This window comes from Pan paniscus, chromosome 17, assembly GCF_029289425.2.
Source record: "Pan paniscus chromosome 17, NHGRI_mPanPan1-v2.0_pri, whole genome shotgun sequence".
Lineage (NCBI taxonomy): Eukaryota > Metazoa > Chordata > Mammalia > Primates > Hominidae > Pan > Pan paniscus.
In genome coordinates, this window is record NC_073266.2 from 90,039,115 (window position 1) to 90,183,293 (window position 144,179).

Below are 144,179 nucleotides of genomic sequence, written 5' to 3' on the forward strand. Positions count from 1 at the left end.
ATATACAGATAAATTGCTATTACTTAATGAAATAAAATACATAAAATATCAAAGTAACTCAACCATTAAAATTTATTTACTCTGGGGTTATGAAACATCAAAAAGAGACAAGGTAGTAAACTATACACAATTTCAGTAAAATTTGGCACTCACATATATGACTGTGCTACATTAACTATGGTTGTTCTTATCCCATCTTGGTGAATATGACCACTGTCTCTCTGTGACTGTATAGCCAGTTATGCGAACCCTCTGTAATGCTCCTCTCTCCTCCATTCCCATCTACAAGCAGTGAACACATAATGTCAAGATTGCCCCCTTTGCATCTCCCTAACCCATTCATCCACATCGTTAAACTAATACTATCTGAGCTTGAATTCTCATTGTTTCTTACTGGTCTACTGAAATATGCTCTCAGTTTTCTGTGATAGTTGATAGTTTGATAGTTTTCCGTTTTAAGGAAGATCGTTTCACTTTTTTTTTTTTTTTTTTAAACAGAGTGTCGCTCTGTCACCCAGGCTGGAGTGCAGTGGCGCAATCTCAGCTCACTGAAACCTCCGCCTCCCGGGTTCACGCCATTCTCCTGCCTCAGCCTCCCGAGTAGCTGGGACTACAGGAGCCTGCCACCACGTCTGGCTAATTTTTTTGAATTTTTAGTAGAGATGGGGTTTCACTGAATTAGCCAGGATGGTCTCGATCTCCTGACCTCGTGATCCACCGCCTCGGCCTCCCAAAGTGCTGGGATTACAGGTGTGAGTCACCGCGCCCAGCCCACTCTTTCTTAAAAATGGAAGAGCTTCCAAAAGAGAGCTTAGTAAAACAGTGGCAATTATGACGATTTAAGAAAAAAGGTACTGAGGGATAAGATGTCCAGGAACAAGAGATATTTGGAAATCTGAGGAGCAAGCAGGCAGATAAACTGGGTGACCAGCACTCTTTCACGATTGGAGAGGTCTGTAAATACACAGCAGGAGCCCAGGACCTCAGGAGAATGACATTTTTCTCAGGAAAAGCAACTGGCAGGAAGAAAATTGGGGGTACCTAGACATAACGAAATTCGAATAAAAACAAATACTAATAATAAGGCACACACATAAGCAAAAGGTCAAGGATGGAGTTATTAAAATTAGGTGGATGTTGGAAACCAGGTCTTAAGAACACTTTATTCCTGGCTGATACAGAAGCACAAGCCAGACCAGAAATAATCAGGATTCAAGGCTCAAATTTAGGCTTCCGTGCTACGGCGACTGCACGGTATAGCTGGTAGGAATTTAGCAGATAGCGTAATGACTTCTGCTTTGGAAACGTTAGGAGTGCATGTCTGGGAAATGAGTGGAACTTGGTAGCTCAGTTGGGCTGTTCTTGGGAAGGACTAAAATAGCTTGCTGGAACCCTCTATGACTCAGGTGTTCACTGAAAGATTCATCATCCCGATTGTGGCATTGATTTATTTTTGCTAATCACTAAAGTTGATTCAGCCATCACAGTGGCACAGTCTGCTTGCCACATCATTGGAGTTTATGTCACACTCATCCAGAGGGATAGTATAACATAGTTAGAAGCAGAGACTGGGATCAGACTGGCTAGGTTTGAAGCAGAGCCCCTCTACTTACTATCTGTTTGACCTTGGGAAAGATAGTTAAATTATTAGTGTTTGTGACCTTAAATTGTTAACATTCAAGCTGAAGATACAAATAATACCTACGTTACAGGGTTAATATGACTAAATATACTTTAACCACTCCGAACACTGGCTGGTACACAGTAAGTGCTGCATAATTGTTACACTCACCTGATAAGCTGTGTGACTTACCCGAGTTTACATCATGTATAGCAGGTTCTCATGCAGAAGATTAACTTAAGTATTCTGAGAAGATGAATATGTTTCATAAGTATTTTTGAAAAGATGCATTTCTTCTTTGAATGGTAGTTTTCCTCATTACTCTTTTTATCCCTATGGTTTTATATCTGTGTGATGGTATGCTATATATATTTATATACACACAGTTAAAATGTATATAAATTATATTTATATATTTATCTAAATATAAATTATATTTATGCATACATTTGTCAAATAACATATTATTCTGACAATAGTTAAAATGGTAAGGGAGATTTTATTTAGGGCTATCATATTAGGCGTCAAGACCATCACACAATGGTGAGACTCCAAATACAACAAGGACAGCTGGAGATGTGAAGCCTTACAGCAGAGTTAGTGGACAGAAAATTACTAAGAGAAGACTTCAAGTGCAGGGAATCTTGCTAAACTGATTTAAACTGATTCTTTTTCCTAAACTTTAATTTCAGGTTTAAGGGTGCATGTGCAGGATTGTTATATAGGCAAACGGTGTCACGGGGGTTTGGTGTACAGATTATTTAGTAAAAAAGGTGTCATAGGCATAGTACTCAATAAGTATTTTTTCTTTCAGATCCTCTCCTTCCCCTCAACCCTCCACCCTGTTGTTCTCCTCTTTGTGTTCATGTGTTCTCATTGTTAAATGGACTCGTGATAAGACAAGTCAAGTGATCAGGTATCAAGGGAAGGGAGCTTCTCCTTAAGCCAATTCAGCAGGATTCTTGATACAACCAGCTAGGCAGTACTGAGAACAAAGCCCAAAGACCAGGCCTCATCAAAAAGAGGGTTCAGTAGAGTCTGTCTGAAGTTTGGTCAAGAGAGAGTCTTTGTAAGTCTCTCTTCTTATTCAAAGAAGAGGCATTCTCTTTTCCTCTGAACAATATAAGTCCATGTCCTGTTTGATCACCTTTGTTCATTAAAAACAAGCCCTTCGCAGTGGCTGCCAGGCACAGTGGCTCACACCTGTAATCCCAGCACCTTGGGAGGCCGAGGTAGGTGGATCACTTGAGATCAGGAGTTTGAGACCAGCCTGGCCAACATGGTGAAACTCTGTCTCTACTAAAAATACAAAAATTAGCCAGGCGTGGTGGCAGGTACCTGTAATCCCAGTTACTTGGGAGGCCGAGACACAAGATTCACTTGAACTCAGGGGGCGGAGGTTGTAGTGAGCAGAGATCATGCCATTGCACTCCAGCCTGGGCAACAGAGAGAAACTCTGTCTCAAAAACAAACAAACAAACAACAAACCAGTGAACCATTTGTCCAGGCTTAGTGGTAGATCAGTCAGCAGAGAATATTTGTAGATGTTGGACTGGAAGCTTCCTGATTGGCAATTACCACACGACAGCGTCTCCACACACAAAGATCTTCCAGTGGCAGCTGGGACGGCTGCTTTATATCCTGGGGTTGGGTGGGGGAGGGTCGGGGAGAGGGAAAGTGAGCTATCAGATAACCTAACCTTCCAATAAGGTTGTGGAAAGTCAGGTTTTAGTTATTAGGGACACCACGTTAGGAGAGTGGAATAAATATGGGAAAAATTAATTTGAACAATTGTAGCCAAATATTGAGGAAATGGGAGAACTGAGAATTTTGTAAGGACTGAAAAAATGTGCAAGACGTAGAATCCATTCTGATTTAGAGATGGGTAACAAAATCTCAAAGACAGTGAATGAGACCAGAACCCGATAACCCACATGATATGCGACAGTTTTCTACGGAAACAAAATCTCTCACTACAGTCACCATCATTTTTTGTCAAAGATAACCAAAGTTAGGTTATTCTTGTTTACAAAATAAGTGTGGTCTCATTACATTTGGCCAAATAATTTACACAAGTGCAACAAAAATGGTAACTGACCACGCTGGCCTTTTTAAGTTTCCCTTGCTAAAACTTTACATATGGAAATTTCAGATTTGACTTTCAGAAGCCTATTGAGCAAAGAAAAAAGCCAAGAACCTCCCAGCATGCTTCACCTACATTACCTATAGATGTGGGTGAATTCCTCTCTTCTCAAGGTTCCCAAAATTTCCTTTTTCCGGAATCTCCCGGAAAGTGATTTTCCTCACTCACCTCTAAAGCTGGAGACCCTGTGAGCCAGGGCCAGGCTTGTTTTTCCAAGGCAGCTTTGCAAGCATTGACTCCACAAAGTCAATCTTAGTTTCTTAAAACTGTCTGATCAGACCTTATTTTATGCAACATCATTCTCAAATATGACTTTCCAGTAAAAGCCTTTGTTATATAACCAATTTGTCCAATTATACCCTGCTATGAGGAAGACAGACTCCTATTGAAGTATATCAATATTTATATTGCCATGAAACAGAGAACACTCAATAAGACACACCAAATTTTTCCTTTGGGAAGGCAAAATGTTAATAATGTTAATATTTCTTGTTTCCTAGGGGGATTAGTGAGAAGAAAAGGATAAATGTTTTTCTTCTATTTATACTACATTTGTATGGGTTATAGATAGTTTAATACAGAAGGGAAAAGAGTTATCACATCCAGAAAATAGAACATTGAAGAACCAGCAACGTTCCAAACAAAAGCCATAAAAATTATAATCATTTTTTATCAGTTCATTCAGTCCCATGTAATTCATGATTATTCTACTTGATCTGGGGTTAGCAGTTTTACAAATCCATCAGCTTCTTCACTAGAGTTCTGAAAATCTTTATTCAGTCTAGTGGGATGGTCTTAAAATAATTTAAAGACTACCATCAACAGCCTGTACCCACAAGTACCTATTATAGCTTTCGAAGTTTCTTTCAGACCATCCCTTTTTGTTTAAGATAAGCCCTCTGGCATGTAGCTGACTGCGAATGCTTTTAGAGAATAATCAGATTAAAACAAAAACTAAAACAAAAACTATCTGTGAATTAAAAAAAAATGTAAATGGCCATGGTGAAAGATCTGATGAGAATTCATTTGACAAGGAAATGTGGTTATTTCTGTGACATGCAATATTTTAAAATATTATCTGGAATTATGACAATAACATTATAACCAGAAATAGCATGGACAATGAGGTTACTGAAAGATTTCTATGAACTTCATACAACTTTTGAAATTTTTATGGTAATAATATTTACAAATATAACATAGGAAAGATTAAGCATCTCTTCTTCGACAATCCTTTTCATGCAATTAAACATATCAAACAAACCTATTTTTTAAAGGATGTTAAAAAAGACAAATCTTTTGAGATTTTCTAGGCTGCTTCAGAGGAATCTCAAAGTCAGTTCAATATCAATAATATTTCATTTGGGATCTGATTTTGGGAAGGCAAAATTTTAATAATATTAAAACGTTGACACATTTGATTAAATGGGATCTTAGGTCACTGTGAAACAATATTAGCTACCTATTTAACCAAAATGTCCATTTAAAAATTCAAAACTAAACATAGGAGGAATATAATCATAATAAAATTTTAATTTTCATTCTTTTAACAAGTGAGAAGACTCAGTTCTCTTAAATAATCAAGAACATGATAAAGTCAATATAAAGCACAGGAAATTATTCTGATAAGAAACAGAATCTTTGTTGCTCAGGCAGATTGCTTTAAAAAAAAAGAAAAAATCTTTTAAAATCTCTTACTAAGAACAGACAAATAATCTGAGAAAACTTTGTTATTTTAACAAAGAAAACTAAATTCTAGTTTGTATTCATGTACTATTAATAGGAAAACTTAACAAAAGAAAGTAAACAAATCTTATAAATAAATTCATGCAGCCTTATCCATGAGGTAAGATTGCTTTTCCAAGATTCATTTTCTGTAACTTTATATATCCATTAAGTTTTTCCCCTATATTTTCTATTGCTTTTTACCTAGAACAAAATTATACACTATTTCCCTTAACAGAAATACACCTTACATTCTTGAATATGTTGCATATCATGTTGTTTCCCATCTCCATATTTTTACTAGTTTTGTTTTCATATCTTGATTAGCATGTTTACCATTTGTAGTTTTTTTCTTTTTCTCACAATGAAAATGAGGAAATAGACAATTGTGAATTGTCTTTTACATGTAAAATTCTGTAGCCTAAGAGTAAACTTTATGACTATACTATCTCATAATTTTTATAGGTGTATGCTTCTTCATAGTACAATTTTTCAATGCAGCATAAAGAACATGCTTATTTACAGACCCAAATATATTTAATCTCTCATTACCACATAAAAATAAGAGCTAAAATTATAAACACTTAAATGTAGGCTTAATAATGAATGCTTCAGGAATTTATCCTACTTATTAGTGAATATTCATTACTTAACTTTGCATAAATCTAAGGCTCAAAGTTAACAAAAAAGATTTTGGAAACTATTTTTTGGCAGACATATTATAACTTAAACTAAGCCAGCTATTATCTCAAGTTGTTTTCCTGTCAATTTCTTTAATAACACATGGATATTAGGCAAGTATCGGAAAAAAAAATCTAAAAAAGTTATGTATATAGGTTTTTTGTTTCACTGCTATGGTTGATATGAATGAAGTGATTCATTCTTACCACTTCTTTGTACATTTGTCCTCAGGTTGAATTCATAATTTTCATACTCTTAAACATGTCATAAATATTACCTCATTTGACAAGTAAATCAAAGCAGAATAGAAATATATGTTTATATTTTACTTAATTATTGATAATTCAGAAGACATACTAATTTTTATTAAACCAGTAATACCAAACAAAGTCTTATTTATCAAAGATTTACTCAAATCTTGTGAACTAGAAAAACATTTGGTTTAGTTACTATATTTCTGAGAGTTTCAGGATTTAATACATATGTGTGTGTGTTTATTTATCTCTAAACAAATTTAAATAGAGCTTCCTACAGGACTTAATGAATTTATTTGCTAATACTATCCACATGCAGAAAGATGTCACATATATGTATACATAATATATATATACACACACAAACATACAGACAGATGCATGTAGATACTCTGTGCCTTTCATTTTAAAATTCTAGCTAGGAGTCAGGTAAATATAATAATACAAAATTCACTAGCTGATATAAGTTAATTGGTTCTCTCTTTGCTTCACTTTGTATTTTTATCTAAATTGTGTTTCTGGTGGAAGAAACGTGTTAAGGTTACTTGTTAAATATGACAGCTTATGATTTTTTTATATTTTTTTATTTCAATAGCTTCATGGTGCAAGTGGTTTTTGGTTACATGGATGAACTGTACAGTGGTGAAGCCTGGGATTTTAGTGTACCCATTACCCCAATAGTGTACACTGTAACCAATGGGAAATTTTTCATCCTTCCCTTCCCTCCCACCCTCCCTGCATCTGAGTCTCCAATGTTCGTTATGCTACTCTCTATGCCTTTGTGCACCTGTGAGAGCTAATATTTTCACCAATATTTATGAAAAAAACTTGATATGGTTTGGCTGTGTCCCCACCCAAACCTCGAATTGTAGCTCCCATAAATCCCATGTGTCATGAGAGGGACCCAGCGGGAGGTAACTGAATCATGGGGGTGGGTCTTTCCCATGCTGTTCTCATGATAGTGAATAGGTCTCATAAGATCTGATGATTTTATAAAGGGGAGTTCCCCTGCATAAGCTCTCTTGCCAGTGGCCATGTAAGATGTGACTTTGCTCCTCCTTCACCTTCCACCTTGATAGTGAGACCTCTGCAGCCATGTGGAACTGTAAGTCCATTAAACCTCTTTCCTTTATAAATTACCCAGTCTCAGGTGTGTCCTTATTAGCAGTGTGAGAACGGACTAACACAACACTTTAAGATTGCCTTTTGCACTGGTATGTAGTGGCTTTGGTGGTCCATGAGATCCTTGAGGATCCTAAATGTGGAGCAGGGGCCTGAAGTTCAAGGGATAGTCAGGAGTTGAGGGGCTGGAATGGGGATGGAAAAGCCTCACAAGAGTGGGTGGAGGAATGGAGAAGGTAGGGGTTGGGATGGGGACAAATTAAAGGATTCAAAGTGACCTAAGCTGGTAAGAGGAGGGAGGAGCGTGGGCACTGGGAAGGGAGAGGTCTGAGAGGAGCCTGTTAGAGGGCATCTCAATTTTCCTGAAGAAGCCAGTGAAGTTCCAAAATAGCTAGTAAAGGCATGCCAATAAGAAAAGAATAGGACAGAGTTAGCATCTTAGTGTAGAGCATGTCAGTGGGGATTTGAGAAGGATGTTGGGGCAGGAATGGGGAGTGGAAGGGTGTAGTCCACTGAGAAGCTCCCATGTTCTTAACTAGTGGTGCCTTGCAAACAAAGAAGCCTAGGACTCTAACCCAGCCTTTATGTCTTATAAACAGAAAAACTTGAGACTCTCACCCAGCTTCTAAAAGAGTGGCATGTATTAGTCTATTTTTATACTGTTATGAAGAAATACCCAAGACTGAGTAATTTATAAAGAAAAAGAGTTTTAACGGACTCACAGTTCCACATGGTTGGGGAGACCTTGCAATCATAGTGGAAGGCAAATGAGGAGCAAAGGCACATCTTATATGGCAGCAGACAAGAAAGCATGTGCAGGGGAACTGCCCTTTATAAAACCATCAGATCCCTGGGACTTATTCACTATCATGAGAACAGTGACAGTGTTCTCACTATCATTTTTTTTTCTTCTCTTTTTCTTTTTTTTTTTGAGACAGAGTCCTCCTCTGTCACCCAGGCTGGAGTGCAATGGCACCATCTCAGCTCACTGCAACCTCCACCTCCCAGGTTGAAGCAATTCTCCTGCCTCAGCCTCCCACGTAGCTGGGATTACAGGGAAAGACCCATCCAATGATTCAATTACTTCCCACCAGGTCCCTCCCATTGCACGCTGGGATAATGGGAACTACAATTCAAGGTGAGATTTAGGTGGGGACACAGCCAAACCATATCACAGCCTCACAAAAGAGCCAGAAGTTTCCACCTCAAATGTCAAGTCCTTACTACCCTCCCCTGCCCCACCAAAAAAAAAAAAAAAGACAAGACAATTTCCATCCATGAAGATTTTTGCCCAGAGCCTGGAATTACAACTCATTCTTGAGAGTACATTCAGAATCTTAAAATCAAAATCCTTCTTACTGTGCTTCCATGGACTGTAATTTGGAGCACTGGATTGGATCAGGAATTGGACTCACCTCTCCTTAAATATTAAAGTGACTTAACAGGAGTTTTGCTACAACTGGGTTGGGCAGGCTCCAGGATAAGGCCAAAGGACAAGCCCTCATAAAAAGAGGGATCAGAGGAGCCTGCCTAACATTAGGTCAAGGACAGAGTCTTTGTCATGTTCAAGCTACCATATATTGAAAGTATCTGTCTAACTATCTATCTATCTGCCTTCCTATTCATGCGTACATTCATGTGCAAGTTAAAAAAAATGAGGACTTTTATTCTTTGTTTAAAAGATTAAGAAAATATGTATTAGATTAAAATGCTTGGTAATAAATTCAGAGTTAAAAATTTTAAATGTAATCAATTTCCCATCTCTAAGCTAATATGTGGGCTGAAAAAAACGTAATTAAAGGCAACAAAATATATACATATATATGTATATACACATATATATGTATATATATATATATTCTCGGCCATGCGTGGTGGCTCACACCTGTAATCCCAGCACTTTGGGAGGCCAAGGCAGGCAGATCATCTGAGGTTAGGAGTTCGAGATCAGCCTGGCCAACATGGCAAAAACCTGTCTACTAAAATACAGAACATTAGCTGGGCATGATGGCACACACCTGTAATCCCAGCTACTTGGGAGGCTGAGGCAGGAGAATTGCTTCAACCTGGGAGGTGGAGGTTGCAGTGAGCCGAGATGGTGCCATTGTACTCCAGCCTGGGTGACAGAGGAGGACTCTCTCTCAAAAAAAAAAAAAAAAAAAAAAAAAGAAAAAGAAAAAAAAAAGAAAAATATTCTCAAAAAAGCTTTTTTAGACATATTTTGTTTTGCCATTTACTACCTAAACTAAAAAATGTGTTTTCCTGTGGTATAAGAATGCAATAAAAGGATTTAATACAACTAAATGCTGCTAATCATCGTTAAAATCTATAATTACTTCGTGTAATTGGTTTTAATTTTGCTTGAATAAATAATTATGCTTTCAGGGAAAGGCATCTAATCTCTGAAGGAACATCCTGACTCCTGATTCTGAAAGATATTTCTCAAACCAGAGTTTAAGCTTAAAGTTTCAGGACCAGCTTTAAAACAGCAAATTGTTCAATTCAAGGATAGCTAATTTGCGTCTTGCACTTGATTTCTTAGGCTAAACTTCAGAATTCTAAACAGAGAGGGATCTCTGGCCTTTATAAAATACACATTACATGGAAAAATGAACTATTTGTGTTTATAGGTTCGAGTATTTTGAGTTTATCTTTGCAAAGAGTGCTGGCAACAGAAACAGAGGAAAAAATATTTCCATTATCATCTTCTGCATGGGGATGATGACTAAACATGAGAGCCCAAACTTTGGTGTTTCCAATGTAAGCAGTTTAGTAAATTTATATCAGCTGTTGCAAGACTTCTCTTATAATTACAATGGAACAGATTTTATGTGTGCAGCATGCAAATCTAAATTGTCCTTTTTAAACAATGTGTTATATTTAAATAACTGTGATAGAAACATTTATGAATAATGAGAATATATAGATTTCTGGACGAAACTGTTTTTTCACACTCTATCTTTTATACTGGACATGTAATATAATACATGTTCCAATAATATAATAGTTCAAAGAATATGTTCTGAAGTTAGAAAGTTCAGGATTTGAATCCTACCTTTGTAATTTATTTACTTTGAGACTTTGACCATATCATTTAATCTTTTTGAACATTATATTCATCATCTATAAAATGGTAACAGTATACCTTGTATGGTTGTCATAATGATTAAATGGAAAGATAATTGTTCAGCACTCAGTATCATGTCTAGCTATATTAAGTGCTCATTGTCAACATCAGTGGCAGCATCATTCTGCCAAAATGCTTCTTGCATCTGCAATTTTTTTTCTCATCAATATGAAGCAAGAATCTATTATACTTTGTACTATAACCTTCACATTATAGCTTCACTAATAGACCCTTGAAGTGGTATGCAGGAAGAAACTTGGAAGGCCTCTCAGCTCATCTTTTGCAGCATTCAATTGTGTTTGCATTTATGTTTCAAAGATATTTGAGATATGAACAATGAAACGAGGAGTAATTTCTTTACCTCAAAACATCAAGAAATATTTCTGAAGTTTTCAAATTATACAATTATGTCAATTTGCATTTAGCAAAAATAAAGCCACATTCTTGTCTTTCTATAACTTGATGTAAGGGAATTCCCGGAGGCCTCTCTCTGGAGCTTTTTTGCATACTAATGATGCAGTGGTTTAAATCACAGCACCAGCACCATCTATTGGGGAGTTTTTTTTTCCTGAAACAAATGTTTCTGCAATTTTGGAAAAAATTTAGGTTCATTTCAATTCTCCATTAAGATAAAAAGTATCAAAAAGTAATAGGCCTTAGGGGAGAATAAGTCTTCCCTAATTGTCACAGTCTGATGCATGCATGCCTTTTGCCTGCTAATGACTGGGGAGATGTGGCAATTTCCTTTAAAAATCCAGCCCCTTGTCATTCTTTTGTGCCAAGATAATTCAGATGCAATGGATGAAGACCAGATTAGGCCATGATCCACTGATCACAACTTTCCATTGGATTTATAGCACCAGATGGCCTAATTATTCTCAAAAGTTCTCAATCTCTGTCTGTCAGGGAGACCAGATGTAATTTCTACTTTCTGGTGAAATACACTCCTAAGATTGAACACAAGAAATAAAATGTGAAACATGGACCAAATACTTGAGATTAAAAGTTAGAAGTATGTAATGGGTAAAGGCCCTTGGGCCCATCATCTCCTCATCTGCCGAACGCAAGTTTCAGGAATGGTGCAGCTTCAGGGACATGAGAGGCATTTTCGTAGTGGGTACATTTTGACTGTAGGTATTTGTTTATATTCAAACACACACACGCACACTCACACGTGTGTGTCTGTCCCCAAGTGTCCGGACCCTAGGCTGCTATACTTAAATGCTGTATAAAACATACAGAATTCAAACTTTCTTCCGGTGCCATTTGGTCTCACATTTATCTTTTGTTTCTTCTTAAGTTATTCTTTATTCAGTAAGTTAATATCTTGCAAAAAAAGAAAAAAAAATCAATGTGTTAAAATGGTCCCCAGTTCAGTTCTGTTTAAGATAGCCTTCAAATCATGCCTTATTTGCATCTTGGTACATGATTGTCTTCTAAGGATTCGACTAATTCTAGCATGCCTTCTGTCTTTCGAAGTAATTCACTAGATAGAAGACAAGAAAAAATAATAAACTGCAAAAATGGCTACTATAGTTTACCCCTCATGTTTTAAAATGATGGGAATTCTCTGCGTCTTTCCCTGTCCACTTCAATTCTTCCAAGGTTTACAAGCCCTAGTTTGTGATTGGTTTGCTAGACCTGTGGCCATATTCAAAATGGGGGGCCCTTTCAGTCGGGATATCAACTGATGTTCAGTATTCAATGTCAACGTCAAAATAACATTCTCCTCCTCATATGTAAAAAAACGAAATTATATTATTCACTTCAGTAAATACGCATTTACATTTCCACCCCACCCACCCCAGCCCACCCCCTCACCATCAGTTTAGCTGAATATCCTCCAGGATTATTCTGAATGTTATTTTTTAAGGACTACAAGCTCTTTCTGCACATCGAGGGCATCTTCAATTTTCTGTCACCATCCTTAAGCACACTGTCTGTTCCTTAGGCTGCTATACATAAATGTTGTGAAATGAAAATAAAATATCTACACTCTGTTCCCAGAAGAATAGATCATTTTTATAAGTCCTATAACTGCTTCTTCCACTTAAGAGTTTACAATTTCAGAGCAAAAACTGTGCTATGACATCCTGACATGGTGCTTGGGAATTAGAAAAGAAGATAGTATCACATTTTCATGTCCTAAATTTGTTTTTCAGTGATAATCTCCTCTCTGAAAGAATTATAAAAGAAAATTAGCAATTTGAAGATAAATATTACATAGAATAATATACTTTTAAGGCTGGAGGGAATCTTTAAGATCCATGTAAAAATATTGCAAATGAGGGATTTTAGTAGTAAGAAAAATTTGCCAATTTTTACTCAATTAGTTTGGCTATTTTTATATATTCTTTTTCCTATGATAATATTGTCATTGTGTCAGTTCCACAATAATGCTGCACCCAGAATCACAAGAAATGTTTCTTTTTGGTATAAAGTGAAGAAAATGCCCCTGTATCCTAGAGGACTTTTGAAGACACAAGAGATTAATATAAGTATTTTTAAATGAATAAACTTAGATCAAACAGACTTCAGCAAAATATTCAGGAGTTTCACATTCCAGATTATTACCAATATTCTTCTCCAACTCAGTGTTTATTGCAACCTGATATGAATTCAAAAGAAGTCAGCATTCCTGAAGAAAGCGGGTGAACAGCAATAAAAGTTACATTCATTACTAGTCAGGTTGCAAGACTAGTAGTGGCTCATTAATTAGTAGCTTCCATTTTGCTAGGATAGCCTCAGTGCAAAGCAGCATTCTAACCCTGGGGAGTCCTGCTGTAGGCATTAAGAAAAGAGAATGAAGATTTCTTTTCCAAATTAAGTTGTCAAGGAGCTCATTTACACTACACAGTGAGCGTATGTGGGCGAGCTGATGAAGATGATGATTTATGATGCTATAGACATTTGAGTAATTCTGGTGATGGAAATCCGCAGCAAAACCCACTTAGGATGATAAAACAGAACTCCTATTATCTGTAGGAGGCAAAATCACGTGGCTTTTGCCCTTACAAATTTCAAGTTACCCCACTGGGTATGGGAATGCAAGGAAAGCTCATTTACTTATGATTCATGTTTTGGCATAATGCTATTATACAGACTTGCATACATGCCCATTTTTTAAAGTTTACATCTATTGGATCTTATAAAGGATTTTTAATATGATGTCTTCTTTTGGGGACTGGTGATTTGGGGACTAGATCTGTCCAATCACATCATGGATAGCTATGTAACAAAGCAGATGTTTAAAACATCTTCAAAAATTGTAGCCATCCATCTGCAAAGGCAGTAAACATGCCTTTTGGTGAGATCTCTCTGCAAAAATAAGTTTCAAAATGCGGGGCAAATACACAAACACATTTGACTAATAATTGTGGACAACCTCAGCTAACTTCTTCATAGTGTATCATAGGAAAAAAGATACAGAGCACAAAGAGCATAAAATGATAAAACCAAAGCAAAATTTGTATTTTAACATACTTCAGTATATTTGGTGTGCTTGCTCTTTAAATGTCAAGAGAAAATAATTTCAAGAGTCTCATGAGAATTAACAGGCTTTGATATTAAATTTAAAAATATGTTTGTAATATCCCATTTTAGTAGCAAAGTGCCAGCTTTAGAAATAGAATCCTAATGACAAATAAATCTCCATATAAGCAAGGCAAAAGGGCAAAACTCATTGTAGTTCTACAGTTAATCTTTCTACATTTTTACAAGAGTTTTTACACAGTACTCAATAAAGCCTTTAGAAGGATTCACTGTAAGCTACTTCTATGAGTTCCCCATCTTAAATATAATGTAAAAGAGCCTTTCATTCATGTGTATCTGTGTGTTAGGTTATTATATACTTCTTATGCTGTTGAAATATAAACAAACATTCACTACTTTATTCACACAAACATTATATCTCATTGCAACATTTTTCCTTATAAAAGATTGCAAAATTATGGTCCTACAAATTGACAGAACATTCTTTGCTCCTTTCGCGACATCTAAAGTATTCTGGAGCAACCAGCGCTTTTGTTTTGCTTGCATAAAATAATTTATCAAACTTTCCTCTCACATATTTCTAGATTCCAGGAGTATGTGGCCAACCCCTGTAGTTTATTTTGTATTTCTATGCCAAAAATTCAGAGGGGGAAGTTCATGTATTTACAAGCAAACAGTATTTATGTGATAGTTACTAAGTATGTGACCATTGTAATTTCTTGATGGTAAGAAAATACTACAAATAAAGTTAAAGATTCAACAAATATTTTTTGCTTTATATATATTTTCTAATTCTTCTGATGCTTAATATAATTAGATTTAGCTTTAAAATTTAAACAGGTAAATCTATGCATCTATGTAGTCTCTACAGGATTCTGTGAGTTTTTATACTAATATTCAATAAGTTTTTATCACTTTTACTCTGAGCAGCTATCATAAGCACACACTTTAAAACTGTAATTTCACATATACATGAACATATAAATCAAAATTATTAGGATGCAATGAAGGCTCAGAAATTACAGATAGTAAACATAGTTTCTCAGGACCTAGAGTTGACTCACCAAGGTTGCGATTTAAATTAGAATATATTTTAACTTAAAAAATTGTGTTTTATAAGCATTTACAATTTAGTAGGGCTAATATTTAATCAGCCAAGGCAATTTACTGTTATAATGCCATAACATTACTACCTCATTTTTTATTTGTGTTAAAAATGTTACAGTTGTATATTTTTATAAAATGTTGGCATTCCACACGGAAGCAGAGAGCTGAACTTGAACCACACAGGACAGCCAAAGAATATAATTGAGAATTGAGTTAATATTACAACATATAGATTTTGATATCATCACCCCTACAATCAAATGAGACAAAATTCTAACCCAGTGCTACAGTTTTAATAGTCTATTGAGAAGTATGGATATTTACTTTCAAAAAATTGTCCTTCTGTCAGTCATATTAAATTTTTTCATAAATTGCATGTTAAAAATATGCTTTTGCAGAAACACCCTCCCTGCCAAGAACACACCCCATGTTATCCTGGTGCCTTCCAGCTTTCAAAGAACTTCTGTGCGGTCCTCACAGCTGTCCTGTGAGGTGGGGGACCTTGCAGGGCTACTGCCCTCACCCAGATGAGAAAACCGAAGCTCAGAGATAGGGCTCAGATGGCCTTTCAGATGTTACAGAAGCCTCTCTTTTTTTTCCAATTAAAAAAATACATATTTTACATTTTGATCTGACCTATATATTTTTGTAGACAAAACACAGGAGCTTCAGATGCCTCATAGATCCTCAGCCAAATAGAACCTTGGCAGATGCTGCAGGGGATAAGAAACCACTTTAGAGACACTAGCAGCATGGCTCCTTCCTGAGGCAGGTTTTGGAATCCATCTCAAGAAAAAAAAAAAAAAAAAAAAGGAAGATGAATAACTAAAGTAGAATAATCAGGATATCATGTTTTTTTCTAACACAAAATAAACTCCTGAAATATACTCTTGTTTAAATTGGTCTACTTAATAGCTTATTAGACAGGATAGCCCAATAACAACCTATATGTAATAAAGGTGTAAATACAAACATACATATGTTATATATGATTAAGTGATGGAAGTAACAAGTACTCATATACGCTTCAATCTGTGGCATATTATATTGTCCTCTAACAAGGTTTCCTGTTTGTTTGAAATTGAAGATAAGTTTAAGGAAATGAGGGAAAAAGGACTAAAATAACCAAGAGCAATAAACCATATTCCAGCATTCTTCTTATTATCAGCCTTGATAAATAATCTTCTTATTTAGAAGTACGTCTCCTAATCCCAGAGCCAAGGTACCCCTAATGCTCTTTTATTGATGTTTTTCCCTCATAAAATGCACCAGCATTTTAATTCAAATAAAATTCTGCATCCCATTATGCTCTTCATCTGAGGACAGTAAAACTTAGACCCTTAGTCAAACTATACATTTTGTCATTTATATAATCCCCACTGAATTTCTTCTTCAAAAATGGAATCTAATTCCTCTCCATCCTCACACACACATTTTTGGAAACAACTTATGCGCTTAAAATGTTAGTTTCTTTTATATCAGTGTTCACTGATGAAAATACTGGATTGGAACTTGCACCACATCAAAGATGACATGTGATAAAAGCAGACTGCCTAGCCCTAAAACCTTCTTAAGCTGTCTTTCTCACATATCTCCCCCAAGATCTTCCTTTTCAAAAAATATATATGTATAAACTGAAATATATCTAAGTGTACAATATCCATCCATACCCACAGCCAGGTCTGCACATACCGGTGTGTGTGTGTTTGAGAGTACATTTTTTACAGAGGCACTGTATAGATTTATCTTCCCCAGGTCCTTGACAGTTGGCCTTTATATCCACACATTTTGGGAGTTGGGAGACAAAGTGGAGGATGACAGCAAGCCAGACATCAAACCCATTTATTCTGAATCTTAAATTATGACTTTTATCATCAATATTTTGGTTACATTGTTACACAAAGAACAAATTAACATCTGGTTTGAGGTCTCCTTTTTGATTGCTTTGGGATTAGTGACATTTCCTTGGCATATGAATTACACACCCATCAACTCTCAGCTGTGTCTTAATAATGTTGTACGAGATGCCAAAACAAGAAGGATTTGTAACAGTGCTCCTGGGGTACCTCCACCAATATCTTTAACCACAGTGACTTCCAGGTGGCTTCTCGCCAGGTGCATGCAGGAGAGTGTCAATGCATCCCTTTCCTGGGCAGATCAAAAGAGGATCCGGAGGAAGAGGAGCTTGTCTGTTGGCTTTGAAGCACCTGATCACTGTGCGCTCACTCAGAGGTGGATCCAAATAAATTAAATCACCCGCTGAGAAGTCACAGCACACGTGGCAAAGAAACAGTATGTTTAGGGGACTTGGTCATTACAGCCTCCATTCCCAACTTATATGATTCAGGACCACTCAGGAACACCAGGTTCTTAAAGGATTCTGAAGTATAAATTAAAAAAAATGCAGGTTGCTATTAATAGTTCTAAAGGTGCATCTTAGAATCTCTTTGAGAGAATAAGCAGAATTGTCCATTGTGTTACTTTTACTTTGATAAACAGATACTTTTTGTTTAGTTTGGTCTCGTCTAAAACAAAACATACAGGTATTTTAATGTTTTGTTTTGTTTGGTCTTATCCAGGAATTCTATATTTTCTCTCCCCAACCCCAGCAAGAAAAATAAAAGTGGGGTTGAGGAGGGAGAGCGGAGTGTGGAAAGAAAAGTAAAGCTTTTCAAGAAAAAACACAAACAATACAAAACAAAAATTGCAGTCCAATCGTGCAAAATTTGCTTCTCTGGATAAAGCACTTCTTGACAGGTTCACAATGTTCCCATCCCCCTCCCAAGTCCTCCCAGCCACATGGTGGGGGGAAGAATACAGAATGAAAGTGAAGCCATTCTTTTTCTTAAGGCTATACAGACACACACAGAACACATGTCAAGGACTGTCCAGCAGGTGGTTCTTTGCTGGGCTCCTGCTTCAAGCCCTGACTGCAACCTGCAGCCCATCCTGGAGTCAGGAGCTCTCCTTCCATTGGGACGACAATACAACATACAAACAAAAGAGGTCCATGGTCCCAACAATAAAATCCGATATTGACTTTACAATCACAGGTACAAATTGCTCAAATCGATAATTTCATTTCTCCTTAAGACCTTGTCATCTAAAACTAATTAGAGGCCAGGTTCCCGAGGAATTGTCAGTATTCCAAAAAACAAAAACAAAAGTACTGGAGGTTTCAAAGGAAATCATTCTTCTACTGCAACAGTCTGACGGAGGTTGGAAACAAGGTGCCCAATTCCAGCAAGTTCAGGGTGTTTTAAAGGGCGGAGTCCTGGGTCCAGTTTCCCATTCCCCCACCATCTAGGGGGCTCTGTGTTTATAGAGGAAACACCAAGAAGCCCGAGAATGTGGAGTATTTCCAGCCCCCCATGAGGTTGCCTCTCTCAAGTTTGAGATGCACTTTGTCTTCCCTTTCCATGAGCAGCAGCACGCCATTGCTAGCAGCTTCTCTGGTGACATCCTGGTCTCCTGCAAAGGCCGAGATCACTGGGTAGCCATTCTGCATTAAACTGACCTAAAATGCAGAGAGTAGAGCTCAGCAGACCATAAAGCACCCAACTCCCACACACTGTTCTCTCCTTTGCCAATATCCCCACTCCCACCCCCATCCTTCCCTTAGAGTACACATCAGGGGAGCCTGACAGTGAGCACTCCCAGCTAGTTCAGAGCCACATCACCCCCTGGACAGACCAGTACCCTGTTTCCCTCAGCCTCAGAGACCAGGTGAAGGGGCCTTTAGCAATGGGGAACTATTAACTCAAACCTGAAAGGATCCAGTTTCAAATCTACCCACCTGGATGGTTTGTCTGTTATACACTTTGACCACGTGGAAGCTGAAGCTATAAATCCCTTTTCTCGGTGCTACAAATATACTGGAAGCAAGATCAAAGTGGTTGCCAATATTTACTAATACCTGAAAAAGAAGAGGGAACACAGCACACAATAGCAAGCCCCTCCTCGGTGTATGTTTTCATCATCCTTGGATAACCAGCAACACTGCCTCCTTCATCAGCGGCTGGGAACACAAATTCAGCATCCTCAGCATTCTGGCTTTCCCAGGAAGGAGGCAGTGCTGAAGTTAAAAGATTCTATAGCAGGAAGTAATCTCAAAGGTATTTTAATAAATTGTAACTAATCAAGATTTCTAAAGCATATTTTAATTATGCATTCAAAAACTGGCTGTGAATTTTGTAAGTTGAGGGGCAGGGCAGAGAGAAAGGAATCGAAGATGGTAAGTTTGTTAAACAAATCCTAAATTGAGTCCAGGGAGGTCTGTGGGATTATGGGGGCATCAACATGATGCCTTGTTTGACCAAAAAACGAACAAACAAACAAACAAACAAACAAAAAAAGTTCCATTCTGAGTGGGTAGAGAAGCGGCTATGGGGCAAGAGGCCAATTAAAGGAGATCACTTCTGTAAGTTCAAGCTTGGGACCTAACTTCACGTGCTCCCAGAGACAATGGGCTCTGTGAGGTTTGGATCTCCAGTGTTTCTCAGTGCCTGGCACACTCTGGACGCACACAGTAGGTGGTCGATGATGGGTGGTGAATGAAAGACTTGTGTAGAAAAACATTTGCTACTCCTGTTTTTCCTTAATTTTCCCTGAGCAATGTGCTGCTCCCTTGCCTGAGCCATGGTGCCCTGTAAATGAGCTTGAATAAATAGAGAACCGGCAGCTTGGACATCCTTAGCTTAAGCTAATGGGAACTCTACAACATGCAAAACAATGACAAAATTAGCCACCTGGAATGAGCGCATGACCCTGCAGATGGCTTTCCTCAGATAAAAGGGCAGGGGTGAGTGTTTCATAAGCAGAATTTCAAGAGTGGCGGGACCCCCGTGATGACCCAGTTTCTTTCAGATGCTCAACACAGACTCTGGCCACTTTGTCTGGATGCTGTCTCCATCCTCCTCATCCATAAATGCACAACTGCTTTATAATAAGATGGCCTGCCTTTTAAAACAAACAGCCAACAACAACATCAAAATCCTGGGTTTAAGATTTTGTTACCTAATGGGAATACAAACTTCAACTGGAATACCTTTGCTGTTATTTCTTACACGCTCATTATAGATGAATAACATGCAATTCCCAGCGCAATGTGAAATGCTGCCAATGACGATCGCCGAAATGACTTGTGAAATATGCCTGTTTCAGCTTCTTCAACCCAGCTGTGAGCACCACTTCAGCTCCACTCAAGAGCAGGACTGAGACAGACACTCTGGGTTCCATTGTTAAGACAAGCACCTCGGGATGCCTATTCTCAGTCTCACAAGGCTATGCTCGCTGTCTTCCTTACAAAGCTTTTAGAAAAGAATAAAGCATTCTCCATTTAAGCCTCTGGAACTGCTTCTTCCTTTCACCTCAACTCCTTCACCTCAATTTTACATTCTGGAAACTGATAAATTCAGGTAGAATTTAGCCCTGCTGTAGATGAAAGAACACCCAACCAGACCCTGAAAAGCAGACCTCAGCTCCTCATTAACTGGGGAGCCAGAGAAAGATTGAACGCACCCTGCCATAGTTTGCTCATGTATAAAATTAGAATCCTGCTACTACTTATCCTGCCCTACATCACAGAGCTTTCTTGTTACACAAATGCAAAGGTGGATATAAAAATGCTATGAAAACTTTGCAAGACATTGGTAAGTGAATAATAATAATATAACAATAACTGCACGTAAAGGAAACCTTACTAATAGAGTATTAGTTCCCAAATGCCTATTCCATTGCTGTCTCATTTGGACATAATCACAATAAATAATTTTACATTTTGTAAATAAAAATGAATTAAAGAGACACATGCCTTCCCCTGCCAAGAAAAAAAAACCTCAAATACTTGACGCTTAACAGTAATTAAGAAAGAAATACGCTGACTTAGAGTCAAGAGTGTGTGTGTCTGTAGGTTTATGGTTATTAAGTTTAAGAGTTGCCTAACAGACCAAAGGAAAGTCAATTAAACACCTACAGTAAGCCCTGGTAGGTTGTCAGTGACTGCCAGGCGCCCCATTCTGTGGGAAACACTTTGGTAAAATGATTAGGTAATTAGCTAATTAGCTAAAGCTTGGAAACCTCTATAATGTTTTTTATTATTTTTCTGAAAAACAACAGAAACCAGGCGAGCAGGACACAAAAAGAAGGTCATAGCCTTTAACCCTGAGCATCAATAACCCGGAGAAGGGTTTAGAAAGGCCTGATCATATCTCTGAACCTTCTGCATTGAACCAAATGGCATAAGTTAAGTGGCTTAAGGTGACGTAGTCACTGCTCTTTTAAAAAATTTGTACCAACACACTGTTCATGTATACACTGTATATATTGCATTTGCTTATGGTATATATTTCATTTACTATATATTTTACTTACACAATCACAATATTTTGTTTTGTATTTATATATCCATCCCTGTTCTTCCTCACTTTTTTTTTTTTAAGATAAACATCCCTTCCCCAATCCATTCCTCAAAATAAGCAATAGGAATGTATTTTCCAAATGCTGTCAGAGACTTGGGAAGACTCCTTTCGTGAGCGTGGAGAGTTTTAAATGCACTCAATCCTTCAGGTGGCCACCTGGGTGACTGAAGACCATCAACCACACCGCCGTGAAAAGTAAAACGTGCAATGCTTCCTTTTGGGAAACATATTTCAAATCTTTAGGTTTACGGAACTCTTAGAAAGCTTAGACAGCCTTAAGGGACTCTCAGTCATCCAAGTGCCAAGTTAGCTGATCATTTAAAAGTTTTTAAAAAGCCAAAATGTGGAAAAGGGAAAGAGTAGGAGTGCGTTCTATGAAACGGGAGGAAAGAGAGTAGCAGGGCAGAGGGGGAGGACAGAGCCTGGGAACTCCACGTCCAAGAAGCCTGAACCCCAGCCCGCGCGCGCAGGTCCCCGCCCCTCTCCCCGGGCTGGGGGCGGGGTGGGCAGGCCGGCGGCTGACCTGGTCGAAATAGATGGTCATGGTGCGGTTGCTCATCTCGGACGGCTCGTGGTTGGTGCTCCGCGTGGCGGAGAAGGCCACCTTGGCGCTGCCGGAGCGCACGGAGATGCCTAGGGAGGAGGTGACGGCGCCGTCCGCCGACGGGCTGGAGTCGCACACCACCAGGCACTTGCCCTCCAGCACGATGGGCTCCGTGTCGTTCTGCGCCCGCACGGGGCAGCAGGCGGGCAGTAGCAGCAACAGCAGGGCCAGCGCCACCCCCAGGCAGGATCCGCAGCCGCCCGGCTCGCGCAGCGCCCCCCGGCGCCCGGGCATCATCAGCCGCAGCCCGAGTGGCCCCCGGCCGGGCGCCTGCATCGGGACTGGTGGGAGGCGGCGCGCGGGGGTGGAGGCCGGCGGGGGCGCGAGCGGCGCGGAAGGGCGCGAAGGAACGCGCGGAGCCCGCAGCAGCCTCCGCGGGCCTTCGTCCCCCGCTCTGACGTTCAAGGCCAGGGTCGTTCTCAGAAGAAAGGTGCCTGTGAACCTGTCAGGGCACAGAACCCAAAGCCTTACACCGGGAGGTGGAGCCACCGGGAAGAAGGGGGACTAGGAGCAGGTGCCTGCGGCTCGGGGGTTCTCCCCGAAGGCCACCCCCTTGGTCCCGCGCACAGCCAACCCGCTTTCCGATCTGGCACAACAGGTCCGGAGAAACGCCCGGGCGCAGCTGGCAGCGCATCCCTGAAGGCTCCCGAGCGGCGCGCGGGGCTGCGACGAGGGAGGGGGCCGCGCTTCTGCAGGTCCTCGTCGCTAAGACGGGCCCTGAGACCCTCAGAAGGCGTCACCGCCACCCCGCCCATTCACCAGCGCGGAGGGGGCTAAGACGCAGGCAAAGAAAAACCTACGAATGCTTGCCTTCTCGCCTTCATCTCACAGCATTTCCTTGGAGCAGCACCAAGGAACCCTTTTCCTTTCCCTTGTTTCCCTGCTATCCTCTATTTTTCAATCCTCGAGATGTTTTTAAAGTCCATTTAAGTCCCTTTGGTACAGATTTTATCTATTTTCCACCCACAGAACAAATCCCAGGAATCTCCTTGGGGCGAATAAGATTAATAGGGGGGAAATGACACCACACACACACACACACACACACACACACACACACACACACACACACACGGGCAGTAAAACCAAACACCCACTTCCTAGGTCCCTGCAGCCACTAGCGAGCCCCCTTGGTGAAACCCCTGGGATTCCTCTCTTAGGCGAAGGACCGATTCCAACGACGGAATCCCAGGCTTGGCTTATTCTCCAGCTCTGGTTTCCAGACCACGGGGATTCTCTCTTTCTCAGCGGGGCGGCAGCCCCTGCAGGTTTCTGCGAACTTACGCGCCCGTCTGCACTTTTGCCCGGTCCCCGCTCCTCCCAGGAAAGCAGACAGGCCATTTCAATACCAGCCCAGAGACTCGCAGAGAAGCCGCCCCCTCGCCGCCCACAGCCTCCCATTAACTCTTCCAATATTCTTTCTAAGAACAGAGAAGTTGGCTCTTGATAAATATCCGCTGTCCGCAGCCCCGATCCTACATGATTTCTCTTCTCTCTCGCCACCTCCCCCACCCCTCGATCTGGACCAGGGAGAGTCTTGGTTAAAATCCACGCAGAAGGCGCTTGCATGCAGAGGGGAGGGCAGGTCGGGGGTGGTTACCTGGAACATCCATGCTGGGCGAGCTCCGCTGTCCGCGAAGTTGCTCTGCTTAGAGAAAATGAGGCGAGTGGGAGCTGTCGGGAGGAGGACACGGAGCGCGACCCTGCTCCCAGCGCGTGGCCAATAACCGCGCCGCCCCGCCCTGCCGCTTTCCCGCGCCAGCCTGCGCCGCTTCAGGGGTGCACCACGCCCCGCGCGCCCGCTTAGGCGCCGCGCCCGGGACCGGGAACCCCGCGTCTCGCCCGGCTCAGCGCCCCGCGCTGTGCGCCCAGGTGCCTCCAACCCCTGGGCTTCGCGCCCGCACCGCTGCCTGGGGCCCCTCGAGCTCCCGCGCTCAGCGCGTCCGCAGCGCGGCTCCCTCGCGGCTCCCCTCGGCCCCGCAGCCCCGCCACTCTCCAGAGGGCATAGCCGAGCGCCGCCGCCTCCCTAGGACTCGGAACCTTCCCTGCTCCCAAGCCCGCCGCACCCTCCAACGCCCCGGTCCTGCTCACCCAAACGCCCAGAGCAAAATACTCCCAGACGTCTCCTTTGAAAATTAGGCACCCTTAAAAGCACCGGTCGCTTCTCTTCTTTTAGATTCTTTCTTTTCTTTCCCCAATTCCCTCCAAGTCTTAATATTGAATGGCGTGACCACTTTCATAATGACAGGAGCGAAAAAAACAATAAGTTAAAAAAAAAAAAGAAGAAGACTGGGGTGGCTGGGACGAAGAGAGGGAAAAAAAAAAAAAAAAAGCTTGAGAATTTGATGATTTAGGAGCTGTGGTTCCAGAGTCCCCAGTTGGGGAACTGTCCGGTTCCCGCAGGGCTAGAAGAGGGGCCTCCGGCCCGGGTCTGTGTGTCTGCTCCTCTGGACCTCGGACTGGTGGAGCGGCTGGCGCTTGCGCTTATTTATTAAATTGCGGTGTCCGCGCTCGCTCAAAGGACCCGGGGAGACGCGCTGGGTTTCCCAGCTGCGCCTGGAGCGCGGCTGAGGGCGCAAACACGGACGTGGGGCGCCACCTGCGGGTGCCCGGGCCTCCCTGCCGCAGGCTGCGGACCGGCGGACTCCGACAGAAGACGGGGGAGTCCCGGCCGCAAGGCTGAGGTTTGCTGATGGTCTTCTTTCACCCCAAAAGCAGCGCTGACCTCTGCAATAATAATAATATAATAATAATAATAATGATAGCAACCACAAGAAGAACAATAATGACCAGTATTCCCGGTATCCTTCAGTACTTTTACTCCTGGCAAAACCAAGCAGCACGCCGCCTGATTTTCCGGATCTTCACTGATCTAACAAACAACTCTGCCAAGATGATAAATGCTGCGGTGAGGTTATCATCGGTTATTATCGTCGGCACAACGTTTGCACAGACAACTGGGCCGTATAGTTTATGCCGGTCTAAAAAAAATCAATATTTAAATCTACACTCTATAGCCTGATTTTTTTTTAAAACATGGTTAAAAAAGACTTTGTCCTTTGACATGCATTATATGTCTTTTCTGATAGGCTAATAATAATAATAATAATAATAATAATAAAAAGTTAGCCAGTGCTGTTCATTAGAGCATCTGTATTTCTTATTCCTCCAGACTTCACACTGAACCCTCTTCCCTTTGAAGATTTCAGCAGTGTCTGATTCCACCTTAACAAACGGAGGTCTTTTCAGGTAGGGGGTTTTGAAGGCCTTATTTTCCCACAGGCCCTCTCACCGCTATTCTCCCCATTTAGAACAGAAGTGCCAAGGCATCATCTCTAAGCACTGGAGATGAAATTCACGATCAGTTCAACTGGAATGGATATGCAGAAAGTCATTGCACACTGCTGGGTGAGACAAAATATTTAGTATGGGTGTAAGGATGTGATTAAAAGTACCTCTGAGCCAAATGCTTCCTGGTTAACCTAGCATGCAAAATAGTAGAAAATATACAATACTTCCAAAATCTCTCATCCTCCTAAGCTATACTCACTGTAAAGTAAATGTCATACTTCAACACTTTTGTACCATGCTGGAGATAGGTACTGGCATTTGCCAGGATGCTTTTTCAAATCCACCACAGTTTGCCATGTTTTGTTACCATTTTTGTGAGTCTAACAGAGTGGAAATGCACTCTTACTTTCAAATAGTTATTTTATTCCACTATTTCATCCATTTGATAGTGTCTTAGTGTCAAAATAAGCCCCCATCCACCATTCCACCATAGAGAGAACTGATGTAAGTGTAAGCATAGATAGCAAAGAACACTAGATATTTGAAAGACATGTGAGACACAGACATAATTAGACCAATCTGGGGATGCTAATTTATAGCAATACCTCTCACACATCTATAAATCTTTAAATAGCAACTCTACTCAGCATCTTTCCTCAATACTGTAAGCATTCCTTTTGACTAATATAAATGCAAGCACACATGAACTATCATCATCAACATTGGGGGAAAAAAGAAAACCACTTACTATGTGGCAACGTAAATGTTTGAATTATATATATGTAGAGACACCTTTAATCTATGTGACTTATTGGACTAAGTTATTGAAAAAAGCTATAAGCATTCTTATATAATAAACAGGTTAGGTTTAATTTAGACTAGAGATTATTTTAGAAGAAACCATAAAAGATAGCAAATTGACAGAGAAGCAGATTATTTATTCATTGATTAATTAGTTGTTTCACATAAGAAGATATTCAAGTCGGCCGGGCGCGGTGGTCACGCCTGTAATCCCAGCACTTTGGGAGGCCGAGGCGGGCAGATCACGAGGTCAGGAGATCGAGACCATCCTGGCTAACACGGTGAAACCTTGTCTCTACTAAAAATACAAAAAATTAGCCGGGCGTGGTGGCGGGCGCCTGTAGTCCCAGCTACTCGGGAGGCTGAGGCAGGAGAATGGCGTGAACCCGGGAGGTGGAGCTTGCAGTGAGCCGAGATCGGGCCACTGCAGTCCGGCCTGGGTGACAGAGCTAGACGCTCTCTCAAAAAAAAAAAAAAAAAAAAAGATATTTAAGTCAAGCGTTGGAATTTTAGCTTGTAAATATGCTTAGAAATTTTTTAAGAAAATGTCTAAGATTTAAAAGCAAAAGTTTTTCTAGTTATCTCAGGGATTCCTTTTTCTCTCCCTTTTCCATGTTAATAATTGTTGCTATTACTACTAGAACATTAATAGTGGACATTCCCACAGACAATAACAATGACAGCCATTTATGGAACACCTGTGGTGTGTGAGATACTGCACCGTGTCTTTTGTCTGGGATATAACACGATTTAACACCCACAGCAACCCTGTGGTAAAGACAGGTTTTCACACAGAGCTGAAGAGGAACATATTCTAATATTAGGGAAAAATGTGGGAAGGGGAGACGCTGGGATAATTCAAGTACCCTTCCTCTCATTTTTTCTAAATATTTGTCTCTCATGGAACTTAAATTTGAGTTCTTTGGGTATAATCTATCTCTGAAATACATCTTCAGCATGCATTATAGATTTACTGTTGGATCCATCAATTCCACCACTGAGTATCTACTCAAAGGAAAAAAATCATCGTATGGAAAAGGATACCTACACTGCTAGGTTTACTGCAATACTATTCATAGTAGCAAAAATATGGAATAAATCTAAGTGTCCATTAACAGATGATTTGATAAAGAAAGTGTCACACACACACACACACACACAATTGGAATACTACTCAGCCATAAAAGGAATGAAAAGAATGAAATCACGTCTTTTGCAGCAACATAGATGGAACTGGAGGCCTTTGTCTTAAGCGAAATATCTCAGGAAGTCAAATACTGCATGTTTCCAGTTATAAGTGGGAGGTAAAAAATGTTCACACATGAACAAAGAGAGCAGAATAACAGATGTTAGAAGCTCAGAAGGGCAGGAGGGTAGAAGGATGTTTGAGGATAAGAAATCACTTAGTGGGTACAATGTACACTATTTGGGTACCCGTGTAAGAAAATGGCACATGTACCCCCTAAATCTATTTTTAAAATTAAAAATTTAAAAAATTCTATTATCCAGGAGGTAGTAGAAAATCAGTAATATGTAGCTAAAGCAATTTCTAATTTTTATTTATTTTTTTCTTTTAATGTAATTGTATAGCTTTAGTTTTAGAATGAGCTACAGGTATGATTTTAAGGTTTTTTATATTTGGATTATTTTGAGTAAACATAATATACATAAATAATATATTTTTATCTAGAAGGGAATTTCAGAAAAAAGAAAATGCATGATTTAAGGAAAAAACTTGTGCTTTTGTATCTGAAAAAATTTATATGAGGTGATATATCAATGTGTATTTCCCTCTCAAGTGTTCTCCCGTAGAAATAAAATATAAAGGTATGCTGTATTTTTGATCGTTTAGTAAAGTTTTAAGTCCAAGAGTTGGAAGCGAACTTTAAGCACATACATAACCATTCCAGCTTTCCAAAATATGTTTTCTTTTCAAATTGTCCTTTAACATCCGGCGATTGTTCTGCTCGCTCTTACCAGAAGACATACCTACATCCTCAAGAAGCAACAGATCATAGGGTACGATGAATTAAAGGAGTGAAAAGCTGAAGGTTTAGGAAAGAACCATCTGAGAGGCTCTGTTTTTGAAGAAGCTTAGAGATCTGAGTGTGGTATCGGTGTCTGGAGTTGTTGATCTGGAGGCAGCAGAGTTGAGAGGACTCCTTGTCACCATCTCCTCAGTGCGTGCCACTAAGCTGCCTTCCATTGCCTTAGGGATCTGCCATCAGAATGTATTCTGACTGTGCTGCAGCCACAAACCAGATTACAGATGTGACTGTTAATCCAGGTCAGAAGAAATGTAACTAAAATATTGCCTAGATCTAGATCTGAATAGGACCTTTTTATTGTTTCCAAAACTATTCGCTAGCACTAACTAGTTATTTTATACTTGATATTAATTCTTGATCTTGAGACTACTCTTTGAAAATAGAACATCCAAAGGGAATATTAAGGAAAGATTCATAGGACTATTTTGTTTTTAAACTGAGCTACTATAAGGCTAGTGTTTCATAGAGTTGCTCATTGCCCAAACTAAGAATACCTGCTTATCACTCAGGATCCATTCTTCTGATGTAATCCACTATAAAAGCCATTTTATACTGATCATAAGTTTTTAAGAGAAATATGGTTATCCCCTGCACAGAGATCAGAGTCCAGGACCAAATATATTTAAGAAATGATTATTGATCTGAAAATGAAGCCCATGCAGCCTGGTCATTTGAGCAAAGCCACAAGTCAGCAATGGCTGAATTTTATTTCTGACCTTGTGCACGCAGCATCTGTTTTCCATGGGCATCCTCTGCACACTCTGTCCTAGCTTCCTGCACCATAAATGCACCCAGGCTGCGAAGATATGTATTAACACCAGATTCACATACAATAAAAAGGTAGTGAAATTGAGGAAGGGGATCCAAACTGTAATGAGCACATGAATTATTGGGAAATCCTATTACAAATGCTGGGTGGAGCCTGAAATTTTACTTGTCTGCATTTCTGTCTTTCTTTCTTTCTTATTTATTTATTTATTTTTTATTTTTTTAATGGAGTCTTGCTCTGTCACCCAGACCGGAGGGCAATGACACAATCTCAGCTCACTGCAGCCTCTGCCTTCTGGATTCAACAGATTCTCCTGTCTCAGCCTTCCTAGTAGCTGGGATTACAGGTGTGCACCACCATGCTTGGCTAATTTTTGTATTTTTAGTAGGGACAGGGTTTCACCATGTTGGCCAGGCTGGTCTGGAGGTCCTGACCTCAAGTGATCTGCCCGCTTTGGCCTCTCAAAGTGCTGGGATTACAGGCGTGAGCCAACGTGGCCAGCAACATTTCTAACAAGCTTGCAGCTGATGCTGATGCTGCTGGTCTATAGGCCACACATTGAGTAGCAAAGATCTGTTTTTTTCTATTCTTGTGGGAATATTAATACCTGAAAAATATTCTGAAGGTTTACTGCAGACATAGGAGGAAAAGTGTGATTAAATATACGATGTTAAACTCACATCAGAAAATGGTCTAGTGATCATATAATAAACATGGAAGCCAGTATCCAACAGTATGATTATACAGCTGTTCTTTTTCATTAGCATCTGGTGTTTTGTGGCTACTTTCTCAAGTTGAATGTGCTATATTCTATACAATTATTCCAAAAAGAAAAGAAATCATGATTGTGTTAAAATGTTATGCTTTTTTTCACCTTTCTAAAACCCAATTTGGGCAAGACAAATGAAGCATTACTGAGAAAACAGGAGAAATGGCTTTCTAAAGGCATTTTTAATTGGCAGCTAGGGGATTTTATCATCCTGTATAAGATTATTCTATCAGGGGTTACTCTGTAATTGTCCTGGATGGAGTTTCAGTTCATCTGCACATTACTGGGGAAATGCTTACCTAGGGTTGCAGATTTTACGTGTTTTTCTGAAAAAAATGAAAACCCTCTGGCTCTTGGGTCAAAGGTATTGCGGTTCCTAACAGAAATAGCAGGGGAAATGGTGAGATTTATATTTGGATCTGCTAAAAACTGGTAGACGTAGAAAGCCTATACATATATACAAAAGCAAATGTTCTCCTGGTTGTAATATCAACATATGCTTCTTCTTTATATGAAACTTGGGCTTTTCTTACTCACTGCCAGAAATGTTAGGAAGTTAAAATTTGACTTTAAAATAAGCAACATGAGAAACAAAGTTCATCCCTTGGCATGTTTTCTGAATGCATGTTTGATAAGTCATGGAACTGCTATCTCATTGTAATCTATGAGAAAGTATATGGATTTCCCCTCAGGATCTCATCCTCTCCAATAAGCCTAAACATTTGTGAAATTTCTGATATATCTGAGGAATACATTACATTGCACCATCATTTCTCTTGAGCAAACTTGAACCATACAGGGAGGTAAGGAAAAACCTCAATGAATCAAAATGCAGGAAGGCTCAGAAACAGCTGATAGCAATCAGTGCTGATAAGTCAGAGGGTGGAGAGATAGCTCAGTTTAAGGGCTGGTACTATTGTACGGAGTTTATGGAGAAGATGGGCTACGGAGGCGGGGGAAAGAAAAGCACTTTCATTAGTGAAATGATATTCACACTAAATTTCCTAGACGTTGAAGCCTAAGCAACTAGAACTATTTTACCTACCTTTCAAAAATACTAAAATAAAAAGTTTGTATCATGGAAAATAACATAACACACATTGCCTTATTTGAAAGAGAAATTTTCTTTTTCTTTTTTTTTAATTTTGTAAATCCTCTATGTGCCTTTAGGGAGATTTCAGTGAATATTAAGTATTAAATTAAGTTTTGCTTTAATTCAAAATGTTATTTGAGATGTTCTGCACAGAATAGCTTTTAAATGATAGACTAATACTAACCTATTCCATGATTTATTTTTATGCATTAAATATTCCCCTAAAATGATATATGGCTATATTCTTAATAGGTACCTCATGTTGTTTGCAGCTCTGCTATGGTGCCTATATTGTGTCCTGTATGCCGATGGGTAATGCAGGGCACAATGTAAGAGTAACACATATACATGTCTTTCACACCCATAAACTGTAATTTCATTGCAAACAAGTACCGTGACATTTTGTTTTGCTGTTTTTCAACACATCTAGTATAGCATCTTTACTTTTTGAGAGTCCTCTATTTAAACATTGATAAATTGATTCTGATGCTTATTAAATAGAAATTTTAGGTGTTTCTACCATGTATCTTCATACTCACTTTCAGACATGTCTAACGGGTAAAATGTTTATATATATACACATCTATACATATATATGAAATGAAGAGAAAATTGTTTTTTAGTTACCCTACCAGATTGAAGATACCTTTATTTTATTGGTGTATGTTTTGGTTTATAGAGGTTTCCCATTCTCTAGACTGGTCTGGGAGATTCTGGGGTATAGCCAGAAGACTGGACACATTTTAATCTTGTGCTTCCTTTTGTTGTCTTTTATATTTCTGAGAGATCTAAATCTTGCTTGAAATAGAATTGACTAAAAAACGACAGAATTGGGTGGACTAAAAGTGTCACTAAGTCTTCAGAAACGGAAGATCTACCATCCTTGCGCTCCTTGAACACACCCCATCACTGAAGTCTATATGTCTGCATGGAGCTGGACTAATGTGTGGGTCTCTGTGTGTATACACAGGTGAGGGATCTGTTTCAGAGAAATAAGTCAAAAAGTACCCAGCATTAATACTGTAACCATGCTGAGATTATTCATATGCATACATTACATGAAATTATATGAGCACCATTATACGTATAAACACATATTTATCATTTAGGTTAATATTAATTAGCACGGCTTAATATTTCATTAAAGAAATAAATTGTCCTTACCTTCTTGACTCACCTTAGGGAATGTGAATGCTCATCTGAAGCTTTAAACTTAGAAGACCAACTTTTTCTTTTGTGATTTTGAGATTGTACAGTTGGGTTGACCTTTCATATCAAAAAGTTAACTACTGGTTGTTTCTTTGTGTATGTGATTGTGTTACCCAGTTCCTATGTTCTCTTAGCCTTTTCTTTCTCATTTATCTAACCTGTTTTGTCAGCGTTTTCTGAATTTCACTGTTTATTAAAATGTCCAACAGAGCAAGATACTTTTTTTTTTTTTTTTGAGACAGACTTTCGCTCTTTTTGCCCAGGCTGGTACGATCTCGGCTCACTGCAACCTCTGCCTCCTGGGTTCAAGCAATTCTACCTCAGCCTCCTGAGTAGCTGGGGTTACAGGCATGCACCACCAAGCCCAGCTAATTTTGCATCTTTTAGTAGAGACAGGGTTTAGTCATGTTGATCAGGCTGATCTCGAACTCCTGACCTCAGGTGATCCACCTGCCTTGACCTCCCAAAATGCCAGGATTACAGATATAAGCCACTGAGCCCGGCCAAAATACTTTTTTTTTTAATAGAAGAAATAGATTTAAATCAGCTTATCATACAAATATCTAATATTTATATTTTTTCAAAATACATAAAAATCAACAAACTCCTTCCTTAAACATGTCATTCAAAACAACCCTTTCTGTAATACAAAAGCTAACAATCTTGGTAACAGAAAAATAAAATGGAACTCACAAAACGTGAAGTGAAAGCCAGTGACATCCACGTTCTCCTTTTTCACAAAAGATGTTGAGATGCTCACTAAAATTATGAAAAAGAAGTACATCATTTCCAGGTACATAGCGAATTAATAATATAATTTTAAATAATATATTTCCTTTTAAATTACTGAAGAAAAAAGAAATAAAGAAGGCTAGCGATAGTGAGCTAAATCCCCATCTTTTAAGCAGAAAATAGACATTGAATAAAGTTGACATATTTGTAAGTAGGCATATAATCATTTGATTTTGACTTTGGGAAATAGTAGGAGAAAGGGAAACATTGCGAAAATTGTTTCAGAAGAGGTTACTAGTGGAATTAGGGAAGTGTTAGGCAAGTGATTGTTATTACTATTATTTAATCCTATGTGTCTCTGTATTTTTAAATTTTCCACCACATCGATGCCTTACTTTGGAAATGTTTTTCTAAATGACATAACGTTATTTTCTCATATATGTGCATATGTGAATTTTGTGCAAAATGCTGCTGAGAGGAAAACATTGGATTTTACAGAATGGATTCCACAGGAGCAGAAAAGGAGGACTCACAACAGGAGACCAGAGGGGAGAAACTGTCTCGGTGCTTGTCTCTCCCTGGGCTTCACTACTCTGATTTACGTGTTCACAAACAAAACACTGAGCTGGATCTCAGGGCTCAGCAACTCCAAAGAGGACTTTGGGAAATACAACAAGTGCACGTGTGGAGTGGGAATCTGCCCCGGTCCTTCAGGGGCTTTGTCCAACATGTCAATGAGGGAAGGAGCGATAAACTTCTTTTTGTGGGCATAAACGGAAAATAAGAAATATAGCTCAGGAAAAATAGTAAATATCCCAACAGACAAAGGTTACTACATAGACTAACAATTTGTGATAGATAGATAGATAGATAGATAGATAGATAGATAGATAGATAGACAGATAGATATGAAAACAGATTATACGTGTACATATATATTACAAATGTGTGCATATTTTTGGTTAGGTTACTCAACAAAACCTTACTTTAAATAAATAAGTAGAAAATATAATTTTAGTGATTGGAAAGCTCAGACAAATCCTTATGTTTAGATAATTTCAGCAAAGGAGCTAATTCATCATTTGGTTGATACACAATCTAACCATAGAAAATTTCCTAATCCTGGTCATAGAATGGGGGAAACCGTGGAGCAATGAAAAGAGGACAGGGTTAAAGGCCATAATTCATGCCTCGAAAGCTGAAAACATTATAGACTGACAAAAATCATCAGACTATTAACTCTGATTGATGTTATAAACTCTGATCAAAGATCTGAACTGGGAGAAATTCGAAACATTTGGCTAAAACGAGACTTGAAGACAACTGTCAGATTCGTTTTTCAGCTTATGCCTAGCCTTCATTGCCATGCCTGGGTGCAATCTGATTATATTACATGAAGTGCATATTTCCATAATGAAGAACTAGTGTAGCATCCTTTGGTTCTCAATCCTGCAGGGAAAGAATTAATAACGAATCACATAATCTCTTCTATAATTTATTTTTCATAATCCTTAGAGTGTAATATGATGAAGAATATTTAACGAATTAAAAATTATAAGATTATTCTTATTTGCTGTTTTCATTACCCTTTTTTTTTGTTTTGGTTTGACTCTGATTAAAGCAGTCAAATTGAAATGTGTTATAAAAGTTGTAATCTATTATGCCTGATTTACCTAGAGGATGTTTGCAAGAAAGTGATAAGAATAATTTTTAAGAGACAAATAAACATTTTCTTTAGCCAGCCTTTTAAATTTCTGCAAAACAAAAAAAGCATATGAAAAAGGGGTTTTTTGATGGTGATTTTTGAAGTTATTCTAACTAGAGAAATTGTTCCCTTTCCTTTCAAATTTCAAGTATTGGAATTAAGTTCTGGAGTTTAGAATTACTATTTTAAAATGGTATACATTATGTTAATTAGCCTAATGTAATCATTCCACAGTATATACATGTATCATAACACCATATTATATCCTATATTTGTCAATTAAACATCTTTAAAGTGGTTCATATTAAATAATTGTTCCCAATAACCTGAGTATATTAAGTGAGAAGATTGACATAAAAAAACTCAGCTTAAATAACACAAAGTAAAAAAAAATTGAATGCCTGCAAAGGAAAAAAAAACTAAAAACTCAGTGACAAAAAGTTACATACGATCTCTAAATACGCTTAGCCAAAATTTCAGGCAAAGTCCTCAATAAAAACGTTAAAGAAAAAAAATTGAAATGTGTAAAAGTTCATCTCTTACCATTGCAACCCCTATTCATTTCCCCCTTGCTGATATTGATTAAAAAGAAAAAAAATTAGTGGCCTGGTGCGGTGGCTTATGCCTGTAATCCCAACACTCTGGGAGGCCTAGATGGGCAGAACACTTGAGATCAGGAGTTCCAGACCAGCCTAGGCAACATGGTGAAAACCTGTCTCTATTAAAAATACAAAAATTAGCCGGCATGGTGGCACGTGCCTGTAATCCCAGCTACTTGGGAGGCTGAGGCAGGAGAATCACTTGAACCCAGGAGGTGGAGGTTGCAGTGAGCCGAGATCATGCCACTGCACTCCAGCCTGGGTGACAGAGCGAGATTCTGTCTTTAAAAAAAGAAAAGAAAAACACAGAGAGAGAGAGAGAGAGGGAAAAAAAAAGCACATAACTGAAGGCACAATGCCGTGTTTAAAATAGGGACCGGGCTTCACTCTAAAGGTGCCCTCGGCTGGAAAGCCTGCTGGTGGTCAGAGATCTCAGAGCGCACGCACCTATTTTCAATATGTGTTCAAAAGTCTGTCGTGGTTGCTAAGGTATTCAGTTTAAAGAAACTAGATAGTTTTTGAGGGGGAGGGAGAATTTCCTATTGATGAAAATGAAAGAAATTCACTGTGAATATGTGTTTGACTATGTGTGTGTGGGGGTGTGTGTGTGTGTCAGAGAAGCAGAAAAAGTATGAATATTAGGTTGAGTTGTTGCCATTGAAAGTAATGGCAAAACAGCAATTACTTTTGCACCAACCTAATACAATCTTAATTTATGAATTATAGAATTTTATATACAGTAATCTACTTTTTCCATTTAACTTATCATAAGCAGTTTTAAAATGTACTTTATGTTCAAATCTGAAATTAATCAGTAACAACTTGAAAATTCCTTCTCTCTACAGAAACTGGAACTTGAGCAAAATAATGTGACTCATTCATGACCTTGTAGCAAAGTGATAACCATGTTATCTAAAATTCAACGAACACCTACTATGAGCTCAGCACTTTAGATAAACATCTTACAGAGAAAGTCGGTAATTCTAGTCCCTGAACAAGTACCCTCTGAGCACAAGGTATTAGCACTGTGGGGCATCCTGTTGGTTATGTGGAGCAGGATGGCTTCAGGTGAGGCTTGAGGGAAGTGCTTCCTGTTTCTGTAGCTCTGGGCTGGTGACAAACCCCCCCCCTCAGTTGAGCCATTCTTCCTACCACACCCACTGGCAATGTTTGGGATGGCAGGTGCTCCATTAGCCTGGGTCCCAGGCTGAAGAGGTAGGGGATAGGACCCCTAATTACCTGTCCTGTGCATGTAGCATAAGGAAAAAACAAGTTGTTTTCATAATGAGTTGTTAAATTGCAGCACACCCCACTCCATGCTGACTGGAACACACACGTTACTTCACTTCCTCTTTTTAACCAGCTAATAAATGTGGAATTCTTTTACTAATTGTAATAATGCAGACACAAAAAAGAAAAAGAAAACACTTAGGGAGATAGGATAACTCTTCCAAATAAATAAATAAGAATGTCAGGTCTGCAATTCTAAACCTGGCATCAATATTATCCATTTTTTTATCTGTCTATCAGTGAATTTTCTGCCACATACGTGTGAAATTTCAGTTAGCAATAGCTGTTTACTATTATCTGAAAGAAAGAGCAGAAGGAAGGAAGGAAAAACACAGATAGAAAGAAAGAGAAAAGAAAAGAAAATTCCTCCTGCACGCTTAGAAGGCCTGTTGCCTGCATTTGGTGTGGTTGGAGGAAGAGGTGGTAATTGCTCAGCATAAAACAGTCCTTTCCTGTCTCTATTTCTGCTGCACAGCAGTAAACATGCAGGAGAGTTATGGAGCAATGAAAAGTCTTTGCTAGTGAGACTACTGGTTCTAAGACTCAAGGTAAATGAGGGTGTTTCTTTAGCTTATCTTGAAAAAAATAAGAAAAGTGGAAATTAAACCAACTTAGAGCAAATTACTGATAGGTAGATTCTCAGCGTATTATGATGCCCAGGAGTGGAAAGTAGAGAACCATAATGAAAGGCTTGAAACAAGAAGCAGGGGTCAGGAAAAAAAAACTCTTAAAACCAACAGAGTAATAGCTAAGGATCTGAGAAAAGAGAACCAAATTATATGCAGACATAGGCTTTTAAACCACCTCATAAAAACTGAAAATGTTTTCATCATTCTTACGCTGACATCTAAAGAGTAATTGAAGAAGAGAAATATATTATTTTCTATCTTCTATCATGTCAAGTGCTTTGAAATCTACTCAGTTTTTCTCCTACAATATCTCGAATGCAGTGCTTACCATTGTTTACCAATGTACCATGCAAACAAATAAAAATATGACAAATACAGTATATGCTATTTAATTTGCTTTAATTTGAATTTTAAATCTTTGATTTTCTCATAAAATGAACTCAAACTGAATGAAAATGATAAAGCAAAATAAGATGCATATGTACCACATTTTCTTTATCCAGTCTCTCATTGATGGGCATTTGAGTGGATTCCATGTCTTTGCTATCATGAACAGTGTGGCAATGAACATACATGTGCATGTATCTTTATAATATAATGATTTATATTCTTTGGCTATATGCCCAGTAATGGGATTGCTGAGTCAAATGGTATTTTTGTTCTAGATCTCTGAGGAATTGCCACACCATCTTCCACAATGGTTGAAGTAATTTTCATTCCTACCAACAATGTAAAAATGTTCCTATTTATCTGTAACCTTGCCAAATGTGGTACATATACACCACGGAATACTATGCAGCCATAAAACAGAATGAGATCACGTCCTTTGAAAGCACATGGGTGGAGCTAGAAACCATTATCCTCAGCAAACTAATGCAGGAACAGAAAACCAAACACCACATGTTCTCACTAGTAAGTGGGAACTGAAAAATGAGAACACATGGACACAGGGAGGGGGAAGAATACATACTACAGCCTTTTCAGGGGTGGGGTGCAGGGAGAGAGCATTAGGAAAAAATAGCTAATGCATGCTCGACTTAATAGTGAGGTGATGGGTTGATAGGTACAACAAGCCACCACGGCACATGTTTACCTACGTAACAAACCTGCACACCCTGCACACGTACCCTGGAACTTAAAATAAAAATATGTTTTTTAAAAAAGTAAGCACAAGAGTCCAAGCATAAGAAAAACAGGCAGGCTGGATGGGCTTTTCCAGCACAGAGTGCTGGCAGAAATGAATAGCTTTCATGAAATATGTCACGGAAGGTTTCCTAAAGGAGCAGAGTCATACAGAGGTGAACACCCAGGTCTTCCCTAATGAATGTAGGATGTAAACAACTTTTAGGATCCTCCTAGAGAGGATCTATGCTGACCATGTGACTTAGTGTGGCACCTTGGGCCGTGTGGCATCAGCTTGACTCTGGAGGGGCTAGAGACTAAGGTTAGGCACATGGGGGCTCAGTCATGTCTATGTGACCTGTACCCCATAACATCTCTGGACACTCTGGGTTTGGTGCTTGTCACTGATGGGGGTTACCCCATGGTGTTGTCACACATCGTAGCTAGGAGACATAATACTCTGGGCACCTGGAAGCTCCACACTGGGTCTGTCCTGCCCCTGTTTGATGCGCCTTTTCCCATTGCTGATCTTAACCTGTGTCCTTTCACTATGAGTCTAACAGGTTAGCTGAGCACTGCAAACCCTTCTAGTGGATCCTTGAACCTGAGGGTTATCTTGGAGATCTCAAAATGTGCAGTTGTTCTAAAGAAAGGGTGTGCAAAGCTTCTGTTCCTGTCTCTGGAAGTAATCCCATTACTTCACTCCCCATAAATTGTGACAATACTGCTTTTTGTAGGAGTAAGAAGGGAGAAGCACCTGTTTGAGGAAAGGGTCGACACAAAAATCACAGAACATTCCAGGACCAGAAATCACTTTGTAGGTAACTTTATAAGTATTTTCTATTGTATAAGCATATGAGGTTTTAAAATATCACTAGAGGCCAGGCACGGTGCCTCACTCCTGTAATCCCAGCACTTTGGAAGGATGATGCAGAAGATCACTTGAGCCCGGGAGTTCAAGACCAACCTGGCCAACATGGCAAAACCCTGTCTCTACTAAAAATACAAAACATTAGCCAAGCATGGTGGCACACATCTCTAATCCCAGCTACTCTGGAGTCAGGGGTGGGGAGAATCACCTGAGGCCAGGAAGTCAAGGCTGCAGTAAGCTGTGATAGTACCATTACACTCCAGCCTGGGCAATGGGAGTGAGACCCTGTCTCAATTAATAAATAAGGAAATATATTACTAGAAATAAAGGATATAAAGTACACCCTGAAGCAATGTGGCATCCCACAGCCCACCAGCACTCCCCAGGTCTGGCAAAGTCAAGCATCTTTGATGTGATTGTTCTGGGTCTCAGGCAGCAATGTACTTGATGTTTTGTGACCTGCAATACAATTAACCAATCAGCAGTGGGGCAGCCACTGACTTCCCTTCAGGATTTGCAAGTTCCCTTTTCAGAGGTGAAAAGAACAATTTCTCTGTAGCTGTGGAGTGCATGTGAAGTCAACATTTGATGAATTTGACTGAGAAGTATCGTGTTCCCTAACCTATTAGGGGCTTCAAGAAAGGCCTGTGCCAGGCTCAGAGCACACATCCAAGTCGCGCCATTTTGGATTTGACTCTGTTGGTGAGTTTATGGCTTGCTTTCATTTTCATAGAAAGGATAACTTATTATCAAATATTTATATTAAATAAAATATTGTATTGATAATCACAGCGGAGTATGAAATGAAATGCAATTAGATAAAACATCTTGATCAATATGGGGTTGATTGTGTATTTGAAAAGAGATTTGAAGAAAGAACTTTTCATTGCCAGCCGGTGGCCGGCATTTAAAATGAATTCACCGCTAACATATCCATTTGATTTTTTCGAGGATAAGGCAATGCTGAGTGACATGGACACAGATGACATTATTGTGTTTAGACTTCTAAAGGGCACTTCATATAGCATTGGAGATAAAAAGCCATTTTGAAATGCAGTCTCTTGGGGTTTCTGAAATCAAATGAAGCGCAATGAAAAGTAGCAAAGAAAGACACAGAGCACCTTGATTTTGTAGTCAGCTCCAAGGCAATCACCTCGGTGACACTTGTTAATTTTTTATATATCCATTGATCAAATATCTATTATTTTTATCCTTTCTTTCCATAGGAATAATAATATCAGCTCTCTTCTCATGAACCCAGGAAGGAGCTCATCAAACAGGGAACAGGCAGAGGAGTTTGTGTATTTCCTGAGCTCCCAATTTTTCACTGTTTGCGTGCTGCTCACTGACAGGCCTTAAGAAAGCCATTGTTCTTTGTAAGCACAGGGCTGTGTCTACACAGATCCAGCTGCTCCTGCCCCTTGTGGGTCTAAAGAGGGAGGGCGCAGGATGGCTGGGTTCCTTCTTGCACCCAGATGCAGGCCAGTCATGGACAGAGATCATCTGGGCACATAGGAAAATAATTCTTCTGTGTTTAATAAGGTGCATGAGCGATCACATGGCTTCAGGAAAAGGGGCAGGCTTCTGTATGCCTCTTAAGTGGAAAAGTGAACAGCTTTATCAGCCTACAATGGAGAATTTCCAAAGCCTTCAAAGCATGTTAAGACAACCTAGAGAATTATAGAAAAACATTTGAATCAACTTGCTTTTGGATCAATTTTTCCTTGGGACAGGGGTTTGCAAACTATGACCAATAGAACAAAGCCAGACTCATTCCCAAATTGCTCTCTGATTTCAATACAGCAGCAGAGTTGAGTGGCTGTGACAGAGACCGCATGGCCTGCAAAGCCTAAAATAGCTACTCTCTGGTCTTTTATAGAAAAAGTTTGCTGATCTCTATTCTATGATACATACATAGATTCCAAAGGCTTACATTGGTATGAATTTAAAAAATAAAAATAGGCCGGGTGCGGTGGCTCACGCCTGTAATCCCAGCACTTTGGGAGGCCGAGGCGGGCGGATCACAAGGTCAGGAGATCGAGACCATCCTGGCTAACATGATGAAACCCTGTCTCTACTAAAAAATACGAAAAATTAGCCGGGCGTGGTGGTGGGCGCCTGTAGTCCCAGCTACTTGGGAGGCTGAGGCAGGAGAATGGCGTGAACCCAAGAGGCAGAGATTGCAGTGAGCCAAGATCTCGCCACTGTACTCCAGCCTGGGTGACAGAGCGAGACTCCGTCTCAAAAAAAATAAATAAAGAAAAAGAAAAAGAAATCAAATGACTGTGAATAATGTTGTGATAGGTGTAAGTGGTACTTACATAAAACATATAGATAGCTGTGATATATATATATATATACATATATACACATACACACAAACACACACACATTAGCATTTATTTTCATTAAGTTAAAAAAACAGTAAACTTGAAATCACTCCCAGGAAGCCAAAATAAAAACAACAACCCCCCCCAAAAAAAAGATGCTTGACATTTATCTCCATAAAATTATAAAGAATATGAGAAGTTAATTTTCAAACCAGAAGAAAAGTAAAATACAATATTATATAAGAATACTCAATGCATGAAACAAAATGTTCTGATTACTTAAACCCTGTTAGTTTTAGGGCCTTACAGTAAACAGCATACATGACTTTAACACATCTTTATTTTATCCCCCTCTCTCTCTTTCCTCTCTCTCTTCCCTCTGTCCCCTCCAATTTAATATAGCATTCCTCCGAAGATTTGGCACAATTTCTCTCTCTAACAGGAACTTGAGATTTTAGATCTATTAACAGTGCATACATTATTTATTAACTTGCATCAGGAGTAATTTTGCAATTGGCAAGCTTCAGAAAGCAGCAGAAATTATCACACCACCACTATAGTGCGTATTACTTCTCAGCACTTTATGACAGATAAAACATTTAAAAGGCAGCCTTCTTTTCTGAGAGTTGGATATGGAAACTATAACGTATTGCTTATTTCATGCACAATTTTCCCTCTGTCCGTGCGGCAATAACATGTGCATTAGTATGAGGGCTTAAAATTACGTAAACATTAATCTCAGAGTGCTCTGGAGGCTCATGTGAATTATTATATGTCAGGGGTAAATAAAAGATATCTCAAGACACTAGGTGTGATTTTGTAAACTTTGGCAGGTGGTCTATGTGATAAGTCACCTTATCATTTAACAGAATCATTGCTAGGTTACACAATTCCCCTGTGATAATTGATTATAAACAGAACTAACTCACAGAACAGTACCTCCAAATTTATTGTTTTATGTGTCTGCTACTACCCTTTAGGGAGCAGTAAGCCATGCACACGTTTGGGACTTCATTTACAACAGATGACAGCTATTTGAAGCCAGCTATGTATCACATAAATTGAGTGTATATGTGTGATAGGTGAGGACTGATATGGGGTGTGAGGAGCATGAGTAGCAGTAGGGATGACAATGTAGGCCATACAGGGACAAAATTATAATTGAGAGATGGTGGAAAAGGGGATAAAATATATATCAAGCACAGGAATGAAATCATATAGGAAGAAAAGTAAAACATTTAGATAAAATGGAAAAGAGGATAAAGTATATCTCAAGCACAGCAATGAAATCATATAAGAAGAAAAATAAAACATTTGGTTTGGGAAGAATGTTTTCTCTCCTCCAGAGGTAAGATATGGTCCAAATGACCCATTTAGGTATGATTTCTCAGTATATCATTTATCATACTAAAGTGATAGGAACACATTTGACCTAATTTGACTGATGTGGTTAGACGAGTCTCCTTGACTAGCTTTGGTATAAAAATTGTGGAAGATTATTTTATCTCACTATTTTGTTTTACTTTTATTTTAAACCCGGATAACACAAATGCTGAATGCATATTTAGAGTCTTTGGAAACAGACAATAGTGGAAAATGAATCCTACTTTTAAGGAGGCAGTTTAAAATGTTAGTCTGCCAAGTATAATTTAGGTTTGATGTTATGTAAAAATGTCTTCATGATTCACGGGGTTTTTAGAAGTTGGTTACCTTAGTGATTTTATTTATCTCTCTGATACTGTCTGACAGTTGAAATGTGCTTGGATACACCTGCTGGCAGTTGCTAGTTTTAAACTACAGGAAATTGAAAGCAAGTTGCTTCTAGGATATTGAACCTAGAATTCCTTTTCCATTTTAGCGAGTGGTGCTCAAATAGTGGAAGTAATACCATTGTAAAACTTTGTCTTAATATTTAGAGAGGTCTCTCATTAAAATCAGCACATATAGATAGTTACATAGATTTAGATACAGACATAGACATACATACACGATGCTCTCTCACACAAAGACACACCTATAGAAAATAATGAGCATGTGCTATGAATCCAGAGATTAAATCACAATGGGGTAAAGCCAGATTTACATTATAAAAAGGGAAACCTAAAAGATGCAATAAACTCAGATTATGTTTTTACAATTAAATTAAAAAAAACTAAATGATCAAAGTTTTCTCAAAACAACCAATTTAATGAGTTATTAATATTTGCATTATTTATATAAGTTTTATTCATCTATAAGATGAGTGGAAATGGTTCTGAATGAAGACTTGTCAAAAATATAGCTTTATTTAAACTAGTCTGTGTCTAGGACATCAACAAGATAGCTGATTAGAGATGCCTAATTTCCCCCCACCCCATAACACAAGGACGAACAAATAAAATAAACGTCTTGACTTGAGTATCTGTATGAGAGCACTGGCGTACAGCAAGGAAGTGGTAAAGATTCAGGATGGCCACATAGAGAAAAGAAAAAAAGACTCTGCTCCTGCCACCTCATCTTCCCAGTCAAGATCAGCTTGGAAACAAGAGAGTTCCAAGTGCACCACCCACAATTCAATAGGCCATTCACATGCTCCATTTGTTGGTAAACCAACCAAGAGTAGCTGTGGCCATCTGGTGGGCTAGTTCATGTCCCCTCTGCACATGAACAAAGTCCAGCAATTCACTGAAAAGGGAGCAGTGTCCAAGCCAGTGGGCCAGCCTTGCACTCTCTCAACATCCATACAAACCCAGCAACTCACTCCCAATGGAGCTATGACTGAGCCAGCAGACCAGTCATACAAACTCCTACAGCCTAGGCTACTGAGGCACTCACAGGCATTTCTGACATTCTATGAAAGTCATTCTATGACATTCTAAAGAAATTGCATTGAAACCATGTCCACTCAAAACCAAAGCCAACACACGTTACCCAACTGACACCGTAAAACGTACCTGCAGGTGGAAGACTTGCATTATGAAATCCATCTTATAAAACTAGAAAAGGTGACTGTTTCACCAGATATGTGGAAATCAATGCCTGGACACACACACAAAATTAAAAACAAGGCAACATGATACCACAAAAGAAACACAATTCTCCAGTGACTGATTCCAAAGAAATGGAAATTTAGAAATCATCTGAAAAGAAATTCAGAATAATAATCTTAAGAAAACTCAGTGAGATGCAAGAGAATGCACATAGACAGTTCAATGAAATCAGGAAAATAACTTATTATTTCAATGAAAAATCCAACAAAGGAATATCATAAAAAGGAACCAAACAGAAAATTTGGAGCTGCAGAATTCAATGAATGAAATAAAAATACAGTCGAGAGCTTCAGCAACAAAAGTTCAAGCAGAAGAAAGAATTTCTGATTTTGATTTTGAAGACAAGTCTTTTGAAATAACCTAGTCAGATAGTCAGAGATACAATTAAATTAAAAAACATATACTATATGGTCAAATTTTCTCAAAACAACTTATTTAATGAGTTATTAATATTTGCATATTAGTCAGAGATACAAAAAAGAATGGAAGAAAGAGAAGAAAATCTACAATATTTATGAGATACCATTATGTGAACAAATATTTGCATTGTGAGAATTTCAGAGGGAGAATAAATGAAGAAAGGCATAGAAACCTTAATTAATAAAATGATAGCTAAAAACTTCCCAGGTTTTGGGAGAGATGTGAACATCCAGATCCATGAAGTTCAAAAGTTTTCAAATAGATTCAACCCAAAAAGATACTCTCCAAAGCACATTATAATCAAGCTGTCAAAACCCAAAGTCAGAGAGAGAACTCTAAAAGCAGCAAAAGAAAAACACTAAGTCACATATAAGATTTTCAATAGACTATCAGCAGATTTCTCAGCAGGAGCTGTTAGGAGAGAACGAGAAGACATAAAGTGTTGAGAGAAAAAAATCTGTCGGCCAAGAATAGCACTCAGCAAAGCTATCCTTCATAAATGAAGTAGAAATAGTCTTCACCAGACAAGCAAAAGCTGAAGGAATTCATCAGCAAAGATCAGCATTACAAAAAGTGTTTAAGGAAGTACTTTAACTGAAGGAGAAAGGATGATAGTTACTATCCTGAAAACATATGAAAGTATAAAATTCACTGGTAGAGATAAATTCATAGACAAATTCACAATAGTCTACTACTGTCATGGTAGTAATACATATTATCATTACATTATGGTAGTACAACCATTACAGTATTTAATATTATTACTGTATAACATATTACAATATGTAGTACCACCATTACAGTATTTCTAGTATAAATATTTCTAGTATGAAGGTTAAAAATCAGATTTCTAGTATGAAGGTTAAAAATAAAAATGGTCAACAATAACAGTAGCTAAAAAACTTGTTGAGGAACATATAACATAAAAAGGTGTAAATAAATGAAAAGTATAAATTGTGGGGCAAGGGCTGATGTCTAGAATATTTGTATGCAACTGAAGTTAAGTTGTTATCAACTTTAGAAAGTCTATATGAGAATTTTTATGTAAGCCCCATAGTAACAACACATAAGAGGTACAGTAGTTACATAAACAGGAAAGAGAAGGGATTCAAAGCTTACTGCTACAGAAAATCACCAGAACACAAAGGTAAATAACAAAAGAGGATGAGAGGTTCATGGTTGCAGGACCTTGGTCTGAGCAAAGATTTTTTGGCTAAGTCCTCAAAGGCACAGGTGACAAAAGCAAAAATAGACAATTAAACTTACATCGAACTCAAAAGCTCCTGCACAGCAGAGGAAACAATCAATAGAGAAAAAGAAACAACCTATAGAATGGGAGAATATATTTACAAACTATACATCTTATAAGGAATTAATATCCAATATACATAAGCAACTCAAATAATTCAATAGTAGGAAAACACATAACCAGATTTTTTTAAATGAGCAAAAGAGCTAAGTAGACATTTCTCCGAAGAAGACATACAAATGGTCCGCAGGTATACAAAAAATGCTAAAAGTCACAAATCATCAGGGAAATACAAATCAAAAATACACTGAGATATCACCTCATGTCTATTAGAACAGCTAAAATTAAAAAGACAAAAGATCACAGGTGTTGGCCAGGATATGGAGGGAAGGGAACACTTGCACACTGTTGGTGGGAATGTAAATTAGTGCAGCCATTATGAAAAACAGCATGGAACGTCCTCAAAATATTAAAAATAGAACTACCATGTGATCTGGCAATCCCACTACTAGGTATATCATCAAATGAAATGAAATAAGTATGTCAGAGACATTTGCACTCTCACGTTTATTGTGGCATTATTTACGGTAGTCAAAATAGAGAATCAACTTATGTGTCCATCAACAGATAAATAGATAAGGAAAATGTGGTATACATACACAAATTCAGCCATAAACAGGATGAAATCCTGTCATTTGTGACAACATGGATAAGCCTAGAAGACATTATGTTAAGTGAAATGTCAGGCACAGAAAAACAAATACTGCGTGTTGTCACTCATGTATGGAATCTAAAAAGGTCGATCTCACAGAATTCAATAGAGTGGTGGTTACCAAGGCTGTGGAGGGTAGGAGCAAGGACAAGAGAAGAGATTTGTTAATGAGTACAATGTTACAGTTAGATAGGAAGAATACGTTCTGGTATTCTATTCCACAGAAGGGTAGTTAACAATGATGTATAATTCAAAATAACTGAAAGAGAGGAATTTGAACATTTGCACCAAAAAGAAATGTTGTTGTTGTTGTTGTTATTATTATTATTATTATTATTATTATTATTATTATTACTTTAATGGAGACAGAGTCTTGCTCTGTCACCCAGGCTGGAGTGCAATCATAGCACACTGCAGCTTCCACCTTCTGGCTCAAGTTATCCTCCTACCTCAGCTACCTGAGTAACTGGGATTTCAGATGCTTGCCACTCTGCCCCGCTAATTCTGTACTTTTTGTAGAGATGGAGTTTCGCCATGTTGTCCAAGCTCGTCTGGAACTCCTAGGCTCAAGCAATCCACCTGCCTCAGCCTCCCAAAATGCTAGAATTACAGACAGGAGGCACCGCGCCTGGCCAAGAAATGTTAAATGTTTAAGGTGATGGATATGCTGATTATGCTGATTTGATCATCGCACAGTGTGTGCATGCATTGAAACATCATACCGTATTCCACAAATATGTATGATTATCATATGTCAATCAAAAATAATAATAAGAAGAACTAAACTAGGATATTTCTGTTTCTGGAGATTAAAATGTGAATTCTTTTTTAAAAAATCCATTATGTATTCTATGAAAGTCCAAAGCTCTTCCTAAAATGTATGTGAGTGGTTTGGAAGCTAGCATTCTGTCAGTCACCTCTTGTTCTAAATTACTGCTTGTCCAGAATTATTATTTCTGTTATATGTCATCGGGATGCTGTTATCTGAGTTTTCTCTCTCAGGCATGTCCATACACATACTCAAGCACGTTAGCTGATACCCGCACACAAACGCACGTGAAATGTAAAGATACAGAATATGGAGAAATCGAGGGTTACATAGACAAGACAATTTCAGATTAAATCTTTCATATTCTTATGCATTATTTCACAAAGTCTCCAGCCTCTGAGATGAGTTCTCGTCTTCCCTCTTTCCTTTTCTCTTTCTCTTCTTCTTTCTCCTGGATTACTCTCCTAACTCCAAAATTCCTGTTACACAGATGCTCTCTCATGCCTTCAGGCTCAGCTTAGGCTTATTTTGCACATCAGACCCCTCAAGAAGTTTAACAGATCAAAAGGCCTTTCTTGTAATAAGATCTTAGAAAGCAGTTGCAAGTATACATTGCATTTGTATTTATCTATTGCACAAGTTAAAATCATACAAGAAGCAATAATTTTCCATTAGAAATAAAAGCCTATAATAAAACTATTGTTAGGATTAACATGACATCACAGTTCTTTTTTGTTGTTGTTTACATACTCATTTTCACCTCTTTTCTCACTCAGAAGCTTTGATTTCATTTCTTGTCACTTTTTATTTCGTTTCAGTACTCAGTTCCTCTGTCAAATGCCACTATATCCATTATTCATTCTGTAAGTTTGACCTGTTGTGTATAACCAGTCACGTTCTAAGCCACTGGGACTCTCTAGGATCACTGTCATCCATGCACTGGCTCCAGGGTTAAAACGAATGACCTCTCTATACTCTAACAGGGTAATTCTCAAACTTTGGTCTCAGGATCCTTTAACCTTCATAAAACTATGGAGACCCTCAAATAGTTTCTGTTTATTAAGGTTACATCCATCGATGTGCTGGAGCTGAGACGCATCATCAGCCAAAACTGATTCTGAACATCTCTCAACTGTGCTTGCTGTGACTTCATGTCGGTAGCTTCCAAATGACCACGGCAGGCATATTTCAATAGTGTGATGGAGTCAGCTAGCAAAAATGATTACTTATTAGATTTTCATGAATTTTGCAAGCCAGTCTTTAAAGTAATTATTATTAAAAATTAAATTACATAAACTAAAAAAACTAAAATAAAAAATAAAAATAAACTAAAAAAAATATATTAAAAACAAATGTAATAAACATTTCTTATTGTTGCACTATTACCTATTCTTTTGAGGTTAGTTTCTACTATATTTGCACAGTGGAAATTCTATTTAATGTTGTGTTATTGTGCATCCCTGTAAGACTCCCTGTTCTGTGATGTTAGGTCCATGGCTTGAAATCAGCCATGGTAATATTTATACTACAAAATTGGCAAGTGCTACAATGCAGGGTTTGATTTGTTGTTTTGTCGATTTAAGAAAATGTATATTAGGCAGATTATATTTAAAGTGTTTCCAGTCTCTAACAGTTATGTCAGGAAGAGTGAAAAAAAATCTGAGGAAATAATCTAATATTCAAAACATATTATCATATTCAGCTTAAAAGTCAATCCTTATGAATGAGTGAAGTTCCAATTTGTGGATTTGCTGTTTCCCATTTGTTTCACTTGTTAATGCACACATTCATGTTGAAACTTCTTTTGGAAAACTAGTTGTTAAATATTTACTCTGATACTGCCGGAGTCATTACCACAGGAAATCAGGACTTTGTGTCTTTTTAAGAGAACCAGTTTACCAGCATGCCACTAGTGATACCATTGACATTTTAGGCAAAATTTTATTATTTTTAAAAATAATAATAGTAAAAATTTTTAGATGTTAATATAACAATAATTTATAACCACTAAAATTGTAATATAGACATCATTTTAAGATAGCTGTATTTACTAAAACAAAAAACAATTTAATGAAAATAATGATATTGTTTTACATTTTTTCCAAATCTTTTCAGTATCTGGTTTAATAAAAGACAGCTAGATTTTTACATCTCCCTCTGGAACCAATCAGTTATGATAAATTATTTTGATTTAATATATGAAAACAATTATCTTATTCTGTGTTACAATAAAGGAATACCTGAGAATGAGTAATTTATGAAGGAAAGAGGTTTAACTTGGCTCAAGTTTCGGCAGGCTGTACAGGCAATGTGGTGCCGGCATCTGATTCTGGGGAGGCCTCAGGAAACTTCCAATCATGGCAGAAGATGAAGTGGGATCAGGCCCCACACATGGCGAAGGGCAGAGCAAGAGAGAGCGGGAGCAGGTGCCACACTCCTTTAAATGGCCAGATCTCGTGTAAACTACCAGAGTGGGAACTCACTCACTCATCACCAAGGGGAAGGCAATAAGCAATTCATGAGGGATTCTCCCCTATGATCTACACACCTCCCACCAGGCCCACCTCCAACACATCCAACACTGGGGGTGACATTTCAACAAGACATTTGGAGGGAACAAACACCCAAAAGATATCATCAATACAGTGTCATAGAGATATATAGTTTAAATGGGAGACTTACAGATCCACAGAAATGTCTCACAGACTGAGAAGAGTCCTTACATTACATTTGTCACATTTAAAGGCTTAGAGGATGACATTAAATTTCCAGCGAGTGTATACATACAATTGATTCTCATTATTTGTGGTGGTTATGTTTTATGAAGTCACTGTGAATATTGACTCATCAAATCCTAGAGGAATTATAGATTTTGTGAATGTATGGTCACATTTTTACAAACTGATCGATACTTAACCTTATGTGTGTTTCTGTTTAGAGACACCTATTTAATATGTATTTTTGATTCATTAAGTTAGCACTTGTGACCAACAGCACTCTTTTCTTCCTTTCTTTCTGTTTTTTTTTTTTTTTTTTTTTTTCCGCGGCTTACTGCAGTCTTTACCTCCTGGGCTCAGGCAATAGGCCCACCTCAGCCTCCCAGGTACCTGGAACTACAGGCGTATGCCACCACGCCTGGCTAATTTTTGTTTTTGTTTTTGTTTTTGTGGAGACAGGTTTCACCACGTTGCCCAGGCAAGTCTCAAACTCCTGGGCTCAAGCAGCCCACTCATCTCAGACTCCTGAAGTGCTGGGATTACAGGCGTGAGCCACTGTGCCCAGCCAGCCAACAGCATTGTAACTCATGCCTGAATGAGGCTTATCTAACACATGCATTTTTTTTCCATAAAGCACCTCACAGCCTTCTTGTGCTTGGGAAGACTAGATAGCACATCAACACTATCCTTGCAGGACATCCAAGCATCAAAATCATCAACGCAAACCCCACAATTTCATGAAACTCATGACACAAAGTAAACTGCAGAAAAGGAGATAGGTTTCCAGTAAGAGAGCTGCAACAAGAAGGCAGAGTGTGCCCTTGTTCAACCTCAGCTGAGATTGGCTACTAACTTTCTTACTGCTCCAAGCACATCCACGAATGACTGCAATGGAGCCACCAAGTATTGATTTGAGGGTCATGAACAAATTTTAGTGATTAGGCAAATTCACAAATATATAATTTATGAATAATGAGGATTGACTGTGTCTGTATATCTTATATCTCTCTCTATATATTATATTTGTTTGGATGTTTATCATATTACATACGTATGTTTATATATTATGTATGTATATTTATACACTATGTTTTAAGAAAATAGAAGATAAATATTTTATATTGATAGATGATAGTATCAGGGCACTTCTAATTTCTTAAAATAAGAGAGAGTGAAGCATAATTTCAAGGATGTTGTTTATCTAAATTAATACTTACTTTACAAGTCTGCAATATCAATTTTTTGAGCACAAATTTTAACCAGAAATCCTAAACACATAAGGACTATAAAATGATTAAAAATTAGTGTTACTAAACGAGAGTGCAATGTGATTGGACAGTTCTTCAATCAGTCCTGTCACATGCTCATTGGCTAAAAATGGACACAGAGGACAAACTGATTGGTGACAGATGGAGAAGCCAGAAAAAAAGAAAAAGAAAAAAAAGAGAGAGCATTGCCTAGAAGGTGGCAAGCAGTTGAAAAGAGCAAAAGTGGCGAAAGACGTGGAGAAATTTATGGAGTAAGTAAATAAATCAGCCTGTTAAGTGCAGTGAAAGAAAATGAGTGGAATCATTGGTGCTTTGACAATTAGCTGTACATATTCTAAGAACATGATGAGATTTCATTCTGATGTGAACAGGCCCCTTAACTACTTGAGTCCACCACTGTCCGTGGCGATTCAGTAGAGAATAACAGCAAACTAAACCTATTCAGTTATACAGGGAAATGTTAGGACAGATCGAAGTGTATTTGAGCTGAATGTTAGCCATATGGAATCTTCCACTAAACTGCAAAGACAAAGAAACATATATATGAAAGCTGTGTCAGACTTAAATGAGAGCACTGACATCTTAATCTGGAGAGATGATTTTTTGATATATTATTGATTAATGTAAGAGTAACTTCATCGCAAGATATCAAAACCAGGAATAACCTTCTATATCATTAAAAATGAATCTCTCATATTTTATTAGATTATATAATACCTTGAATATACAATACAATTTATCATACATAATTTGCTAGAACATGCACTGCTAATTTTAACATTGAGACTGTGCTCTCTGAATCTTACCATAGAGGCTTTTGCATTGACTATTATTGTGGAGCCCATAATCTAGGGTTTGGGCTCTGAAGACAGAAACTTCAGCTGGTCATTCCTCCCCATCTTCTGCATTATATGAAGCTCGTGGTCATTGTTGTATCATGCATGTGGCTCAACTGAGATTTTCCATTTATTTATAAGAACTAAGGATCCATTATCTGGCAGAATCATTGATTTTTTTTTTACAAAAGAGTTTTATGCAAAAACATGAATCAAAGGAGTTTTATGCAAAAATATGAATATATTTTCAGAACTGTGGCTTTGGCATTTCATAGTCATTCTGTAGCAACAGATGACTAGTGGAATCTTTTAAAGTATAATTAGAAAACTACAAAATTTAAAATAATTTAGAATTCTTTGAAGAAAAGTATTTCTTACCATAATGTGATTGTTAAAGTTTTCAAATGTCCATTTATCTCTCCTGTTTCTGAATGATTGTCAAATTTGTCCATGGTAGTAATCAACAAATTGATTTTAACTTGAATTATCATCTATTTTACTGCCTTTTTTTGAGATTGGGTCTCACTATATTGCCTAGGCTGGTCTTCAACTCCTAGCCTCAAGGAATCCATCCACCTCAGCCTCCTAAGTAGCTGGGATTACAAGTGCATGTCATCACGTCCAGCTTGATTTTGATGAGATAAATCTTAACAAATTCTATTTTTAAGAGAGCTTCGTGAATAGAATATTATCATGGTTTTTTAATTTAACAAGTTTTATGTGTTCATTATAAGACACAAACAATGATTGTTATTTTTATTATATATAAAAAACAAAAATAAAATAATTTTTAAAAATTTAAGTATGCTAAAGAATAAGAAAGAGTAATTTGTATTGATAATTATACAATCTCTCATATAAATTCCAAAACAGATTATCTTGATTAGTGAAGGAGCTTTTCTCTAAAAGGTAGTTCAAAGACCCAGAATTTTCTATTTATTTTGTGGCTTTGAGATTTTCTATAAAGCTGCCACACTTGTTTTCAATAAATCATGGGATGATAAAAGCGTAGGAAAGATATCAACATTGTAAAACTCAGGGCAAACACACATCACTTCTGCTCAGATCCTGTTGTTAAAATCTGCTCAGATGGCCCTACAGAATTTCAAGAGCAGCTGGAGACAGACACAAGTTTTGTTGCTGGGATCTAGCAAGAAATATTTGTTATTTGAAACAAATATCTTGGAGGGAAGGTAGACGTATCTATCACAACTGAAATGTAAAATTTTAACATTTAAATCTGACATCCAATTAAAAGGGAATTATTAAATAAAACAGTAGGAGTGTCACACAGAATAGTTCCATTTCCCTGTAAACCTTCTGTGCTCTGCTTATTCATCTGTCCTCTCCACCCTCCTTCTCCCCTAAGCCCTGGCAACCACTGATCTTTTTACTCTCTCTACATTTTGCCTTTTATTAGATTGTTATATAGTTGGAAGCATATGTATGTAACAGTATGTAACCTTTTCAGATTGGCCTCTTTTACTCAATAATAGGAATTTACATTTCCTATGTCTATTCCTGGCTTCATAGATCATTTCTTTTTAGCACTGAATAATATTCCATTGTGTGTTGTACCATAGTTTATTTATCCATTCAACTACTGAAATATCTTGGTTACTTTCAAGTTTTGGAAATTATGGATAAAGCTGCTATAAGCATCTGTGTGAAGGTTTTCATGTAGATCTAGGTTTTCAAATCATTTGGGTAAATACAGGTGGGTACAACTGTCGCATCTTACGGTAAGTAGTTTTGTAAGAAATTGCAACACTATCTTCTGAAGTGTTTGGACCATTTTTCATTCCAATCAGCAATAAATAAGAGTTCTTGTTGCACCACATCCTTGCCAGCATTTGCTGTTTTCCTTATTTTCGATTTTCGCCATTCTTATAAGTGTGTAGTAGCATCTCAAGCTGTTTTAATGTGCAATTCCCTAAAGGAATGTGAAGTTGAGCCTCTTTTCATATCCCTATTCGCCGTCGGTATATTTTCTTTGATGAGGTGTCTGTTCAGGTTTTTTGCTCATTTTTTACTTGAGTTGTTCATTTTGTTTATTGTCATGTTTTAAGAGTTCTTTATATTTTTGATAATGGCTATTTATTAGATATGCCTTTTGCAAATATTTTCTTTCAATCTGGTCTTTCTTTATGTTCTCTTGATAGTGTCTTCTCAGATCAGAATTTTTAAAATTTTAATCAAGTTTTACGGATTGTGCATTTGGTGTCGTATCTAAAGAAATCATCGCCACTTACAAGGTCATTTCAATTTTCTCCCATGTTTTCTTTCAGGAGTTTTATGGTTTAGGCAACTGTTCTGAAGACTTTTGCTGCCACAGGAACAAAGAAATGGGGTGGTACCAGGAGAAGGCGGCTGTGGCCGAGAACAACATTAACTAAAGTAATTATATCAAAAGCAGGGGTTTGCTGAAGGATATCCTTGTGTATGTGAGAGGTGATGGAATCCAGTGTACAGATGGAGGGGATTGTCTCAGATGGGATCATGGCTCATTCATCTGTGTGAACAGCAGGAATGCAAAGTATATGGGTGCAGATGCTAGAAAGTGAATGGATGTGATAGTGAGAGTCTGCAAAGTTATATTCTAAAGGCTTAATTTTCTCAGTGAAAAGAAAATAGAGAACAAAAATGGGAAAGCGGTGCTGGGTGGCTGGGAAGAGAGGAGCAGAAAATAAGGGAGTAAATGAGCTAGGAAAGTATGTCATGATTACCATGAATCGCTAACGACACTTTTGAAGTTCCCAGTGATAAATGTGAAGGGCAAATTCAGTCATCATGGTTGCATATATTCCTCCAGCTATGTGAACTGTGGAAATGCAAGCAAGGCTTGTGGATTATCTCAGATTGTGGTGTTCTCCGGTGAGGACGATGAAACAGGTCGGGGCAAGGGAGTTGAGAGTGTATGGGTGGAAGTGATTATAGTGAGTAAGCAGAGGGTTAAATGAAGTAGTTAAGGAAAGGAGGCTTTCAGATGTAGAACCAACAGATTAGAGAATCTGGGAGGGTGCAAGTACGGTTGGAACTGGGCTGCTAAAGGGATGGAGCTGAAAGTATGGGAAGTGGTGGTTGGAGAATGTGATGCAGGTGCTGAGACAATGGAGCGTCTGGCATTGTTGCTGATGGCAAAGTCAGAGATTGGCCATGGCTGTGAGTGAGTGAGGTCGGGTGTGTGCCTGTCAAGATCATCAGAAGAGAGGATTTTAAATACCTTGAGGATAGGGTGTTGGAAGGATCATCCATGTTAAGACAGGGATATTTTGGACAGAGTGGCAATGAGTCAGGAGCTAAAACCATCAAAATGAGGGAGAACCGCTACGGGATATGCATATGACAACAACTGTAAGGAACAGTGGCTGACACAATCTGCTGAGGCGGGATTCAAATGGGAAGGTTTTTAGGAAGGGGGGCGTGGCGTGATCTGAGAGCAGCAGTGAGAAGGGAGGTCCATTTCTCCAGGTCCTGTAGTAAAAGCCCTGTGGGAGAAAGAAGAGCCCCTGTTTCAGAGGGCTGCCGGGGAAGCCTGGCCCTCAGGAGGCGACTGGGAGGAGTCCATAGGAGACAGAGGATGAAGGGCCAGTCTCTGGAGAGGCTGAGGATGCAGGCGATTTTGTTGATGCTGGACTGGGATTCTAAAAGGGCCAGGGGTAGGACTTGGGGTTTGGAAGGAATGAGACAAGGAAAGAGAACGGGAGATGTGCGGTGACCTGATTGGCTGAGTAATCATCCCTAGAAGGTTAATTTTGTTTGCCAATTGCTGGAGTAAAACCATTCGATTCTGACCACTGGAATAAAAATAAATGAGGCAAGTCAGAGGAAAACAGGTTTTTCCTGGAGTGTAGCACCCTTTAGCCCTTATCACCCTAAACCTGAACCCAATCCTTCCATTTTGTAAGCTATTAGTTATGTTATTCATTCAATAATATTTACTGAGAATATACTATAAGTCAGGAAGTGAGTAGATGTTAGGGAATGGAGAGAAATTTGTTAGCTAAAACTAACATTAAACTAAAACTCCGCAGTTTGCACATTTACAACGGCAGGTATTTCTATGCAGCTTTTTGTTGTTTTCTCTGCTGGCCTTAGAACATGTGGTTTATTAATGGTGACTTTGCTTCCTATTCTGTTTAGAATGTGAGCCTTCTGACACATAACAGACTATGCAGAAGAGTTATGAAGTAAGCACACATTTTTAGCCTTAGAATGCTTAAAGCAACTTCACATCCAGTCCAAACGAGTGTTAGCACCAAGGCCAAAACATTGCACCAAATAGAGGTCAGAGCTTGTCCACCTCAAATTTTGCCAATATTTAAAAAGTGCGCAGCAGGTTATATCATAATGAAAACAGATAAAATAACAAATAAGTTAAAAGGAGCACTCTCTAATCAAAGGTTATACAAAATGAAATGAAAAGGTAGTGATTTTAAAACTTATAAAACTTATAATACGTACCCTCAATGCTATTATAACATTGTTTTCATATACTGCTGTCAAGGGTATAAATTTGTTCCATTTGCCCAAACAATACCAGTCAGTTCAGTTCTAAAATCCTTTTATTTAGTATCTATTCTGTGCAAGAGTCTGTGCTAGGATATGAGAGCAGAAAAATAAATACTAAAGGGTTTTTTAAAGGATATTTTAGTATTTTGGAAAATTAAAAACACATTTTAAGAGTTTTAACAATCACCATTTATCCTGACACAAAACTGCATATGTAAAAAACTACCTGGCTGTTAACTTTAGAAAATTAGTGATAAATATATATTATATATTAGTGATAAATATATATATAAAATTAGTGTGCATATATACATTTATTTTCATTCTAGAATTATATATATGTGATGTATATATAAATATATATAAATGTGAATATTTAGAATTATAAATGTGATAATTTATATATGTGATATATATAATGTATAAATTATATATATATAAATGTGAATATTTAGAATTATAAAAAGGATTCGGTCCTTAAAAATCATATGTACAAAGAATGTTGATGGCAATAGAAATGTTTGCAATATAGGCTTTAAAATGCAGTTTCAATACTATATAAACAAATATATATGAATATGAAAGAAAAAATATTTTGCTAATATGTTAACAATGGTTATCTGTAGGGCATTTTTATTTTCTTATATATAATTTTTCTTTTAAAAACTAATTTGCCACAAATTAGTTTTATAATTATTTTTTAAAAAGCACATTTTAAAGTGTATAGATGAGGAGAAACTTTCTCACAAGTGTATCATTTTATTCTAGTTTATTCCACATTTTTATTGTATTGGTGACTTAAGCTAAATAAAGGGGAGTATCTGAGGACAAGATGTCAGAATTCTTAATAAGTCCATGCTGACCCCTGTTCTCCACAGCAAAGCATCCCATTTGAATGTGAGCTTCAGCAATTGAGAAAAACAATTGCAGGGATTTTCATTGTCTAAATGACTCCATCCTATCTTGTGAAATTAACACTTGGGTATTAACTATTTCTCAGATACAATTAGTCTCCATGGGCAAGAGCCAGTGCGTGCAAAGTTTCCCAGGTACGCTCTGGCCTGGAGCTAATTGGTGTCCTTTTATTTCTTATGTGCTTTGATGCAATAACACAGATGGATCCATCACAACTGATTTCATGTTCATCTCGTGAGTTGCACATTTCAATATGTAGACGTAAATGTTGTTCACTGAATATGATGAGCATTTGTAGCATAATAGTTTGTACTAAGAATTATACCATTGCCATCAGCATTAGAGCATTGTGAAGTGAATAAAGCATAATAAGACCACTTTCAAGCCTCATTCTGATCATCGATGAATAATGATATGTTATGCTTCAAAGACCATATTATTTCATTTTTCTGTAGTTGGCATACAGATTCTGCAGTCAGACAGATTGGGGTTGCTAGGTCAGCTCTGCGTACTCTTTGCTGAGGGAATCGGTGACTAAGTTCACCTTTTGAAGCTTCAATTCACTCATTTCTAAAATAGGGATTTTACTACCCAGAGTATTGTTATAGGGACAAGCACCTGGTATACTATAAACATTCAATAAATGGTAGGTGTAATCTTAAAGTGTTTAAAATTTAATTAGCAAAGTTTTCATACAAGTGTTACCATTTTAACAATTCCCATAACCCCATCAAGCCAGTGATCAATTTACTGTTTAAAACTGTCTACCTGGAAATTACTTCTAGAATTGTTTGAACACTTAATTTGTATTCAAAGATAACATGACGTATACATACAAAATACATCCCACTTATATTAAGGTAATGGAGACACCACCACCGCAGAATAGTTGTGAACTGTATGGCTTGAAGTCATTCCATGAGGAAAAAAACAAGGATGAGAATAACTTTCTAAGCCAAAGTCAAAACCACTGGTGAAGATCATCATTTCTATTGTCTGGTATACTCTTTGTCCCCTCCTTTTTCTACTAAGTATGCTTATGAAGTTTTGTTTTTTTTAAAGGCTTACAATGTTTCACATTTAAATTAAACCATTTTGTTTGTTATTTGTGTAAATCCTTATCACCAGGCTATTAGAGTCTTATTACCAGGCTATTTACTACGCAGTAATGTGGAAAGAACTCTCAATCCATTGACTTTTCATTCTTGTCTCCTGTAGACACTCTTTAGTGTGCTACCTGCCTAGAAAAATGCAATAATGATGAAGGTTTAAGAAAAACATGCTTTTCTAAACTATATTCAGTTGCACGGCATAAAGTAAAATCAATATTCATGATGGAAATAACTTTTCTTTTTCCTCCTGAAAGCACCCTTCACCTTTCATTTCTTCTAAACAGTGACACTGTGTCGCTATCTGTGTCGCTCTCTGTGTCACAATCTGTGTCACTATCTCTCTGAGATGGAGCTGTCCTACTGTCACTAAGCCTTAGTCTAAGCTTGGTCAATTACAAATGATGCTCAATATTTAATGCACTGTGGTCTATGATAGACATCCATTTGTTGCTTTTGAGTAAGAGAAGCAAGATATTGAATGACACCACTAATTGAACTGCTGGAGTAACACAATACTACTACTGCCTTTATCATTAAATAAGATAGTAAAATCTTCTCCAAAATTTGAAGTATAAATAACTCTGACGTGAATAAGAATTCCCACTAATGTTTTCAAATTCTCAAAAGCATAATGAAAGTATCAATCATAAATATATACATATATAACTCGCCATAATTAAAATGATTTATTTGCTTGATTTAATGCTTTTAGATAAGCTTTTAATATTACTAAATCAAAGTAAGAGGTCTAGCAATTTCCAATTTCAAAAACAGAATGTATTATTGAGCTGGAAGAATTTAGGCATATTCTAAGAACTAGTAATACCACGCTTGTAATCCCAGCACTTTGGGAGGCCGAGGTGGGTGGATCACAAGGTCAGGGGTTGGAGACCAGCCTGGTCAACATGGTGAAACCCCCATCTCTACTAAAAATACAAAAATTAGCTGGGTGTGGCGGTTGGTACCCGCAATCCCAGCTACTTGGGAGGCTGAGGCAGGAGAATTGCTTGAACCTGGGAGGCAGAGGTTACAGTCAGCCAAGATCATGCCACTACACTCCAGCCTGGGTGACAGAGCGAGACTCCGTCTCGCAAAAAACAAAAAACAAAAACAAAACAAAACAAAAAACTAGTCAGAAAAAAATAAGTCTACTCAATTTTTTTCAAGGCCTTCCTAGAACCACTAAATTGATTGACATGAAGATTTTTGGTCATATTATGTTTGTCTCCAAGGCTTAGTCATTTAGTCTCTGAGTCTTAATGCAAAGTTGGTCTTGCATTAAGGAAATGGAGAATTTAGGGGATAATAAAAATAAAGTATTTTGAAATTTAAATAGATCAATAATTAACACTTCTGAAAAGAAATATGAAAACTGGAGTTTTATTCTCCTTTTTCAAAAGAAGATATGATTGTAGCAGTGCAACTACTTTTTTCCAAATTATAGCATAATATATATATATATATATATATATATATATATATACAAGAAAAAATAGTAGGAAAAAATGGCATGGTTGACATAATTAATGATATTTCTGACTTATATGAAAAATGACTAGAAGTGTTCTTAAAAGCTAACAGGAAACTCAACTCTAAATATTATACTTTATAAAAATGCTTAAAAATTCATTTGAATAGAGGTGTCAACACTTTTTATTATAAAATACTAACTCATGCCAAAAATATATTAAGGAAAACTATTCAGCTATTGACTTGTTCCATTGCAAACACATACATAACTACTACCCAAAGCAAGGACTAGAATATTGACAGAAAGCCAGCATACCCTCAGAGGTTTGTTTCTATCATAACCCTCCCTTTAACCTCTAAAAAATGACTACTTATCTGAATATTATGGCATCAATTCATTGTTTGCCTTTTCACCACCCAAGTTTACATTCCTACATACTATAGTATAACTGTGGCTAATTTCATAGAATTGGAATCACACACATATATATATACATTTTGCCTTTCATCATTTGTTCACATTAAACATGATGCTTTTGAATTCATTTGTATTATGTTGTATAATTATATGTCATGCATTTCAAAGTATTTTATTGTGTAAATATACCACATTCTATTTATTCATGCTTCTGCTGATCAACATTTAGATTATTTTGAAATTATGTCAATTATGAATAATGACCCTATGAACATTCACATTATATCTTTCCTAGAACACATACACCTATATTTTTGTTGAGTATTGACAGACTCTCTTCTTAAGCAAACTTCAGTCAGGCTCCTTTGAGCCCTCTTCTCAATAAGGCTTCCACCTTGGCCCCATCCTGCCCTCAGCCTCCTTAGTACAGTATTAGCCAGTATTCCGCTAAGCCAGTTTGAGAACCCTCCCACCCTTGATATCTGACCAAGTTTTATGTTTAAGTCCTTGGCTTGCCTTTTGCAAGAAACCTGTTAGGTCAGTTTATCAAGAATCCCCCTACCCTTAGTAATTTTCTATCCACTGACCGCCTCACTCTGCTCTTTGATATAAATCCTCAGATATCTCTCCTCTATCAGGAGCCCAATCTCTTTTCCCTTCACAGCAGTCTTGAATAATGTCTTCCTAACTTTTTTAACGTGTGTCAGAATATTTTTAATTGTATACCTTGAGGAATAAATTGCTTAGTCATATGACATATGCATCTTAAAATTAATCAAGAGTTCCTATCTTCTGCAATGATTATAACAATTTATATATCTACTACCAATATATGAGAATTTTATGATTTCTCCTTGTGTGCCATCCCCTGGTTCTTTAAATTCTAGCCATTCTTATGGATGATATCATAAATTTTATTACTGTTTAATTTGTATTTCCTTGCTTACTGATAAGGTGAAGCACATTTCTTTATGTATACTGACCATTTAAATCATTAGAATATCCCACTTTGTGTCTTGTATATGTTAACTTACACCTGTTTGGAGCTTTAGCTTATGTTCTCATGAGTTTTCTCTCTTTCTTGTTTACATGAAGTTATCTGTATATTCTCAAAATAAGTCTTTGTGATTACATGTGTTGCGAATAACATCTTTTCCCCTCTTTAATGTCGAATTTTGGTTTACATTTAGAGATGTTACATTTAATGCCATTTTGTTTGTAAATTTTTTCTCTATGATGAGTGTTTTTTGTATGCTGCTTAAATATTTTTCTAGCCTGAAGTCATATTCTATTAGTTAAATTAAATTCATTTATTTGCCTGTTTAATTGGTTAGTTCGTGTATGTTTGTGAGTGTGTTTTGCATGTGTATGTTCAATCTCTGTGGGTTTCAGATTTTTTCTGTCCAATATGCAATAACATTCAAAGTTTTGGGGTTTTGTTTGTGAGGAGCTTCTCTTGTCTTCGCACCATTTATGAAAGGACTGCCTTTCCTCCACTGCTTCGATGTGACATTTCTGTTGTAAATCAAGTGTCCAAATCTCCACAGGGCTATTTGAAGCACTCTATTTTTTCCCTGTTCTGTCATCTACCCTTGCATCAGAACCATATGCTTTGAAACTTGGCTTTATATATGGCAGTGCAAGTCCTCCCACATTTTTCTCTAAGAGTGCTTTGGCTATTTTTGGGTCTTTGCATTTCCATGTCAATTTTAGATATATCTTGCCAAGTTTCATATAAAATATTGTGAATGAATGATTTAATTTGCAGGCAGAAGCCTTTTAGTGTCTCCTAACTGACATGATCTGAGAGTGGTGGAGCATCCGGGAACAGTATGGAGTTTGTAGGAAGATAACATCTTTTAAGGTAATTGGCTTCTATCACTCAAGCTGCCCCATACTCTAAGGCTTGTTCGTTCGGATGTCAGCAGACAGGCACACTTGCCATAAAACTTCCTGGTTCTGGGAAGCAGAAGCATACTGTTTCTGATATGAGGTGAGAGATGTGAAGGAGATTTTTCCTGGGGTCTGAGGACAAGATTAATAGGAGAGAATGCATGAGTTGTGCTGTGCCTCCTGCACTCTCTGGGAACCAAACCTTGAGTAAAACTGGTGCTCACACATCCTTTAATAATTGCATATAATATGTGCATGAGATATCCAGGACTGTTTAAGAGCAGGGGCCCACATACCCAAGTCTAAAGCCAATATACTTAAACAGATTGGAAAAGCAGTTTCCCTGGGATTTGTGGATCATGCTCAGATTAAACCCCAGTGGAAACATGAGACCTAGAGTTAGACAGCAAACAGTCCTTAGGGAAATACCATGATCTTACTTGGAATTACAATGCTTAATTTAGACCTACATCTTATGTTGCATGCTATGTCTAAATATTTAAATGTTTCCCATCAAAACGCTGGTATCTCAGCCTGCCTTCCCAGGCAGGGTCTTCTTGCACCCTCTGCTGAGGTTCACTCTGTGAGATGGACTAGCTTTCTCCCTTCCAACATGAGTGGGAGTGAGAATTTGCAGAACTGAAGTGAAGAATGGAAGCTGAGCCCAGGCCCAGGCCCAGGCCTGGAGGGCAGGGACTAGATCGGCCAGGAAGAGGGTGAGGTCTGATCAGATTAAGACTCCCAGGTTGCCTGGCAGGCAAGTTTCTCCTTAAACCACATATGTTCACCTGAAAATTTCCAATCCTTTTTCTAAGCCCCAGGCAGAGCTAAATCCTTGAAAAGAGAGGAGGGAAGAAGCACAGCTGTCTGGGATACCTCATCTACCTGGACTTTGGAGCAGCTCATGTTGAACAAAAGCAGCGGCTCTTTCTTGGTTTTCTAGAGCAGAGCCTGTTATTCCCTCTCACCCACGCCCAATCCCTCCTTGCAAACACAAGCATACACTCATGCTATACTTTGGGGGCTCAATACCGCTCCCAGAGTGTTACCAAATCTGGAACTCTGCCAAAGCAGGTGTGAATGAATTCCATTTATCCTGGACATTGTAGAAACCATTGCATTTTAGCTATTTTTTCAACTTAAAAACATTAATTTCATAGATTATCATAAAATTTATAACCTTATTTTGACATTTATTCTTTTTAAAAATATATATACCAGAAGCTTTAAAAAATGAAAATGGCCCAGAATTCCATTAATCTCTCAGAAACTCTTGTCTATAAAGCAACCAAGTGAGCATTCTTACCACTTATAGTAATAATGAAATGTAATAAAGTACTCTGCAAAATACTTTGTGCAAAACCTTTGCTACATGTTAGAATCATGGCCTGGCCATCCCACTCCTGGCATTTTTCATCTTTGAGACTCAGGCTCTTTTAAAAGTTGCCCTGGCAATGTGATTGCACAGTCACACTTGAAAGCCATTGATCTCATGCTCATTAAGCTCCTGTTCTGTGCAGGACACTGCTAAACTCCTTGAATACATTTTCATTTTTTCTGTGATAAAACTGCATCGTCACTTTGTTATCATGACCTGGAGGGCCTGAAGGACCTGGCTCCTGCCTCTTTCCTCGCTCAGTTTTCTCCAGGACCTCTGGTTTCTGTTTGTGCATTCAAAGCACCAGCTGCAGACAGAAGGGCACACACATTGCCTGTGCCTAGGTCACTTGTCCTGCACATAGTCACAGTTGCTGCTTGATTCTCATTCAGGTCTCAGTTCAAAAGCCTTCTCCTCAAATAGGCTTTCATGAACTCTTAGTCGGTGGCCTTCCTCCTGTCACTCTTTATCATACCACACCACCCTCTTGGCTCTCTTCAGAAAAAAAAATTACCAATCCTTTTTTTTTTCCCCTGAGACGAAGTCTTGCTCTGTCACCAGGCTGGAGTGCAGTGGTGCAATCTCAGCTCACTGCAACCTCTGCCTCCCAGGTTCAAGCGATTCTCCAGCCTCAGCCTCCCGACTCCAGGTGCATGCCACCATGCCCAGCTAATTTTTTAATTTTTTTAGTAGAGCTAGGGTTTCACCGTGTTGGTCAGGATGGTCTCGATCTTTTGACCTCATGATCCACCCACCTCAGCCTCCCAAAGTGCTGGGATTACACGCATAAGCCACCATGCCCAGCCTACAATCTTATTGTTTATATATATAAACTGCTTATACATTCTTTTATAGGGAGATAACTAAAATTGTTTATTTTATTTGTTACATTGCCAGTAGAAAAAAGACTGCTTGGGACATAATAGGTACACAATAAATATTTGTTAAATAAAGATTGAATATATAAACCTTAAAGTGTCACAGGATCCTTGGGGTGTCACTTCACCAGTCAGAAACCTCTGTGGGCAGTGGCATCTTTGCCCGAGTTTTGATAGGGCCCACTGGGCTCATTCTACCCACTAGGCCTGGCAGGCTGTGCTCAGCTGATACTACTCCCACACCTGCCAAAGGTGAGCCAGGCACAGAGCAGTGAAGGGTGTGTGAGCAAGTGAGCACAGGGTCTGGTCACTGTGCACAGCCAGACACACCAGCTCGCTGCGATGCTGCATCTGGACCAGGTACACCACAAGCAGCTTCCACTGCAGGTACCAGGGAATGCAATGGTGCCCAGAAGCTTGGAGACAACAGGAACCACAGAGCCCCAAAAAGGGTGTCACAGCCCTGGCTCACAGAGCTCCTAGATTTGGGCTCCCCAAAGGGCTGCAGCTCTCCTCTCCTTCTGTCTTCTCTCCCTCTTGTCACCCACAACATGGTGAGTGGAGGTGGACGTGTTTCAGACCCATTTGTATTAAAGCTCTTTTAGTCCCACAATTTGGCAGGTCCTGAGTTCCTGTCCTGCATCCAGGAAGAATGAGGTAAGCAAACAACTGGAGGTTGAGCAAGGTGAAAAGGTCCTTTACTGAGGACAGTACAGCTCTCAGAAGATTTGAAGTGGGTAGCTCGTTTCCACAGGCAGGTCACACCATTGTCTCTGCAGCACTCAGGGTAGAGGAAACCCAGAGTGGGTAGCTCCTAGCCACAGGAAGGTCATCCCATCATCTGTCTGAGTGTGGCTGAGTCCAGTGTTTTTATGGGCTTCAGAGGGGAGGAAGTGCATGCTGATTAGTTCATGGGTAGTGATAAGTTCTCACTCCAGTTTGTGGAACTGAGAGCCCAGCCACCAGGCCTCAGGCCATCCCTGGCTTGAAAGTGGGACTTCACCAAGGACCCACCCCTTTCCACCCAGAAGCCTGTCTGCCTCCTGCTGCCATCAACCTCCAGGGTGCCCAGGCTATTCATACCAATGGACACCTGAAGACACATGCCAAGCCACCCTCAGTACCCCCTTGGCCTCCCTCTCATGCCCATTGGCACCCAAAGTCCAGAGATGGCCAAGACATCAGGGAGCTGGCATGTCAGCACCACCCCAAGTGTGTGCCCACATGGCCAGCTTGCAACAGTGCTGGGGCTTAGCCCCAACTTTACTCCAAAATCAGAGTGAGCACCAAGAATGTGAAGATGCCAGGCAGCAGGAGTTGCCTGTGGGGGCAGGAGGGCTTCCCAGGTTTCCCAGAGTGGAGGGATACCCAGGTCTGCAGCTGCAGCTGGGTGGCTGCAGCTGTGCCTGGGAGGGTGGGGCTCCCAACCCTCCAACTCAGAAGGGGTGGGGCTTCTGCCTGTTCCTGGCTCCCTGCTTGCTCCCTGGAGCATGCAGCCCTGGCCATGCCTCCCCTGCTGCAGCCAGCAACATGGCAGCAGTGCTCCAGATGGGCTGTTGTGGCCATCAAAATTATTCTTGTTTCCTCTCTCCCTTTTCCTTTTCACATTATTCCTCCATTGTATAACTGTGGCTGGCTTTTTCTACTCCTTTTCTTTAATTTAATATGTATGCTGCAGGTGGAATATATAAGTTCTATACACTAAAGGTGGGGGAATTTGCCATAAATTTCTTTACCAACACTGTTATGTCCAAAACTTCTTAAATGGAACCAAGAGGTCTGCTGAGGCTAGAAGAGAGTGAAACAGTGACAGTGGAAAGAACATAACTGTCATGTGGGCTAGTTTTCTCAAAGAATCACTGAAAGAAAAGTCATGCCCCATGCTTCACAAGTATTCTCTCATCTCATTTTAATTCATGAACGGTTAAGCATTCAGCTTAAGCCAAACTTGAACATTTTATTGATTCGTTCAGTACTATTCATGAAGATCATTTGTACTCACACAGTACGTTAGTGACTGGTGTTATTAGGTGAAAATGGAAATCTAGCTGAAAAGAGAAAAAGGAGCCATATATTGGGGAGCAATTACCATATAAATAGGCATTAACTATCTAAGAGAATTCTCCAACACAAAATAAGTGAAATAGGCCTTTTGGGGTGTTATTTCTGAGATTTCAAGTTGAAATGCTATTTTAACACACTCTCTCTCCCTCTTTGGCATTAGCAGAGGGAGAAAATCCTAAGGTTAAAATTTTCAAATGTTCATACTATAACTATGATATATATATATAAACCTGTTATCCAGTTACAGTGTATAAAAGGGTACAAAGTTAGAAACACTGCTATGATTTTTTATATGGAAATCAAAATAGCATATCATCAACATTCTAATAACATATAACAAATATATTATGGAGGTTTAATAAAATCATGCAGATTAAAAATACTCAGTGTTTTAATTTATTTTTTGTCGGTTTTTAAGGGTTATAGAGGAGTTTCCTGAAATCGGTTTGGCATGAGGTGGTGATATTTTCAAGATAAATAGAAAATACAAGAGAATATGAAACCTTTTAAATCTAAGTCCTTATGGAATTCGAATACATGTATTGATTTGCTTTGCCATTAACTTAATATGCAACTTGAAATATAAGTTATTCCTTTACTTTGTTTATCTAAAAAGTGAATTAAAGCTGTTACACAACAAAATAAATTTTTTAAAAGAAAGAATAATTTATTGCAGGGACTGTTTATTCTTTTTATGTATATGTTCAAATATATTTTCCTATAATCTCCCCAAAAAGTGAATTAAGGTTATTTAACTATAAAGAAAGTAGGTTTTAAAAAAAGACTACAAAGTTAGGAAAGATTTTTCTCTCTCCTTTATTTCTAATATGTGTTGTTTATATTTTGAAAATCCTACAATTTTTGCATATTTGTTGAAGATACAGGTGACTCTTTCTGTTTGACTTCAAAGACAATGATCATTGCATTTGAATAATGTCTCACATTTCACAAAATCAATTTAAATTATGTAGAACTGATAATAACTCTGCAAGGAAATTAATGCTCAATGAGCATATGCAATATAGCTAGTGTCTAAAGTTAAGTAAACATTACTGAGACACAAAGCCAAGTGCAAACTTCTACTTCTGTATTATATCCAGTATACTAAACTGCTTCTGAAATAACAATGAAATAGATAATCTTTTTAAATAATAAATTATGCCTTCCTTGCAAGTGTATACATTGGCTAATGTAATTTATAGGGTCCCTGAACATTAGCCAAGTCGATATTTGGCATTACCTAATATTCTTATAATAATTATCATAGAGATTGCATTGTATTTGCATAAGGCTTTAGGGTTTATAAATCGCTATTATGTAAGTTGGCTCATTTAGCTATAACCAAATGTATGGCTTAGTCATTTGCTATATGACCTCATCCCAATTCACATAGGAAAATTTCCATCCTATCACTTATTCAGAGCTAAAGCTTTCCAGGGCGTCTGTGATAACAGTCTTTGGAAATTCAAACAAGTGTGAGGAGGTTATGTTTATTCAGCAACAATCCCCACTCCAAATCAGTTGATACTGACCTCCAAAACATTTCAGTGTCTTCTAAATAAGGTTTATTCACCCACTGAATCTAAATGTTTTGAATGAACCTCTAAACAAATATACATCTTCTCTTTTTCTTTTTTATTCAGGTGAAATTTGTATAACACGAAATTGACCAACTTAAAGTGAAAAACTCAGTGGCATTTCGTACATTCACAATGCTGCGAAACCACCACCTCTATCTAGTTCAAACACATTTTGCATTTTCAGTTTTGACTGTGTTCCACTCACTGTGCTAATGCTGACTGAAGGCTGAAGAGACATCATTTCCGAGCTCAAGAAACTCCCAGACTAGTGGGGAAGACACACTTCGACAGGACGATTTCCAGTGCTCTGTGTTGGTGCCAGGACAGAGGAGAAAACAGAACCCTCTTGGATGGGAAAGGAAAGCTCCTCTTGGGGTAGGGAAAGTGTTGGCAAAAGTGAAGCTTATCACATCTGATTAGATCTTTAAAGGCTAGAAAAGAATTATCCATCCCAAAGAGGAAAGGAAAACATTTTCCAGGCTGAGAGAATGCAGAGATGAAACTATGGAAGCTTGGAACAGCACCATGTAGGGAACATTAAGTACTTCGCTCAAGCTGGAGCGTAATATTTGGAAGGCAGGAAGGAAAAGTGCGCGGAGATGGGACTAACGCGTGGGCAGAAGCAGATCATGAAACGCAGTGAAAAGCACTCTTCTTAGGAGCTAGAAAACATTATTTGGCATGAAATAACCAAATACTGAACCATTATAGCTGCTCTGGTCAGATGTTGATTTTGCATAGATCACCTCTTTGCGGTATCATTCACTCATCGGTGGGAGGCAAGAGTAGAGGCAAGGATGGCCACAAGAACGTCAATTGCGGCTGTTACTGAAATCCTGGATGGCCAACGGCAGCCACAGAAACAGAGAAAGAGCATTTAAATAATAATTGGGGAGTAAAATCTGTGAAACATGGAAATTTTAGGTATGTTTGCTGAGAGTAAGAGAGGCCAGAAGTAGTACCCAGGTTCCTAAGTTGATTGACAGGAGAAAAGCTCATACCAACAAATTCAAAAGTAAATTCAAGTAGAAAATGAGTTGATTTCATTTGTAATGAGTTCTGTTGAGACACACTGTATTTGCAATGCCTGTGGTCCCTCCAGTGGTGTAACCCTGGAGTTTGGGATAGAGGTGGACCACAGATACAGTTAGCATACCACATATGGGTTGTGGTTAAACTCAATCTCAGGCATGGATGAGATAGTATCAGGAGATAATGTGAACTAAGTAACTGGGTAAAAATCAAAACAAGGTCACAGCCTAGGGATATTAAATAAAGATTAAAAATGAACATTTAGCAACTAGCATATTACTGGATGACTCTATGAGAACAATTTCACATTTAAGATATGAGTTGACACGTGAATTTTGTATAATGAGGTAGAGACAAGACATAATCCAATTATCTTGGAAACCATGTCTGAGAAAATTAGAAATAGTAGAAACAAAAGGCTATTGTGGGACCTGCCACAGTGAGGGCCACAGGTGATCTGAGATCATAGTTACTTAAAAGTTTCAATAATGGTGGTTGTGGAGGTCAGCTGCAGTGGCTCACGCCTATAATCCCAGCACTTTGGGAGGCCGAGGTGAGCAGATCACTTGAGGTCAGGAGTTCGAGACCAGCCTGGTCAACATGGTGAAACCCTATCTCTACTAAAAATACAAAAATTAGTCAGGCACGGTGGATCTCGCCTGTAATCCCAGCACTTTGGGAGGCCGAGGCGGGCAGATCACGAGGTCAGGAGATCGAGACCACCCTGGCTAACACAGTGAAACCCTGTCTCTATTAAATACAAAAAATTAGCCGGGCATGGTGGCGGGCACCTGTAGTCCCAGCTACTCGGGAGGCTGAGGCAGGAGAATGGCGTGAACCTGGGAGGCGGAGCTTGCAGTGAGCTGAGATGGCGCCACTGCACTCCAGCCTGGGTGACAGAGCGAGACTCCGTCTCAAAAAAAAAAAATACAAAAATTAGCCAGGCATGGTGGCAGGCACTTTTAATCCCAGCTACTTGGGAGGCTGAGGCAGGAGAATCATGTGAACCGGGAGGTGGAGGTTGTAGTTAGCCATGATCGCACTATTGCACTCCAGCCTGGACCACAGAGCAAATGAGACTCCATCTCAAAAAAAAAAGTGGTTTTGGCAAATGGATATGAAAAGTAATAGAAATTAATCCAATCATTGAAATTGTATTTGTTTTAGAATTTATTGTGATAATGACTGGGTTTTTCTTAAAAACAACAACAACAAAACACCAACACATAAAACAAAAATAAAAAATATGACTAGAATTATGTCACTAGTGTACAGATTTTTATCTTGGACTGGATATCTATGATAGTAGAGTAACTGAAATTCCAAAAATATTCCTGCACATTTTATTTTCAGATCAAATAACCTATAGTGTGATAATAAAATCATTGATTCCTTCAGGTGAATAGCGATGTCTAAGTCCCATCCTTCTCATTACTAATTACCTGAGCAGCTAGAAGACCAAGTCATAGAATACTAAATGAAATAAATACAAAAACAAGCATGTAAACAACATTCTAATAGATTACTGTGTTGTCACATTTATCTTGGATAATTTAAACTATTTCTCCAATGACATTGCTTGACCATTTGTTTCTCGTCTTTGGGGCATTGCCGAAGATAAAGGGCTGCTGCTATATTTGATAGCTTTCATATATTCAGCCCATCTCTAGCTGTAAGGGTGTTTTTCCTGAATCTAATCAATATGCCAAGAGCCAGTGTGACTGGTGTTTATCTTCAGCAGAGTAGAGGAAAAAGGGATTAAAATCAGTTTTCATCATGTAATTGTTACAGTGACTACCCAGCTAATCATAAGTTTTAAAACACTTAAGTACAGTTGCTGACTTATTAACTTATTTTACTCTAACTCAATTAATTTAAAGTGATGAATATTATATTGTGAAAAGAATAAAGGGTAAAAGGGAAATTCCTAACAAATCTATCAGAATCTTTATCAATAGATTATTGCTTTGCATAACTTTTTAAACAATTTATGTAGGTATGTGGTAAGTGTATATATTTATGGTGTACACGAGATATTTTGATACAGGCATACAAAGTGTAATAATCACATCACTGTAAATAAGGTATCCATTACATAAAGCATTTAACTATTCTTTGTGTTACAAATAAGCCAATTAAACTCTTTCATTATTTTGAAATGCACAAGAAATTATTGCTGATTGTAGTCACCCCATTGTGCTATCAACTACTAGATCTTGCTCATTCTTTGTATATTTGTACCTATTAACCATCCTTATTTCCCCATGTCCCCACTACCCTTCCCAGCCTTTGGTAACCATCATTCTACTCTCTATCTCCATGAGTTCAATTGTTTTCATTTTTAGCTCCCACAAATAAGTGAGATTATACAAAGTTTGTCTTTCTGTGCCTGGTTTATTTCACTTAACGTAATCTTCTCCAGTTCCATCTATGTTGTTGGAAATGACAGAATCTCATTCTTTGTTTATGGCAGAATAGTACTCCATTGTGTATATGTACCACATTTTCTTTATCCATTTGTCTGCTGATAGACACATAGTTTCCTTCCAAATACTGTCTATTGTGAATAGTGCTGCAATAAATATAGGGGTATAGATATCTCTTCAACATACTAATTCCCTTTCCTTTGAGTATATACCAGTGGAATTGGCAGCTCTGTTTTTAGTTTTTTGAAGCGCCTCTTTACTGTTCTTCATTCTAATTTACATTCCCACCAACATGTACTAATTTATATTCTGACAAGTAGTGTACAAAGATTGATTTTTCTTTACATTCTCATCAGCATTTGTTATTGCCTGCCTTTTGGACATAAGCCATTTTAACTGGGGAGAGATGATATCTCATTGTAGTTTTGGTTTGCATTTCTCTGATGATCAGTGATGTTGAGCAACTTTTCCTATAACTGTTTGCCATCTGTATGTCTTTTTTTTTTTAATATCCATCCAGATCTTTGGCCCATTTTTTAATAGAATTATTGCATTTCTCCCTATTGAGTTGTTTGAGCTCCTTATATATTCTGGTTATTGATCACTTATCAGATGAATAGTTTGCAATTATTTTCTCCCATTCTGTGAGTTGTCTGTTGATTGTTTCCTATGTTATGCAAGGGCTTTTTAATTTGATGTGATCTCATTTGTCCATTTTTGTTTTGGTTGCCTGTGCTTGTGGGGTATTACTCAAGAAATCTTTGCCCACTCCAATGTCCTGGAGATTTTCTCCAATTTTTTCTTATAGTAGTTTCATAGTTTGAGGTATTATATTTAAGTCTTTAATACATTTTGATTTGATTTTTGTATATGGTGAGAGATAGGGGTCTAGTTTCACTCTTCTGCATACGGTTATCCAGTTTCCCCAGCACCATTTAATGCAGAGACTGTATTTTTACCAGTGTATGTTCTTGGTATCTTTGTCAAAAATGAGTTCACTGCAGGTGTGTGGTATTTCTGGCTTCTCTATTCTGTTCTATTGGTCTTTGTACCTGTTTTTATACCACTACCGTGTTGTTTTGGTTACAATAGCTCTGTAGTATAATTTGAAGTCAGGTAATGTAATTTCTCCAGTTTTATACTTTTTGCTCAGGATGACTTTGTCTATTATGGGTCTTTTGTGGTTCCATATAAATTTTTTTGGATTTTCCCCCTATTTTCACGAAGAATGTCATTGGTATTTTGGCATGAATTGCATTGAATCTGTAGACTGCTTTGGGTAGTAGGGGTATTTTAACAATATTGATTATTGCAATTCACGAATATGCAATATCTTTTTCTTTTTTGCTGTCCTCTTTAATTTCTTGCATCAATGTCTTATAGCTTTCATTGTAGAGATCTTCCATTTCTTTGGTTAAGTTTCTTCCTTGGTATTTTATTTTGTTTGTAGCTATTATATTTATTTGTAGCTATTATAAATGGGATTACTTTCTTGATTTCTTTTGCAGATTTTTCATTGTCGGCATATAGAAATGCTACCAATTTTTGTATGTTGACTTTGTATCTTGAAAATTTTCTGAATTTGTTTATCAGTTCTAACAGGGTTTTTTGGTGAAATCTTTAGGTTTTTCCAAATATAAGATTATAACATCTACAAAAAAGTATAATTTGACTTCTTCCTTTCCAATTTAGATGTACTCTGTTTCTTTCTCTTGTGTGATTGCTGTAGGTGGGACTACCAGTCAGTGTTGAATAACAGTGATAAAACAGGCATTCCTGTCTTGTTCCAGATCTTAGAGGACTGGCTTTCAGTTTTTTGCCTTTGAGTATGATACTAGCTCTTGGTCTGTCATATATGGGTTTTATCGTGTTGAGATATGTTCCTTCTATACCCAGTTCTTTGAGCATTTTTACTATGAAGGCATGTTGAATTTTATCAAATTTTTTAGCATCAATTGGAATGATCATATGGTTTTTGTCCTTCATTCTGTTGAGATGATGTATCACATGGATTAATTTGCATATGTCATGCATGCATAAGTTTACTGCAGCACTGTTCACAACAGCAAAGACTTGGAACCAACCCAAATGTCCATCAATGATAGACTGGATAAAGAAAATGTGGCACATATACACCATGGAATATTATGCAGCCATAAAAAAGGATGAGTTCATGTCCTTTGCAGGGACATGGATGAAGCTGGAAACCATCATTCTCAGCAAACTAACACAGGAACAGAAAACCAAATACCACATGTTCTCACTATAAGTGGGAGTTGAACAATGAGAATACATGGACACATATAGAGGAACATCACACACTGGGGCCTGTCAGGGGTTGAGGGGCTAGGGGAGGGATAACATTAAGAGAAATATCTAACGTAGATGATGGGTTGAGAGGTGCAGCAAACCACCATAGCATGTGTATACCTATGTAACAAACCTGCACATTCTGCACATGTATCCCAGAACTTAAAGTATAATAATAAAAAAAATTGCATGTGTCAAATCATACCTGCATACCTAGGATAAATCCTATTTTGTCAAGATGAATGATCTTTTTAATGTTTTGTTGAATTCAGTTTGCTAGTATTTTGTTAAGTAGTTTTGCATCAATGTTCATCATGGATATTGTCCTGTAGTTCTCTTTTTTTTTAAATGTATCTTTGTCTGGTTTTGGTATCAAGGTAATACTGTCCTTGCAAAATGAATCTCGAAATATTTTCTCCTATTCTGTGTCTCGGTATAGTTTGAGTAGGATTGGTATTATTTATTTATTCTGTTTTTTGGAATAGTTTGAGTAGGATAGGTACTAGTTCTTTAGATGTTTGGTAAAATTCAGCAGTGAAGCTGCGGAGTCCTGTGGTTTTCTTTGTTGGGATTCTTTTTACTATGGCTTTGATCACATTACTTGTTGTTTGCCTACTTAGGTTTTAGATTTCTTCTTGTTTCAATCTTGGTAGGTTGTATGTGTCTAGGAATTTATCCACTTCTAGGTTTTCCAATTCATTGGCATATATTTGCTCATACTAACCTCCATTGATCCTCTGAATTCTGTGGTATCAGTTGTAATGTCTCCTTTATCCATACTGATTTTTATTTATTTGGGACTTCTTTCTTCACTTCTTAGTCTTGGTAAAGGTTTGCTGGTTTTGTTTATCTTTTGAAAAACTCAATTTTTAACTTTATTGACTTTTTGTATTGTGTTTTTTTCAATTTAATTTCATTGATTTCTGCTCTGATCTTTATTATTTCTTTTCTTCTACTAATTTTGGGTTTAGTTTGCTCTTGCTTTTCTAATTCTTTAAGATGCATAATTAGGTTATTTATTTGAAGTTTACTCCTTTTTTCTCATAGGTGCTTATTGCTATAAACTACTTTCTTAGGAGTGCTTTCTCTGTATCCCAAGGTTTTGGTACATTGTGTTTCCATTTTCATTTATTCCAAGAAATTTTTAAATTTCTGTCTTAATTTTTTTATTGACAACTGGTCATTCAGGAGCATATTCTTTAATTTTTGTGTGTTTGCATAGTTTTCAAAACTCCTCTTGTTATTGATTTCTAGTTTTATTCCACTGTGATCAGAGAAGATAATTAATATAATTTCATTATTTTTCAAGACTTGTTTCGTGGTCTAATGTATAGTTTATCCTTGAGAATAATCCATGTGCTGAAGAGAAAAATGTGTATTCTGCTGCCATTGGATGAAGTGCTCTGTAAATATCTATTAGGTCCATTAGATCTATAGTGTAAATTAAGTCTGATGTTTCTTTATTGATTTTCTGTCTGGATGATCTGTCCAATGCTGAAAGTGGAATGTTGGCATCTAGGGCTGTTGTCGTACTGGGGTTTATCTCTCTCTTTAGCCCAAATATTACTTGCTTTATATATGTCAGTGCTCCAATGTTGAGTGCATATATATTTACAATTGTAATATCCTCTTATTGAATTGGCTCCTTTATTGTTACATAATGACCTTCTTTTTCCCTTTTCATAGATTTTGTCTTGAAATTTATTTTGTCTGATATAAGTATGGTTACTTCTCTTTTTTTAAGTTTCAGTTGGCATGGAATATCTTTTTCCATTCCCTTATTTTCAGTCTATGTGTGTCTTTATAGGTGAAGTGTGTTCCTTGTAGGCGACAGATTGTTGGGTCTTATTTTTCTATCCTTTCAGCCACTACATGTCTTTTGATTGGAGAGTTTATATAGAATGTATTTATATGCAATGTGATTATTGATAAGTAAGGGCTTACCCCTGCCATTTTGTTACTTTTTTACTGGTTGTTTTGTGTTCTTCTCTCCCTTCTTTCTTTCCTTCCAGTCTTCCTTTTACTGAAGGTAATTTTCTGTTGTGTTTTGCATTTTTTGTGGATATGTTGTATGTTTTTTGATTTGCAGTTACATGAAGCTTGCAAATAATATTTTATTGCCCATGATTTGAAACTGATGACAATTAACACTGCATAAACAAAAAATTAATAAAAACATCATCCTCCTGCTTCTTAACTTTTTGTTGCTTCTGTTTGTATCTTATTATACTGCCTGTGTTTCAAAAAGTTATAATTATTTTTGATCAGTTCATCTTTTCATCTTTCTACTTAAGATATGAGTAGCTTACCCACCACAATTTCAGTGTTATAATATTCTGTGTTTTCTGTGTACTCACTATTACCAGTGAATTTTTTATCTTCAGATGATTTCTTGCCCAGGAATGTCCTCTTCTTTCAGATTGAAGAATTTCTTTTAGCATTTCTTGTAGGATGAGTCTGTTGTTGATGAAAGCCCTTAGCTTTTGTTTGTCTGCGAAGGTCTTTATTTCTTCTTTGTGTTTGAAGGATATTTTTACTGGATGTACTATTGTAGAATAAAAGTTGTTTTCTTTCAACACTTTAAGTATGTCACGCCACACTCTCTCCTGGCCTGTATGGTTTCCACTGAGAAGTCTGCTGCCAGATGTATTGCAGCTCCATTGAATATTATTTGTTTCTTTTCTCTTGCTGTCTTTAAGATCCTTTCTTTTCCTTGACTTTTGGAATATGAATAGCAAATGCCTTGGTAGTCTTCTTTGGTTTAAAGCTGCTTGGTGTTCTATAACCCTCTTGTACTTGAATGTTGATATCTTTCTCTAGGTTTGGGAAGTTCTCTGTTATTATCCCTTTGAATAAATTTTCTACCCCTATCTTTCTCTCTATCTCTACTTTAATACCAATAATTATTAGGTTTGCCCTTTTGAGACTATTTTCTAAATCTGGTCAATGTTCATTGTTGTCTGGGCATTGAAGAGTTAGGTATTTACTGTAGTCTTTGCAACCTGGGCTTGTCGGCACCCATCCTTCTTAGGAAGGCTTTCCATATATTTGAAGTGACTCCATGTTGTGATCTAAGTCTTTGGTCACTGCAGCCATATCTACATTAGGAGAAACTCCAAACACAGTAAAGCTGTGGCTTTTGCAGACTTGCAGAGATATTACCTTGGTGGTCTTGGGTAAGATTCTCAAGAATTTCTTAAATTACCAGGCAGTTACTCTTGTTCTCTTCCCTCACTTCGCCTGAACAAACAGAGTCTCTCATTCTGTGCTTAGCTGCCTGGAGCTGAGCTCGGGATGGCACAAGTAACCCTATGGCCACTATCACAGAGATTGCACTGGGTCAGACCCAAAGCCAGCATAGTACAAGGCCTTGTCCAAGCCCCATGGTAAGCATTGTCTAGCCACTGCCTATGTTCACTCAAGGCCCAAGGTGTCTATAATCAGCAGGTGGTGAATCCAGCCAGGCTCATGTCCTTCTCTTCAGGGAGACAAGTTCCCCCTGTCCCTGAGAAGGTCCAGAGATGCTGTCTGTGAACAAGGGCTTCTAGTCAGAAACCTTTGGGATCTACCTGGTGTTCTATTCTACTGAGGCTGAGCTGGCACCCAAGTCACAAGACAAAGTTTTCCCACTCCTCCTTCTCCTTTACACAAGCAAAGGAGTCTCTCCCTATGGCCAGAACTGCCCAGGCCCACAGCAAGTACTGCCTGGCTGTCATCAATGTTCAGTCAAGGCAGAAGGGCTCTTTAGTCATCTTGCAATGAATGCCGCCAGGCCTGAGTCTCTTCCTTTACAGACTTGGGTTCCCCTTTGGCCCAGGGCAAATCCAAAAATGCCATCCAGGAGCCAAGGCCGGGAATTGCAGATCCCAGCTGCCCACTTTGTGCTCTATACCACCGTGGCTGATCTAGTACCCAAGCTTCAAGACAGAGTCCCCTTCACTGCTTCTTCTCCTTTACTAAAGCAGAAATAGTCTTTCCCCATAACCACCATATCTTGGAATGTGCTAGGTCACACATAAAACCAGCATGGCTCTGAGTTTCATCCAAAGTCCAAAGTAGGTACTCCCTGGTTCTCACTGCTCATTATTCAGGACCCAAGGGCTCTTTAGTCAGCAGGTGATGAATCCTGCCATGACTGCATCCTTCTCACCAAGGAAATGGGTTCCCTTCTGGCCCAGGTTGTGTCTAGAAATATCATCTGGAAGCTAGGGTCTAGAATGAGGGCCTCGGGACTCTGCCTGTTGGCCTATTCTACTGTGGCTAAGCTGGTATCCACGTTGCAAGACAAAGTCCACTTTCCTATCCTCTTTCCTCTCCTTAAGCCTACAAAAGAGGCCTCTCCTGGAGCAGTGAACTGCATTACCTGGGTCTGGGGCAGGGATGATGCAAGCACTCCCTTTTCTTGGCCACCCTGGCTGGTGTCTCAGTAGGCCACATGCCCCCCAAATCCACTGGCTTTGAGCCCAGTTCAGCACTAGGACTCATCTAGGAGTTGTAGTCCTTGTGTCCTAGACTGTCTTTCTAGTTCGTTTCGGAACCCAGAGCATTTTAGCTCATGGTGGCAGGGTGCTCTAACTCAGGTTCTGACCACTCAGATGGACGATTTGCCTCTGGCTATAGCTGATCTAAATGCTTCTTGCATGGACATCAGCTGAGTTCTGTCCTGTGTCACTTTCCACTGATATAGGGCAGCACTGAGTTCCACTGAAAAGTCCCAAAATGGCTGCACTCTCTCTCCTCTAAGTGCACAGATTTTTTCCATGTCACATGGTCACTTTCGGGGAATGAGAGAAGGGTGTTGTAGGCGATTCAAGGCTGCCTTTCCTACCCTCTTTAGTGCCTGGTTCCTTAACGTGATGTTAAAACCAGGTACTGTGATCACTCACTGGATTTTGGGTTCTTATGCAGGTGCTTTTTTCCTGTAAATAGGATTCATTTTGGTGCTCCTGTTGGGGGAACAATTTCTGGAGGCTTCTATTTGGCCATGGTGCTCCACTTCCCCCTCACTTTTAATTTTTTTAAACTCAAAGCTATCAATAAATTTTCTGTGGTAACACTGTGAAATTCCATGTCATTATTAATTTTTTAATTTTTAATGAAGTACATTCTTTACAAATTTAGTCCGTAAAGTTTGTTACTTTATAATTAAAAATCATTTAAAAGACAGTATTAGATAAGAATGGAGTTAAAACTTTTCAACAGAATCATTCGTGGGTGGTAATACAAAAATGGATGTACCCATATTTGTCCATGATTTTACTAATGCAAAGGACTCTAGGATAACTTAAAACATGAAAATAAATGTGTATATAAAGGATATAATCTTCTTATGACAGTGTCTTATTTTAATTTAGATTTGAACTTTTCACTTCCATTTATAGAACTAATTTTGTGGAGTTTTTTAAAAAGTATATTACTTGCTGATTAACCAAATTAGATATTTATATGGGGCAAATAAATTCCTTGTGGTTAACATGGGACATTCATACCAGAGCCCATTTTTATAAAGCTGTGAGAAAGATCCAGTAGAAAAAAAGAACAGCATAAGATACTGGAAAAAGAAGGAATAATTGATAAATCAAGGTCTGGAACAATCTGAGAGAAAAGGGTCAAGAGCACAAATGATGGATCTGGCTTTCAATCCAAGTAGGGATGACCTGCAACTTGTGAGACTACAAGGAAGGCAGGTGATAAGAGAGCCCGTGAAACAGTTTGAGAACTGAGAGTTACCTCCTCAGTGTCTCAATTTTCCCGGTGAGAGGTGATGGCCTGAGGGCCAAGACTGAGTGAGCTGGGATTCTATGGGAAGCTTGGAGAGTGGGACTGCCATGGCTGTCCCTGAGAGGGACTTGACCTGCACAGGTTGGAATGAGAGCCAAGCACTGCCTGTGGTTACAGCCTGCTCATTTGTCACTGCAGAAGCACTTGTGGCCACACCTGTTTCCCTAGCATTGTAGAGAAACCCAGGTTTCCAGGTGGAATATGTTGGGTAAACAAATTTTAGTAATGTGAGTTGATCTTCCTATTGCTACAATAGATCAATCATTTGGAATTATAAATTTTAGTTACCAAAATTACTCAAAAAGAAGGAATCCGTATGATTATAAACTTGATCCTGAAATTGGGGTGTGTCGAGTAGGTTTTTGGAAAGTACAGTGGGAAAGGAATTTGAGATGGAAGAGGAAGTAGTTTCTGTGCTCAATATATGATTCAGATAGGAATGGGGCAGTGAAGAAAGTCAGGGGAATCAAGAAACATGGAGCTCTGCAAGGCACAGGAATAAACACTACGGGAATTTGGGTGTGAAAGAATGGCAAGGCTAAATGTGAGACTAAGTGTAGTTTGTTAGTGTTTCACAAATAAAATATTTCCTTTTGCAGACAGAGTCCTTGGCATGGCTGGAGAAGTCGTGGAGATAAGAATGATGAGAGTTAGGGGCCTGGAAGGATGTGGAAGGAAAAGGTGTAATTGCCTGATGGGGTCTTCCTACCCACTACACAGACAAAATCAATTCACTGAGACTGCAACACTGCAGTAAAGAAAGAGTTAAATTGACATGAGGGCAGTCACATAGGAGAAGGCGTTATTACTCAAATCAGTCTCCCCAAAGGCTTGGAGGTCAGGGTTTTGCAAGGATGGTTTGGTGGGTGGGGGCTAAAGAACTGGGAACATTGATTGGTTGGGAATGAAATCACAGGGGTGTGGAAAACAGTTCTTGTGTGCTGAGTCACCCTCTAGGTGGGGTCACATGACCTGTTGAGTCACAAGTCAGGGGTCCCAGCAGAGTCTGCAGTCATCAGAAATTCAAGTCTGAAAAGGCATCTCAAAAGGCCAATCTTAGGTTCTACAATAGTGATGTTACCCACAGGAGTAAACGGGGAAGTCACGTATCTTGTGACCTCTGTAACTGGCTGGTTATCATTTAACTATGCCTATATCTTAATAGAATTCTGGCCCTTCTCATAATCCGAACCTTGTGGCTTTTCATTGGTTTTACAAAGGTGGTTCATTATCACCGTTGTGAGGGCTATTATCATCCTTGCTTTAAGGTTGAAGTACAAACTCAATTTCTTCCCAAAGTTAGCTTGACCTATGCCCCGGATTGACCAAGGACGGCTTGGAGGTCAGAAGTAGGATGGAGTCAACTATGTCAGATTACTCTTACTGTCACAATTTTGCAAAGGTGATTTCAAAGGTTGGAATGGACTATTTGTGTAAGAATGTAGGATTCTCTCAGGTAGATAGAAAGGTTGAGGGTAGAGGGAGGTGTATGCCATGTGCCACAATTCCATAAATAGATGTGTCCAAGAAGGAAAGAGATTCCCCTTACACAGCAAGCAGGGGTCTCCATGCAGAGGAGAAGGTTTCCCACATAAATAAAGGAGTGGAGGCGCCTGTTAGCCCAAGTCACGCCATTTTGCAGACGCTCACCATTTTACAAACTTGGGTCAGAGTGGAAAATTCCACCAGGGCGTGGGCCGTGAGAAACGTCCTGTTGGACAGGGGACAGGTCCCAGGCCTAACCCCTGACTGAAGTAAATTCCTTCCTTATCAGCAGCCCAAGACAGTGTCCCCACCCCATTTTGCAACAATCCCAGGCCTCTCCTGCCTGGGCCTATAACTGCCCCAGCCTATAAGCGGGAGGGGGGCTCCAGCGCTCACTGCTCCCCCTCCACAGACTCTTTTGTACAATAAACCTATGTTACAGTTGAGCTGCTTCTGTTCCATTCCTTCTCCCTTTGGCTCTAACAGTACCCAGTCAGCCCTGCAGTGCCTTCCTCCATCACACTCTACTAGAGCAGCCAGTTTACAGCCCCTCAGAAGCTCCTGTATCTGAAGATGCCTTCCCTGGAAGTGCACCGAAGCCTGAGGACCTGTGGCCCTGCTCTAGCCCCTGCTGAGCCACATCTGGGCTCACTGGCAGACTGCAGGCTGACTGCACCAGGCTTGTTTGGCTCCATTGTTTGAAGCAGAACAAAGACATCCCCTTCCGGTCCCCCCAGAAGTGGTGCTAGTGGGACTTTTAGATGTTGGTTCAATTCTTGTGGAAACACTATTCATTTCACAGGTCAGATAACATCTTCCTTCAAGGACATCCTGGGATCACACAGGCCACTGCAATAAGGGAGGGGATGGTGGACGGCAAAGCCTGTTGCTGGCGGCTGTGCTCTGGGTCTGGTGAGGAGAAGGCCACTCTTCTCAGCATCCCCGTGCTGTCACTATGCTTCTGGTATCCCATTCCAGGATTATTTTCACTTTGTTTCAACAGTTTCTCTTTTTTCTTTCAACATTCTTTTCTACCTTTATTTCTAATTTTTACTGAGGCCTCTTTTTAACCCCTCATCCCCAACTCACCCCTGCATGAAAACACGCTGTGATAGTCAGCTGGATGCCAGCTCATCTTGGCAGCAGTCCCCAGTCAATCAATACAGCAGTTGTCAGGGTGTTGCCGTGAAGGTGTTGTGCAGATGTGGTTGAAGCCCACATTCAGTTTATGTGTAAGTGAGATTTTCCTAGATAATCTGGGTGGGGCTGATTCATTCCCTTGAAAGAATGTAAGGGAAGAGCTGAGATTTGCCACAGAAGAAAAAAATTATTCCTGGAGACAGCAGCTTCAGCTCCTGTTGGAGTTTCCAGTCCAACAGTTCTCTTCCTGACTGACAGCTGCTCTAGGGATTTTGGTCTTGCCTAGCCAGCTTCCTAATCAAGGAACCCATTCCTTGTAGTAAATCTCTTAATACTTACTCTTACTGGCTTTGTTTCTCTGGTTGAACCCTACCTGATTCCACCTTTTTGTTTCCTCCTTCTATAGTGTGCTGGAGGCAAATAGAACACCATTTACTAGCGGGACAGGTTGCCTAAGCGATTCCATCATCTGTAAAAAACCAGCATATGAAAGCTGGTCTTCAAGGCTCACTGAGAGGATTAAATGGTATGTTACATGTATATGCCATGCCGCAAGGCAAAATCACAATCCTTTAGTTCCATTTCCTTCCTCTGTCCTGTTTCTTTTTCCTCTTATTTACATTCTTCCTCTTCTAGTAACATCTTTTACAATGTGTATTTGATTTTATAAAAACCTTTCTCATTTAAATCTCCAATATCCATAAATAATAAAGTATCTTTTCAATGGCATGGGACTATTAGCACTTGAAATAACTGAAATCATCAGAATTTGTAAGCAGATCTCTTCATTTTTCAGGTTTTAATTCAATAAGTGAAAGCTGTGGGTCCCTTTTTTTTCTCCTAACAAAGGATTCAGAGTGTAGATTACTAAATAGGCAGCATAGTGGAGATCAATAGGTGAAAAGTAGTCACTATATATTCTTGAAACAGTCAAAGCTTTTCAACATTCCCTTAAAATGCTAATTCAAGCATTCATATTTCATTGTTTTTCTGCTCTTGCCTTGCTCAGAATAATGGATTCTTGGTAGTAAAAATCATATATTTCTTCCTTTTCATACAGTGTGCCTTTCCTTCCTCAAGACCGCCTGCAACTTCCTTTCATTCGTCATCAGTCTGAGCACTTCACTGCTAGACGTTCTCTTTGAAATGTTTAAGGAGCTCAACGTCTAATCCCAAATGCTCTATCCAGTGTATCATCAAAGAAAATAAAACCATACAACCTAAACTTAATTATAGATTGCCTAAATAATTTCAATGGGAAATCAAAAACAGAAAAAATACATGGAATACACATGTAAAGTAGCATAATGCTTCATCTTTCAATGGGAAGAAAATGGCCTCTGGAACTCACTTGCTGTAACTAATAATCCTGTTATTTCCTAAAATGTGGAGCACAGTCTACACTAGGAGCTCTCTGAGGTGGCTACACATGGAATCCCACTAGGTTGGAAACATCTTGACTCTCAACTTGCATCCAGCACCAATTACATAGGCATCCCTGAGGGTGGGGTCTAGGAGACAGTACTTCTCAAAAGGTACAATGGAATTTGAGAATCTGATTTGCACTGATCTCTTCTTCCTCAAAGTGTGGTTCAGTGGTTCAAGGCCCACCAGCACTGGAGACTTGCAAAAACACGGGCTCCTCCTCAGACCTGTTGAAACAGTCTGCTTTATAACAAGAGTCATTGGTGATGCACTGCTCTAATTAAAGCAATGCTTCATTCCTCTCCTTGTTTTGCTCAAAGGCCTTTCATAATTTTTTGTGTTATTTCCTGCACAGTAAGGAGTGAGTTCAGATTCTCCAGTATTCTAAGAAATCACTGTTTTTGTCATATTTATTTTGCATAATTCACAGTTTTTATTTTATCAAAGTGTCTATTTACCTGACCGGCTAGCTTTTTAAGATGGAATATTCTGTGTTTTAAGCAACACACAATTTATTAAACAGTCATATTCTGTTGCCATGACTTGAGTGTTTGTCCTCTCCAAAACTTATGTTGAAATTTAATACCCAATGTGGCAGTATAGAGAGGGGGGCCTTTTAGAGATGATTGAATCATGAGAGCTCTTTCCTCATGAATGGACTAATCCATTTGTTGATTAGTGGATTAATGGATTAATGAGTTACCAAAGGAGTAGGACTGGTGGCTTTATAAGAAGAAGAAGATGAACCTGAGCTAGCATTCTCAGCCTCCTTGCCACGTGATGCCCTCTGCAGAGTCCTAAGGCCCTCACCAGATGCAGGCCCTCAACCTTGGACTTCACAGCCTCCATAACTATAAGAAATAAATCCTTGTAAATTACCTATGTTGTAAGCAACCAAAAATGGACTAAGACATTTTTCCTTAGAAATATTTTCAATCTGGCTAGACCAGGAGGAATGGCAAGCATGTAATTATAACCCAAGTATAAAATACTATTCCTTTAGACCTCAGCCTGTCACAGAAGAAAAACTGGTGGATTAGAGAAAATTTCTAGGAGAAATGCCCCTCCATTTTGTATCTAATTTGGTTCTTGTCATATCTAAACACTTGGCCCTGCCTTTCACAATGAACTAGCACCTTTTCCTTCTTCCTCTCTTAAAACTTTCCAATTGAATTGAATTTACAGTCAACCAAAATATGATGGCCTTACCAACTTCCTCACATGCACATCTTTATTTTATTTTATTTTATTGCTCTAAAGTAACATTTGAACACGCTGTGGAAATACAGGCATTGTTGTATTTAATTTATGACTCTACATGCCCTTCACTTTTACTTCTCCCCTTGGTAGAGATACTTAATGGTTTTTTAAACAAAATTCAGAAGTTAATTACTGATGTTCTGTTAACAGTGCCAGGCAAGTTTAGAAACTAAACCCAACTGGCCTTTGCTAAAGTATTTTCCACTTCTTATAATAGATGCAAGGGGATAATACAATAATTAATTTGAAACATAAAGTAACAAATTTTTATTAATGCATTTTTCTAACTTTAGTAAAGTGCTTTTAAAAATTTTATATCAATGATGTCACTTCATACTGACATAGCTGGTGACAAGAAAGATAAGTCAAACAATGGAGGAATTTAGGGAATGTTTTCCAAGGGTCTGGCCCTGGTGATATTTATGTCTGGGGCTACTTCAAATTCACATTACATGTGGGTAGAACAGAAACTGATGCACTACATAAGAGTTTTCTAATATATAATTTTCCCTCCTTAGGAGAGTTACTACTAAGAAAATAAAAAAACAAAGTCAACTTAAAGATGGGCCTCACAGCCCAGCCTTCCTTCTTACTCTGCTTTTAGATGTTACTTTTATTTCTATCTTGTCTACACATCAGTGCACACACAGAATAATTTGTTGTACAACCAAACACTACAATGGCACCTGTGTGACTGTACCCTAAATATATTTAAAGAATACCAGGCCTCATTTCCTTTTGGTCAAGTCTCAAAGCATTCAATCACTCCAGTGCCAATGTGGTTGATGGTGTGGAGTTAAGCAGCCAGTCCCTTTGGGAGCGAGGCTGACTGCTGCATTTGCTGTCACCACATCCTTGAGATTCTTCCCAAAGTAGAAAGCTTTTCCTATTCTTTAGGATACCTTCAGAGAGAATAGATATGTTGTTTTTTCTACCTTCTTTTTTTGCCTTTTATTCCAAGCCCCAAATCCAGTACAATTGCAACACTTTTATCTGGCCACAATTTTCATAATTATCGTACCATTTCAATACAATAGCTCTCCAAAGCCACTGTTATTACTACTATACATTTTCTTTTCCACTAATGTAGAACAAGTTAATGACAGATTGGCATATTAACCAATATGGAAATCGTTTTCCTGTATAAGAATCTGTATGATTTTTTCCTTTGGGGTTATAGTAGTAACCTGTCAACTCCCCTACATAAGCCCTAAGATATAGACATATTTGGGCATGTCTGTGTTATCTGTAGAATGTTTTGAAAATGATATTCTGAGTACAACAAGATGTTTCCTTATGTCAGGTCCCTTAGAATCATATCCTAGTGTAAAATCTAAAATCTCTCAGAGAAACTAAAATCAAAGGGCAAAATATCTTTTAGTCTTCTTTAGTGGTTACTAATGACTTCTTTATTGAGCATAGAAGAGGCTTAGCTGCTTAAGAAACAGGGCACAACAGAACACATCTGGACGGGAGAAGATACCAGCTTGGCCAGGAGTGTGGGGACCTCCATTCAAGGCCTCAGTGAGAATAAGTGGGACAGAAAGCTGCAGGTCTCACATGGTCTGGCCAGTAAACTACTTGGCAAAAGCCATCACACAGAGGGTCAAGAGTCGGGAGGAAGAAATTGGAAGATTCCAAAGATGAGGCCATGGATTGCGCTCTTTCATGCACACAGTATGTCTCCCTCTTGGAGGTAGAATTGTATCCCTGTAAATTCAAATGTTGAAGTCCTAATCCCCAGAACCTTGGAATGTGAAATTATTTGAAAATAGTCACTACAGAGGTCATAGGTTAAAATAAGTTCATTAGGGTGGGCTTTATCCCAATATTATTGGTGTCCTCAATAAATAAGGAAGCTTGGGCACAGGCATGGTTACAGGAGAACACCCTGTGAACATGATCATCTGTGAAGCAGGAGGAAGTTCTGAAACAGATTCTCCCTCACAGCCCTCAGAAGGAACCAACACTGCCAACACCCTGATTTTGGATTTCCAGCCTCCAGAACTGTGAGATAAATGCCTTTTGTCTAAGCCATCCAGTTTGTGGTACTTTGTTAAGCCAGCCTTAGCAGATGCACACAAATCCCTTGAGGACCTCCTAGGTTAGCACCTGGGAAGGCATATCTGCCCCACTTGGAAATGCACATGTGTTCATTTCTCACTCAGGAGTTAATGAGCATCTTTTCTAAGGAGAAAGAATAGCAACTGTTCCCTTTCTCCTGTAGGATCAGTTGTGGCTACCTTCTTTGTATTCAAGCTGTTAAACACAAAGTCTAAAAGCTTTCTTCCTTGTTGCTTTTAGAGCACCCCACCAAACACAGATTTCATGGCTTCTTTTCTGACATGCTATGCTAATTACACTTTATTCTGTAACATTTTCCTTAAGTGTATCACCAAACTGAAGCGCTAGCCAAAATAACATTTATAGGAGCTATGTAGATACCTCTCTCTCTCTCTCTCTTTCTCTCTTTCTCTCTCTCTCTCTCTTTTCCTCTAAATTTAAAAGACTGAGTGGAGGATTGGGTCCCTTCTTTCCTTTTCAATTCAGATTTTGAATTCCATTTTTGTAGTCTACACCCCTAATCAGCGATCCATTCCCCTCATCACACTGTCACTTTTATTGAGAGCATGAAACACATTACAAGCTTTTTTTCTAGCCACATCCAGCAGTAGTCTAATCAGTACCTTTCTGGCAGCTGTTTTATTTCCAAAGAGAATTGTATTTAGTACAGGCATATTTAAAGGCATATTACCTGAACTCTTTCAACAGGCTTGCAACTTCTTACCTATTTTCCACCAAAATGAGCCATTCATATATCTGTAAGGTTTTTTTTTTCTCCCTAAGGTTCATATGACTGCAAAAATATCTTAGAATTATACGTGGTGAATTTATAATAACAGTTCCCACACTACTTTTCATACGACAGCTGCTTTATTCCTTGTAAACAAATCCTAGAAAGAAAACTCCTTCGTAAGAATCCATTCCTTTCCTTCATAGCTTTTGAAACACTGTACATTTCTGTTTTAGCCTCTGACTTCTTTTCTCCTGGGGGGATAAGTGCAGGGAGAATAAAAGAGTCAGAAGTTCCTGTCTTTTCATACTTTCCCTCCCCGCTCTGTTCTTCCTTTGGGGCTCCCATGCACAGTGTCTCACATCGTTGGCTTCTTTCTGAAGCCCTTGCCTGCCAGCTGCCTTCTTTTCCTGGGGTGCTGACACTCAACAGGCACCTGACTGCACTTAAACCTTCATAAATTCAGTCTCACATTTCCTGATCTTATGGGTTTCACATTTTTCTAAATTCCTGATTAGTATTTTATTAGGGAGCAGCAAGTTGAGCCTGAAAGTGAATCAAGCAAGCCTTCATCCTCTGTTGAAATGATATAAACCCCATCTTCTCATGTTCATGTATAAGGAACCATTTTCAAAGTGGGAAGTGATTGTGAGAAAGATTTGCTCCCACGTGCCTAGGAGCACAGGTGTTGGGGCTGAGGGGCAGTATATTAGTCTGTTCTTATGCTGCTAATAAAAACATATCTGAAACTGGGTAACTTATAAAGGAAAGAGGTTAAATGGGCTCACAGTTCCACATGGCTGGGGAGACCTCACAGTCATGGTGGAAGGTGAATGAGGAGCAAAGTCACATCTTACATGGTGGCAGGCAAGGGAGCTTGTGCAGGGGAACTCCCATTTATAAAACCATCAGATGTCATGAGACTTATTCACTACCATGAGAACAATATGGGAGAATCCATCTCCATGATTCAATTATCTTCACTTGGCCCCACCTTTGACATGGGTATTATTACAATTCAAGGTGAAATTTGGGTGGGGACACAGCCAACCCATATCAGGCCTCAACAGAAAGGATGGAGAGAAGGTGTCTGTATCTCAGCAGAGGCCAATAAGGTAAATTTGACTGACTCTTTTATAACTTACTAATGCATTTGCATAAATAAAAAGGGTTATGGGATGAATTAATAGAAATTTTTATGGGCCTCCCATAATTTATATGTTGTATCTAAATCCACAGTACCTCAGATATGACTATAATTATAAATAGGGTCTTTAAAGATATAATTGTAGTAAAATGAGGTTATAGGGGTGGTCACTAATGCAACATGACTTGTATCCTTAAAAGAAGAGGGCATTAGACACACACAGAGGAGAGACCATTTGAAGACACAAGAAGAAGATGGCCATTCACCAGCCAAGAGAGGTCTCAGAAGAAACCAGGCATGCTGACACCTTCATCTCAGACTCTAGCCTCCAGAACTGCAAGAAAAAACTTTATTTCGCTTAAACCACCCAGACTGTGGTACTTTGTTATGTCAGCCCTAGCAGTCTGAAAGCCATCCTGCATAACCTCTACCTACAGCTATGAGAAGCTGTAAAACAGCAAGTTTCTTCAACATGTCACACATCAGTTTCAAAGGAGGTTTCAATTTGCCATCCCCAGGTGCCATCCCTGTCACTCCTAATCACTTCCTGTAAGTTGGATGGGACGAGTAAGCATTTACTTAACTCCATTTGAAAGCAAACTTCAGAAGTGCCTACTTCTTGATTGTCTTCCCATGACTGGAAATCGTTGTCACTAGCTGGTGTACAAAGCTTCTACTTCCTACTTCATGCCATTGGGCACATTGGGCAGTTCTGCTTTGCTCACAGCCGTCATCTGGGGATGGTATTCCCTGGGTTGTCCTGCCACCTCTACGCCTGTCTCACTGAAACTCGCTGCCATCCTGTGTGTACAGGCAGGACCATTAATGTTCCCTAATGTTCTACAGCCTCCCTCAGCTGGTTGTCAACCCAGGGCCACCCACACTTTTGCAGGCTGAAATAGGACATACTCAGCTCTTCCCACCATGACCATCCTAATGTTTCTTTCTTTTAGAAATAAATGATGTAGACTCTATTTATGGATTTTCTGAGATGAGTTGTTGTTGTTGTTTTTAGCCTGAGCCTCAGCGCACTCCTCTCCCCCATCTCTCTTCCACCCTGGCCACCCCTGTCCCTTCAACACCAAGCACACTCCATTCTGAGCATGTGTGCAGTGCTGTTCTCTAGGGTACCTACCACTGGGAAAACAATGGCTCTTTCTCTTCCTTTCTTTGGGTCTTTGCTCAAAATGTTTCCCTTCTTATAAACTTTCCTGATTATCTCAACTTAAAACATATCACTATCATTTTCTTTCTTTCATCTAGATTTATTTTTGTGTAATACTATTTTTCACTGCTCTGATACTACACCAAATATCTATGTATCTATCATTGAGCATTTACCTCCATTGGAATGTACACTACATGAGGGAAGGGACTCTGTATATCCTGTCTACTGCTGTAATCCCAGCTCCTAGAATAATATTGACTCATAAATGCTTCAGAATGTTACTCCTCTGAAGCAATGTAGAAATCAATAAGGTGCATCCCTCCTTTATAGCAGTTCCAAGTACTTCCAAGACACAAACCCAGTGGTGGTAAATCTGGCTTAAACCATCAAATGGCTCATTTAAAAATAGAATTTAACACTTTTATTTTAGATTGGAGGTACATGTGCAGGTTTGTTAACTGGGTATATTGCATGATGATGAGGTTTGGGATACAATTGGTCACTCGGGTACTGAGCATAATACCCAATAGTTAGTATTTCAACCCTTACCTCCCTTCCACCTCTAGTAATCCCCAGTTTCTGTTATTATTATCTTTATGTCTGTGAGTACCCCCTATTTAACTTCCACTTATAAGTGAGAACATGTGGTATCCGATTTTCTGTTTCTGTGTTAATTTGCTTAGGAAAATGACCTCCAGCTGCATCCATGTTGCTGCGAAGAACACTATTTCATATTTTTTATGGCTGCATAGTATTTCATGGTGTATATGTACCATATTTTCTTTATCCAATCTACCACTGATGGACATGTAGGTTGATTCCACATCTTCACTATTGTGACTAGTGCTGTGATGAACATATGAGTGCATGTGTCTTCCTGGTAGAAGGTTTTATATTCCTTTGGGTATTAATCTAATGTCATGCAATTGCTGAGTCAAATGTTAGTTTTCTTTTAAATTATTTGAGAAATCTCCAAAATGCTTTCAACGTGGTCTGAACCAATTGACATTCCCACCAGTAGTGTATAAGCATTCTCTTTTCTCTGCAGCCTCACCAGCATGTACTTTTTTTTTTTTTTGACTTTCAATAATAGCCATCTGACTGGCATGAGATGGTATTTAACCACGGTTTTTATTTACATTTCTGCAATGGTTAGTGATGTGGAGCATTTTTTCATGTTTGTTGGCTGCTCATATGTCTTCTTTTGAGAAGTGTCTGTTCATGTCTTTTGCCTGCTTTTTAATGGGGTATTTGTTTTTGCTTGTTCAATTGCTTAAGTTCCTTATAGATTATGGATATTAGACCTTTGTTGGATGCATAGTTTGCAAATATTTTCTCCCATTCTGTAGCTTGTCTGTTTACTCTGTTGATGGTTTCTTTTGCTGGGCAGAAGCTCTTTAGTTTAATTAGGTCCCACTTTCCAATCTTTGTTTTTGTTGCAATTGCTTTGGAGGACTTAGTCATAAATCATTTCCCAACACCAATATCTAGAATGTCTCCTAGGTTTTCTTCTAGAATTCTTATAGTTTGAGGTCTCACATTTAAGTCTCTAATCCACCTTGAGTTAACTTTGGGATATGGTGAGAGATAAAGATCCAGTTTCATTCTTCTATATATGGCTAGCCAGTTATTCCTGCACTATTTATTGAATAGGGAATCCTTTCTTCATTGTTTATTTTTTATCAATTTTGTGAAAATAGATGGCTGTTAAGTGTGTGGCTTTATTTTGGGGGTTCTCTATTCTGTTGCATTGTTATATGTGTCTGTTTTTGTACTAGTACTATGCTGTTTTGGTTACTGTAGCCCTGTAGTATAATTCAAATAAGGTAGCATGATGCCTCCAGCTTTGCTCTTTTTGCTTAGGATCACTTTGGCTAGTCAGGCTCTTTTTTGGTTTCACAGGAATTTTAGAATAGTTTTTTTCTAGTTCTTTGAAAAATGACGTTAATAGTTTGATAGGAATAATGTTGAATCTGTAGATTCAAGTTGTTCGTTTTTATGTGTGTATGTGCCTGTGTGTGTGCACATGCAAGTGCACATGAACACTCACATTTGTTGTGTGTCTGCTTTCTATGTTTAAGAAACATAAAAGTTTACTTCCCTCAAACTGATGGCAGGCTCCCCAACCTTACCTTCAAAGCCCTTTGGAGAATGGCCCCCTTACGTCCCTCCCTCCTTTTCTCTGGGGTCTTATCTTGCTCTGTTGGATGCATATTTTCTGTGTTTTTCTGTACTTAATGTCTTCCTCTAATAAAAAACATCGCCTCTCTGCAATACACGCAATCTTACCGCACCTGTTCCAATTCTGTCAATTGCTTTAAGGTTTAGCTTAAATGTCTATTCTGCGGAGATTTGTCTGATCTGAAACACCCACTTACCTTTATCCAGAAGTTTAAAATCCTACATGATTTTGTTTATTCTTCTCTTCTAACTTGTATTTTTGTTTTATATTTTATGGATGCGTGTTTGTATTTTATTTCTCCCTGAACAACTGTCAAGCTCTGTATGAGTTTGCTGGGGCTGCTGTAACAAAGTGCCATAAACTGGGTGCCCAAAAAACAGAAGTTTATCATTTCACAGTTCTGCAGGCCAGAAGTCCAAGATCAAGCTGTCAGTAGGGTTGGTTCTTCCCAAGGGCTGGGAGGGAGAATCTTTTCCAGGCCTTGCCCCGCAGATTCTGGCAATTTTCCAGCAATCATTGGAGCTCCTTGTTTTGGGGAAGCATCACCCTGATCTGTGCCTTCTTCTCTTTCTCTGTGTGTTTCTGTGTTCACATTTCCCCTTTTTATAAGGACACAGTCATTTTGAATGAGGGCCCATCCTACTCCACTATTATCCCATCTTAACTAATACATGTAAAACAATCTATTTCCATATGTGATCACATTGATGTGGTAAGGACTTTAACTTATGAATTTAAGGGGGGCAAATAATAACCTTCTTAAAAAGGGTCTTTCTTCTCTGTCTTTGTAGGTCTCTCTATAGTGCCCAGACCAGTGGGTTTCACATTACAGTGACTTCATAAATATTTTGTTGGATTTAAGTATGCCACTTACTCTGTCTCAAGAGTGCCTTTCCCAATATCTGGCACATAGCTAGCATTTCACAATTTATTTTTAAATTATTATTAGTAATAGGTATCTTTTTTTCTTACACACTTTAGTTGAAAGATTAACATTCAATTCCATTTCCACCTTAATGTGGCATGCCCTGGTGATACAAGCCTTGGTACAAGCTTTGCTATTTGCAATAACCTAATACTGAACAATGCTGGGGTCAGAAGGAGGCAGGCTGTGAGTGAGGGAGTGTCAAAGAAGATGAAATGACAAAGGGGAGAAAATAGGACTTCAGCCTGCTCAGAATGCAGAAAATCACCTATTTGAACAGTATCTCTACACGAGGCCCCAGGGACTCATTTATTTACATGTTTTCCTGAAGCTATTGCTTATCCATTTCTTTGAAAACCTCATAGATTCCGAGCTTGTTGACTCAGGAAGTGAAGCATCAGATTTATTCCTGTACACCGTTGCCTTTCAAATTCATATTAGCGACTTCCTTTTCAGTGTCTTGTGGTATATGCAATTTGTATTCAAAACGTCTTCTAAGACAATATATCCCTCCAGCCCAGCGATGTGTTTTGAAGTTCCTTTGTAAGATAGTTCCCTCTGTTACTCCCTGTCAAAGAGATTTTCTAAATGTCCTCCAAGATCATGTTTTCTTTGTTACATAATTTTTAATAGCCCTTGGTACAACTCTCAGTTTGCTGCATAACTGATATCCTCAAAGGAACATTCACCTGAGTCAGCTATGAATGAGCTTTACAGATAAAGTGGTACCTTTACCTTTGGGAGAGGAGCAACAACTTTATAAACAAATGAAAATATGCATTTCTCTTAAAAGCTATTTATACATTTCGACATAAAAACACATTGATTTAAATAAATTAACCAAATTTCAGAATTAAAATAGGTAACACATTGAACTTTTGTAGTCTCTATTTATGTATATTATTAAACAGTTTAATGAAAATATCACAACAGATTCTTCAGAGTTCATCAGGTAATAATGTTATTAATTCTGAGGTGTGATTTCTTCTTTTATTTAATTCAACAGAATTGCAAAATAATTTTTCAAATTTTTTGGTGTACATTAGGACTTCTTTACAGAACAAATTATGTGGAAAGATTTATTCCATTGGATTTGGTGGTTTGAGAATTGCAGCTGTGATTTAAAAGTGCCAGACTTATTTCTAAGTACAATGTTCATATACTATACCAACATTCATCTAACCATTGCTATTACAATGTAGCCTGTGCTAAATTCTAGGTTGTCAAATGTCAAAACAAATCACTGATTTAACATGATATTAAATGTAAAGAGATTTGGGACTTTGACAAATTACTACATAGTTAAGTGTATTATTAAATTCATTCCTTTTGGTAGAGTTGGGTAATTTGTTTTTGATAAGTAAAATATACACTCACCAAGCTAATGAAATTGTTTCAGGAAGATCTATCTTTTCTGGGTTTTAAAAATCTTTTCAGTAATAAAGACTTCATTTAAATTAACATAGTTATGTATTACAAGAATATTTCCACTGCTTTTCAGCATAATATATGTCTATTGGCCTGAGCTTGTCAATGCTGACTATATACATAACATAGGTGGGCTGTTTGTCACTTAGCAACTTAAGGAGATCAAGTAAATATATATATATATATATATAAATATATATATTTATATATTTTAGAAAATATATAAATATATTATATAAATAAATATAAATATAGAAAAAATATATAAATATATATTTATGTATATATTATATATAAATATATATTTATGTATATATTATATATAAATATATATTTATATATGTATATATTATATATAAATATATGTGTATATATTATATATACACATATATTTATATATGTATATATTATATATACATATATATTTATATGTGTATATATAATATATATAAATATATATTTATATATGTATATATTATATATATATATTTTTTGAGACAGAGTTTTGCTCTTTGTTGCCCAGGCTGGAGTGCAATGGCACAACCTTGGCTCACTGCAACCTCCTCCTCCCGGGTTCAAGCGATTCTCCTGCCTCAGCCTCCAGAGTAGCTGGGATTACAGCCATGCGCCACCATGCCCAGCTAACTTTGTATTTTTAGTAGAGAAGGGGTTTCCCCATGTTGGTCAGGCTGGTCTCAAAACTCTTGACCTCATGTGACCCACCTGCCTTGGCTTCCCAAAGTGCTGGGATTGCAGGCGTGAGCCACCGTGCCTGGCCCAAGTAAAATCTAATAAGATGTGAATTAGAAGGTATAGAAAATGCTTCTTATTGATTTGCTTTTACTAATACTGAAATACAAGTTTCTCTTGCACAATATATATATTAAGCATTTGTTTTGTTTGCTTTGTTTTTTATGATTGTCTATGAAGCGTGACCAGCAACAAACATACTTATTTCATGACGTCAAGAGAATTTCTACAATATAACAAATGATGCACTCTAACTGATAATTCTAGAATGAAATTAGAAGAATTTGGCTCACTTTCAGGGACTGAATATTCTATGAAGTTGTCTTCTGAAATGTGAGGTCCACTTGTATTAGTTTTTAAATATCGGAGAGAATAAATCTTATAAGGGTTTCTAACTTTTTTCCTGCTCTATGAATTAACCTTCAATTCTAAGGACTCCTGTCGACTTTTAACAGTAAAAAAAAGCTTTCAGAAGTTTCCTAAGAATTACATTTTTAGTTTCCTCTTGTTTCAAACACTACTGTGTTCCTGATAATGTTGAATTTTACCCGAGTCTTATGTTCCTGGAAAATAATCAAGGTTAAGAAACCCCCCTATCCTTTTGAAATCAATGAATGTTTTACATTCCAGAAAGTGGCTTCTAATATATGACCACCCTGCTCTTTCATAGCAAGATAAGACCTGCTTTAGTCTTCCTCCAGGAATCCCTTGTTTAATAAGGCCCAATGTTTCCTCCCTATATGTAGAGATGATATTCCTTAATGAATATGTTCCTACTACCGTTGCCTGAGGAAAAACATTTCCTTAATTGGTGCATTTTTTCTTTCACTATTTGGGTGCCGTGGCTTGGGTCATATAGGAACTCGCCTTTGGGTCCGCCTTTGCTCTGTCCAGGTCTGGAGGCTTTTGGTGTGCTTTGTGCTCTGTTTCTCATTGGAACAGAATGAGGGAACACAATGGTGAGTCTGATTCTTGGTCTTTGTTCTGGACTCTTGCCCACTGGTAGCGTGGAAAGGATATGATTTTGATTCCTTTTGAGTATTTGTTTGAGTATGGATGCTGCAATATTTTTCCATTATTGTGTGAGCATGTGGCAATCTCTATAAATGGATTAATGGTTTACAGAGATCTTTTCTCTGTGGTGTAAAAAATGACAGACAATCTAATCTGTTAGTCTTTTCTGTTTGTCTATTTCATCTATCTTGAGCTCCAATCAATTAAAAATTCATACCTTCTATGAAGAGAATAACTCCTTAATATAGAGCAATTCGTCATGTGTTTCTGTGTTTATGTTTAACCCACTGCTGAATTTCTGTGTGTGTCTGTGTGCTTGTATTTCTAAAATTCAGAAAGACCTTTATCTCTTATGGTATGTATGCAATATATTCCTAAATGGTATTGTCGAATTAAATCATTAAACCTTTTAACACAGTCCTAATCTGATTGGCTTAGAGATAAATAAATGCTTATTTAAATGGCATATTCCTAATTTCTCAGAAATTAAGAAAATTGAACTTCAAATACTTTCCCACCACACCTGGCTGACTTTCAATATACTTTAAAAACATGTTCTTACAGAAACAAACTCACACATCTTAATACATCTTACGAATTCAAGCTCACATATGTAAGTAAACCTTTGGCAAGAGAGATTAGTATAACGTTGTTGGTTCAATGGAAACATCTATGTAATCTCTGAATTACCAATGTTAAGTATAATACAAGCTTACATTCTTATTCTCCTTGGATATGCTCTCAGTAAACTTATACATGTTTACTGATTGAATGAATTACCATGAATTCCACTAAATAGTTAAAATTATGAAAAAAAGGTAAATGTGTATGTTATATAAGCAAATCAGATCAATATTCTGACAAACTTTATTTAATAAAGTATGTTTTATAGTATATCAGTTACAAGATAATTTCTAAAGCCTTGGAATGATACTGAATTGAGTCAATTAATGGAATTTTATTAGATATCAAGATCATCCTAAGAAAGATAAAACATTAAACCATTAATTACTAAACATAATTTTAAGTATGTAGACATTTTGCCTCACATGTTTTACATGATATAGAAAGGTGAAATTTATTTGCAAATGCTCATGAACCTGTTCAGTTTTGCCACTTTGAGGAGTTGTACCATATAGGATGCTGTGAAATGCTGGCGTGAGTACAGATAGCTCACAATTATTTTCCTCCTGTTTTTCTCTATGAAGTAGAAGTCAATGTTGTGAAAACATATAATCTGTATATATGAATGAGACTCAGTTAGTAGTAATAGTGGAAAGGAGGCACAACCTGGTATGCAAAATATACTGGATGAGTTTTTGTTACGAAAAAAGAGAGTAATTATGTTGTAAAATAAAATGACTGCTTATTCCAGAACGAGAAAAAGAAAATTATAGGAAAAAAAATTAAATGGAAGAAAAAAATTTTAGAAAGTTATCAGAAAGGGAATTTTGGCTGTTATGGTTAAACCGGTTAAGGTTTGATAGGTTTATTTATAAGATTTTCAAGTAGAGTTTGAGTATCAAACATTCTAGTGCTGTAAAACTAGATTTTGGTTTTCTCTCTGTTCTACTGAAATTTTCTTATATTATTGGTCTTTTCAAAACAGGCTATAAAAGTTTCCTTTCTATGAGATCTCTTTGCCAGCTTACTCCTTTCTGCCCATGGATGCTGCCAAGGAAGCATTGTTAAAGTCTCTCTTCCCCCTGCTGTCATGTCTAAGTCAGAGTCTCCTAAAGAGCCCGATTAGCTGCGGGAGCTCTTCATTGGAGGGTTGAGCTCTGAAACAACCAATGAGAGCCTGAAGAGCCACTGTGAGCCATGTGGAATACTCACAAACTAGGCGGTCTTGAGAGATCCAAACACCAAGAGCTCCAGGAGCTTTGGGTTTGTCACATGCACCACTGTGGAGGAGGTGGATGCAGCCATGAATGCAAGATCACACAAGGTGGATGGAAGAGTTGTGGAACCAAAAAGCTGTCTCAAGAAAAGTTTCTCAAAGACCAGGTGTCCACTTAACTGTGAAAAGGATACGTGTTGGTGGCATTAAAGAAGACACTGAAGAACATCACCTAAGAGATAATTTTGAACAGTCTGGAAAAATCGAAGTGATTGAACTCATGACCGACTGAGGCAGTGGCAAGAAAAGGCACTTTGCCTTCATAATCTTTGATGACCATGACTCCGTGGATGAGACTGTCATTCAGAAATACCATTCTGTGAATGGCCACAACTATAAAGTTAGGAAAGCCCTGTCAAAGCAAGAGATGGCGAGTGCTTCATCCAGCCAAAGAGATTGAAGTGGTTCTGGAAGCTTTAGCAGTGGTCATGGAGGTGGCTTTGGTGGGAATGACAACTTTGGTCATGGAGGAAACTTCAGTGGTCATGGTGGCTTTGGTGGCAGCCATGGTGATGGTGGATATGGTGGCAGCGGGGATGGTCATCATGGATTTGGTAATGATGGAAGCAATTTTGGAGGTGGTGGAAGCTACAGTGATTTTGGCAATTGCAACAGTCTTCAAATTTTGGACCCATGAAGAGAGTAAATTTTGGAGGCAGAAGCTCCAGCCCCTATGGTGGTGGAAGCCAGTACTTTGCCAAACCATGAAACCAAGGTGGCTGGGGTGGTTCCAGTAGCAGCAGTAGCTATGGCAGTGGCAGAAGATTTTAATTACAGTCAGGAAACAAAGCTTAGCAGGAGAGGAGAGCCAGAGAAGTGATGGGGAAGCTACAGGTTACAACAGAATTGTGAACTCAGCCAAGCACAGTGGTGGCAGGGCCTAGCTGCTACAAAGAAGCCATGTTTTTGACAAATACTCATGTGTATGGGCAAAATCTCAAGGACTGTATTTGTGATTAATTGTATAACAGGTTGTTTTAGTTTCTGTTCTGTGGAAAGTACAAAGCATTCCAACAAAGGGTTTTAATATAGATGATTTTTTGTACCCATGCTGTTGATTGCTAAATGTAATAATCTGATCACGATGCTGAATAAACGCGTCTTAAAAAAAGAAAAGTTTCTTTTGTACCTTCAGTGTAATCCACCTGGTTAGCTAAGATTCCATCTTACCAAAGTAACCTTCTATGGTTTGTACGATTGTTTTTGCCCTTGATTATTTATGAAAACAAAGGTTTCTCATTTATAGAAGAACTAAGGGTCATTATGATCATCTTAACTCCTAGTTTTACTTTTAAAATATGTTTGTTGTCCCTAGGTTAAATAGATAACCAATTATTATTTCTTAGTAACATATTGAAGCAGGATATTTTCTTGACACCTTAATGGGATTTGTGACAGAGGTGCCTTGTTTTCTCAGTCCACCCATGTCTAACCCTCATGTGAGGCAGCGTGCAAGCAAATGAGTACAGGAACTGAAGTGAGCACTTTTAGGCATTGGCAGGAACAAACTTCATTTACTCAGCTCACCACCCCTTGTTGGGGGAACACATGGGTGAGCAAGTAAGCGACCCAGCTGTCTGCTTTTGGGCACCAGCAGGAACAAACTCCATGCAGGCCCCACGGCAGTGTTCAGGTAGGGCTGTTCAACTCTGAAGCCCCAGAGGGCGTGCCACAATGCTCTTTCAGCTCTGCCATCCATGGACAGCTTAAATGTTAACAGCTCAGTAAGCCCTTTGCCTTCTTGCACAGGGTGGCTGCCTTCCACTACTGAGGGCAAAGGGCCAGTGTGACAGCCTTTTTTTTGAGTATCTGCACTTGTGGCTCCCGAGCTCTTGTCTGTCATCCAGGAAAAATGAGGTAGCAGGAACGAATTGAAGGATGGTGAATGTAGAGAATTTTATTGAACGATGAAAAAGTGGCTCTCAGCAGGAAGGGGAGCTGGAAAGGAAATGGGATGGGCAGGTAATCTTCCCCTCAAGTCTGGCCATCTCTGGCAGGACTCTTCTTTGAAATCAAGCCATCAAGTCTTCCCTCTGAAGTCAAGTTCCTTCTTTCAGATGTCCAGCTGCTTCTCCCTTTCTCTCTGACTGAGTCTGGGGTCTTTATAGGCACAGGATTGGGGGCAGAGTGGGCTGTTGGTAGTATAGGAAAAGGCAACATTGGAGCAGAAAAACAGGGATGGAAGTTCTCACTTTGGGCCATGGGTTTCAGGATTTTCTGCTTGAAGGCAGGGTTTTGCCAGGGACCCACCCTCGTCTGCCTAGAATTTCTTGCCTCCTGCCTCTATCATTGTATCAACATGAACTTGTTCAAGTGTTCAGATCTTCCAACAACTTTTGATATTTTGCCTTTCCAAAATTGGATTATTATTTTCTCTAGGAAATCTGTCTTAGAAACCACCCAGATGGCCCCAGTCATAAACGTGTTTTTTCACATTATAAAAAGAAAAGTGCTATAAATAATCAAATCTATTTGATACTTTATGACTGATAAGTGCATAGGAAGTGCTAGAAAATTAGAAGAGATCCTGAGCTTTCCCTAGGTGAAGTTGGTATGGGTAAAATATTGTTAATATAAATATCTCAGAAACTGTGTGCTGGATTGGAATTACATGGAAACTTGCCAGTGCCCTTTCCTTTCATATGTTTCTATTTGTTAGAGTCTGGTGTTGCTTTGCCTGGGTTATACAACAGCACTGTAGCATTATGATTCATAATTCTAGGTATTTAAGTATTGACTTGGTCACAATTTTACCTCTTTAATTTGAATCTAATATCTTCTAGATCAGTGGTTTTGGACTAAGAATTTACATGACTTACTTATGACATTTTACTAATACTTAGGTGTTGAGGATCTAGTCTAGACTTCCATAATATTTTACGTGATATTTTTGATAGAACTATAAGCTTGATATATTTGTGTTATATTATGTATCAAGATTAGTATATGTAATATCTGAGCTGTTTCTTTGTAAAGATTACATAGAATATCTCCTCTTTTTGACAATAATTAATTGTTATGTTTATAAATATTCTGTCTAAAACCTTTTTGGATTGACTTTATTACCTTGTGTTGTAAGCAACAAAAACAACACATTTCTTTGCCTATTCAATTATTTTTTAAAACAAATCTCATCAGGCCTTGCACTTTTTAGCCTTCTAAGTAAGAAATTAACCACAGCCATTTTAAGTCTTTGGTCATTTCCAGATATTGTTTGTTTTACCCTGAAGCTTTCGTAAAAGCTCTGGTAATCTACTACAGCTCAGAATTTTCCATCCTCAACAAAGGAGACTGTATCAGAGCCCTGCAAAATAGGACTATGTCATGTATGTTTGGTTATAGGTTTCTAATGGTATCATTGCTTAAATGAGAACCTACCAGTGGAGTGAGCCAAGGTTTCCAAATCTGATGGAAAAAAACAGTTTTTCAGTTGAGAAAGCAGCTGAGAAACCGATGGATTCATATTCATGAGACTGTCAACCCAAGATCGAGTGGAACACACATTAATTACATTGGACTGAAGATACTGAAAAGGGATGGCTGTGGGTTTTGTTTGTGGTATTATTGGCATTTTAATTTTCTATTTTTATAGATATATAGGAAGACTTTTCTCCTTATGTGTAACTCAGAATAATGCAGTAGATTTTGCTTTTGTAAACTGAAATGAAACATTTTTAAATGAAATATTTTTCTCTTTGCCCAACACTCTCACAATTGTGAACCTCTTGAATGTTCTTATTTTTGTAGCAATATAGTTCTGTGCATACATTCACATTATATAATATAGTTATTTGCATGTCCTTGTCAAAAGAACACAATTAGAAACATTGCTTATGCAACCAAGATCTTGCTTGGAATGTCATATTTGAGAATGATGCTCATTTAATCAGATGCAACTAGATACTTTAAGCTAAGGTTGACTTTCTGGGGCCAATGCTTACAATGCCCTCTTGGAAACCTGGCCTGGCACTCAGTTTACAAGATTCTCAGTCTTATGAGTGAGTAAGAAAAGTGACTTACTGGCAAGTCCAGAAATCAGGATATTTTGAAAACTAGAAAGGAGAGAGATTTGCTCAAATTTCTAGTGCAGAATTGTTGCCTTAGATTCCCAGGCTTCCCGAATATCTGATCTGAGATCCCTTTTAAAAATTTCCAGCACAGCAAACATAAGAATGCCTGTGTGGTAAATTACCATTCTTGCTGTACCTGTGTACATAATCAGGGCAAATCTAAAGAGACCAGCCTTATTTTGTGATTAAGAATGCACTGTCTTTGAGGTTACTTTTGATCAAAATGCTGTAGTGAAAAATGACAGGTCTCAATGGAAAACCGTGTATCACATGCAGTACACCCCTCCGTGTTATCAGATTTTATCCCTGCTTATCGTCTTTGAGCTATGTTCTACTTCTCTATAAATTAAACATAACTACGGATATGTACACTCTATTTTGCCTGGTGTATTAGTCTGTTCCTGCATTGCTATAAAGAACTACCTGGGACTGGGTAATTTATAAAGAAAAGAGGTTGAATTGACTCATAGTTCCACAGACTGTACAGGCATGGCTGGGGAAGCCTCAGGAAACTTACAGTCATGATCAGAGGCACATCTTACATGACAGGAGCAGGAGGAAGAGAGCGAAGGGGGAGGTGCTACACACTTTTAAACAACCACATCTAGTGAGAACTCACTCACTATCATGAGAACATCATGGGGGAAATTCACTCCCATCATCCAACCACCTCCCACCAGTCCCCTCCTTCAACACTGGAGATTACAATTTGACATGAGACTTGGATGGGGACACAAATCCAAACCATATGACCTGGTAAACACTTAATTGATTTCTACCCTCCCTGTGGAAAAAGGAGGGTTGGTACTTAACTGCAAATTGGGCTGGAACATGTTACCTTTCCCAAACTGACAATCCTTATAAAATTCTTCCTTTTTCTGTATTTTCTTTAATATCAGGTCACTATCCTCCAAATGACCTTCTCCAGTTTTTCTCATTTGTACTTGATTTGAAGTCACTGAAGACTAAAACCGAGCTGTCCAGATCCCTTACTGGGTCTCTTTGTGGCCTGGAAGCTGTCTCTGGATCTGAAGAAGCCCTAAGAGCTGAAGCTTGATGACTTTGTATTAACCTCAGAAACCTCATCACTCTGCAGACCACCACTGGCCTGAGTTCGCCCTGGACAAGCTGCTTGTCTATAAACTACTAATGTAGTTTGAAGAAATGCTCAGGACATGCATGCCCTCATATGAGAGGGGACTTGGATTGTGAACAACATTACCAAGGGCATCAGCATCCCAGCCTGAGAGCTTCAAGAAACTCAAGAAGTGCTGCGGCATGACAAGGGATTTGCTTACACCAATCTTCTAGAATTCACCGGACTGATCGCTCTCGGAGTTCAACTCCTGGATCTTTAGTATAGCCCTTAAAAATACTTCTGCTTTTTATTTCAGGAATCCCTCCTTTATGTAAATAACTTGCTCTCTGGGAGCTAAAGTCACCTGGGACCTTCACGAGAGGTTTCTGCAAACCAGTTGAATTTTTTAGAAACATCCTCAACAAGAGCCTTTCAGTGATTATTTCTTAAACTCTCTTCATCTCATTCAGAAAGTCTATGACATGCTCAATATTGCTCACTGACTCACAGTGGACACATAGGAGGACTGACAACGCTGAATTTGTCTGAGTTCAGCACTTTCAGAGATCAATGAGGGTTAAGAAATCCAACCCCCTCTTTTTTTTTTTTTAATTTAGGAAAATGGCTAACCACAAAGGACCATCCTGCCCTTGCATACTCCAGACCCGTCTCCACCCTCCCTCTTAACACCTTTCCTTTGTAAAACCTCATGTTTTTTTCCCTCTTTGAGATGTTTCACTTGCTATTGCAATTACCCTAACTAAAACTATCTTCCTGTAATGCCAGCACTTTGGGAAGCCGAGGTGGGCGGATCACTTGAGGTAGGGAGTTCAAGACCAGCTTTGCCAACATGGTAAAACCCCATCTCTGCTAAAAATACAAAAATTATCTAGGGGTGGTGGCACATGCCCATAATCCCAGCTACTCAGGAGGCTGAGGCACAATAATTACTTGAACCCAGGAGGCAGAGTTTGCAGTGAGTCAAGATTGTGCCACTGCACTCCATCCTGGGCGACAGAGTGAGACTGTCTCAAAAAGAAAACCAAAAACCTATCATCTTAATTATCTTTTTCATTCCCGACTTTGGTACATCACATAATAATTAAAAATGCTTAAATTTTCTGAGATAACTTATGTTTTCCTTACATAATTATGTGTGTGTGTATTGAATAATTGGTCTGACAATTAGTGCTCAATGCACCTTGCAATTTCTTTTTACTTTACATACTATTTAAATATGGGGAGAAGAAGACTTTAATAAAAAGTTTTAAAAAATTGTCAAATACTAAAAGAGGCTGGTATTAAATCCTGTTATACCAATGTATGGGGCAAATGGTAATTGGAAGCAGCTTTAGAAAAAGTAAAAAATTTAGGAAAAGTAAAGAAAAAAACAAAATTGTTTTCCCAACTTTAGAATTATTACAAGTAAGTGAAGGTGCTTTAGGGAGCCTCTTTCCATAAAGTCTTATCATCAGATAGGTTTTTACCACCCTTTGTTAAGGATATGGTGATTTGGGAAGCATATTTTCTAACTCATATAGAGAGCTTACCTCAAAATCTTCTGGAAAATAACAGCCAGGAGTCTGAATGTCAGAGGGGTGAGAGGCATATTGAGAATCTGAAAAACAACCGCCGGCTGAGCCATAACTACTTTGTGTATTTCATGCTAAGTTTCATGTCTTTGTCCAGTTAACTCTGAGAGTAACTCGGGCTGTGGACGCTCAGGAGGACAAACAATCAAGCCTTTCTGCCCCTCCTCCCCCCCATCTCTCTAAATTGGGACCCTCCTTGTTCCTTCTTAATGTTTACCACTCTTGTAGTTTTATGTTGTTAGTGTGATTTTTAAAATTTTATCTCTATCCCTAGATTTTAAGTTCTAGGAGTGGGTCAACCATGATGTTTTTTCTGTTCATTCTTGTATCAGTTGCACCAACACAATGCATGATACACCATAGCAACTATTTGTTACACGAATGAATGAATGTATAAGTAAATGAGTCTGAGAGTAATACTATATATATAAATATACAGTATTACTCTATTATTATTATAGGATTATATTATTATAGTATTATTATATATAGTATTACTATATATATATATATACACTCTTGTCTGTTAGACCAAATGCTGAAGAGTATATATATATATGACTATATATATATATGACTCTCTCTCTCTCTATATATATATATATATATTACACACACACATATACTCTTGTCTGTTAGACCAAATGCTGAAGATGTTCTTATACTATTTTGGATGTGTTGTGATTGAGGCTACTCCTTGGCAAAGTTGTGTGGAAAGCACAATTTGTTTTCATATTTTCAGTGTCCATTTCCAGTCATTTATCACAGCTTCCCAGCTGCCCGTCACTCCCCAGCCTTTTGGTCCAGTGAGAGCAACGTCTACATAACAGAAAATATCCCTGAGGAAAGAATCTGGGATTCATTCATGGCAGCATGAAATGACTGAAGGGTTATCTCCCGTCCAGCAAACATTTTTCATTTTTATTTTTTTGTCAGAAATTGGTACAAGGCACTGGGTTTACAAAGAAGAATAAGAAATGATCTCTGTCTTAAAGAAGAAGTTGTAATTTATTACTTTCCCTGGGAGTATTTTTTTTAATCAGTAGGGACAATGTCGTAAAAAATCCAACTCTTTACAATATTGGTATTAGTAGAATTTCAAATAAGAGACAGGTTAGTTTGGAGTTCTTTTGGTGACATCAATGAAAAGTATTCCCTTAGCCATACACTCACCTGAAAAATAGTCACCAATCCTTGATGTGTAAAAAAGAAGTCCACTTTGGGAAGTTGAGGCGGGTAGATCACCTGAGGTCAGGAGTTCGAGACCAGCCTGGCCAACATGGTAAAACCCCGTCTCTACTAAAAATGCAAAAATTAGCTGGGTGTGGTGGCGGGCGCCTGTAATCCCAGCTACTCGGGAGGCTGAGGTAGGAGAGTTGCTTGAACCCAGGAGACAGAGGTAGCAGTGAGCCAAGATTGCACCACTGCGCTCCAACCTTGGCGACAGAGTGAGACTCTGCCTCAAAAAAAGAAAAACAACAACAAAAAAGAAGTCCAGTTCATGACCCAGAAGGAGCCAAAAGGAAGACAAAACAACAAATGGTGACTCTCTGATTTGATGACCACTAGCTCAGGCAGAAAGTCTTGAAACTGAATTGTGGCTTTCATCCAACCTTCTGCTCAGCCTCTCTTTTCGAGTGATCCAAAATGAACCCAAGGATTTTTCCCCTCATTTCAATATTTTGGCTTCTAATGCTGCAGGTTTGTTTGCCCGTGTTTGAACTTTATATAAATGGACACATGCAGTGTGTACTCTTTCATGTTGGCTTTCCCACTCAACGTTATTTTTGTGAGACATCCATATTGTGTCAGGCAGTTGGAGTTGATTTATTTTTACTGTTGTGTGATATTCCACGTGTAAAAACACAGAATATTAAAAAAATGAGTATCTATTGCATATCCATTGAATATTCAAGTGGATAAATATGCACTGCATCACTAATAGACACAAACTAAAATTTATCCAAACGGCAATCAATAGCAGAATGGATAAATAAATATATTCGGGATGCTATTTTGACTGTTTGCTTTTCTTCAGCAAATGTAGCATAGCACACAGTACAGAACATATGTTATTTGAGGAGTTTCTTTAAAAAGGAAATGTGTCAGAAAACATTTTATATCTATGTGAGGGCTTCATAATTGCATTGCTATTTTTGTTAGTAATATAATAATAATAATTTATGTAAGAAGATGTTGCTGCGTGGCAGGCCCTAATAGGACTATGCGTTGCTCAAATACTCTTCGAATGGGGAGCTCTGCTTGCTTTGAATACTGTTTACTGCTTTGAATACTGGCATCTTGATCGCCATAGTTGGTTGTGCTTCACCAAATCCCAGTAATTATTTGTAACAATCATCTGGGCCGTGAGGCCGAGGGGCAGATACTTTGAGGACACTGTATTTATAACAAGAGAATAAGAGGGAGTGATCAAAATATGCGCAAGCACGATCCTAAAACCTTTTGAATGGTGATTGCACGTATTAGTAATCATGACATTAGCTCACATAAGATCAGAGCCTTTCTAAAATTTTAAGTAATTTCACTGTCTTTTGTGCTACAAGTGTTAAAAGTTCAAAATTTTAAATAAAAGTTGTTCTATTTCTTATATGTATAGCTTCAGACATTGTTCTATTTCATGCAGTAATTTAAAAAATTATGTTTCTTGTCAATGTGTTTAATAAAATGCCTATGGCCAAATTTTATTAGCAGGAATTTATTTGCATGGCTCTAAAACTGTCCCATTCTTTGCATTTTCTTATGTCTTTGTATTATCTCCTGTGGTAAATCATCAGAAATATGATTATGTAGTCTCTGAATTCTTGATGACAACAGTGATTTCTACCTCAACAGGGCTGCCTTGGTGGGCATGCAATCAGTCTCATCACATTGGTCTTGCCTGTAGAAGACTCCACACTTGGTTTAATGTTCTGCGTCACCATCTAGAGTCTTACAATTTTTTAAGAGATCCCCTGTGTGTTCATTTTGCATTGGAACTTGCAAATTATGGAGCCAGTTCTGACATTAAATAGAAACTGAAAAACTATTTGCAACAGTCAGGTTTTCCAGGAGGCAGGCTCTGCACTGGAGTTTAGTACATGGGATGTTTATTAAGGAGGGCTCTTGGGATCCATATGTGTGGGAAGGATGGGAAGGACAAAAAAATTGACAGAGGGAGAAACTGAGCTGTCATTCAGGACCAATCACAGCCCCAGCTGACCCCTCAGGGAGCTCAAGGGCTAGACTGGCCTGTCTGAATTGTCCAGCATTGGACAGAGATGGCCCGGCCTTTATACTCCTTCCCACCTCACAGTAATCAGGTAATGGATTTGGGCTGCTCCCGCAAGAGAAAGGGGTGAGGCAGTCTCTGAAAGGGCTGAGAGCCAAAGGGACATGTCAACAGCACTTGAGTCATCTCAGACAACAGTCCTTCATTGAAGGGGGAACTGTTTCACACATTTCGTCGTCCCCTACAGTCTTCTACATTTATGGACAAATGTTTGATTTCTGAAGGCACTTATGCATCATCTTCAAATATCCTCTTGGCATTAGGAATCAGCCAGTTTGTCACTATTCAATCATTTCCTAGCTGCTGGCTTATAAGCCGTTTCTGTTTTTCTTAAGTTGTGACAAGTTTTTATGGATCCATCTCCATATTCTCATTATTTCCCCTTTGGCCTGTGCATAGATTTATTTGTTGGATGGATATCTGTACTTAGAAATTCAGCCCATGGAAATGAAAAGGGGCAAAGCTGATTGAAGTGGAATGGAATCTATGACCTTGACCCTATTAAATATGCCTTGTAGACCAAACAAAATGACCCCATTTACCTTACTAAACTAAGCTGTTCCAGTCCCAGACAAAGAAGCGAGGACTTCCCAACCATCTGCTATATTTACAGGTGGAAATTTAAAGAGTCCACTGGTCTTCTTTTAAGAATAATGAAATCCATTTTTGTTGTTGATTAATAAAAAAAAGTGCTTAAGTGTTTCAACTATACTAACAACGTAGCAGAATTTGAAGTGCAAGATAATAGTTCTGCTTGGTTTGCTTTATAAAACCAGAGAGAATATTGGAGAAGCACACAAACACAATCAAAAATTTAAAAGCATGTCCTAGAAACTAAAACTCCCAAACTTATATATAGTATTAGTATCCTTTATAAGAGTAAAGGAATTAAGATAAAGAAAACAAAGAAGATGAAAAAAAGGCAGTTCATTAATTAAAAAAAATAAAAATAAAAAGCAATGGCCTAGTGACTTCTAGGTAGAAAGAAGAAGAAGACAGATTACAATTGTTTTATGAAAACATTTCAGAGATGCTGGGTAGGGCAAAAAGAATAAATCTAACTTTAATTTTGAATTCATGATTTATATTGACTGAATTTATTGCTAATTCTTTTAAATTGAAGGCCCCTCAAAACATCTTATTATTTGCAAATATAATGTTTGGACTCTCGGAAAGCCTAGATGGCAATATTTCTTTAGTAACTTGACTTCTTTTTCCTTAGGATTACATAAATGCTGGATGGCAACTTTATTTAAAGAACAGAAAAGACAATGTAAAAAATATTGTATAGATGTTTTCATTATTCTTAATATTTCAAATAAACAATTCCAAGGATCTCTAAATATTTCTGATACCACAATTTTTATATTTATATTTTTTATATTCCAGAGATACTGGAAATCCATTTGAACCAGCCAACTTGTCTCTTAACCAAAAGATACCAAAGTGGAAGTTATAAAATTAGCAGCTAAATTGTTATGCTTAAAAAGGGAAAACAAAATCTTACATTATATAATTTTAGATATAGTAGAAGTATCTGACTACACTAGCTGAAAATGTATGAATTCTATTACCATGGCTTCATACGCTTAAGATTTTGTACCTATGAAACTGTCAATCCCCTGGAAGACTATATACCAGCATGGTATCACTTTTTATACCACAAAATGAATTATCATTCGATGTCTAGATAGCAGCACTACGGGTATAAAGGTGGACAGGAAGCTCAAGTGGGTCATAGAAAGGATTCATGCATGAAAACCCAAGTGAAATATTGTGATTAGTCCTGTCCTTACTTTTAGCATTATAATTGTCTTTTGATATGTCACTTGTCTATCTCTTTCATTACACAGCGGACTTCCTAAAGTTAGGGATTTGTTTAATCTCTCTAGCACACTGATGAAGTAAACTGTCAATGAATAATTACGGAAAGAAGAGATGATTACATTGGTGATATCTACTGCTCCATCACACACACACACACACACACACACACACACATACACCCTGCACAACACTCGCAACCCCCCACACACACACACACATGCAGAGAGAGAGAGAGAGAGAGAGAGAGAGAGAGAGAGAGAGAGAGAGAGAGGCTTTCTGTATTTAGACAAGAAAATTGAGATCCAAGCTGTTTAACTGACTTATACAAGGACACTTAGCCTGACAGATATGATTATAACATGAAACCTCTTGATTTGTAGTCCAATGTCCTTTCATAGGTACTAACTCTTTCTTCCTCTGCAATCATTTTAATATCTGTTGAATTCTTTGCTGGTTTCCTTCCCGTGGAACTGAAGGACACCAACATTCTTGCACTACAATTTTTTCCCCTACTTTACTCAAACACATAATAATGGATCCATTCTTATTCTGAAATTAATACAAGCCATATATGCCTGCTGTGTGAAAATAGGCCTTATTGAATTCTCAAGCACTGAAGTGTAAGAGCCGTTATTAAATTGTTTCTGCCTTAAAACTAAAATCTTTACGGTAACGAAGAAAAATTGTTACCTGTCTAATAATAGGATGCTTGTCTCTCTCTCTCTAAGAAAATGGGTGGAATACACTTTGCTGTGGAGGACCTCAGCGACACAAACATACTAACAAGGAGATTAGATGCTTCGCAAACTTTTTTAGTAAAGAGACTGCTCCATTCTTTTTTTAATGGGCATTTTTGTTGCCTAGCAACGGGAACGTTCTAAAGCAATCTATACTGGCCTTCTTATGGGAATATATCAACTCAGGTGCTATTTATGGCAGTTAAGCTCTGGAAAGAAGACAAGAGGGAAAGCTTGTTTCATTTCGTTTTGATCCCTACTGTTGGTTCAAATTATATGGTCCCAATTTGACTTTCTTGGGGTTGCAAATTATAACATTGAAGCCTGATTCTATAGGTGCTCTATAGTTATTAAATGGAAAAGGCTAGTGTGTATTAAAAAAAAACTTACCCTATTTTGCTTAATCTCAACTTATAAAATTATTCATTTTAAAATCTGTTCCAAATCCACAAAGCACTTTCTGGAATTGGGTGCTTGGAAAACATGGGGTGACTCTTTATCTCCCACACATCAGTATTTCTAAAGGAATCAGGGAATGGAAAATAACAGTGTCATATCTCAACTGACTTGGGCAAATCTGGGGATAGAAGTCACGGAATTAGAATCTCGGGAACTTTGTTTGCCAAAACCCAACCCTCATAAAGCTTGACACTCCTGCCTTACACCAAATTTTCTCAAAACACCTCACTAGCAGTAGAGCTGCAAAAATTCATCTGAAATACACTCAGGAAATACAGTTCAAACACTCAGGAAATACAGTTCAAATTTAGGCACTACACAATGTAGCAGGGATGAAGTCTGAATCAGTAGCTTACAAATATTGACATATGTAATTTACAGGAAATTTAATATCATCATCTGATCGATGATTTTGATGTACTAAAATATGCCTTTTTGAATTAAAATTAGACTTATCTCCACTTTAGGCTATTTGCTTTTTTCTTATCCTCTTACCTCAATCCATTTCTAAGTTAGAAACTATTTTTTAGTTAATATTATAAATGAAAACAATCAAGAGTTATATTAGTATTTTTCATAGTTGAAAAATAGTAATGATCAAAAACAATCATAATTTACTTACTCTTTATTAAGCATTTTCAATATTTATATACGTAAGGTGTGTGTAATTAATCAATATGAGAAGCCCTGAAGGGTAACTGGTTTAACATCTTTCATACAAATTATAAAGGAGAGATTCAAAATTTTAAATGAGGTCTCTGTTTTTTGATAAGGTAATGTTTTACCTTGTTTGTTTGTTTTCAATATATAAGACTGCCCCAGGAAAAAATTTAGTGATTTAAAAGTATTTTTTAATTGAAGTCAAAAATAAATCAAGCAAGCTTTCATTCCAAACATAGAACAAGTTAAATACCTCAGACTCCACTGATGGGTGTATGTATATGCTTTATAAATAACTTAATCATCTGTGATTATGTTTTCATTTTCTGCCTTCATGCTGTGAACTTTGTCTCCCAGCTCTCCTCCATTTAATCACTCTTTTACAATGTGGCCATGACTGTCTTCTTAGGACTCTATCTGATAATGTCACACACCTGCTTTAGATTTTTTACAGTATCAGATTACCAGGTGAAGTCCAAACTCCTTAACATGATAGAAATAAACTTAGCTCAGATGTCTCTTTCAAATGTTACCCTCTAGGCACTATTATTTATAGACTGGTATTCAGATTCAGTCACACTTGTGACCACTAGGTTACTTCAAACTCTCTTTGCCCATGCAGATCAAGAGCACTGACTGGTATCCAGAGAACCCCCAAAGAGCTGGTTCTGCTGTTTTGTAGCTGGATCTACAGGATAGGAAGCTCCTTGCAGGCAGGTCCCACATCCCTGGTAATTAGTACAGTGCTTGACATAAATTTTGAATAAATTAATGAATAAATGAACAAACGAATGCAATGTGATTTTACACAATTCACTTAGTGTAACTATAGCTCAATTTCCTTGTTTGTTAAATGAAAAAGTCGTTTCGAGTGTTTCATTACCTAATTTTGAGTAATAGTATAAAAAGTCGGGTATGTACTAAGTATTCAAAAAATCAACGGCGATTGTTACTTATTTCATTATCACCTTTTCTCTCCTTAGAATTTTTCTCTCCATCTACTGAAATCAACCTATTTTACAAAGAGTTGCTCAAATTTTGCAAAGCAGACTTACTTCATTCAGCATCTGTGTTGTTAAAACATTGTGGGCATACCTTTAATGTAGTTTTTAACACATTGTGTTGCATGTCTACGTTTATAGGATTTCTCCTCCACTGTGCTATGACTATTCCTAGGACCAGAGCCCTGTGTTACTCACCACTTTCCCAACACACGGCTACATTTGTTACTTATAAGAAATGCTCCGTTTTAGTTGAATACAAAAACACAGTAGTAACAGGATAGTAGCTAGCTTAAAACATCACCAGCTTATTACTGTATCTATAATAGCTGGAGCAGCAGGAGAACTCATAGAGCAAAGAAGGGCATGCATAGGTAGAAAGGTATTCTCCTGAATACACAACTGAAATAATTTCTAAACATTCTGCTATAATAAACTAATGAAAAGTAATCAGAACAGTTATTGTGTAAAGATAACAATCTTAAATATGCCTTATCCTCTGTTTTGTTGATTCAGCTTTCACAGAACACTTCCAAATAATCTAAACTTGTGTACTTAAACATTTTAATTAAGCGGATTTAAACTGCAAATTGAATTTTATAAACATGCTCTGACCTCTTCTTTACTTCGAAATTCATTTCTCATAAAATCATAGATTAATAAATATTGTAAAAGCAATCAAATCAGTCAACAATTCTACTGTTTATGAATCTTGATGAGAGTAAAATAAATAATCCAGATTGCTCAAAAATACAAATAAAACTCTTAAAGAGCAATCACACAGGGGACAAACTAAATTACTCATGAATCCTGTTTTAGAGAAATTTTCTTTTATTGCAATATACAAACTTCTCTTTAAGTTATGTTAAATAAAAAATTAAAAATTCATTTTTAAAACAATAACCAATAATTTAATAATCTGAAAGAAGGAAATGTTTCTATGGTATGCACAATAAAGGTTTAGACATAAACAAAATGTGTCCCTTTGTGATTTTAGAACTGATTTTACAGATGCCTTAAGTTCATCATTCCAGAATACACAAGGGTTTTTAAGAAGTTCTGTAAACAGTAAGTTTGTAGAAAGATATTACTGTAGGAGCCTATGAATCTACCCAAATATGTTAAAGGAGATTAGTATTTCTTCTTTCTTTTTCAATCTATTTACTAACCTTTCTATTATGGCCAATGATATAATTTAATTCAATTAAATATTGTTTATTCCTTATAAAATAATCTATGTGATACATATGATACTGAGTTGGCCTAGATACATTGGATAAGACCCTGATAATTATTAAAATTATAATATAAATTGTATCTTTCCTGGGAATGTAGGAACACATAAGGCCTGAGGGAATTACAATACAAAGGATGTGATGGACATGCAGATAAGTATTCTATAATATAACATGCCAAGTGTTAGACAAGTGGTATTAATATTAAAAATTAGTTACACTATTCTGCATGGCAGGCTGGTGTCAGGGATTTATAATTGCAGCCACAGTGGCCTCCTGTGGCCAGGAGATATTTCTACAAAGTAATAATCTTTAGTTATGCTCAAATAAAATTTTACAGCTTATTCATACAGATTTTGCAAGTCCCTAAGTGTAAGAAGAGTGACAAGTTGTCCAGATAAACACTCTTCTTTAACACTTCTCTTCTGCAAGCATGTTTGCTTTTGGAGATTTGGAAAATCCAATGCAGTCAAACAGGCAAAATGAACCACGCAGTTTTTGTTTTCTAGATGAACCCATTCTTCTTTGATCAAATTGACCAAAGACATGTTTCCCTCCTTTTCCCCCATTTCTTCCATGGCTTATATTTGTTAGTGTTAGTGCTTTCCTGAGGGCATGGGTTGTCTGAGCAATGCCTTTACTCATATTTTTCTGCACAGAGTTCCCACTTGGAAAATTGTTAAACAATCAATTGAGCTCAATTAATATTAAATTAGTTAAATAAGCTACTTGAGTACCGGACTCAAGTAGCATTAATTTCAGTTTCAAAATAAAATCAGTTTCAACCTCCCTAATGCAGTTTATTCACTGTTAGTATTTGAAAAGCAAGGTCTCTAACTTTGGTCAACAAATATTTTTTTCGACAATGTACTGAGCATCTGAAATGTTCTAATTGTTCAAAGTGATGAATGAAAAATGGAACAAAACACACAAAATTTTGTTTTTATTTTCTTATATTCTACAGGATGGAGGCTAGAGTTAACAAGCACAAGAATGAATGTTAGGGGGTGTTAAGTGCTATGAAGAATGCCTTTCAAAGTAAAGTTGTAAATCTACGACTTCAGCACATTATGGCTTTCTTTTCCATATTTGTATTTTGTCTCATTTCCTTAGGTCAACTGACTTATAACAGTGTTTTATAAAAGACTGTGGAGCAGACATTTTTAGAAAAAACATTAACCTTTTAAGAAAAACATCATTTTTTAGGAAAATAAATATTATTTTAAAATCAAGTAAAATATTTAGAGAGTTTGAAAACAACAAAATTATTCAAAATTCAGGAGAGACTCAGATATTTATCTTTAAAAGTCCAACTAGGTTTGATGGAAATACCTTATTGAAAAAATGAATTCACTAGGTTATCATTTAAAAGAAACAAATTATCAAACCATACTTAATTCCATCATATTGGTAAATAAAGTGTCAGGGATCATATGTAATTATCTTCATGCACATCAATGGGGAAGCAAAAATAAAAGACAGTATAAATGTTTCTATAAAGGAATGCAACATCTGCCTACCTGCAAATTCTTTTAAGGTTAAATATAGAGGGAGATACATCAATTTACCCTGAATCAAATATGTTATTTATTTTTAAAGTTTGATGTTCACAGTGAAAAAGTAAAATCACCCTTTTCTTCATTTTAGAAATTTCCAAATAAATGATCTATGTCAAAAATACCCAGTGATATTTATAGTGTTAATCTTTGGACATTTACATTATCCAAATTCAAATTTAATTTTCTTTATAAAATGGAACATTATCTAAATAACACTTCACTGAAAATATTCAAATACTAGTTACGTAGGTCTTGAAAATGACCTCACGTTTTTGTTTAATTTTATTTTTACATAAGCAAGCATCTATTTTCTTCACTCAGTACACCTTATACAACAAGCACAACTGATTATTTAGCAAGTCACAACACGGTAAGTTAACGTAACATAGCCAATAAAATGATAAACGAAATTAATGATTAAGTGCCAAACAGATGATTCTGTTCTTTATGGCAGAGTGGTTTGGGCACCTTTCCCTGCATGAAAAGCATCCAGGGTGAGGGATGGTTGTATCTTTATCAAATTTGGGTCATTTCACCAGCTGGGCACAAATATTTTCTAAACATCCACGATATGTGGATATGCACATGGCAATGACCCTCCCCTAGAAGTCTCCCGTTCCCCGTGGTACATGTAAAATTTTTAGGTGGCTTATCTTCTCATTCCCTTCAAAAGCAATAGATAACACCCAACTCTGGCTTTATATTTAGATTGAGAAACTATATACAATAAAACATTTGGAAGAAATTCCATGGCACAGTCCTACCATGAGTCTGGATTTCTCACATGTAGAATGAAAATTGTTTCCACTTGGCATGGTTGTTGTAAGGAGTTAAGATACATTTGTAACACCCTGGTATGAAAAATTCATGACTTGAAATTTTATAGCTCTTGTCATTCTTACTATTGACAACAAAATTGGCCTTGGATTTTCACATTTAAACTTCAGTTTCATGAGCTTCAGTCATGCAGAAGCTCAATACACATGAAAAAAAAAAATCTTAAATGTTTATCCCATTTAGGCAAGTAATCATGATCATAATCAGTGTTTATTAAAAACAAAACTGCAAAAAAAAAAAAACCCAGTTGCAATGAGAAAACAGCTGAAGCAGCAATGAGGTAGGGAATGGAAAGCAAGGGGAATTTTATTTTCCTCTTATATGAATTTTGAAACTTAGCAACTCTGAGAAACAATTGTATTGTATTTTCCACATATATTTCTATTTTATTAAAGACAAAAATCATTTTTGATGAGTTTAAATACTTGCAGACAGCTCAAAGTTGGGCGATTGTGCCACAGAACAAGCAAAAAAAAATGGCCCTCCTACGTATCTACATGGTATGAACTGGTTACCAGCTACCAGTCCCTGAAGAATGAATTGCAAAGAATCAGATTGTTAAGCAGTCAACTTGGTGACAGCAAATGCAAGCCTCTAAGACTCTGATTACATTTTCTGAGCAGAGCCACAGCCCTGACACCCCAGCAGCTGGTGGTTTTTCTGGGCACAGGGGCTGGCGTGAATAGAAAGCGACAGCAGCGTGCTCCATGTCACATGTGAATGAACAGCTACCGTGACAGGAAGACTTTTCTTGTCAACACAATCACTGTGGCTCTGTGAGCGCCCGAGTTATGTGCTATTTTCCCCTGGAGGGGAATTGGTACCTGGTAAGTAAAGACTTCATTCAATGAAATCAAAATACATGTATTAAGTGTCTACCATCGACAGGCACCACGATTACCCAGAGATTGACAGGGGAACCCCCATCCCACCTCTCCTGGATCTTTCATTCCCTGAGAGAAATAGGGGAGAAAAGCAGTAAGCAGAAACCAAAGCCATAAATAAGATAATTTCCAAGAGTAGTATGTGGTATGAATAATGGAAACAATCAACGGGGCAACGAGGCAGAGTCACTGGCAGGCGCTGAAGAAGACAGCGGAGCTCTGATGAGGAGCCAGCCGCTGAGACGAGACTTGAAGGATACGACGGAGCAGAATGTGAACACCAAGGAAGTGAGCATCCCAAGACTGTGGTAGGAAAGCTTGGAGGGGTTGTGGAAATCGCAGGTTTAGAGTGAGGGCCCTGCTATTTCTACCTGCATAATGTATCGTACATGTAAGAAAATGAAACGCCCACTGAAATAATTGGTTTGCAAAACAGCCTGTGGCTTCCAGTAAGTTCCAAAGGAATACTTATTATTAAGAAAGCAGAAGTAAATACTTTGCATTACATTTAGTCCTTAATTATTTATCACATCTCCTTGTTGTTCATTCCACAGTCTTTGGGAGCTGACCTTTGCTAGGATAAAATACTCACGTTCTGTCTAGCCTAAAGTTTTAACACGTACCTTGTCCCAATCCATTCCAGTACTCACAGAAAATGAAAATATGTCCCAGCAGATCTGAAGAATGTTGTCCAGTAAATTCAATTCATTTCTCTTTTATATCTAATTTCACTTAGGATCTATCCAATGACAGACTTGTTATCCTCACTGACGGACGCAAAGTCCTGTTGTACACTCTTAGAACATTTATGCTTATGACTAAATTTCAAGCTGCCCGTGATTCATCTGCTATTTCCCACATATCTATTTTAGACTTGCCAAGGGAAAAACAGTTATGAAATATGTTGTTCAAGCAGTGCTTTTTTTTCAAATGACATATGCCTTATAGCTCCCCATGCTACAACAGAACATCCTGGGCAGTTTCTCTGTCAAAGTCACATCCACTGCTATCAGTAGAGTTGCCAGTGTAATATTTGGCAATGGGATATTACACTACCCAAAAGCAAGCAGTATTGTGAGCCAGAAACAAAATCCAGTAGTATTTTGAGAATTTGAGAGAGAGCGGACAATTTTTCCCAACATGAGACTGTCTGATGGATGCTTCCTGGCTAGATTGAGTCTCCTGTGTGTTGACACCACATTATCAGACCACTTAGAAAAAGGCCAAGCTCTCAGATCAGACTGCAAGAATTTCCAGAGACCTCATCTTATTTTGAAGATTCAGTTTCAGGCACAGCTCCTTTTTTTTTTTTTTTTTTTTTTTTTTTTTTTTTTTTTTTGCAGAAATGGGTACTCAACAAATTACGTTTGAGCAATTAAAGCTTTCAGGAATGAATCCTGATATGCAAATCATGAATTTGCGATTTTTTTTCTTAAGGTGGAGTGGTTTTAATTAGAAAAATACTACCTTGGGCCCAAATGAGTGCTTTTGTAATCTTTAGTTTATATCGTTCGTGTGTGTACGTGTGTGTATAACAACGTATGTCTTCAGATGGGTAGGAGACAAGCATGGCGTATTCAGGATGAAGTATGCTGAAGACTATTAACAAGTAAGACATTGCTAGTCAGGCTTTATTCTAATCATACAGGATGGAAACCCACTGAATAGACTCTTACTGACTCTACACGAAACTTGATATTTCAAAATCATGGCATCGAAACAAAATAGTCTGGAATAATCAGGCATTTACATACCTTCATTGTTGTTTCTTTATTTTTAGACAATCTAGACACTTTTAGCTATGTCTGTCATGATCATGCAGTGTCTTTGTTCAAGGTCAGCTACCTCATGGATTAGGACAGAGGTAGAGGATCCACCCAAATCAGTACAAACACACACATAATTTAGGGCTTTGGACTAGTTGGGTTACCATACATCTCCCTGGAATGTCCAGGTTTATGCCTCTTGTGGAATTAATAGGACCAATGCTAAGATATGAGTATCATACAGATGATGTAATTGTCAACCTCAGTTCAGGCAGGTGAGACTTGATCTCTTAGCATTTATGGTAAGATCATGGTAAATGTTTTCTGAGGGATGGTTCACACTGATGTATTATTATTGAAGTAGGAATGATTGTGTCTATGTCTGGGTGCATATATGTGATTATACTTAACCACACAAACCCAGAAATAGAAAAACTGAGTCAATAATTATCAGTGTTTTTAAGTCTGTTGATAATTATTTTCTTTAGGAAAAAAATTACACTAATTTTAATATATGTTAAATAATAGTGTTCTTTTGCATTTTTGATCACATTAAGTATTATCTTATTCATACTTGCTTATTTGGAGTAAATATTTTTATAACATTTAAATTATGCACTTTTTACTAATGAAAATGAATATTGATAATTTTTATTCATTTAATGCCATTTATAGTTTTCTTGTATAAATTGTAAGCTCATGTCCATTCTTTTTACCGCGTTGTTGGTTAAAAAATATGTTTACAAGGCCGGGCACGGTGGCTCACACCTGTAATCCCAGCACTTTGGGAGGCCGAGTTGGGTGGATCACAAGGTCAGGAGTTCAAGACCAGCCTGGCCAGATGTTGAAACCCCATCTCTACTAAAAAAAAAATTAAAAAATAGCTGGGTATGGTGGCAGGTGCCTGTAATCCCAGGTATTCGGGAGGCTGAGGCAGAGAATTGCTTGAACCCAGGAGGTGGAGGTTACAGTGAGCCAAGATCATGCCACTGCACTCCAGCCTGGGCAACAGAGCAAGACTCCATCTCAAAAACGAAGAAAAAAAAAGTTTATAAAACTTCTTAAGAATGAATTCTTTTCCTGGTCATTTTTAATAAAAATATTTTATGTTAATTTCTCATTTGCTTATGATATTATTGAACCATAGACGTTTTAATATTTGTATGTGGTCAAACAGCTTTTTTCTTCTCCTTTTTTAAATCAGGAAAGATGACACATTTGAGTTTTATGCATGTGCACGTTAAAAGGATGGTGGACTTTGCAATCAAATCTGGAAAGCTGCACCCAAAAAAAGTGCTGATACAACAAAAGGACAAATTATATTAATGAGATAGATATAAGACTGGATGAGATATTGAGAAAAACTATCTTGAGAGGAAAGAGGAAATAAGATGAAAATTGACATAAACCTAAATGAGTGAGGAAGCAAAGGGGAAAAGAGACAATTTAGAAAAACGAAAAGGGGCATTTGATTCAGGAAAAAGAGATAAGGTCCAGCACAATGTGAAAGTAAAATTCCTGGGAGGAGGGCATTCAAGAAGAAAGCCATTAGGAGCGTTAGATAATGCAGAGCTGTCAAGAAAAACAAAGATTGAAAAAAAGGCACTTGAATTTATCTGCTATTTGTAAAACCCTCATCTGCCACTCAAACTATCCAGTACTTCCTTGATAAGCCCTAGTTAATGACTCCAGGTATCACCTACAACACAACAGAGATATGGGGAAAATCCCATTTAATAGAGCTAAGAAACTGACATTTATCATTTCATTCACCACAATGAAGAATTTGCTAATATACAATGTCCTGGCATTGGGAAGTTTGTGGAAATACGAACACTGGCTATGAAAGTTCAAAATGTGACATTGATTCAAAAAGTTGTCATCACATGGTATAGATACCTACTTTTAAAAATGCAATTTCAAGAAGCATTGTCCCAGCATAACGACATCTCCTTTAACAGCCTCCATTGTAAAGCACAGTTTCTGTTTGGGAAAGCACTGTGGCTCTCCACCCTGGGGAAGAGACTCAATCTGTGCTTTCCATGCCAGTCCGCTGAGTTATGCATGTACATGTGCGCCTCCACCATGCAAAACCCGTCTTACGAAAGCATACAAAAGTCTGTCTCAAGCCACAAGCCACTGTCTCATTTTTTATCTATGTCTAAACATCAAGCTTCTGAAAAACAACTGGCTGCCATCACCATTCTTCATGTCCTTGCCCTGCTACATGCCTTTCCAATCTGACTTATGCCTCTGACCCCGACCCAAACAATTCTGTATGAGTTTCTCAAGTGTCTATTCACTGAATTCAGTGAACTTATTTTCACATATCTAACATTATCTTCTGCATTTGGCCACCAAACTCTTTTTTTTTTTTTTTTTGAGATAGGATATTGAACTCCTAACTTGAGTGATCCCCCTGCCTCAGCTTTCTGAGTAGCTAGAACTACAGGTGATAGTCACCACGTCTGGATAATTTTTATTTTAGTTTTATTGAGACAGGGTCTTGCTATGTTGTCCAGGCTGTTCTCAAACTCCTGGTCTCAAGCAATCCTCCCAACTCAGCCTCCCAAAGTACTGGGATTGCAGTCAGGAGCCACTGTGCCTGGCCTCTGGGCAAACCATTTCTCTCCTTGGCTACTAGGATGTGGTAATTTTCTTGCCCTTCATGATTGTTCCTTCTCTCTACCCTTTAACACATCCTTTCCCATTCCCACCTCTTAATACTCCATTACCAGTATTTTCTAAGGTTCCACATTTAAACTCCATTCTCTGTCTCTGTATTTCTCTCTGCCTCTGGCTCTGTCTCTTATCTTCATACTTTCCACCCCACCCTGCTGGCAATCTCATCTACCCTAGGAATTTAACTCTATCCTGTCTTTGTTATGTTTAAAGAAGAGCCACAAGGAGAGGGCCAGATTTTTTTTTTTTTTTTTTTTTTTTTTAGGATTTTCCTTAAGGGACATCTGCCTTTTTTTTTTTTTTTTAAAGACGGAGTCTTGCTCTGTCGCCCAGGCTGGAGTGCAGTGGCACAATCTCGGCTCACTGCAAGCTCCGCCTCCCGGGTTCCCGCCATTCTCCTGCCTCAGCCTCCCGAGTAGCTGGGACTACAGGCGCCCGCCACCACGCCCGGCTAATTTTTTTTTTTGTATTTTTTTTTAGTAGAGACAGGGTTTCACCATGGTCTCGATCTCCTGACCTCGTGATCCACCCACCTGGGCCTCCCAAAGTGCTGGGATTACAGGCGTGAGCCACCGTGCCCGGCCGACATCTGCTTTTTGATGTAGCCACTCTAAATCCAGTAGCTTCTTTGCTATATTGGTATTTCTTAAATTTGTTTTTATCTACTTCTCAGTGATAAAGACAACCGAAGGAAGAAACCTCCCTTGTGAGCTCATGAGATGTCTGAAAGCCAAGTGGCTGTCAAAGACCCCTTCCTCCTGCTGGAAACAAAATAATGACCAGGAGGTTGCTGTCAGAGAAAAGAAAAAAAAAAGAGTTAAACATTTTTTCAGTGAAATTTTGATCAAGCTATGGTGGTTGGATGAATCGCATTTCTCTCTTTGATGGTGATTTTTATCTGGATAATCAGGACTAGTTATCAGCATCAGATAATTCTTTCTGCCAGACAGTGCAAGAATGACACTCACAACCTCACTCTCCAGTCTCCTAATGCAGTTTCCTACAGCCACCTGGTAGGTGTCCATCATTAGAACACTTCCCTGTGCTAGGTCTATCACCAACACCACCGCCTTATGTCACTTTAGTTACATTTGGATTCGAGATGCCCTTCTGTTATAAGAGACCTCCGACTTTCCACTGAGATGCAGAAAACGACCTAGTTCTATCACCAGAACACTGAGTGATCACTTTTACAATGGGTTATTTTTGGGAACTATTCTGCAAGTAGCTCACATCATTCATGTTGTGTTGATTTTTATTAGTCTGAAGTTACGTATTTTCTCTTTACCTCAAATGCTGCTGCGTATTTATTTCTCACAGGCTCTGTGTAGAATACGCTAGTTTTTTCCCTGACTTTTTAGTTCAAGATTTAATAAAAAAAAAAAAAAACAAAAACGTGTAGAACATTTCTGTTACATTTTCATAAGTAACAACTTAAACTAAGACACGTTCAAGGTCAAGTTCATCACCACTCCCTGTCCTCTCCACTCCTTCCTTCCCAGGCCCTTAGCAATATAGATTTGCCTACTTTATTTCCTATTGGATATTGATATCAATATCCTGGCCGGGCGCGGTGGCTCACGCCTGTAATCCCAGCACTTTGGGAGGCCGAGGCAGGCAGATCACGAGGTCAGGAAATCGAGACCATCCTGGCTAACACGGTGAAACCCCGTCTCTACTAAAAATACAAAAAATTAGCCGGGCGTGGTGTTGGGCGCCTGTAGTCCCAGCTACTCGGGAGGCTGAGGCAGGAGAATGGCGTGAACCCGGGAGGCGGAGCTTGCAGTGAGCCGAGATCGCGCCACTGCACTCCAGCCTGGGCGACAGAGCTAGACTCCGTCTCAAAAAAAAAAAAAAATTCCTACATGCTCTGAAATATCACCATTGTCTTTGATTTCTCACTAACTCAATATCCACTCTCCTGGGTGTATCTACCTTGGAAGTATTTCTAATCCCAGGACATCTATCATGGTTCAAATCTCCAATACTTGCAATAACCTCTTCATTGTGCTCCAGTTTCTAATTATCTCTAATAAATCTATCCAATGCACTAGAGCTATCAGAATCATCCTAAAATACAGTCCTATTTATATTACCTTCCCACACTAAAGCCTTTAGTGGCTCCTCTTGGACTTACTAAAACCTAAGCCACATAAAGAGAATAATTAAAACTCAGGCTCAATCACACTCAGCTGGGTTTTTATCCTAACAATGCCACCTGTTAAACACGTGACTGGACTGGATTTCCTCCTCTGTAAAACTGGTGTAATAGTGTTACTTATCCCTTGGTGGTTGTGACGATTACACTGGAAAAACAAATATGAGACTTTAGGGTACACATAGCATATTAAGCTATCATTATTATATATATATATTCTTTAGCAGAATATTGAGGGTAATTTGTCTCCAAACTCTCAATTGATGTTTTCACCAAACTGACCCCCACATAGGTTCTCAGCAATCATTTCACTTTCCTGTTTCCATTTTTCTCTTGTTATTCCATTTTTAGGATTTAAACTCTAGATGTCTACTTACCTAATTCTACTTGTTATTTTAAATCCAGATTGATTGCCATTATCTTCAAGAACACAACTCTTTTCATCACCCTCAGACAGGATAAAAATGATATCCATAATGAGAACTAATAATAATTGGACAACTGCAACCTGCCACACTATGTCTGAAGAGCTTCATATATATTGCAACGTAGCCTCCTTCCCCTGGATTCTCTTTGCATTGTGATAGCTCAAACTCCTCTTATGCACTATGGGCAGAATCACAGTATAAATCACTGTTCTGATTATGTCATCTCCCTGCCCAAAAATCTTCTCCTGGATTCTAATTACACCCAAAAGGATAATGCTGGAATTGCCCAGGTGCTAATTTGATCCACTGCTCCTCACTGCTCCAATCTTCTTTTCACCCCTTGGACACAGTGCTTGTCGCAGTTGGAGCCATGCAGCTTCCTGCACATCCTCCTTGCTTTCCTGTTGCTATGCCTCTGCTCCTGCCACTTCTTGTACCTAGACACCCTCCCTATTTCTTTACTCTCTCTGTCATTAGGGCTATGTCAAGTCCTACCACCCTCCTGAAGCTGTCTTTAATAGCTCTAATCCCAAATGATGTCATGAAATATGCAAGCACTGCTGGCATCACTTATTTGGAACCTAACAATGCAGGGAGTTTTCGACGTGTTCTTTGTATTTGTTGCTTGCCTCTACAAATAACTCAAAAGCTTCTCAAGGACAAGGAACATGTTTTATGCTTCCTTGTATAATGAAGAAACTATTTTAAGTATGACAAAATGACACATCGTCATTTCATCCTTAGGTTGCCTTTCCTGGCTGCCTTCTCTCTCCTTGGCTAAGCAAAGAGGCAGAAGATTATATGAAAAGAGAACACAGACCTTGACCAGAAGAATGAGACCCAGATCAGCTTTCAACCTCAAAGAGGACGGCCTTGAATTCTGCAGCCAATAATAGTCTTGAAAGCCCAGCTTCGTTGAGATGAAACTACCCATAAGTCTCAAGTTCTTTAGCTCCCCTTTTACATATCAAGAGGCAGGTTTTGCTAACTTAATCACAGACTTTAAGAAGGAAAAACTTCAACCAGACTTGGGAAGGAGATGGAAAGCCTACACCTTGAGATCCTTGGTGTGGGAATGACAAACTGATCAAGAAGGAGCAGGATTGGGACACCAAGATCCTGCCCTCCCCTCTCCAGCTCACATCTTAGAGGGAAGGCTAAAGGTGTGGTGCAGTTACTATGGCTTTTTAACATAATGTGTGCGTTATAGGAACTTGACTCTGTAGCCTGGGCAGGCTCTGCTGCACACCGTCACCCAGGGCTACTGTAAACGAGAGTTGAAATCATCAGAAGGCTCCCTCACTCACTCATTCACAGGCTTGGCACCCAGGCTGGGAAGACACTGGCATCTCTGCCATCTGGGGATGGGGCAGGGGAGGCTCCTCAGGAATGTTTCTAACTCTCTGTGACCTCTTCCCCTTGTCCCTCGAGCAGATAAATCAAGGTAGCTGGACTTCTCACATGGTGGCTGACTACTTAGAGACCAAATGAGAGACAGGGACTATATGGAAACAGTTTCCTCTTGGCCTGGCTAGCCTGAAAATTAATGCATGGCTTCACCAACTCATTAGAAACAAGTCATTGGAGATAGGTCATATTCAGTGGGAGGAAGAGTAACAGCATGGTTTGTGAAGGAGTGTCAGAGAATCTGCAGATCTCCCTTAAAACCACCACGACATGTTATGTAGTTTGAATGAAAATGTGAAAATAGAGAAACACCCTTGGACCACTGCCCATGTGGGAACCTTGCAGAAGACACCATCCCAGGTGTCTGATGTGGATGAAGATGAAGCAGCATCTGTATAAAAATGACAGGGCAGCCTGGCTGGGCAGAGAAAAAGCGCTACTGAACCCTATCCAGTTCCACGTAGGACACAAAGGATTCTGAAGTTTCCACAGCCTTGCATTGATACAGCAAGTAGCCCAAGAGAGAGAATTGACTCAATGTGTATGTCCAAAGTTGCAATAAATATCAGGGAGGATTTTTATGTGTGGATAATTTTGTATAAGTTTTGAAACCAAAATGGAAGTAACAGAGTGTAGATTGTTATGATGGGGAGAAAGGAGGAAGAGAGGGAAATATGGAGCATCTCTTAGGTCGGTCTGATGGGAAGAATGGTAATTATGTAAAGAAGGAGGCTTGAGAAAGTGAGGACACTCCCCTCCCCAAAACAGATCTATGAAAAGAGGACAAGTGAGCAGAGGGAATGTCACCAAATGTATGAGACCCAAGGACAAACAGCTAGAAAGTTAGTGTTTATGATCAGAAAGAAAAAAAGAGAGAGAGAGAACAGGATGCCCTGGTGTGTAAACTTGTACACTAATAGAGGTTTGAGCGAAAATCCAAGAGTTGGGGCTAGACTATCTGACCAGTGTCCTATAAATTATTATTTATGAGATCAATGCTATGATAAGGAGCCTAATGACAGGAAGAACTGGAGAGTTGAAGGAAAGTGGAAATTATTCTCCAAAATACTGTTTCTATTGCTTGGGTTCTAGGTAGAAGCCATATAGACTATTTTTTTTAAATGTACAGATGTAATAGGAAGAACAGCAGACATGCTAAATTGCAAATGTCAACGCCTTTATATATGCGAATAATGTGATTTTCTATCTTACAGAATCCTCAAGCTTAACTCCTTTTACATATTTTCAGGTAAAATTATATAATAAATAATATAATAAACATCAAGCTGCCTTATAGATTTACATGGTGTCATCTAAGGGGTTGTCTCCTGATAATAGTTTTATTAACTTCTTATTGGTCAATAGCCTCTCTCCAACCAGCAGTTAAAGTCTTTGAGAGTAGGGGATTTTGACTTGTTTGTATTCCCCACGATGACCAGAAGACTGTCTTACAAATATACATAATAATATTCTGTTGATTTTCTTTAAAGTAGTAGCATCAGGCAGAATTTAGTACCTGTCAGTTTTTGGAAAAATTGAAAGAATGTCTGTGCATAATGAAGGTCACCCCCCAATACACATTCAGGGCAGGGAAAGAAGAGAGGGTCGAACTTTGCAAATGTTTAATTTGTGTCAGGATCGGGTAGCCTCTATCAATGTAATTTAATGCAAAATCAGATTGGTGTCTGAACACTGAATAATTCATAGATAGCTTACATAAATATATTTCTATTTGTGCTACCTCATGCACATTTAGGCTAACTTGAGTTTTGGCCCTTAACCCTTAAAAAGACCCCCCTCAAATTAAGCATAAATGTGTTATTTTAAAATGGACTTGTTATTCCTTAGGAAAAGATTTGTCATGTCATCTTGCAATCACACATTTAGCTAGTTTGCATAACATCTATGGTTAAATGTGGTCAATGATATCACTGCTTTAGAGTCATCTTACGTAAGTTTCACATAAAAAATTAGAGTCAATTCATTGTTGACATGGGAAGAAAAAAATGATGTTTATTACAAAAAGTTAGCCTCGCAATGTTTAAAAATATTTCCTGTCTACATTCTCCCCATTTTAATGTCTTAATTGAGAAATAATTCATATACCATAAAATACACCCATTTAACAACATACAATTCCATGTTCTTTAGTGTACTCAGCATTGTGCAACCTTCATCACAGTCCGAGTCTGAAATATTTTCATTACTCCAAAATGAAACCCTGTACCTAGTGGCTGTCACTCCCCATTTTTCCTAACCCCCAGCCCTACACAGCCTTGTAGCTCCTCCACCCAGTCTCCAGAGACTGCCTATCTTGGACATTTCGGATCACTGGACTCATACCCTATACAGTCTCTCTTTTGCTTTGCATCCTGTTCTCAGCATAATGTTTTCACAGTTCACCTAAATTGTAGGATGAATCCATTTTTCATTTAATTTATTGCAGAAAAAAATATACCATTGTATGGATATACCACATTTTTTTAATTCATTCATCAGTTGTTGGATTTGGATAGATTCCACTTTTTGGCTACATCTTGCAGCATTTTAAAGAGATGCACTGTTAAAAATGTATAAAACCCACTCTTGCTTTAACACTTTGGAAGTGTGAACATCTCTCTTTTCTACTCTCCAACAGGGCAGCTTTCCCAGCTTGTTGGTGGGGCAGCCATTCAAGCCCCTCTGGTGTTTACTGTCTAAGGAAGGACTTCCATTTCTTCCCTAAAACATGTTTTTTTCTCCATTCACTGGCTAGATTCATTTTCCAATTCAGTCTTCATAATGCAATGGAATAAAAATACACATTTTGTAAAATTTAACACAAAGAGCACTGATGTGGAAGTTAAAAATATCTGTTTCTCTCTTCAATTTTATCATTGCCTTTTGGGGAAAACAAGTACAGTCTGAAATTTCTCTGTTCTCAGAGTTACATCATAGCAGAGTGACCACCTAATAATACTCTGCACTAAGCTTTAGGAAACTTGATGAGGAGGAACTGCTACAACACAAACTTGCACCAAACCAACCAAATGAAAAACCAAAACCAACACCAAAAGCCAAATAATAAGAACGCAATAAAACTCACTACTATGTATTTTGTTTGTTTGTTTGCTTTGCTTTTTAAATTTCTTGATTGCTAGCATTTAACTAGAGATGGAAATTTTAACACACACACACACATCATTTAATTCAGTTAAAGTAAGTTGTTCTATGTTGTTTTTTTTTCTTTTCTCCTTTTTTTTCTTTCATCAGAGCTGGCACCCAGAGACTTTCTCCCTGAGCAATATATAAATTGAGCTCTAATTATTTCTATTTTTGTGGACCTGGGTATCTCTGGTAGGAATGTGGTGAATACGGGGAAACAGGCAGGGTGGCTTGCAAAAAAATAAAACACACGTTAAAAAGCTGAATGGGCTAGATTTATGAAGAGCTACTTGAGAGAGGTATATGTTGTCCTTTTTACACCCAGTATGCAAAATATAGGGGAGATGGCCAGCACCTATTATGCTGAAGTTCTGCTGCACTTAACGGAGTCAGATCTCACATGCGGATGTGAGTGTCTGATGGCCTTAGCAAGTGGCACACAGGAAAATAAAAGAGAGGCATTTTGAAAGGCGAAGAAGAGGGGCTAAGTCATGCCCCCAAAGACAGCCAGGGCTCAATTTCATGCAGTTTGGGTATTGCACTTATTAAGACCCCATCCCATATTCACAGGTGTGAAATGAAGCCTGTGTGTAGTCATTGCAAGAGCCTGTACTAGCAGCCTCCAAACGCTTTGATCATGTTCACACCCCTATCAGAAAAGAAGGATCAAGCAACCACTCACAAAATGCATTTACAAAGTATGAATGAAATACATCTACTACTGTAGTGATATATTTATATATGACAGATTACACACAAAATGGAAATCGTAAAAACGGTGAGGTGGAAAAAAATAGTGAAGGAAGTCCTAATACTTTCCCCAACTCCAATATGTCATTCTAAACAATCTTTGGCATGAACCTCCCCACCTAGGAGACTATGGACGCGGGGACTTGGAGGAATGAGGTTAATTCAACATTTATAACAGGATCTCTGCTAGGGTTTCTGATAAAAATAAATAACATAATTTCCAAAAATAAGTAAGTATCTTTAAATACTTAAATTCTCTTTGTAGAGATAAAAGATATGGACAAATCATTATAATTTAGGGATAAGTGCAACATTCAAGTTATGTACTGGATACTGACACAGCGATGATCGTGTCTGACAATCAGAAATGCTTCATGAAAAATAAGATGTCATAGAAAAAAAAACAAAGTAGAGAGATATTCTCACTGGTGAAGCAAACCCCGGCAAGAATGAGTATTAAGCATAGAAATATCTCACCTCTTGGTATGATTCTCTGTGCTCCCAAACATAGTACTGCACAGTTAAGTGTGCATAGATAGATACGAGTTAGAAAGACCATGATTATTATAACTAAATTTAAAAAATCTCAGAACTTGGATTGATTGATTCATGTATTCATTTTTACAGACACTCATTGCTTTTTATCTCTACTTATTCATTCAGTCAAAAATATTTTGCCAATACTGATTATGTTGCAGGCATTTCTCCAGACCTAGAAAACAAGAGGGGAATACGGTCTCATAACCCCTGTCCTCATGGGACTTATATTTTATGGGAAAAGACATCATGAACAGAAAGATGGATACACATATAGCAGGTACTGATAAATTCTGTGAATAAATGTAAATATAAGAAATTTGACAGTGACAAAGGTGTGATTTTTAGCTAGGGTGTAGAGAGAAGCGTTCCCTGAAGATATTTTAGCATTTGGCTATAGAAAATAAGGGAGCAGGACCCGTGAAAATTTGTTCATAAAACAAATTACAGTACAGTTTTGGGCAACTTAAGTTTGAGGTGCCCTTTAGCCACCCACATGGCAATGTCCAGTGTGCTGTCAGATATACAATGCTGGGGTTTAGGACAGAGGCTAGACCTGGAAAGCGCTGTGGACTTCATTGCTGATGGTCCGGTCTCTACAGCCAGGGACAAGTTGTGTTAACCTGGGGAGAGGAGTAGAAATGGACTCTTAAGCCCTGGGGTTCTGCCGCACCCACAGGTCGGAAGAGGAAATACACTGGGGAGAGACACTGAGGAGGTGCAGCCATTGAGCAAGGAAAAATGCCAGGCCAGTGTCATGTCACAAAAAAATAAATAAATAAAATAAAAGAAAGAAGTAATAGTCTCAGGAAAGAGAAATAGCAACACTGTCAAGTGCTGCTGAGAAATAGAAAACAATGAAATATAAGAACTGATTTTTACTGATCATGAAAAGATCTGGAAATTTAGTTCTCATATAATAATCTCAGAGGCAGTTCTTTTCAATATATGATAGATTAGAACAAAAAAGTTACAAAAGATGTTAGTGATTGGGATGATGAGAAAGCCTAGGCTGGTGGGTCCCAATGTACCAAGGGCTTAAAATTCGACTTAATTTACCCACGTATTAATATAGAATCGCACATCACCAATGCATTAAAAACTAAGTCACATACAATCATGACTTTTATTTGTATTGCACTTTCCCTCTGAACTTTTTTTTTTCTTTTCTTTTTTTTTTTTTTTTTTTGAGAGGGAGTCTTGCTCTGTCGCCCAGGCTGGAGTGCGGTGGCACGATCTTGGCTCACTGCAAACTCCGTCTCCCGGGTTCACGCCATTCTCCTGCCTCAGCCTCCCAAGTAGCTGGGACTACAGGTGCCCGCCACCACGCCTGGCTAATTTTTTGTATTTTTAGTACAGACGGGGTTTCACCGTGTTAGCCAGGATGGTCTTGATCTCCTGACCTCGTGATCCGCCCACCTCGGCCTCCCAGATTTTCTCTGAACTTCTACATAGATCACCCGTAGAGGCTCCTCTGGTCCAGGCTGCAGGAGGATGGGTAAAGGTAGAGCTTCCAAAGGTTTTAGCAAAAAGACTCTGGGCACGGTCTCTGAAATGACGATTAGAACAAGGTCTCAGGGAAGAGAGAGATGCTGTAGCATGGGGAGCAGAAAGGACCGCCTTTACCATTTTCTTCCATTTTCACTCTTATTCTTCCTTCTATTGACTGCCCTTTACTATCCCTGTTGTACATTAAGAAACCCAGCCCATAGGGTGAGGAAAATGGTTTTGGTTTTAAAGAAGTTCGTCAGATGAAATTTGTTGGCAATAATAGGGATTTGTTTTCCTCCCTCTCTCCATTTTTCTCCTCACAGCCTTGTGCAATTGTGTGAGGTGGGAGGTGGGGAAATGGGGTCAGCATAGGGTTATCTTAGAAGGGTGGGGAAGGAACACAGAAAATTACCAAAATAAAGTGACTGCTTTCTTTTCTCTATAAGTTTCTCAAGTCTGCATTAAATTATGGTTGAGCACTGGCTCTTTACAAGTTTCTGGAAAATGACGATGAGTTTTGGTGAACATATAGCAGTCTAATCATGTAATCATGCATAGCACTGATTTAGTTTTAAATTCTCGGGAAACCTCAGTCAAGTACACGAAGGCTTAATTTCACTCAGAATCAAACATAAAGATGACATTTCAAATAACCCTCTCCTATCTATCTCACCATCTTTTTCCTTCTACCCTAACAGTATGACACAATATGCAAAGTGCCACACAAACACACTGCAAATAACTGTGAAAAATGAAAATAATTCTGTTTTTCTACTTGAAGCCCAGCTTTCCCAGGGAGACAGGCTGCAGTTGCTTAGAGAACACAGCATTGTTTTGATTCTGGAGTCCAATTCACATGCTCCACCTAAAGTTCAAGGATTGTGTATTTTTTCAACACTGGATAAACTTTAAGGGGGAACCCGAGGAACAGCAATTACTTTGGAATTGATTCTGCCATTTAAGTGGCTTCTCACTTTGAGGAAACAATTAAAGTTTTCTCTTCTGACCCTCAGATCCTGGGATAATTGGATATCAAAATTCCTCGGAATGAACTTAAGAGACGAAGCTGAAAGAGACACGACAATCTGTCTCATACAAGCATCTTGTCTATGTCACTCCACAGTGCTCCTGCAGGGGGCTCCAAATCACAAGATACCATGTGAGTGTCAGAGGCCTACTGGCTTTGATAGCTGCACACATTTTTATTTGCAATTTAGTACAATGTTTCCTAAGGCAATATAGGCTTGCTGTTTGCAAATCCATAAGCACCCATACCATGCTGAAGGCGTGCAAAGCAAATTGGGAATCAAAGAAGAATATGTCCCACTTTAAGGGATGCACAAACAGCAGTAGTTTGACAGATACTGTTGAGCACAAAGGCCAGCTGGAGTCAGAAGTTATGGGTTGTTAGATCCATACCCTATGATTTTGAACATATCTGGCTATAGAATCCTTTCTTTGTTGCTGTTTCTTTCTAGAATTCATGGATAACTTATATCTAAAGCCAGAAAATATTCACAGTAAGAAATAAGTTAGTGCATGCATTATCTAAACAGAGATTGGTGTTACAAATATATGCATAGATAGGAAGTATCTATCCACAGGAATATTTCTTTAGCAAATGAAATTATGACATTTGAATGACTGAATACAATGGAATTAGTTAATCTCAATCTTCTAAGATTTGGGTTAGATCCCAGTAGAATACAGTTACTTTGGCTAGCTATTTACCTAAGGCTTAGAGTAAAAGGACAATAATGAAAATTTTATTATTATTTCCATCACAAAGTTCTATTTAATGTCATCCACTGAGTATCTTTTTATGCCAGTGCTTGTTCTATAGCACTCTGTTTCTTTGACGGAGTCTCACCCTGTTGTCCAGGCTGGAGTGCAATGATGCAATCTTGGCTCACGGCAACCTCTGTCTCTTGGGCTCAAGTGATTCTCTCGCCTCGGCCTCCCGAGTAGCTGGGATTACAAACATACACCACCATGGTCAACTAATTTTTGCATTTTTGGTAGAGACAGGGTTTCACCATGTTGGCCAGTCTGGTCTTGAACTCCTGACCTCAGGTGATCTGCCCGCCTTGGCCTCCCAAAGTGCTGGAATTACAGGCATGAGTCACAGCTCTCAGCCGCTCTGATTCTTTCCTCCGTGATATGCCACATTGTCTGGCATGTCCAGATAGACTAAACTAGGTTTCTAGAAATACATAGTCAAAGCAAACATACTGTAAAATGTAGATGCATAATTATTACTAAAATATTCTGATGAATTAAAGTGGGGTTATTTCACTTCTAATCCTTCTTCGGTTCTTTCTCTCTCTGTGTAGGCAATATCCAAGAAGGATCCATCTACCTTAAGAATATAGTCTCAGATTCCCTCACTAGAGGAAAACAAAGAATTTGAAGAAATCAATGATGCTCTTATGCCACAATCAAAATAAACTAATCTAAAATTGGTTAAGGAAACAGCCTAAAGGATGAAAAAGATGCATCTCTCAGCTGGAAAGATGATCAGGGATTTCTAGACTTACTAACACCATATGAAAGAAATAAATTGGCATCGTGTCCTTTCCAAAGTGAGAGCACCAAAGAAAGTTTTTGATTTCATAGCATTATACATGAAAAACTGGACAGGGCTCTGGCCTTTGTTATAGTCCCAGTGACTCCCCACATTGCTAATTCCTGAGCAAGATTTCAACCTCATATCCGTGACCTATCACCAATATTTAGCAAAGATGCTTTCTTCTTCCTCCTTGCTATACTTTCTTGATTTGGCTCTAGGACACTGTCTTCTTCTGGTTTTCCTTCTTCTTCACTGATTTTCCTTCTTAGGTACCCTTTTGTGGATTCTACTCCTTTGCCCCAATCTTTTAAAACTGAGGGTTAAGGATTCAGTTTTGGGTTCTTTCCTCTACCTTACCCACTCCCTTGGTGAACCAATCTTCCCATGGACTTATATCATCAATATGTCTGGATTTTCTTTATATACATCTTAAGCCTCAGCCCTTCTCCTAAAATCCAGACTCATATATCCACTGAAAACATGATATATCACCTTCGATGTCTAATAGATATTCCAAGTACAATATATGCACACGCAGCCCCTGCATGTTTCAATAAATCTGCTCTACATCGGCCTTCTCAACTTTGTTAATGTCAAATTCTTGCTTTCATTTGCTCAAGCCAAAGTCCTTGGAGGTTTCTTTTACTACCCGCACTCTCTTATACTTTGTATCCAATGAAACTTAGAAAATCCTGACAACATTGTTGCTCTACCTATTAAAATGTAGAAATCCCTTTTGGCTCTGTCTTTGAAATGTATCCGGAGTCCAGTAATTTCTTGCTACACTCACAAGTATCATGCTGTTTCAAGCCAGTATTATCTCCTGCTTAGATTACTGCAAAAGCCTTCTAGAAGCTCTGTTCCTCTGCTTTCTTTTGTCTATTCTTAAAATAATAGTCAAAACAATGCTTTCAAATATTGCATTATGTCACATCACTGCCTCCGACTCTATTCAAAAGTCAAACTCTTTACAGGGAGCTATTTGGTTTAGCTGTGTCCCCACCCAAATCTCATCTTGAATTCCCACACGTTGTGGGAGGGACCCAGTAAGAGGTAATTGAATCGTGGTGGCAAAGTCTTTCTGGTGCTTTTCTCATGGTAGTGAATAAGTCTCATGAGATCTGGTGGTTTTAAAAAGAGGCGCTCCCTTGCACAATCTCTATTTCTTTTCCTGCTGCCATCCATATAAGACATGACTTGCTCCTCCTTGCCTTCCACCATGAGACTTTCCCAGCCATGTAGAACTGTAAGTCCAATTAAACCTCTCTTGTAAATTGTCCAGTCTCAGGTATGTCTTTACCAGCAGCGTGAAAAGGGACTAATACACTATTAGAATGCCCATAACCTGGCTCTGGCCTTGCTGGCTACTCCAGTCCTCACCCATTTCTCCTACTCTACAGTACTCTTGCAAGCCGTGGAGCACTACAGGAAAATTCCCACCCTAGGGCTTCAGCATCCTCTGTTTCTCTTAGCGAACCTAGGGCTTCAGCATCCTCTGTTTCTCTGAATGAACCTAGGGCTTCAGCATCCTCTGTTTCTCTGAATGAACCTAGGGCTTCAGCATCCTCTGTTTCTCTGAATGACCCTAGGGCTTCAGCATCCTCTGTTTCTCTGAATGAACCCTAGGGCTTCAGCATCCTCTGTTTCTCTGAATGAACCCTAGGGCTTCAGCATCCTCTGTTTCTCTGAATGAACCCTAGGGCTTCAGCATCCTATGTTTCTCTGAATGAACCCTAGGGCTTCAGCATCCTCTGTTTCTCTGAATGAACCCTAGGGCTTCAGCATCCTCTGTTTCTCTGAATGAAATGCTCACTCCTCCGGTGGCCAGTTGGTCCATTCCTTCCAGTTTCTACAACTTCATAAGGCCTACTTTCCCCACGATTTTGAAAATTGCAACCCTCTCCCCAAATCCTCTTTACTCTACATTTGATTTTTTTCAAAGCATTGATCAGCCTTTGAATTACTCTGTGATTTACTCAATAATTATAATTATTACTATGATGACTAAGAACGTAAGATCCTCAAGGGATGGCATCTCCATTTTGTTTTGGAATATGCACCCCCCAATACCTAGAAGAGTATGAATTACATAGTGTGAAATGCAAAAGAACTACTAAACTGTCAAGTATGCTGTGAATCAAATACCAAAATTTTAGAAAGTTAAAATGGCATAAGGAGGAAATTCAAAGGAATGTCAAGCCAAGTATTTATATGAGAGTCCTCTCTATGAGGAGAGAGCCCTTTCTCCCTCCTTTTTTATCTCCCCTGATTAATACTCACTTCCAAAGGACTATGTTTACATGGGTCTAAAAACCAAAGCACAGACAGAATAAGCAGAACAACTCAAAACTACCATGAAGCATCCATAATTCTGGGCTTATTTTATTTGTTTCTCTCAGCCTCCTGCTTTTAGAGAGAGAAACTTCAGTCGTCCCTTCTCAAAAACACTTTAGTTCCAGAGTAAAAACAAACAAATAAAAACTATTTTGTAATATTGTGATGGCTAACTTTGACTGTCAACTTGATTGGATTGGGGGATGCAAAGTATTGTTCCTGGGTATGTCTGTGAGGGTGTTGCCAAAGGAGATTAACATTTGAGTCAGTGAACTGGGAGACTCAGACCCAGCCTCAATCTGGGTGTGCACCATCTAATCAGCTGCCAGTGAAGCTAGGATAAAAACAGGGAGATGAATGTGGAAGCCTAGAGTACCTGCATCTTCTGGCCTCCATCTTTCTCCAGTGCTGGATGCCTCCTGCCCTCCAACATCGGAGTCCAAATTCTTCAGCTTTTATACTTACACCAGCGGTTTGCTAGGGGCTCTTGGGCCTTCAGCCACAAACTGAAGGCTGCACTGTTGGCTTCCCTACTTTCAAGGTTTTCGGGCTTGGACTGGCTTCCTGGCTCTTCAGCTTGCAGGTGGCCTATTGTGGGACTTTACCTTGTGATCATGTGAGTCAATTTTCCAATAAACTCCCCTTCATATATACATCCATCCTATTAGTTGTGTCCATCTAGAAAATCTTGACTAATACAAATATCAGGAGCGATTTGACTTCATTATATTTTTCCTTGTTCTCATTATGTTGGCCTCATTTTTCTAACTCAAAAGAGTAAAAAGATGAAAACACAACTAATTTTTTCTTCTCTTTGTTTCCTATGGTTTCATGTCACTATCAAGAGATTTCCTTTTCAATCCTTGACTTTTATGTGGCAGAATAATTATTTGAATTATTTTTCAGAATTTCTAAATTGCCTTGTATATTATTGTTTTGATTCTCTCCACCTATTGATGATGAGCTATGCCTTGTTTTAAAGGAAAAGTAGGTGCTACTTACATAAAGAATCTATTGCTGCTGACCTTTGACTTTCAAAAGATGTGTTTAAAAATTTATAATAGTGAGGATAGCCATTCAAAGCCTGTACTTCTATTGGGATGGGTAGAGAGAATTGTATACAGAAGAGAGAGAGAGACAGACAGACAGGCAGAACTGTACACAGAGAGAGAGACAGACAGAGAGCATCTAAAGCTATAATTTTAATAACATAAGTTATTGTTTAGGATAATCCAGTGTATAATCCAACCCTAACATCCTGCCTGCTATTGTTTGAATGTGGAATGTGTCCCCCAAAATTTCATGTGTTGCGAAGCTTAATCACTAATGCAACAGTATTAAGAGATGGGGTTTTCAAGAGGTGATTAGGCCATGAGGGCTCTTTCCTCATGGATGAAATAATGTCATTATCATGGGAGTGAGTTTTCTCCAGAGTGGAGTCATGATTTAAATGAGTTCAGCGGGCCAGTTGTGGTGGCTGGCACCTGTAATCCCAGCACTTTGGGAGGCTGAGGCAGGCAGATCAGGAGGTCAAGAGTTCGAGACCCATCAAGACCATCCTGGCTAGCATGGTGAAACCCCATCTCTACTAAAAATACAAAAAATTAGCAGGGCGTGGTGGCAGGCACCTGTAGTCTCAGCTACTCGGGAGGCTGAGGCAGGAGAATGGCGTGAACCCGGGAGGCGGAGCTTGCAGTGAGCCGAGATTGTGCCACTGCACTCCAGCCTGGGCAACAGAGCAAGACTCCGTCTCAAAAAAAAAAAAAAAAAAAAAAGAATTTGAGTGAGACCATCCTGGCCAACATGGTGAAACCCTGTCTCTACTAAAAATACAAAAATTAGCCAGGCATGGTGGCAGGTGCCTGTAGTCCCAGCTACTCCGGAGGCTGAGGCACAAGAATTGCTTGAACCCAGGAGGCAGAGGTTGCAGTGAGCCCAGATGGCACCACTGCACTCCAGCCTGGTGACAGAGTGAGACTATATATATATATATGTTCAGCTTTCTTTCTCAGTCTCATGTGCAGCTTCCTCACCATGTGATGTTTTCTGCTGTGTTAAGGATGCATTTCTGCATCCTCAATATTTGACTTCTCAGCTTCCAGAACTGTAAGCCAAATAAACTTCCTTTCTTGATTAGTTACCAAGTCTGTGCTATTCTATTATAGCAGTAGAAAGTGGACTAAGATACCACCTCACAGGAAGAAACCAAAAAAGCCCTTCTAGAATTAAAGAGAAGAACCCAAGGACTGTGAGATGAAAAGAGCCAGGCCATTGACAGAAGTGTGTCCTTATTTCACTCTCATTGCCTTTGGTGGGCATTAGGTATAGACACTGGAAGGAATAAGTATCATCCACCTGGAGCCTTACTCTATACTCTGTTCCATATTAAGTGACAAAGGGTGGCTTACAATCCTAAAACCATAGCTTACCATCTGTGCATTGAAGTTAAGATAAGACTCCTAGCTTCCTCCAGCAAATGCTTCACTGTCTATGGGACCCTGTATAATCTGTTAATGATCATGACTCCAATTGGGCATCAGGATGAGAAGGAATTAATGTCACCGTGTGCCTCTCATGGGGTTCACCCAGGTGAAACATTAGGATTTCCATAGCTGAGGCTGTGGAGCAGCGCCCAAAGCACTCAAGGATGGATAGAGGAGGAGGTAACTGAGTCTCAGTGGATGCTGATCATGAATTCCATGTCTGAATGTGAGCTACTCCTGCTTAACAGTCCCAAGAGATCACAAATTGAAGTACCTGGAGAGATTCAAATAAGATGCTATATTAGTCCATTTTCATCTTGCTATAAAGAACTGCTCAAGACTGAGTAATTTATAAAGGAAAAATGTACAATTGACTCACAGTTCAGCACGGTTGGGGAAACCTCAGAAAACTTACAATTATGGTAGAAGGAAAGGGGAAGCAAGGCACCTTCCTCACAAGGCAGCAGGAAGGAGAAGTGCCGAGCGAAGGGGTAAGAGCCCCTTATAAAACCATCAGATCTTGTGAGAACTCCCTCACTATCACAAGAACAGCATGGGGGAAACTGCCCCTATGATTGAATTACTTCCACCTGGTCTCTCCCTTAACACGTGGAGATTATGAGGATTACAATTCAAGATGAGATTTGGGTGGGGACACAAAGCCTAACCATATCAGATGCCCTTCTCCTGATGTCCAGAGGCTTGATCAGCCTTGCCCATAGATTTCACCTCAGGATAGAAAAGGGGAAAGGCAGAAATCTGAGAGGGGAGAGAAGCCATGACAGAAAAGTTAAAACTTTCACTCACCTGAACCTAAGTCATAAAATGGCTGAGTAACTTGAGACAGGCTATGCATTCTCAAATAATAATAATAACAGGGTGGGAGAGGGGGAGGGATAGCATTAGGAGATATACCTAATGTAAGTGATGAGTTAATGGGTGCAGCACACCAATATAGCACATGTATACATATGTAACAAACCTGCACCTTGTGCACAGGTACCCTAAAACTTAAAGTATAATAAATATATATATAATAAAAAATAAAAAAATAAAAACACAGAGAAAGAAGACTAAAAAAGAAAGACCTAAAAATAATAATAATAATAATAATAATAATAATAATAATAATAAAGTGAAAAATGTTTTGCAATGTTGTAAAAATAGGAACTGCCAAGGAAGCTAATTTCATCTTTTAAAAATAAAGACAAAAAATCATTAAAATATAACGTGTATATTTTGAAATTGATACCTATCTACCTATCAGTGCTTCTCTGAACATTCTCATGAATCCGTATCTGCACTGAAACCTGATTTCAAGCCCTCATCCAATTACTGTTGAACGAAATGATTATCTTCAATGGTCTTTGCCTTGCTGTATCTCTGCAACATACTACCACATGCCGTCAGGCTGAATTAACATTGAATACCTGCTTTTCACTAAATCTAGGAGACCTTCAATAGCTTTTGTGGCTGATGATTATTTATAGGTATTGTATTCCTTCTATAAAATTTTTCTAAACTTTTAAAAATAACTGTGAAATCATGCACTTTAATAAAATACAGAAAGTAATTTCTGAAGATTATTTGCATATACACTTTCTTCTGTGAACTGATAAGAAATTCATAGGACAAAAAATGCTAACACAATTTGAGCATCTAAATGGCATGTATTTCTACTTTTATCTCTACATTGCCAGAAGCCAGTTCGCAAAAATATATTTCAAAAATAAAATAGGAAATTATTGGAAAGACAAAGTTTGTTCTCTACTTGAAAACCCAAAATGAAAGAGTAAGTAACTACTCACCTGGTTTTGGTAGCAACATTTCAAGGAGACTAGTACCAATGTGACGATAAGATGGATGATACATAAAAGGACTGAATATTATTTTTTAGTGTATGGTAAACAATAATTGATTTTTTAATGGAGAGGACAAAGGTCTTGGCCTTGACATGAGTAGAATTATTATCACTTTAAACAGGAAGTGAAGGGTTCTCTCTTATTTCTTTCTTTTTTTTTGGCAGATGGATGTCCTATTGCTCAAGGTGACCTCAAACTCCTGGGTACAAGGAAATCCTCTTACCTCAACCTCCAGAGTAGCTGGGAATACAGGTGCACCAATGATCAGCTCTACCTCTCTTATTAATGGAGCTAATCTTGTTTTACAGTTATATTTCAATGATCTTCAGGCTTTAGTTCAAATGATTCTGTCTTCATATAAAGATTACCTGTGGCTCTCAGACCTCTCAAATAATGTTCAGGAGAAAATTAAGTCTGAATCCAAAAGCAACACACAGTAACCCTCAATTTTACAAATTTCGACTTAGAGATATAGAATAAGGTCCTTACAGCATCCACTGATGGGTAAATTCTCCTAAATATCCCCTTTATTTTTCACCCCTTAGGATTTCTCTTCCATGAGAAGATACCACATTCTTCTTTCTCCCTCTCTCCAACTGTTTGACTGTTCAGTAACCACACTAACTCAAATATCTTTCCCACATTCCTTTCTAAAATCCTGTCCATCTGCATGGAGATAATTTGAGCAAAATGAAAAGCCATCCTTAACTAGAGCTAGAATCACCTCCTGTTGCCTTTTAAGCTGTTGGGGGACATTTATTCCCACCACAGTGTTTACAGAACAATTTGAAATAGAATCATCGTGTTTAAGAAATATACAAAACAGGCCACGCGCGGTGGCTCATGCCTGTAATCCCAGCACTTTGGGAGGCCGAGGTGGGTGGATCACAATGTCAGGAGATTGAGACCATCCTGGCTAACACGGTGAAACCCGTCCTACTAAAAATACAAAAAATTCACCGGGCATGGTGGCTAGTGCCTGTAGTCCCAGATCCTAGCTACTCGGAAGGCTGAGGCACGAGAATTGCTTGAACCCGGGAGGTGGAGATTGCAGTGAGCCGAGATCACAACACGGCACTCCAGCCTGGGCGACAGAGTGAGAATCCATCTCAAAAAAAAGGAAGAGAGAAAGAAAGAGAAAAAATACACAAAATAATTTAGCTGTTGCTAACTATGCATATCCTTGCTACTAATAATGACAATTTATTCTTCTGGAGGCAAAGCAAAAATTAAGTCTTTTTGTCAGTTTACGAGAAGAGATGTGTGTCTATATTGCTCATTCACTAGTCAACAAATTTAAATCGAAGCGGGGAATTTATATAAAATTAAAAGAATGCTGCTAACTTAGAGAAGATAAAAGAACAGCAGCCCCTTGAGTCACTTGTTCACTCTCTTAGGTACAGTTCTCCAGAGAAAGAGAACCAGGAAGACATAGACAGAGAAAGAAAGAAAATAGAAGTTTAATATAAGGAATTGTCTTACGTGATCACAGAAGCTGAAAAGTCCCACACTCTGCATTTGGCAAGCTGGAGACCCAGGTGAGCCAATGTGTTTCAGTTCCAGTCATAAAGTAGAAAATAACTGATGTACCAGCTTTTTGTCAGTCAGGTAAGAGAAATTCCCTTTTATTTGGCAGAGGGACAGACTTTTGTTCTATCTGGACTTTTAACTGATTGGATGTGGCCCACTGACATTGGAGAGGATAGCCTGCTTTACTCCATCTACTCGTTTAAATGTAAATATCATCCATGCGCACATGCCTGCAATCCCAGCTCCTCGGGAGGCTGAGGCAGGAGAATCACTTGAACCCAGGAGGCGGAGGTTGCAGTGAGCCAAGATTGCACCACTGCACTGCAGCCTGGGTGACAAAGTGAGATTCTGTCTCAAAAAAAATACAATACAATACAACACAATACAATGGACTGCAATGCAACACAAAACAAAATTTAAAAATACCATCCATGAACACCCACATGGACACATGCAAAATAATGTTTATTGCATATCTGGGATTCCTATGACCCATGAAGTTGACACATAAAAGTGGAAAGTGTACTGACCATCCATGAGATGGAAGGACAGGAACTGAGGAAGTGGTGGCTGCACTGCTTTTCTCATTGGGTCTAGTGGTGTCTGATATTGAGCTGCCAGGATATGTGGCTGGTACATCTGACCAGCAGGTCAATAGGGGTGACATGAGCACAATTGAGTCTGTGGACTTAATTCTTTCCACACTCAAGGCTGCAGAAGTCTGAATTCTTCCAAACTATCTTTGGAAAACTCAACCCACTGAGCAATAATAGACAAATAAACAAAACAACTTTTTTTCCCTAACTTCCATGAAGAATTTTGTCTTTTCTCAGTGAAAACTATGCCCTCTGCTTTAAGAAGAAAGAAGAG

General features: G+C 38.3%; 1 protein-coding gene across 8 annotated transcripts; it reads right to left on the minus strand.

Moving 5' to 3' along the window:
- Positions 1-17,097: 17,097 nt before the first annotated feature.
- On the minus strand, positions 17,098-118,972 carry CBLN2 (cerebellin 2 precursor). Of its 8 annotated transcripts, none has more exons than XR_008621975.1 (7): positions 118,819-118,972; positions 32,969-33,034; positions 24,387-25,022; positions 23,896-23,940; positions 22,215-22,737; positions 19,069-19,188; positions 18,652-18,789 (listed from the first exon to the last, which is right to left on the minus strand). XR_008621975.1 is itself a non-coding variant. In XM_055102787.3 (3 exons), exons 1-3 carry the CDS (start codon positions 22,569-22,571, stop codon positions 18,592-18,594), a joined length of 675 nt encoding a protein of 224 aa, XP_054958762.1. In that variant the 5' UTR covers positions 22,572-22,706; the 3' UTR covers positions 17,098-18,591. The 8 variants fall into 8 exon arrangements, 1 of the variants encoding a protein (XP_054958762.1); XR_008621979.1 differs by having other exon boundaries at positions 23,896-23,943; XR_008621976.2 differs by having other exon boundaries at positions 118,792-118,956.
- Positions 118,973-144,179: the final 25,207 nt, after the last annotated feature.

Bases quoted from the DNA above. Each gene is read 5' to 3' on its own strand.
- CBLN2 (XM_055102787.3), bottom strand. From the start codon at position 22,571: ATGCAGGCGCCCGGCCGGGGGCCACTCGGGCTGCGGCTGATGATGCCC. The intron at 19,189-22,214 runs GTCAGCCGCCGG...CTTCTTTTTCAG, and splicing joins TGACCATCTATTTCGACCAG to GTATTAGTAAATATTGGCAA. The intron at 18,790-19,068 runs GTGGGTAGATTT...TCTGCATTTTAG, and splicing joins ATAACAGACAAACCATCCAG to GTCAGTTTAATGCAGAATGG.